This window comes from Dendrobates tinctorius, unplaced genomic scaffold (genome assembly GCF_039654945.1).
Source record: "Dendrobates tinctorius isolate UK_male_01 unplaced genomic scaffold, ASM3965494v1 ptg000173l, whole genome shotgun sequence".
Lineage (NCBI taxonomy): Eukaryota > Metazoa > Chordata > Amphibia > Anura > Dendrobatidae > Dendrobates > Dendrobates tinctorius.
In genome coordinates this window covers 10,061,230-10,205,408 of record NW_027361840.1, presented here as the reverse complement: position 1 = coordinate 10,205,408, position 144,179 = coordinate 10,061,230, and the positions used below count along the sequence as shown (strand labels likewise).

The following is a 144,179-nucleotide window of genomic DNA, read 5'->3' as shown; positions in this document are numbered from 1 at the left end:
CCCAGTCTTATAAAAGTTATTTTAGAAAGCACCCTGTTTTCTCGCGACTCGTCACTGCATCCTGCGCACCTGCAAACACCACACCAGCACACAGACAAGAGGAGGAGGCCGATGCGCTCTGCAGTGCACTGTGCTCACCCTGCTGCTCCCGCTCCCTCTTCGCCTCAGTGTGTGTGTAAACACAGCCCTCCAGTCCGGTGAGTAGTAGATGGGATGGGAAGTTCGGGTTCTTTTTTAAATAGATTCCATGGTCCTCGTTCTAGCTTGGTCTTTGCCTGTAAAGTGAGAGCCTCATTCATTATACACCCATAGGAACTAGTGACGCAGTGTAGACTATTATTCAGCATTGCCGTTTCCTCAGATCGTCAGCTCTTGTGATCAGGCCCCTGCTCCTCGCTCCGGTCTCTCCTGTACAGTGAGGCCTCATTATACCCCTGTATAAGGATCTAGTGACGCAGTGTAGACTGTTATTCAGCATTGCTGTGTCCTCAGATTGTCAGCTCTTGTGATCAGGCCCCTACTCCTCGCTCCGGTCTCTCCTGTACAGTGAGGCCTCATTGTACCCCTGTATAAGGATCTAGTGACGCAGTGTAGACTATTATTCAGCATTGTGGTTTCCTCAGATTGTCAGCTCTTGTGATCAGGCTCCTGCTCCTCTCTCCGGTCTCTCCTGTACAGTGAGGCCTCATTGTACCCCTGTATAAGGATCTAGTGACGCAGTGTAGACTGTTATTCAGCATTGCTGCTTCCTCAGATTGTCAGCTCTTGTGATCAGGCCCCTGCTCCTCGCTCCAGTCTCTCCTGTACAGTGAGGCCTCATTATACCTCTGTATAAGGATCTAGTGACGCAGTGTAGACTGTTATTCAGCATTGCTGCTTCCTCAGTTTGTCAGCTCTTGTGATCAGGTCCCTGCTCCTCGCTCTGGTCTCTCCTGTACAGTGAGGCCTCATTATACCCCTGTATAAGGATCTAGTGACGCAGTGTAGACTGTTATTCAGCATTGCTGCTTCCTCAGTTTGTCAGCTCTTGTGATCAGGCCCCTGCTCCTCGCTCCGGTCTCTCCTGTACAGTGAGGCCTCATTATACTCCTGTATAAGGATCTAGTGATGCAGTGTAGACTGTTATTCAGCATTGCTGTCTCCTCAGATTGTCAGCTCTTGTGATCAGGCCCCTGCTCCTCGCTCTGGTCTCTCCTGTACAGTGAGGCCTCATTATACCCCTGTATAAGGATCTAGTGACGCAGTGTAGACTGTTATTCAGCATTGCTGCTTCCTCAGTTTGTCAGCTCTTGTGATCAGGTCCCTGCTCCTCGCTCTGGTCTCTCCTGTACAGTGAGGCCTCATTATACCCCTGTATAAGGATCTAGTGACGCAGTGTAGACTGTTATTCAGCATTGCTGTTTCCTCAGATTGTCAGCTCTTGTGATCAGGCCCCGGCTCCTCGCTCCGGTCTCTCCTGTACAGTGAGGCCTCATTATCCTCCTGTATAAGGATCTAGTGACGCAGTGTAGACTGTTATTCAGCATTGCTGTGTCCTCAGATTGTCAGCTCTTGTGATCAGGCCCCAGCTCCTCGCTCCGGTCTCTCCTGTACAATGAGGCATCATTATACTAGGATCTAGTGACGCAGTGTAGACTGTTATTCAGCATTGCTGTTTCCTCAGATTGTCAGCTCTTGTGATCAGGCCCCCGCTCCTCGCTCCGGTCTCTCCTGTACAGTGAGGCCTCATTATACCCCTGTATAAGGATCTAGTGACGCAGTGTAGACTGTTATTCGGCATTGCTGTGTCCTCAGATTGTCAGCTCTTGTGATCAGGCCCCTGCTCCTCGCTCCGGTCTCTCCTGTACAGTGAGGCCTCATTATACCCCTGTATAAGGATCTAGTGACGCAGTGTAGACTGTTATTCAGCATTGCTGTGTCCTCAGATTGTCAGCTCTTGTGATCAGGCCCCCGCTCCTCGCTCCGGTCTCTCCTGTACAGTGAGGCCTCATTATACCCCTGTATAAGGATCTAGTGACGCAGTGTAGACTGTTATTCAGCATTGCTGTGTCCTCAGATTGTCAGCTCTTGTGATCAGGCCCCGGCTCCTCGCTCCGGTCTCTCCTGTACAGTGAGGCCTCATTATACCCCTGTATAAGGATCAAGTGACGCAGTGTAGACTGTTATTCAGCATTGATGTCTCCTCAGATTGTCAGCTCTTGTGATCAGGCCCCGGCTCCTCGCTCCGGTCTCTCCTGTACAGTGAGGCCTCATTATCCTCCTGTATAAGGATCTAGTGACGCAGTGTAGACTGTTATTCAGCATTGCTGTGTCCTCAGATTGTCAGCTCTTGTGATCAGGCCCCCGCTCCTCGCTCCGGTCTCTCCTGTACAGTGAGGCCTCATTATCCTCCTGTATAAGGATCTAGTGACGCAGTGTAGACTGTTATTCAGCATTGCTGTGTCCTCAGATTGTCAGCTCTTGTGATCAGGCCTCTGCTCCTCGCTCCGGTCTCTCCTGTACAGTGAGGCCTCATTATACCCCTGTATAAGGATCTAGTGACGCAGTGTAGACTGTTATTCAGCATTGCTGTGTCCTCAGATTGTCAGCTCTTGTGATCAGGCCCCTGCTCCTCGCTCCGGTCTCTCCTGTACAGTGAGGCCTCATTATACTCCTGTATAAGGATCTAGTGACGCAGTGTAGACTGTTATTCAGCATTGCTGTGTCCTCAGATTGTCAGCTCTTGTGATCAGGCCCCCGCTCCTCGCTCCGGTCTCTCCTGTACAATGAGACCTCATTATACCCCTGTATAAGGATCTAGTGACGCAGTGTAGACTATTATTCAGCATTGCGGTTTCCTCAGTTTGTCAGCTCTTGTGATCAGGCCCCTGCTCCTCGCTCCGGTCTCTCCTGTACAATGAGACCTCATTATACCCCTGTATAAGGATCTAGTGACGCAGTGTACACTGTTATTCAGCATTGCTGCTTCCTCAGTTTGTCAGCTCTTGTGATCAGGCCCCTGCTCCTCGCTCCGGTCTCTCCTGTACAGTGAGGCCTCATTATACTCCTGTATAAGGATCTAGTGACGCAGTGTAGACTGTTATTCAGCATTGCTGTGTCCTCAGATTGTCAGCTCTTGTGATCAGGCCCCCGCTCCTCGCTCCGGTCTCTCCTGTACAGTGAGGCCTCATTGTACCCCTGTATAAGGATCTAGTGACGCAGTGTAGACTATTATTCAGCATTGCGGTTTCCTCAGATTGTCAGCTCTTGTGATCAGGCTCCTGCTCCTCGCTCCGGTCTCTCCTGTACAGTGAGGCCTCATTGTACCCCTGTATAAGGATCTAGTGACGCAGTGTAGACTGTTATTCAGCATTGCTGCTTCCTCAGATTGTCAGCTCTTGTGATCAGGCCCCTGCTCCTCGCTCCAGTCTCTCCTGTACAGTGAGGCCTCATTATACCTCTGTATAAGGATCTAGTGACGCAGTGTAGACTGTTATTCAGCATTGCTGCTTCCTCAGTTTGTCAGCTCTTGTGATCAGGTCCCTGCTCCTCGCTCTGGTCTCTCCTGTACAGTGAGGCCTCATTATACCCCTGTATAAGGATCTAGTGACGCAGTGTAGACTGTTATTCAGCATTGCTGCTTCCTCAGTTTGTCAGCTCTTGTGATCAGGCCCCTGCTCCTCGCTCCGGTCTCTCCTGTACAGTGAGGCCTCATTATACTCCTGTATAAGGATCTAGTGACGCAGTGTAGACTGTTATTCAGCATTGCTGTCTCCTCAGATTGTCAGCTCTTGTGATCAGGCCCCTGCTCCTCGCTCTGGTCTCTCCTGTACAGTGAGGCCTCATTATACCCCTGTATAAGGATCTAGTGACGCAGTGTAGACTGTTATTCAGCATTGCTGTGTCCTCAGATTGTCAGCTCTTGTGATCAGGCCCCAGCTCCTCGCTCCGGTCTCTCCTGTACAATGAGGCATCATTATACTAGGATCTAGTGACGCAGTGTAGACTGTTATTCAGCATTGCTGTTTCCTCAGATTGTCAGCTCTTGTGATCAGGCCCCCGCTCCTCGCTCCGGTCTCTCCTGTACAGTGAGGCCTCATTATACCCCTGTATAAGGATCTAGTGACGCAGTGTAGACTGTTATTCGGCATTGCTGTGTCCTCAGATTGTCAGCTCTTGTGATCAGGCCCCCGCTCCTCGCTCCGGTCTCTCCTGTACAGTGAGGCCTCATTATACCCCTGTATAAGGATCTAGTGACACAGTGTAGACTGTTATTCAGCATTGCTGTGTCCTCAGATTGTCAGCTCTTGTGATCAGGCCCCGGCTCCTCGCTCCGGTCTCTCCTGTACAGTGAGGCCTCATTATACCCCTGTATAAGGATCAAGTGACGCAGTGTAGACTGTTATTCAGCATTGCTGTCTCCTCAGATTGTCAGCTCTTGTGATCAGTCCTCTGCTCCTCGCTCCGGTCTCTCCTGTACAGTGAGGCCTCATTATACCCCTGTATAAGGCTCTAGTGACGCAGTGTAGACTGTTATTCAGCATTGCTGTCTCCTCAGATTGTCAGCTCTTGTGATCAGGCCCCGGCTCCTCGCTCCGGTCTCTCCTGTACAGTGAGGCCTCATTATACTCCTGTATAAGGATCTAGTGACGCAGTGTAGACTGTTATTCAGCATTGCTGTGTCCTCAGATTGTCAGCTCTTGTGATCAGGCCCCCGCTCCTCGCTCCGGTCTCTCCTGTACAGTGAGGCCTCATTATCCTCCTGTATAAGGATCTAGTGACGCAGTGTAGACTGTTATTCAGCATTGCTGTGTCCTCAGATTGTCAGCTCTTGTGATCAGGCCTCTGCTCCTCGCTCCGGTCTCTCCTGTACAGTGAGGCCTCATTATACCCCTGTATAAGGATCTAGTGACGCAGTGTAGACTGTTATTCAGCATTGCTGCTTCCTCAGTTTGTCAGCTCTTGTGATCAGGCCCCTGCTCCTCGCTCCGGTCTCTCCTGTACAGTGAGGCCTCATTATACTCCTGTATAAGGATCTAGTGACGCAGTGTAGACTGTTATTCAGCATTGCTGTGTCCTCAGATTGTCAGCTCTTGTGATCAGGCCTCTGCTCCTCGCTCCGGTCTCTCCTGTACAGTGAGGCCTCATTATACCCCTGTATAAGGATCTAGTGACGCAGTGTAGACTGTTATTCAGCATTGCTGCTTCCTCAGTTTGTCAGCTCTTGTGATCAGGCCCCTGCTCCTCGCTCCGGTCTCTCCTGTACAGTGAGGCCTCATTATACTCCTGTATAAGGATCTAGTGACGCAGTGTAGACTGTTATTCAGCATTGCTGTGTCCTCAGATTGTCAGCTCTTGTGATCAGGCCCCTGCTCCTCGCTCCGGTCTCTCCTGTACAGTGAGGTCTCATTATACCCCTGTATAAGGATCTAGTGACGCAGTGTAGACTGTTATTCAGCATTCCTGTCTCCTCAGATTGTCAGCTCTTGTGATCAATCCCCTGCTCCTCGCTCCGGTCTCTCCTGTACAGTGAGGCCTCATTATACCCCTGTATAAGGATCTAGTGACGCAGTGTAGACTGTTATTAAGCATTGCTGTCTCCTCAGATTGTCAGCTCTTGTGATCAGGCCCCCGCTCCTCGCTCCGGTCTCTCCTGTACAGTGAGGCCTCATTATACTCCTGTATAAGGATCTAGTGACGCAGTGTAGACTGTTATTCAGCATTGCTGTCTCTTCAGATTGTCAGCTCTTGTGATCAGGCCCCTGCTCCTCGCTCCGGTCTCTCCTGTACAGTGAGGCCTCATTATACTCCTGTATAAGGATCTAGTGACGCAGTGTAGACTGTTATTCAGCATTGCTGTCTCTTCAGATTGTCAGCTCTTGTGATCAGGCCCCGGCTCCTCGCTCCGGTCTCTCCTGTACAGTGAGGCCTCATTATACCCCTGTATAAGGATCTAGTGACGCAGTGTAGACTGTTATTCAGCATTGCTGTCTCCTCAGATTGTCAGCTCTTGTGATCAGGCCCCTGCTCCTCGCTCCGGTCTCTCCTGTACAGTGAGGCCTCGTTATACCCCTGTATAAGGATCTAGTGACGCAGTGTAGACTGTTATTCAGCATTGCTGCTTCCTCAGATTGTCAGCTCTTGTGATCAGGCCCCTGCTCCTCGCTCCGGTCTCTCCTGTACAGTGAGGCCTCATTATACTCCTGTATAAGGATCTAGTGGTGCAGTGTAGACTGTTATTCAGCATTGCTGTCTCCTCAGATTGTCAGCTCTTGTGATCAGGCCCCTGCTCCTCGCTCCGGTCTCTCCTGTACAGTGAGGCCTCATTATACTCCTGTATAAGGATTTAGTGACGCAGTGTAGACTGTTATTCAGCATTGCTGTCTCCTCAGATTGTCAGCTCTTGTGATCAGGCCCCTTCTCCTCGCTCCGGTCTCTCCTGTACAGTGAGGCCTCATTATACCCCTGTATAAGGATCTAGTGGTGCAGTGTAGACTGTTATTCAGCATTGCTGTGTCATCAGATTGTCAGCTCTTGTGATCAGGCCCCAGCTCCTCGCTCCGGTCTCTCCTGTACAATGAGACCTCATTATACCCCTGTATAAGGATCTAGTGACGCAGTGTAGACTGTTATTCAGCATTGCTGTTTCCTCAGATTGTCAGCTCTTGTGATCAGTCCCCTGCTCCTCGCTCCGGTCTCTCCTGTACAGTGAGGCCTCATTATACCCCTGTATAAGGATCTAGTGACGCAGTGTAGGCTGTTATTCAGCATTGCTGTTTCCTCAGATTGTCAGCTCTTGTGATCAGGCCCCTGCTCCTCGCTCTGGTCTCTCCTGTACAGTGAGGCCTCATTATACTCCTGTATAAGGATCTAGTGACGCAGTGTAGACTGTTATTCAGCATTGCTGTGTCCTCAGATTGTCAGCTCTTGTGATCAGTCCCCTGCTCCTCGCTCCGGTCTCTCCTGTACAGTGAGGCCTCATTATACCCCTGTATAAGGATCTAGTGACGCAGTGTAGGCTGTTATTCAGCATTGCTGTTTCCTCAGATTGTCAGCTCTTGTGATCAGGCCCCTGCTCCTCGCTCTGGTCTCTCCTGTACAGTGAGGCCTCATTATACTCCTGTATAAGGATCTAGTGACGCAGTGTAGACTGTTATTCAGCATTGCTGTGTCATCAGATTGTCAGCTCTTGTGATCAGTCCCCTGCTCCTCGCTCCGGTCTCTCCTGTACAGTGAGGCCTCATTATACTCCTGTATAAGGATCTAGTGACGCAGTGTAGACTGTTATTCAGCATTGCTGTTTCCTCAGATTGTCAGCTCTTGTGATCAGGCCCCTGCTCCTCGCTCCGGTCTCTCCTGTACAATGAGACCTCATTATACCCCTGTATAAGGATCTAGTGATGCAGTGTAGACTGTTATTCAGCATTGCTGTTTCCTCAGATTGTCGGCTCTTGTGATCAGGCCCCTGCTCATCGCTCTGGTCTCTCCTGTACAGTGAGGCCTCATTATACCCCTGTATAAGGATCTAGTGACGCAGTGTAGACTGTTATTCAGCATTGCTGTCTCCTCAGATTGTCAGCTCTTGTGATCAGGCCCCTGCTCCTCGCTCCGGTCTCTCCTGTACAGTGAGGCCTCATTATCCTCCTGTATAAGGATCTAGTGACGCAGTGTAGACTGTTATTCAGCATTGCTGTGTCCTCAGATTGTCAGCTCTTGTGATCAGGCCCCTGCTCCTCACCCCGGTCTCTCCTGTACAGTGAGGCCTCATTATACCCCTGTATAAGGATCTAGTGACGCAGTGTAGACTGTTATTCAGCATTGCTGTCTCCTCAGATTGTCAGCTCTTGTGATCAGGCCCCCGCTCCTCGCTCCGGTCTCTCCTGTACAGTGAGGCCTCATTATACTCCTGTATAAGGATCTAGTGACGCAGTGTAGACTGTTATTCAGCATTGCTGTCTCCTCAGATTGTCAGCTCTTGTGATCAGGCCCCCGCTTCTCGCTCCGGTCTCTCCTGTACAGTGAGGCCTCATTATACTCCTGTATAAGGATCTAGTGACGCAGTGTAGACTGTTATTCAGCATTGCTGTCTCCTCAGTTTGTCAGCTCTTGTGATCAGGCCCCTGCTCCTCGCTCCGGTCTCTCCTGTACAGTGAGGTCTCATTATACCCCTGTATAATGATCTAGTGACGCAGTGTAGACTGTTATTCAGCATTGCTGCTTCCTCAGATTGTCAGCTCTTGTGATCAGGCCCCCGCTCCTCGCTCCGGTCTCTCCTGTACAGTGAGGCCTCATTATACCCCTGTATAAGGATCTAGTGACGCAGTGTAGACTGTTATTCAGCATTGCTGTCTCCTCAGATTGTCAGCTCTTGTGATCAGGCCCCTGCTCCTCGCTCCGGTCTCTCCTGTACAGTGAGGCCTCGTTATACCCCTGTATAAGGATCTAGTGACGCAGTGTAGACTGTTATTCAGCATTGCTGTCTCCTCAGATTGTCAGCTCTTGTGATCAGGCCCCTGCTCCTCGCTCCGGTCTCTCCTGTACAGTGAGGCCTCATTATACCCCTGTATAAGGCTCTAGTGACGCAGTGTAGACTGTTATTCAGCATTGTTGTCTCCTCAGATTGTCAGCTCTTGTGATCAGGCCCCTGCTCCTCGCTCCGGTCTCTCCTGTACAGTGAGGCCTCATTATACCCCTGTATAAGGATCTAGTGACGCAGTGTAGACTGTTATTCAGCATTGCTGTCTCCTCAGATTGTCAGCTCTTGTGATCAGGCCCCCGCTCCTCGCTCCGGTCTCTCCTGTACAGTGAGGCCTCATTATACCCCTGTATAAGGATCTAGTGACGCAGTGTAGACTGTTATTCAGCATTGTTGTCTCCTCAGATTGTCAGCTCTTGTGATCAGGCCCCTGCTCCTCGCTCCGGTCTCTCCTGTACAGTGAGGCCTCATTATACCCCTGTATAAGGATCTAGTGACGCAGTGTAGACTGTTATTCAGCATTGCTGTCTCCTCAGATTGTCAACTCTTGTGATCAGGCCCCTGCTCCTCGCTCCGGTCTCTCCTGTACAGTGAGGCCTCATTATACCCCTGTATAAGGATCTAGTGATGCAGTGTAGACTGTTATTCAGCATTGCTGTCTCCTCAGATTGTCAGCTCTTGTGATCAGTCCTCTGCTCCTCGCTCCGGTCTCTCCTGTACAGTGAGGCCTCATTATACCCCTGTATAAGGATCTAGTGACGCAGTGTAGACTGTTATTCAGCATTGCTGCTTCCTCAGATTGTCAGCTCTTGTGATCAGGCCCCTGCTCCTCGCTCCGGTCTCTCCTGTACAGTGAGGCCTCATTATACCCCTGTATAAGGATCTAGTGACGCAGTGTAGACTGTTATTCAGCATTGCTGTGTCATCAGATTGTCAGCTCTTGTGATCAGGCCCCTGCTCCTCGCTCCGGTCTCTCCTGTACAGTGAGGCCTCATTATACCCCTGTATAAGGATCTAGTGACGCAGTGTAGACTGTTATTCAGCATTGCTGTCTCCTCAGATTGTCAGCTCTTGTGATCAGGCCCCGGCCTCTCGCTCCGGTCGCTCCTGTACAGTGAGGCCTCATTATACCCCTGTATAAGGATCTAGTGACGCAGTGTAGACTGTTATTCAGCATTGCTGTCTCCTCAGATTGTCAGCTCTTGTGATCAGGCCCCTGCTCCTCGCTCCGGTCTCTCCTGTACAGTGAGGCCTCATTATACCCCTGTATAAGGATCTAGTGGCGCAGTGTAGACTGTTATTCAGCATTGCTGTCTCCTCAGATTGTCAGCTCTTGTGATCAGGCCCCTGCTCCTCGCTCCGGTCTCTCCTGTACAGTGAGGCCTCATTATCCTCCTGTATAAGGATCTAGTGACGCAGTGTAGACTGTTATTCAGCATTGCTGTCTCCTCAGATTGTCAGCTCTTGTGATCAGGCTCCTGCTCCTCACTCCGGTCTCTCCTGTACAGTGAGGCCTCATTATACCCCTGTATAAGGATCTAGTGGCGCAGTGTAGACTGTTATTAAGCATTGCTGTCTCCTCAGATTGTCAGCTCTTGTGATCAGGCCTCTGCTCCTCGCTCCGGTTGTTCTGTCCCCACTTAATGGCGATTAAAGGTATGCAGACATGTAAGTGAGAGAAGTTCCTACCTTTGTGTATCCAATAAGCGAGGCAGACATGACCCTTAGCAGCTTCTCAGATAAGCATACACGCGTTGTGATGAAGAACAATGTTGGTTTATTCCGTAGATAACGATTCAAACATTACACTGAGTCTCTTGCATGGAGCTTGTCTCTGGAGTCGCTACTTGCGGGTCAAAAGACTTTGCTTCCTCAGCTCATGAGGGAGAACAGTTCTCTCAGGTAAGATGTCTGCCGATGACTGAGCAAACAGGAAGAGAAGAGGCTGAAGAGAAGCCCCTCCCCATAGGCTGAACAAGGAAAGACCGAGGAACTAAATGGTCTGGCCAGTAGATGGCAGCAGAGACAAGCGAAAAAACATAAATACATTTCTTTAACTAGAAACATGCATGGAACAGCACACTCCCCGTCTGGAATTCACTATGGGGATTCCACTATTGTCCATAATAATAATAAACCTAAAAGAAAGGGCATGTTAAATGCAACAATTAAAGTTCAAAAAATCAGAAAAAACGGCCAAACTTCGGGTGCAGAACGCTCATCCCGTAGTGGCGCTCTCGATAGGCAGTAAGAGGACGAGTTCATGGATTGGCCTCGCAAAGATCTTCGTCTCACCCTTCCTAAAGACCCTCAGCTCCACCTTCCGCACGTTGCCGTCCTGGCTAGGCAGTGTCCTGGTAACAAGTCCCAGAGGCCAGTCAGTCCTTTCAGTGGTCTGGTCTTTCATGAGGACCAGATCTCCTTCCTTGATATTCGGCTTGGGATGTCGCCACTTCCTTCTCCCTTGAAGAATGGTAAGGTATTCCTTCCTCCATCGGTTCCAGAAGTAGTCGGCCAAATATTGGACTCGTTTCCAGTGTCTTTGGTAGGTGTTGGCATGAGTGAAGTCTCCGCTGGGAATTACCGCGTTGTCGATCTTCTGAGTAAGAAGGATGTTGGGAGTCAACATGGTTGGTACCTCTGGATCCATTGACACCGGCACAAGGGATCTCGAGTTGATGATGGCTGAGACTTCGGCTAAAAGAGTCACTAGAGTCTCGTGCGTGAGTCTCGAGGAGTTGACGTCCTTTAGCATGGAGTTCAGGATGTTGCGTGAGATTCTGATCATCCTCTCCCAGGAGCCTCCCATGTGAGAACTGTGAGGAGAATTGAAGATCCAGGTGCAACCCTTGTCTGCCAGCTGGTCTTGGATTGGCTTGGTGTCGATGTTCAGCTCTCTACATGCACCGACGAAGTTGCTGCCGCGGTCGGACCTCAGCTGCTTTACTGGTCCTCTGATGGCGAGGAATCTTCTCAAGGCGTTAATCAGGCAGGAGGTATCCATGGACTCTAACACCTCGATGTGAACGGCTCGGATGCTCAAGCAGGTGAATAGCACAGCCCACCGCTTACTGTCCGCACGGCTGCTACGAGTTCTGCGTGTGGATACCATCCATGGTCCGAAAACGTCTAGGCCCACATAGGTGAAAGGTGGTTCCATGGAAAGTCTATCTGTAGGTAGGTCGGCCATTTGTTGGCACAGTTGCTTTCCTCTCACTTTGCGACAGTGCACACAATCGTGAAGTATTTGTGCTACACGTCTCTTCATCCCGACAATCCAGAGGCCTGCAGACCGTAGAGTGCCCTCTGTAATTTGCCTGCCTTGGTGTTCAGCCCTTTCATGATGATGACGGATCAGTAAGACTGTAACGTGGTGTTTGTTGGGAATGATGAGAGGATTTTGCTCTGCGACACCGAAACGAGCCTGGCTTAAACGACCGCCAACCCTCAGTAAGCCGAAGCTGTCCATTACTGGGTTTAAATTGGCGAGGGGGCTTCTTAATGGAATCTGCTGTTTGTTATTTAAGCACTTCCATTCGGTGGCGAATTCGCTCTGTTGGAGGTGGCGTATAATGAGGGACTCACTACGGGAGATGTCCTCAGCAGAAAGAGGTCTGTGGCATACATGCCAGCGATGACAGTCCTTGTCTTTAAAGTCTGCACGATAACATCTGGCGATGTGCACTAACCTGGCAACAGTCCTGACGAGTCTTAACCAGCTGGAGAAACGTTCAAAACGTTGGCAGCCGAGGTAGGATGTTTTCTCAGCACTGGTGGTCAGGGTATGGACCTCAGTTCGGACATCTGGATCGTTGTCTGGATCTAGGATGCTGAAGTCTTCCTGGACACCTTCTTCTGACCGTCTCAGCAGGAACTCTGGACCTGTAAGCCAAGAAGAGTTAACGAAAGAAGATATAGACATGGGTCTGGTTGCAAGATCTGCTGGATTCAGCTCCGATGGTACGTAACGCCATTGTTCCGGTTTGGAGGATCTCCTGATCCTTTCGATGCGGTTACTGACATACACGTAGAATCGTCTCGATGTATTGTAGATGTAACCCAAAACGACCTTGCTGTCGGTGTAGAATTGGACCTCATCTATTTCGATACACAGTTCTTGTAGTATGAAGTCAGCAATTTCCACTGCCAAGACGGCTCCACAGAGTTCGAGTCTGGGGATGGTGTGGTCGGGCTTCGGGGCTAGCTTCGCCTTGCCGAACACCAATCCGACGTAGCTTTGCCCGCTGGCGTCCATCACCTTCAGGTATGCAACCGCCGCTATGGCTTCTGTGGAGGCGTCTGAAAAGACGTGGAGTTCTTTCCTTCCGCTAGAGGCAAGGGAGATTTTGGTGTAGCATCTCGGGATGTGAATATTGTTCAATCCGCACAACGACTGTTTCCAAGTTTCCCATTTTTTCTCTTTGTCGGAGGGGAGCGGGGTATCCCAATCCTTGACAGTTTCAGATAGTTGTCTCAACAAGGATTTGCCTTGTATGGTGATGGGCGCCACGAACCCCAGCGGGTCAAATAAGCTGTTCACTATGGAGAGGACACCACGTTTTGTGAACGGTTTGTCCGAGCAATTCACTTGAAACCCGAAGGAGTCGGCTGCGAGATCCCATCTGATGCCTAGGCTCCTCTGCACGGGTGGGCTGTCTAGCCCCAAGTCAATGTCCTTGAATCCAGGGGCGTGATCACCCGAATCAAAGGCTCTCATTACGGTCGGGCTGTTTGAAGCGATTTTATGAAGCCTGAGCCTTGCCTGGGCCAGCATACCTTGGGTCCTCTTGAGCAAATCAATGGCTGCTTCTTCAGTGGGCAGTGATTTGAGCCCGTCGTCTACATAGAAGTCTCTTTCAACGAAGTCTCTTGCGTCTGTGCCATACTCAGACTCTCCCTCTGATGCGGTCCTTCGGAGACCGTAGGTTGCTACTGCGGGTGAAAGGCTGTTCCCGAAGACATGGACTCTCATACGGTATTCCACCATCTCTTTGTTGGTGTCGTTGTCCTTGAACCACAGGAATCTGAGGAAATTCCGGTGGTCCTCCCTGACTAGGAAACAGTGGAACATCTGTTCGATATCGGCAGTGATGGCGACGAGTTCTTTCCTGAACCTCAGCAACACTCCTACTAAGTTGTTCGTCAGGTTGGGACCTGTGAGGAGGACATCGTTGAGTGATACGCCTCCATGTTTGGCGCTGGAGTCAAAGACAACCCTGATTTGGTTCGGTTTCCGTGGGTGGTAGACACCAAATGAAGACAGATACCAGCACTCTTCGTTCTTCTTCACGGGAGGAGCGGGTTCCGCGTGGTTGTAGCGAAATATTCTGTCCATAAAGGCGACAATGTGCTCCCTCATTTCAGGTTTGTGGTTCATTGAACGTTGAAGAGAGTTGAATCTGTTCTGAGCTTGGTCTCGGTTGTTTGGCAGTCTTACCCTGGTGGATCGGAAGGGTAATGGAGAGACCCAGTGGTCGGTTTTGTCCTTAGAGAACTCACGGTCCATTATGTCGATGAATTCTCTGTCCTCCACTGACAAGGCTACTTTATCGTCGTCCTTGGTGATGTGAAAGACTGATCTTCCCAAGTTGTCGGTACGCAGAGAAGAAGCGATGTCAGGCAGCTGTATTGAGTCTGGGGGCTTCTCTTTCACTTCATAGTGATGAGGACATGGCCTTAGGCAGGTTGTGCGTCCGTCTCCATGGACGTAGGTCCTGAAGGAGTCGATTTCTGATCGATCAACGCACACGTTTCCTATGACTACCCATCCGAGGTCCAGTCTCTGGGCGTATGGTGCGTAGTCAGGTCCGTTGCACTGTTGTCGCACCTTGTGTACCCTCAGGTTGTCTCTGCCGAGCAGGAGTAGAATCTCCGCGTTGTTGTCCATAGGTGGGATGACGCTTGCGAGGTGCTTCAGGTGCGGCTGATGAAGTACAGCTTCTGGGGTAGGAATTTCACTCCTATGGCTGGGTATTTGGTTACATTCAACTAGCGTTGGCAGAGGTATTTCAGTCTTCCCGTTGATAGGAGAAGCGATGAATCCCTGGGCTCTTCTGCCGCTAGTCTCTATGCGGCCTGAGCAGGTGTTCAAGGTGTAGGGCTCTGATGGTCCACTAATTCCGAAGGCTTCAAAGAATTTGGCTCCTGCCAGGGACCGGTTGCTTTGGTCGTCTATGATGGCATACACCTTCATTGCCTTTTCTGGATGTCCTTCGGGGTAAACCTTGATGAGGCATATTCGGGCGCAACATTTCTCCATGCGGCCCTCTCCACATACTTCTGAGCATGAGCAGGAGACAGTTGTGGCGGTGTCGGTCTGATTCTGTGGCTCCCCGCCATGACTTGGAGCGGGAGCAGTGGTGACTGCAGCCGGTGTGTCTCTAGCTATTCGGGTTGAGTGCATGGCTGAAACATGCTTTTCGCTGTGGCACTCCCCACACTTGACTGTGGATTTGCAGTCCTTGGCCATGTGCTCAAGTGATGCGCAGCATTTGAAGCAAACCCCGAGCTCTGTGAGGATCTCCTTGCGCTCCTGTAGGGTTTTGGATCTAAACCCTTTGCACTTGGTCAACGAGTGTGGCTTCTTGTGGATGGGACATTCACGATTAAAGGATTTATCTCGTGTTGAGACGATGTTCTGTTCGTCTGTGGGCGTTGCAGGTGACGGTAGCTCGGTCTTCCTAACGCTCACAGCTCTCTTAGTGTCTCTGCGTTTGTATGTGGTGTTTTCATACCTTGGCGCAGGAGTTGGTGCGGCTGTCGAAGCGTTGGACTCTAGGAAGTCGAGGCTGGGGTCATTCCTCATCTGGGCCTGTTCATCGATGAACCTGCAGAAGTGGATGAATGGAGGGAAGGTAACGTCGTTCACTCCTTTGTATCTTGATACTGACATTGCCCACTTTTCCTGCAGGCTGTATGGCAGCTTCACCACGATCGGGTTTACTCCATGGGCTGAATCCAGATAGCACAGCCCAGACAGACGAGGGTCTCTTTTGGCGAGCTCCAGCTCCATTAGCAGGTCACTTAGGTCTTGCAGCTTGTGGACGTCTTTAAGGTTGATCTTTTGGAAATCCTGCAGTCTCTTGAATAGGGCTTTCTCTATTGCCTCTGCGCTGCCAAAGGTGCGTTCCAGCCTTTGCCATGCGGCAGCGAGACCTGCTTCTGCTTGTCCCACGTGGACCGCTCTGAGGCTCCTGACGCGGGTTGAAGAGCTTGGACCTAACCACTTTATCAGGAGGTCAAGTTCCTGTTCTTCAGTTAGGTTGAGATTGGCGATGGCTGCCTTAAAGGTTGCTTTCCAGGCCCTGTAGCTCTCTGCACGATCATCAAACTTCGTAAGACTGGTGTTGATTAGCTCTCTGCTCACCATGAACCTGGCGAACTCGGACATAGCCGACTTCTCACCACTCGTTGCCACGACGACTCGTGATGCCCCTGGGGCGTATGGGCCGCCTGGTGTGAATGGATGAGCTGTTCCCGGATAGAATGATGTTGCTGCAGGGTTGAGCTGTGGTTTAGCCCTTGAAGAATCTGACGAATACCGCTTGAGCTGTAAAGGTGGGTCAGGAAACACTTGGTTGCCATCTTGTGGTGACTGTGTTTGAGAAGGTATCTCTGGGAGTACGTTGGAGGTTTTGGTGTCGTCGACTTGGACGGTACTGTAGACCGGGGTTGCTACAGGTAGCTGGTTTAGTACATAGTCTTTCGTGCGATTGACTGGATCGTCTGATTCCAGTGGTGGCAAGTTAGCTGCATCAGGACCTTGGATCAACGCCTGCTCAAGTAGTCTCACTTTAGCTAGTGCGACCTCCTCTTCCATCTGTGACCGAAGAATCTTCAGCTGAGCCTCCGCTTCTGCTTCTGCTCTCTTGGCTTCCACTTCTGCCCTTTTTGCTTCCACTTCTGCGCTTTTTGCTTCCATGTCTGCTTCTGCCCTTTTTGCCTCTGCCTTAGCTTCTCTCTCAGTGAAAGAACGTCTCACTCTGGATTCCTCTGCCTTTATGCGGGCCTCTAGTATCCTGTCGCTCATGGTTGAACTTCTTGAGGACGATGCCCTGGATGACCGAGAGGAACGTTTAGATGAGGTCGATCGGTGTGACCTGGTTTCTTGCAGGTGAGAGATACGGTGTTCAGCCTTGTTTATGGCATGTTGGACCTTGGCGTCTCTCTCCTTGTCCGTCTCTAGCGCCTCACTGAGGTCTGGAAGAGCTTCATCAGAATTAAAATCTTTTAGAAGAGCGATGTACTTTGCTGATAGTCTCTTGTACCTTTCACGGGCGGTGTTCAGCCGCTCCATGACGGATTGCAAGCTTGCGGCGTTGCCTGATGAGGATTCGAGTCTTGACATATAAGAGGTGACGCATTCCCACTGTTCTTCCAGGTGATCACATAGCTCATCTTTCATATTGTGATAGTTTTCAAGCACCTTTATAGTTGGTTTGGCAGAACGTTTTGGTCGGGTGACTTGGTCTGCTTGAGATGTGGGGTCTGCCTCCTGGGCTTCATCGTGGACGGTATCAGGTTGTATTTGCACTGTTTCATCAGTAGGGACCTGTCCGAGGTCTTTTTCGGCCATTTTGAATAAAGGTGTACTGTCTCTTTAAAAAATTCAACTTTTGAATCGGGGTCCGAAAATCGCTGTGCGGCTCTGCGGGAGGTCCCAGATGAGATTCCCAGAGTGGCTTTGGCGAAACTTGGGGGTTCGCGGATCGCTGATGCGCGGTAATGAGGTATGGAGTACTGCAGGCCTTTAGGAGCGATGTGGCCAGAAGGAAACAGCAGGTGCATAGACAGTCCTCATTAACAGTACGAGCAGAGTTATTGCAAGATGTGGCAGGTGGTGGAGCTACTTCTAGGCTTGTCCAGACGTGCACTGCTGCAGGCAGACTGGTGTGCGAGGCTTGTTGCTGGGCAGATTACACATAGGGAGACGGGGCAGATGGAGATCTGTAGCTGGGGTGCTGGGCTATAAGGAGGTTTTCTAGCTGCTTATGAGCTTTAAAAGTAGTCTTCTGACTTGTATGGGCCGACAAGCTAGTCTTTTGACTGTTCTGTCCCCACTTAATGGCGATTAAAGGTATGCAGACATGTAAGTGAGAGAAGTTCCTACCTTTGTGTATCCAATAAGCGAGGCAGACATGACCCTTAGCAGCTTCTCAGATAAGCATACACGCGTTGTGATGAAGAACAATGTTGGTTTATTCCGTAGATAACGATTCAAACATTACACTGAGTCTCTTGCATGGAGCTTGTCTCTGGAGTCGCTACTTGCGGGTCAAAAGACTTTGCTTCCTCAGCTCATGAGGGAGAACAGTTCTCTCAGGTAAGATGTCTGCCGATGACTGAGCAAACAGGAAGAGAAGAGGCTGAAGAGAAGCCCCTCCCCATAGGCTGAACAAGGAAAGACCGAGGAACTAAATGGTCTGGCCAGTAGATGGCAGCAGAGACAAGCGAAAAAACATAAATACATTTCTTTAACTAGAAACATGCATGGAACAGCACACCGGTCTCTCCTGTACAGTGAGGCCTCATTATACCCCTGTATAAGGATCTAGTGACGCAGTGTAGACTGTTATTAAGCATTGCTGTCTCCTCAGATTGTCAGCTCTTGTGATCAGGCCCCCGCTCCTCGCTCCGGTCTCTCCTGTACAGTGAGGCCTCATTATCCTCCTGTATAAGGATCTAGTGACGCAGTGTAGACTGTTATTCAGCATTGCTGTCTCCTCAGATTGTCAGCTCTTGTGATCAGGCCCCTGCTCCTCGCTCCGGTCTCTCCTGTACAGTGAGGCCTCATTATCCTCCTGTTTAAGGATCTAGTGACGCAGTGTAGACTGTTATTCAGCATTGCTGTCTCCTCAGATTGTCAGCTCTTGTGATCAGGCCTCTGCTCCTCGCTCCGGTCTCTCCTGTACAGTGAGGTCTCATTATACCCCTGTATAAGGATCTAGTGACGCAGTGTAGACTGTTATTCAGCATTGCTGTCTCCTCAGATTGTCAGCTCTTGTGATCAGGCCCCCGCTCCTCGCTCCGGTCTCTCCTGTACAGTGAGGCCTCATTATACCCCTGTATAAGGCTCTAGTGACGCAGTGTAGACTGTTATTCAGCATTGCTGTCTCCTCAGATTGTCAGCTCTTGTGATCAGGCCTCTGCTCCTCGCTCCGGTCTCTCCTGTACAGTGAGGCCTCATTATACCCCTGTATAAGGATCTAATGACGCAGTGTAGACTGTTATTAAGCATTGCTGTGTCCTCAGATTGTCAGCTCTTGTGATCAGGCCCCTGCTCCTCGCTCCGGTCTCTCCTGTACAGTGAGGCCTCATTATACTCCTGTATAAGGATTTAGTGACGCAGTGTAGACTGTTATTCAGCATTGCTGTCTCCTCAGATTGTCAGCTCTTGTGATCAGTCCCCTGCTCCGGTCTCTCCTGTACAGTGAGGTCTCATTATACCCCTGTATAAGGATCTAGTGACGCAGTGTAGACTGTTATTCAGCATTGCTGTGTCCTCAGATTGTCAGCTCTTGTGATCAGGCCCCCGCTCCTCGCTCCGGTCTCTCCTGTACAGTGAGGCCTCATTATACCCCTGTATAAGGCTCTAGTGACGCAGTGTAGACTGTTATTCAGCATTGCTGTCTCCTCAGATTGTCAGCTCTTGTGATCAGGCCTCTGCTCCTCGCTCCGGTCTCTCCTGTACAGTGAGGCCTCATTATACTCCTGTATAAGGATTTAGTGACGCAGTGTAGACTGTTATTCAGCATTGCTGTGTCCTCAGATTGTCAGCTCTTGTGATCAGGCCCCTGCTCCTCGCTCCGGTCTCTCCTGTACAGTGAGGCCTCATTATACTCCTGTATAAGGATTTAGTGACGCAGTGTAGACTGTTATTCAGCATTGCTGTCTCCTCAGATTGTCAGCTCTTGTGATCAGGCCTCTGCTCCTCGCTCCGGTCTCTCCTGTACAGTGAGGCCTCATTATACTCCTGTATAAGGATCTAGTGACGCAGTGTAGACTGTTATTCAGCATTGCTGTGTCCTCAGATTGTCAGCTCTTGTGATCAGGCCCCTGCTCCTCGCTCCGGTCTCTCCTGTACAGTGAGGCCTCATTATACTCCTGTATAAGGATTTAGTGACGCAGTGTAGACTGTTATTCAGCATTGCTGTCTCCTCAGATTGTCAGCTCTTGTGATCAGTCCCCTGCTCCGGTCTCTCCTGTACAGTGAGGTCTCATTATACCCCTGTATAAGGATCTAGTGACGCAGTGTAGACTGTTATTAAGCATTGCTGTCTCCTCAGATTGTCAGCTCTTGTGATCAGGCCCCCGCTCCTCGCTCCGGTCTCTCCTGTACAGTGAGGCCTCATTATACCCCTGTATAAGGCTCTAGTGACGCAGTGTAGACTGTTATTCAGCATTGCTGTCTCCTCAGATTGTCAGCTCTTGTGATCAGGCCTCTGCTCCTCGCTCCGGTCTCTCCTGTACAGTGAGGCCTCATTATACTCCTGTATAAGGATTTAGTGACGCAGTGTAGACTGTTATTCAGCATTGCTGTGTCCTCAGATTGTCAGCTCTTGTGATCAGGCCCCCGCTCCTCGCTCCGGTCTCTCCTGTACAGTGAGGCCTCATTATACCCCTGTATAAGGCTCTAGTGACGCAGTGTAGACTGTTATTCAGCATTGCTGTCTCCTCAGATTGTCAGCTCTTGTGATCAGGCCTCTGCTCCTCGCTCCGGTCTCTCCTGTACAGTGAGGTCTCATTATACCCCTGTATAAGGATCTAGTGACGCAGTGTAGACTGTTATTCAGCATTGCTGTCTCCTCAGATTGTCAGCTCTTGTGATCAGGCCCCCGCTCCTCGCTCCGGTCTCTCCTGTACAGTGAGGCCTCATTATACCCCTGTATAAGGCTCTAGTGACGCAGTGTAGACTGTTATTCAGCATTGCTGTCTCCTCAGATTGTCAGCTCTTGTGATCAGGCCTCTGCTCCTCGCTCCGGTCTCTCCTGTACAGTGAGGCCTCATTATACCCCTGTATAAGGATCTAATGACGCAGTGTAGACTGTTATTAAGCATTGCTGTGTCCTCAGATTGTCAGCTCTTGTGATCAGGCCCCTGCTCCTCGCTCCGGTCTCTCCTGTACAGTGAGGCCTCATTATACTCCTGTATAAGGATCTAGTGACGCAGTGTAGACTGTTATTCAGGATTGCTGTCTCCTCAGATTGTCAGCTCTTGTGATCAGGCCCCTGCTCCTCGCTCCGGTCTCTCCTGTACAGTGAGGCCTCATTATACCCCTGTATAAGGATCTAATGACGCAGTGTAGACTGTTATTCAGCATTGCTGTCTCCTCAGATTGTCAGCTCTTGTGATCAGTCCCCTGCTCCGGTCTCTCCTGTACAGTGAGGTCTCATTATACCCCTGTATAAGGATCTAGTGACGCAGTGTAGACTGTTATTCAGCATTGCTGTCTCCTCAGATTGTCAGCTCTTGTGATCAGGCCCCTGCTCCTCGCTCCGGTCTCTCCTGTACAGTGAGGCCTCATTATACCCCTGTATAAGGCTCTAGTGACGCAGTGTAGACTGTTATTCAGCATTGCTGTCTCCTCAGATTGTCAGCTCTTGTGATCAGGCCTCTGCTCCTCGCTCCGGTCTCTCCTGTACAGTGAGGCCTCATTATACTCCTGTATAAGGATTTAGTGACGCAGTGTAGACTGTTATTCAGCATTGCTGTGTCCTCAGATTGTCAGCTCTTGTGATCAGGCCCCCGCTCCTCGCTCCGGTCTCTCCTGTACAGTGAGGCCTCATTATACCCCTGTATAAGGCTCTAGTGACGCAGTGTAGACTGTTATTCAGCATTGCTGTCTCCTCAGATTGTCAGCTCTTGTGATCAGGCCTCTGCTCCTCGCTCCGGTCTCTCCTGTACAGTGAGGCCTCATTATACTCCTGTATAAGGATTTAGTGACGCAGTGTAGACTGTTATTCAGCATTGCTGTCTCCTCAGATTGTCAGCTCTTGTGATCAGGCCCCCGCTCCTCGCTCCGGTCTCTCCTGTACAGTGAGGCCTCATTATACCCCTGTATAAGGCTCTAGTGACGCAGTGTAGACTGTTATTCAGCATTGCTGTCTCCTCAGATTGTCAGCTCTTGTGATCAGGCCTCTGCTCCTCGCTCCGGTCTCTCCTGTACAGTGAGGCCTCATACTCCTGTATAAGGATTTAGTGACGCAGTGTAGACTGTTATTCAGCATTGCTGTGTCCTCAGATTGTCAGCTCTTGTGATCAGGCCCCCGCTCCTCGCTCCGGTCTCTCCTGTACAGTGAGGCCTCATTATACCCCTGTATAAGGATCTAGTGACGCAGTGTAGACTGTTATTCAGCATTGCTGTCTCCTCAGATTGTCAGCTCTTGTGATCAGGCCCCTGCTCCTCGCTCCGGTCTCTCCTGTACAGTGAGGCCTCATTATACTCCTGTATAAGGCTCTAGTGACGCAGTGTAGACTGTTATTCAGCATTGCTGTGTCCTCAGATTGTCAGCTCTTGTGATCAGGCCCCCGCTCCTCGCTCCGGTCTCTCCTGTACAGTGAGGCCTCATTATACTCCTGTATAAGGCTCTAGTGACGCAGTGTAGACTGTTATTCAGCATTGCTGTCTCCTCAGATTGTCAGCTCTTGTGATCAGGCCCCCGCTCCTCGCTCCGGTCTCTCCTGTACAGTGAGGCCTCATTATACCCCTGTATAAGGCTCTAGTGACGCAGTGTAGACTGTTATTCAGCATTGCTGTCTCCTCAGATTGTCAGCTCTTGTGATCAGGCCTCTGCTCCTCGCTCCGGTCTCTCCTGTACAGTGAGGCCTCATTATACTCCTGTATAAGGATTTAGTGACGCAGTGTAGACTGTTATTCAGCATTGCTGTGTCCTCAGATTGTCAGCTCTTGTGATCAGGCCCCCGCTCCTCGCTCCGGTCTCTCCTGTACAGTGAGGCCTCATTATACCCCTGTATAAGGATCTAGTGACGCAGTGTAGACTGTTATTCAGCATTGCTGTGTCCTCAGATTGTCAGCTCTTGTGATCAGGCCCCTGCTCCTCGCTCCGGTCTCTCCTGTACAGTGAGGCCTCATTATACTCCTGTATAAGGCTCTAGTGACGCAGTGTAGACTGTTATTCAGCATTGCTGTCTCCTCAGATTGTCAGCTCTTGTGATCAGGCCCCCGCTCCTCGCTCCGGTCTCTCCTGTACAGTGAGGCCTCATTATACCCCTGTATAAGGATCTAGTGACGCAGTGTAGACTGTTATTCAGCATTGCTGTGTCCTCAGATTGTCAGCTCTTGTGATCAGGCCCCTGCTCCTCGCTCCGGTCTCTCCTGTACAGTGAGGCCTCATTATACTCCTGTATAAGGATCTAGTGACGCAGTGTAGACTGTTATTCAGCATTGCTGTCTCCTCAGATTGTCAGCTCTTGTGATCAGGCCCCCGCTCCTCGCTCCGGTCTCTCCTGTACAGTGAGGCCTCATTATACCCCTGTATAAGGCTCTAGTGACGCAGTGTAGACTGTTATTCAGCATTGCTGTCTCCTCAGATTGTCAGCTCTTGTGATCAGGCCTCTGCTCCTCGCTCCGGTCTCTCCTGTACAGTGAGGCCTCATTATACTCCTGTATAAGGATTTAGTGACGCAGTGTAGACTGTTATTCAGCATTGCTGTCTCCTCAGATTGTCAGCTCTTGTGATCAGGCCCCTGCTCCTCGCTCCGGTCTCTCCTGTACAGTGAGGCCTCATTATACTCCTGTATAAGGATTTAGTGACGCAGTGTAGACTGTTATTCTTATAGAAAGTATCTGTTATAGGATGCCAAGAGTACAGTCTGTACGATATATAGGAGGCTGAGAGTGCTGTCTGTACGATATATAGGAGGCTGAGAGTGCGGTCTGTACGATATACACTCACTGGCCACTTTATTAGGTACACCTGTCCAACTGTGTGTTAAGACTTAATTTCTAATCAACCAATCACATGGCGGCAACTCAGTGCATTTAGGCATGTAGACATGGTCAAGACAATCTCCTGCAGTTCAAACCGAGCATCAGTATGGGGAAGAAAGGTGATTTGAGTGCCTTTGAACGTGGCATGATTGTTGGTGCCAGAAGGGCTGGTCTGAGAATTTCAGAAACTGCTGATCTACTGGGATTTTCACGCACAACCATCTCTAGGGTTTACAGAGAATGGTCCGAAAAAGAAAAAAAATCCAGTGAGCGGCAGTTCTGTGGCCGGAAATGCCTTGTTGATGCCAGAGGTCAGAGGAGAATGGACAGACTGGTTCGAGCTGATACAAAGGCAACAGTGACTCAAATTGCCACCCGTTACAACCAAGGTAGGCAGAAGAGCATCTCTGAACGCACAGTGCGTCGAACTTTGAGGCAGATGGGCTACAGCAGCAGAAGACCACACTGGGTACCACTCCTCTCAGCTAAGAACAGGAAACTGAGGCTACAATTTGCACAAGCTCATCGAAATTGGACAGTAGAAGATTGGAAAAACGTTGCCTGGTCTGATGAGTCTCGATTTCTGCTGCGACATTCGGATGGTAGGGTCAGAATTTGGCGTAAACAACATGAAAGCATGGATCCATCCTGCCTTGTATCAACGGTTCAGGCTGGTGGTGGTGGTGTCATGGTGTGGGGAATTTTTTCTGGACACTCTTTGGGCCCCTTGGTACCAATTGAGCATCGTTGCAACGCCACAGCCTACCTGAGTATTGTTGCTGACCATGTCCATCCCTTTATGACCACAATGTACCCAACATCTGATGGCTACTTTCAGCAGGATAATGCGCCATGTCATAAAGCTCGAATCATCTCAGATTGGTTTCTTGAACATGACAATGAGTTCACTGTACTCAAATGGCCTCCTCAGTCACCAGATCTCAATCCAATAGAGCATCTTTGGGATGTGGTGGAACGGGAGATTCGCATCAGGGATGTGCAGCCGACAAATCTGCGCCAACTGTGTGATGCCATCATGTCAATATGGTCCAAAATCTCTGAGGAATGCTTCCAGCACCTTGTTGAATCTCTGCCACGAAGAATTGAGGCAGTTCTGAAGGCAAAAGGGGGTCCAACCCCTTACTAGCATGGTGTACCTAATAAAGTGGCCAGTGAGTGTATATGAGACTGAGAGCATTCTCTTTTGCTCTTTTGCACACTGTACAGCTTGCTATAAGGCACACGTTTTAGTGGGAGAGGCCAAAAAATGAACAAGTAATAAAACCGTTTATGGTAGCCATAGGGTGGGCCCCTAGAGTCAATTCCCCTGGTGGGTCCTAGGCACCCCAGTCCGACCCTGTGTATGTCCTTATTAATAAGTTATATACGTCCAAAGTTAGCCGACCTCAGTATAGATGGGTGCATAGCAGGACACAGTGTGAACGTGCTTCTACATATTGCACTTATGTTCCAGCTCATTTCTTTGATTTTGCTGCAATTTCTAGTACTTTGTACAAATAGAGGCGTGCCTCCCCTTTTTGAGCTGGGCATTTTATCTATATAGCTTCCCATGGGCAGGTGTCTGAACAGTCGGGCCTGGGTCTTGCTTTGCCCCCATGTATATACTGTAGAAGCTAGCTGACATAAGGTGAGATTTTAATACTAGAGATAGGACCATCCTGATTAGGTCACCTTGTTGCGGTGGTATGACTTTTACGCTTTTTTGATCAGAATAGTGTCCGCTAAGTCTCTATGTTATGTATTATGTTATATGCTATTACTATTCACTTACTACATGGTATTTGCTTATTCTGTTTTTATTGCAGGTTTTGTCTGTAAATGGCCACGGTGTGAACATGCTCCTACATATTGCTATTATACCAGCTTATGTTTTGGCTCATTTCTCCTGTTTTGCACCAGTAACGGTTCGGCAGATATGAATGTTGCAAACATTACACAATAACATTGTTCTCTCTTCTGCAGGTGACAACCCTTCCGGCGTGGCAACTTTAGGCTCTCACTAAGCACTACGTAGGCCACAACACACCACTGTTCCACTACTTTCACATGCATTCATACAGGACCCCATTGCACCTGCTCCTGATAAGGTGTCATAAGTTTGCTCCCATCTGGATACTTCAATTCTTCTATTTCTGACTGGTTCCTTATATCCTCAGCCCTATACGCAGCAGAATTTCTCAAGTAGTGTGTCACCCACCCGCTGCTCAAGCCTCAGCAACTGACCCCGGGTGGTAAAAAAATACACCTGTATTCTCTTATGCACACTGGAAACATTCATACACTTCCCTGTATGAATAGCCATACCCGAATTACGTGGCAAGACAGCGCTAACCAGCTCGCCGCACTTTGACAGCACTCAAGCATGGACACTATCATCTGTGCTACTAGTGTTGTCCCAGGGTCATCTAAGGATACTGTACTGAATGTCAAGTAATATTTTCCAAAACACAAGTTGCGCTCATAGCATAAGTGCAACAGGATGAATAAATGAATGGTGATACACCCATCTATACTGTCACCAATATGGCAGAACATGATAAAACATTACTGTCATGGGGTCCTTCTCCGATACCACATAATCAACAGAGCAAGGGAAGTGTGAACAATCCCAAGACCCTTATTAAAGGCAAAACTAAAAGGTCCATAAACAATCCACCACACTGAGGATACAATAGTCCAGAACACGGATGCAGTTCAGTAACAGGATGAATGTCCAAGGAGATGAGAGTCCAATAATCCAGCAGACAGAGCATAAAAATGGGTCCATATCTTCCCCTTCTCTGTGATGTGCCATCTTCACACGATCATCACCAGACAAGGCCTGACTTGTCCAGCTCCTGTCCTCCCCACTCCCTCCTTACGTCCAGGGGTAGTCAGACAGGGTGGGGCGGTTTTCAGGCCTCCCAGACCTGACAAAGGTGTCTTGGGGATTAAGGCACTACAGGGGGTCATCAAGAGGCATAGATATGTGGCGCCCCTGAGGCTCAGTCGCCACAGAGGTACTGCACCTTCTCCTAAGGTGTAGTGCCCCACCATCCAGGTAAGGTGGGAACTCCTTTCCACGCTCCAACACTCGCACCCCACACAACAGGGTAGTTCTGCACAACCACATTGCGCGTCAGTGCTTAGAGAGTAGCAGAGCACCTCTGGTGGTTCCCTGCTTGGAACACTGGATGTGCTGGGAGGTGGGTGGAGTTAAGATACATAAAAGAGTGGGAAAGTATAGGATTACAAGTCAGTCTGACAGAAGGTCAGTCGGGAAGGAAGCCACTCGGGAGGAGTGGGGATCCCTGGAAGGAGGGATGGAGGAAGGAGTGCTGCAGCTGCCTCAGTGATCTGAGCCAGCTGGCACGGGAAAGGAAAAGAAGGAGAAAGACGTAGAACTGCAACCTAAGCTTCCATAGGAGAAGGACCAGTACGGAACGAAGGAGTAAGGAGAACAGAAGAGGAGCCCTGCCTATAGGTTCTCAGCGCAAGGCCGGGGCCCGGTCCCCGAGGTTGTATGGACACTTATGGTTCTGCAGCAGACACCGGTGGAGTAGTTGGCTGTAAATGCACTACTCCCATCTAAAACTTGGGGCACAACAGCAACTGATTAGAGAGCCGGGGCTCAGGAGAAGGGAGTCCCCGAGATAGGCTACAGCTGTCTGCCATACGAGTAGTGTTCTTGGGAACATCTGACAGGAGAAACTCCAGAGTACCACGGTACTGGAGATCTTCACACTTTAAGGCGCAATAGAGGAGTCGTTCAGGAAAGGTACATGTTGGCGGAGTGTTGGAGAGGAGCTTTCCATCTGGCTTGGAGGTTGGCTGAGTCTCTGACCCGGAGGACACGGCTCGGAGGCAGGCATCCTTGTGTACCGCAGACTGTGACTAAAGCCTTGGAACTGCAAGCCTCGGTGTCCTCCATTCATTCTTGCGCCAACCCGCTCAGCACCGCTACATCTGGGTACCATCCTTTACACTGCCTGCGCCTTTCCACAACGATTACTGCTACACTGCCCTGGGACATCAGCACTGCCGGTGGAGGGCTATACCATCACTGCTGCACCACACCATCTGTCCCAGAGGATCTGTCTGCAGCGTCGGCTTGACACCTCCCTTGCCGAGCACCACAGGTGGCGTCACGAACTATTACATTACAAACTCCCACCGATATTTGGGGCGCCCAGGGCCACAGACCGGGTCACCGCCACTGTGACGCATCCCCCAGACACCGGCCCGGTACCGAGTACCCCACAGCCCTGGGAGGGCGACCCAAATACAGTCAGGCTGCAGACAGTAAGTGAGCTAATTCAATTATCAGACTTTTGTATTCTAGACAATATGGGAATACACGGAATGATACAGGGCAACACGAGAACACTATGGAAATCCGTAAAATATAAATATACACAAAATGATTCCCACATAACATATCACATCATCACAATTACATATTGGTAGGGGCAGAACGAGTCCACACACATGGCAGGAATGCCAGGAAATGTCTCTTGCAAGAAGGTCTAGCAACGGTCTGTTCTAACCTTCTCTTTAAAATTATTTATCTTGTTTATAGCTTTATACACTGTAAACAGAAAACCAGACAATGTGGTAGAAGAACATCCAAAGACCCTCGGGCAGGATGGACACGGGGTTCAAGACTTCACCACATGACAGAGATCATGGGAGGAGGAGACCAACAAACCATCAAGTCCTTGGAAAATCTGCACAATGTCAGAGTCACTGGGGATAATATTCTATAGACAGAGGCGTCAGAAGCCGGGTCCATCCATCTGGCTGCCCAGAGCCTTACTGGCATTGAGCTGCCGGGGGGCCCAAACATAAGCTGGAGCCATATCGTGTTTGCTGTGCGGATGCCCAGTGGGGACCTGGATGCTTCATTACCTGGTGACTTTGCCGACCTGTGATTGGGGTCCATGTTCTATAATTATGGTCAGTTCTCTGTGGGGTAGAGACGTAGAAACAACAGTTTTACTTCCCGGAATTTTTTTTTTTTCAGTTTTGCTGACAGTAGTGTCCAAAATGAAACAAGATGAGCCTTATACCGGGTGAGTCATAAAGGACGGATGTATTTGAAGTGGCTATAACTCACCACCAGGTGGAGGTAGAGATGTGCGGGAGGCGGGGTTATGTTTGTGAGGTGAAAGCATTGTTTTTATTTTAGTTTCAGTTTAAGCTATGGTGCCGTGGACGATAGAACATCGCGTTTTTGCGTACGACAGTTTTGTCAAGAATAATGAGTGTATCACAGCCGTTCAGCGTGAGTTTCGGCGTCATTTCAATATTCACAGAAATCAAGCTGTTCCCGCTCGTAACACTATCCTACGTTGGGTTGAAGCACTCCGAACACGAGGTACACTAATGAACAAACGACCACCGGGGGCTCCACGAACGGCACGTACCCCTGAAAATGTGGAACGCGTCAGGCAAGCCATGCTGCGTAGTCCGAGTCGATCTGCTCGGAAACATTCTTTAGAACTTGCCCTCAGTAATCGTACAGTAAGGCGTATTTTGCATTTAGACCTGCATTTCCACCCCTATAAATCGGCCATTGTGCAACAGTTGGAGCGCGGGGATTACGCAGCGCGACTGAAGTTCGCACATGAGATGGAAGCAATTATTGAGTATAAGAAAAAATCCCATCGCAGAGGGAGCAGACGGAGAAGAGAGAGGAGCATGGCCGCCCAGGGGAGCCCAGAAGGTGACGCAGCACATCACTCCGGTACAGTAGTTTATGCATGTGGCGGCACTATACCCTAGGGATAGGAGCAGATATGGGCGCAAGATGGGGGTAGGAATGAGATACTGAGTATTTCCTGTAGAGAAGTGTAAGTGATGAGGATCATTATGAGTAACATGTGACGCAATGTGAATGTATCCAGTGTAATATATGGATGAGTATAGAGCAGCATCATAGGTATAACGTGTGCAGTAACGTATAGTGTGTAGCAACATATAGTAACGTATAGTATGTGTAGTAATGTATAGTATGTGTAGTAATGTATAGTAACATATAATGTGTGCAGTAACCTATAGTGTGTAGCAGCGTATAGTAACGTATAGTGTGTGTAGTAATATTGATACACCCCGTTCCTCCTTATAGTAACGATTTCCACTGTTCCTCCTTATACTAATGATTATCCCTGTTCCTCCTTATAGTAATGATTCCCCCGTTCCTCCTTATAGTAATGATTCCCCCGTTCCTCCTTATAGTAATGATTCCCCCGTTCCTCCTTATAGTAATGATTCCCCCGTTCCTCCTTATAATAATGATTCCCCCGTTCCTCCTTATAGTAATGATTCCCCCGTTCCTCCTTATAGTAATGATTCCCCCGTTCCTCCTTATAGTAATGATTCCCCCGTTCCTCCTTATAGTAACGATTTCCACTGTTCCTCCTTATACTAATGATTATCCCTGTTCCTCCTTATAGTAATGATTCCCCCGTTCCTCCTTATAGTAATGATTCCCCCGTTCCTCCTTATAGTAATGATTCCCCCGTTCCTCCTTATAGTAATGATTCCCCCGTTCCTCCTTATAATAATGATTCCCCCGTTCCTCCTTATAATAAGGATTCCCCCGTTCCTCCTTATAATAATGATTTCCCCGTTCCTCCTTACAGTAATGATTCCCCCTTTCCTCCTTATAATAATGATTCCCCCGTTCCTCCTTACAGTAATGATTCCCCCGTTCCTCCCTATAGCAATGATTCCCCCTTTCCTCCTTATAATAATGATTCCCCCGTTCCTCCTTATAGCAATGATTCCCCCTTTCCTCCTTATAGCAATGATTGCCCCGTTCCTCCTTATAATAATGATTCCCCCGTTCCTCCTTATAGCAATGATTCCCCCGTTCCTACTTATAGCAATGATATCCCCCGTTCCTTCTTATATTAATGATTCCCCCCGTTACTCCTTATAGTAATGATTCCCCCTTTCCTCCTTATAGCAATGATTCCCCCGTTCCTCCTTATAGCAATGATTCCCCCGTTCCTCCTTATAGCAATGATTCCCCCGTTCCTCCTTATAGCAATGTTTCCCCCGTTCCTACTTATACCAATGATATCCCCCGTTCCTTCTTATACTAATGATTCCCCCCGTAACTCCTTATAGTAATGATTCCCCCTTTCCTCCTTATAGCAATGATTCCCCCGTTCCTCCTTATAGCAATGATTCCCCCGTTCCTCCTTATAGCAATGATTCCCCCATTCCTCCTTATAGCAATGATTCCCCCGTTCCTCCTTATAGCAATGATTCCCCCTTTCCTCCTTATAATAATGATTCCCCCGTTCCTCCTTATAGTAATGATTCCCCCGTTCCTCCTTATAGCAATGATTCCCCCGTTCCTCCTTATAGCAATGATTCCCCCTTTCCTCCTTATAATAATGATTCCCCCGTTCCTCCTTATAGTAATGATTCCCCCGTTCCTCCTTATAGCAATGATTCCCCCGTTCCTCCTTATAATAATGATTCCCCCGTTCCTCCTTATAGCAATGATTCCCCCTTTCCTCCTTATAATAATGATTCCCCCTTTCCTCCTTATAGCAATGATTCCCCGTTCCTCCTTATAGCAATGATTCCCCCCGTTACTCCTTATAGTAATGATTCCCCCTTTCCTCCTTATAGCAATGATTCCCCCGTTCCTCCTTATAGTAATGATTCCCCCGTTCCTCCTTATAGCAATGATTCCCCCGTTCCTCCTTATAATAATGATTTCCCCGTTCCTCCTTATAATAATGATTCCCCGTTCCTCCTTATAGTAATGATTCCCCCGTTCCTCCTTATACTAATGATTATCCCGTTCCTCCTTATAGTAATGATTCCCCCGTTCCTCCTTATAGTAATGATTCCCCCGTTCCTCCTTATAGTAATGATTCCCCCGTTCCTCCTTATAATAATGATTCCCCCGTTCCTCCTTATAATAATGATTTCCCCGTTCCTCCTTATAGTAATGATTCCCCCGTTCCGCCTTATAGTAATGATTCCCCCGTTCCTCCTTATAGCAATGATTCCCCGTTCCTCCTTATAGCAATGATTCCCCCGTTCCTCCTTATAGCAATGATTTCCCCTTTCCTCCTTATAATAATGATTCCCCCGTTCCTCCTTATAGCAATGATTCCCCCATTCCTCCTTATAGTAATGATTCCCCCGTTCCTCCTTACAGTAATGATTCCCCCTTTCCTCCTTATAATAATGATTCCCCCGTTCCTCCTTATAATAATGATTCCCCCGTTCCTCCTTACAGTAATGATTCCCCCGTTCCTCCTTATAGCAATGATTCCCCCGTTCCTCCCTATAGCAATGATTCCCCCGTTCCTCCTTATAGTAATGATTCCCCCGTTCCTCCTTACAGTAATGATTCCCCCGTTCCTCCTTATAATAATGATTCCCCCGTTCCTCCTTACAGTAATGATTCCCCCGTTCCTCCTTATAATAATGATTCCCCCGTTCCTCCCTATAGCAATGATTCCCCCTTTCCTCCTTATAATAATAATAATAATAATAATAATAATTTTTATTTATATAGCGCCAACATATTCCGCAGCACTTTACAATTAAGCGGGGACATGTACAGACAATAAATTCAATACAAGTTAAGACAATTCAAACAATGACATTAGGAGTGAGGTCCCTGCTCGCAAGCTTACAATCTACAAGGAAATGGGGGGACACAGTAGGTGAGAAATGCTTGTTAATTCAGGTCTGGCAATTATAATAGGGATTTTCATATAAAGCTGCATGATCCGGTCATCAGCCCGTGTGTTTAAGTGCAATAGACAAGTATCAAGTGCAGTTATGTGCATGAAGGGTGTGGAGACAGATGAATAGTAGGGTGCAGATTCAGAATAATATTTGGAAGGAGGGAACAGGGCAAAGTTAGCTTGCTGAGTAGTTGATGTGATAGGCTTCTTTGAAGAGATGGGTTTTCAAAGCGCGCTTGAATAGGTCAGGGCTAGGTATCAGTCTGATCGTCTGGGGAAGTGCATTCCAGAGAGCTGGAGCAGCACGAGAGAAGTCTTGGAGACGGAGGTGCGAGGTTCGGATTACGGGGGATGTTAGTCTTAGGTCATTTGTAGAACGGAGGGCACGTGTAGGGCGATAGACAGAGATGAGAGAGGAGATATAAGGCGGTGCAGAACAGTGGAGAGCTTTATGGGTGAGAGAGATGAGTTTATACTGGACCCTGTAGCGAATAGGTAGCCAGTGTAATGACTGGCATAAGATGGAGGCATCGGTGAAGCGGCTGGACAGAAATATGACCCTGGCTGCCGCATTCAAGATGGATTGGAGAGGAGAAAGTTTGGTAAGAGGGAGACCGATCAGAAGAGAGTTGCAGTAGTCCAGACGAGAATGAATAAGAGCGACAGTAAGAGTCTTAGCAGTTTCAAAGGTGAGAAAAGGTCGGATTCTGGAGATGTTTTTAAGATGCAGGTGACAAGAGCGACTGAGTGATCGGATGTACGGAGTAAAGGAAAGTTCAGTGTCGAATATGACCCCAAGACAGCGGGCATGCTGCTTGGGAGTTATGGTTGAACCCTCCAGGGTTATTTCGATGTTAGGTAGAGTGAGGTTAGTAGAGGGGAGAAACACAAGAAGTTCAGTTTTAGAGAGATTTAGTTTCAGATAGAGGGAGGACATGATGCTAGAGACAGCAGACAGACAATCCTTGGTATTTTGAATTAGGGTAGGGGTGATGTCAGGGGAAGAAGTGTATAATTGGGTGTCATCAGCATAGAGATGATACTGGAACCCAAATCTGCTGATTGTTTGTCCAATAGGGGCAGTGTATAAAGAGAAGAGGAGAGGGCCTAGGACTGAGCCCTGCGGGACCCCGATAGTAAGGGGACGAAAAGAGGAAGAGGAGCCGGAAAAAGATACAGTGAAGGAGCGGTCAGAGAGGTAGGAGGAGAACCAGGAGAGGGCTGTGTCCTTGAGGCCTATAGAGCGGAGCATAGTGAGGAGGAGCTGGTGATCCACAGTGTCAAATGCGGCAGAGAGATCCAGGAGAATCAGCAGGGAGCAATGACCTTTCGATTTAGCTGTTATTAAATCATTAGAGACTTTAGTGAGGGCAGTTTCAGTAGAGTGTAAAGAGCGGAAACCAGATTGTAAGGGGTCGAGAAGAGAGTTATCTGAGAGATAGCGGATTAGACGGGAGTGGACCAGGCGTTCCAGGAGTTTAGAGATGAAGGGATGGTTAGAGACAGGTCTGTAGTTAGCAGTGCAGTTCTGGTCCAGGGATGGCTTTTTAAGTAAAGGGTTTATGATGGCATGTTTAAATGAGGAGGGAAATATACCTGAAGAAAGAGAGAGGTTAAATATTTTAGTCAGGTGAGTGGTGACCACTGGTGAGAGAGACTGCAGGAGCTGTGAAGGAATAGGGTCACTGTTGCAGGTTGTAGGCCGAGCAGAAGTGAGGAGCTTGGAAACTTCTTCTTCTGAAACAGGCTCAAAGATGTCTAGTGAGCTTGAGGTGCGGCAGAGAAGGGGATCCAGGCACTGAGGAGATAGGGCTGAGATATCCTGATGGATGTGGTTGATTTTTTCTAGGAAATAAGTGGCCAGATCCTCACCGCTGAGGTTGGTGATGGGGGCCTGTACTTTAGGTTTCAGGAGGGAGTTTAAGGTTTCAAAAAGTCGTCTTGGGTTGTTGGATAGTGAGGTGATGAGGGTGGTGAAGTAGGATTGTTTGGCCAGATGAAGGGCAGAGTTATAGGTTTTGAGCATGAACTTATAGTGGATGAAGTCTTCTGCTAAGAGAGATTTTCTCCACTGCCGCTCTGCACACCTCGAGCAGCGCTGAAGAAAGCGTGTTTGCGTTGTGTGCCAGGGCTGCCGTTGTCTGTGTCGGGTCTTTCTGCGTATAGAAGGTGCTGCTTCATCTAGGGCATTCTTCAGTGTATTATTGAAGTGTGACAATGCTATGTCTGGACAGGAGAGGGTGGAGATGGGGGCTAAAGATGTGTGGAGATTGTCCCTAAGCTGTTGGGTATTAATGGTACGTGTATTCCGATAAGTGTGGTAAGTGGGGGTGTCCCGGGTGAGGAGACAATTCTTGACAGAGAAGGAAAGAAGGTTGTGGTCCGAGAGCGGGAGAGGTGAATTAGTAAAGTCGTGCAGCGAGCCGGGGCGGGAGAAAACCAGGTCCAAAGTATTCCCGTCCTCATGTGTAGGAGAATAAGTAAACTGTGAGAGGCCGAATGAAGAAGTTAGAGAAAGAAGATGAGAGGCAGACTGGGAGAGCGGATCATTGATGGGGATGTTAAAGTCTCCCATGATGAGGGTGGGGATGTCACAGGACAGAAAGTGAGTAAGCCAGGTGGTGAAGTGGTCTAGAAACTGGCGGGAGGAGCCTGGAGGGCGATAAACGACCGCCACTCGTAAGGAGAAGGGCTTAAAGAGTCTGATGGCGTGGACTTCAAAGGAAGGAAATGTAAGTGATGGAACCGGGGGGATGACCTGGAAAGCACATTGTGATGAAAGGAGCAAACCAACACCTCCACCCTGTCTGTTCTCAGGTCTGGGGGTATGTGAAAATTTCAGCCCACCAAACGAGAGAGAGGCAGCAGCGGTGGTGTCTGAATGCTGGATCCAGGTTTCTGTAATAGCCAAAAGGTTAAGGGAATTAGAGAGAAAAAGATCGTGAATGTAAGTCAGTTTGTTACACACAGACCGTGCATTCCAGAGAGCACATTGGAAAGTGAGAGGAGAAGGCATGCACTGAATGTTAATAAGATTAGCAGGGTTTCTATATGCAGCTGGAGGAGAGTAATGTATGCTGGTGGAGGGAGGCCCAGGGTTGGGGGAGATGTCACCTGCAACTATTAAAAGGAGAAAAAACAGAAAAAGCAGGTGGTGGGATGATTTGTATGAACGTTTTGAGTGCTGCATGGAGGTTTTGGATGGTTTGGTGTGGGTAAGAAATGTCAATAGAGCCTCAGAGTTAAACATGGGAGAGGGGAAAAGGGAGGGGTGGATATGCAGAGAGTGCACAGAATGTGTAAAAGGGCAGGCGAGTTGTTAAAAAGCAGAAGTGAAGACAAATAAGCAGCAGGTTAATATGATCAATGCATACGTAGTACGACTGACCAAGAAGCAAGCGTGCATGAAAAACTTATGCACCTTACCTGTCTCCTGCCCTGTCCAACTGCATTGTCTAACTGCAAAACACTTTATCCTGTTGCACTTAATCTGTTGCACGCGTAAGCCCGCACGCGTGCAATCCCAGCCAGAGCTAAATATATATGAAATGAAATGTCTGCTAGCTTCAGCCACCAAAAGGCCACAATCAGTAATTAACCAATTAGCACAAGGCCAGAGCAGGCATTACTATGCAGGGTAAATAACTAACGCTGGACAAGGCCATCAAACTGAGAAAGGGAGAAAAAAAAAAAAAAAAAAAAAAAAAACACACACCTTTCTACACTTCAAAGCAGAAACCAAATAGATAAAAAATAAAGACCCACCACAGGAGTGATGGAATGAAATACCATAAAAATATCTGGCACTATATGATGCAGTTCACACTTGTCAGACAGCATACATGGATGATGGAATGAAATACCATAAAAATATCTGGCACTATATGATGCAGTTCACACTTGTCAGACAGCACACATGGATGATGGAATGAAATACCTGTGTGAAGAAGAGAAGAGAGGAACATCAGCTTCAATGCATTGTCTAACTGCAAAACACTTTATCCTGTTGCACTTAATCTGTTGCACGCGTAAGCCCGCACGCGTGCTATCCCAGCCAGAGCTAAATATATATGAAATGAAATGTCTGCTAGCTTCAGCCACCAAAAGGCCACAATCAGTAATTAACCAATTAGCACAAGGCCAGAGCAGGCATTACTATGCAGGGTAAATAACTAACGCTGGACAAGGCCATCAAACTGAGAAAGGGAGAAAAAAAAAAAAAAAAAACACACACCTTTCTACACTTCAAAGCAGAAACCAAATAGATAAAAAATAAAGACCCACCACAGGAGTGATGGAATGAAATACCATAAAAATATCTGGCACTATATGATGCAGTTCACACTTGTCAGACAGCATACATGGATGATGGAATGAAATACCATAAAAATATCTGGCACTATATGATGCAGTTCACACTTGTCAGACAGCATACATGGATGATGGAATGAAATACCATAAAAATATCTGGCACTATATGATGCAGTTCACACTTGTCAGACAGCACACATGGATGATGGAATGAAATACCATAAAAATATCTGGCACTATATGATGCAGTTCACACTTGTCAGACAGCACACATGGATGATGGAATGAAATACCTGTGTGAAGAAGAGAAGAGAGGAACATCAGCTTCAATGCATTGTCTAACTGCAAAACACTTTATCCTGTTGCACTTAATCTGTTGCACGCGTAAGCCCGCACGCGTGCTATCCCAGCCAGAGCTAAATATATATGAAATGAAATGTCTGCTAGCTTCAGCCACCAAAAGGCCACAATCAGTAATTAACCAATTAGCACAAGGCCAGAGCAGGCATTACTATGCAGGGTAAATAACTAACGCTGGACAAGGCCATCAAACTGAGAAAGGGAGAAAAAAAAAAAAAAAAAAAAAAAAACACACACCTTTCTACACTTCAAAGCAGAAACCAAATAGATAAAAAATAAAGACCCACCACAGGAGTGATGGAATGAAATACCATAAAAATATCTGGCACTATATGATGCAGTTCACACTTGTCAGACAGCATACATGGATGATGGAATGAAATACCATAAAAATATCTGGCACTATATGATGCAGTTCACACTTGTCAGACAGCATACATGGATGATGGAATGAAATACCATAAAAATATCTGGCACTATATGATGCAGTTCACACTTGTCAGACAGCACACATGGATGATGGAATGAAATACCATAAAAATATCTGGCACTATATGATGCAGTTCACACTTGTCAGACAGCACACATGGATGATGGAATGAAATACCTGTGTGAAGAAGAGAAGAGAGGAACATCAGCTTCAATGCATTGTCTAACAGCAAAACACTTTATCCTGTTGCACTTAATCTGTTGCACGCGTAAGCCCGCACGCGTGCTATCCCAGCCAGAGCTAAATATATATGAAATGATAATGATTCCCCCGTTCCTCCTTATAGCAATGATTCCCCCGTTCCTCCTTATAGCAATGATTCCCCCGTTCCTCCTTATAGCAATGATTCCCCCGTTCCTCCTTATAATAATGATTCCCCCTTTCCTCCTTATAGTAATGATTCCCCCATTCCTCCTTATAGCAATGATTCCCCCGTTCCTCCTTATAATAATGATTACCCCGTTCCTCCTTATAGCAATGATTCCGCCTTTCCTCCTTATAATAATGATTCCCCCCGTTCCTCCTTATAGTAATGATATCCCCGTTCCTACTTATAGCAATGATTCCCCCGTTCCTCCTTATAGTAATGAATCCCCCATTCCACCTTATAGTAATGATTCCCCCTTTCCTCCTTATAATAATGATTCCCCCGTTCCTCCTTATAGTAATGATTCCCCCGTTCCTCCTTATAGCAATGATTCCCCCGTTCCTCCTTATAATAATGATTCCCCCGTTCCTCCTTATAGCAATGATTCCCCCGTTCCTCCTTATAATAATGATTCCCCCGTTCCTCCTTATAGCAATGATTCCCCCTTTCCTCCTTATAATAATGATTCCCCTGTTCCTCCTTATAGTAATGATTCCCCTGTTTATCCTTATAGCAATGATTCCCCCGTTCCTCCTTATAATGATTCCCCCATTCCTCCTTATAGCAATGATTCCCCCGTTCCTCCTTAAAGTAATGATATCCCCATTCCTACTTATAGCAATGATTCCCCCGTTCCTCCTTATAGCAATGATTCCCCCGTTCCTCCTTATAGTAATGATACCCCCGTTTCTCCTTATAGCAATGATTCCCCCGTTCCTCCTTATAATGATTCCCCCGTTCCTCCTTATAGCAATGATTCCCCCTTTCCTCCTTATAATAATGATTCTTCCGTTCCTCCTTATAGTAATGATTCCCCCGTTCCTCCTTATAGCAATGATTCCCCCGTTCCTCCTTATAGTAATGATACCCCCGTTTCTCCTTATAGCAATGATTCCCCCGTTCCTCCTTATAATGATTCCCCCGTTCCTCCTTATAGCAATGATTCCCCCTTTCCTCCTTATAATAATGATTCTTCCGTTCCTCCTTATAGTAATGATTCCCCCGTTCCTCCTTATAATAATGATTCCCCCGTTCCTCCTTATAGCAATGATTCCCCCTTTCCTCCTTATAATAATGATTCCCCCGTTCCTCCTTATAGCAATGATTCCCCCTTTCCTCCTTATAGCAATGATTCCCCCGTTCCTCCTTATAATAATGATTCCCCCGTTCCTCCTTATAGCAATGATTCCCCCGTTCCTACTTATAGCAATGATATCCCCCGTTCCTTCTTATATTAATGATTCCCCCCGTTACTCCTTATAGTAATGATTCCCCCTTTCCTCCTTATAGCAATGATTCCCCCGTTCCTCCTTATAGCAATGTTTCCCCCGTTCCTACTTATACCAATGATATCCCCCGTTCCTTCTTATACTAATGATTCCCCCCGTTACTCCTTAAAGTAATGATTCCCCCTTTCCTCCTTATAGCAATGATTCCCCCGTTCCTCCTTATAGCAATGATTCCCCCGTTCCTCCTTATAGCAATGATTCCCCCGTTCCTCCTTATAGCAATGATTCCCCCTTTCCTCCTTATAATAATGATTCCCCCGTTCCTCCTTATAGTAATGATTCCCCCGTTCCTCCTTATAGCAATGATTCCCCCGTTCCTCCTTATAATAATGATTCCCCCGTTCCTCCTTATAGCAATGATTCCCCCTTTCCTCCTTATAATAATGATTCCCCCTTTCCTCCTTATAGCAATGATTCCCCGTTCCTCCTTATAGCAATGATTCCCCCGTTCCTCCTTATAGTAATGATTCCCCCGTTCCTCCTTATAGCAATGATTCCCGGTTCCTCCTTATAGCAATGATTCCCCCGTTCCTCCTTATAGTAATGATTCCCCCGTTCCTCCTTATAGCAATGATTCCCCCGTTCCTACTTATAGCAATGATTCCCCCGTTCCTACGTATAGCAATGATATCCCCCGTTCCTTCTTATACTAATGATTCCCCCCGTTACTCCTTATAGTAATGATTCCCCCTTTCCTCCTTATAGCAATGATTCCCCCGTTCCTCCTTATAGCAATGATTCCCCGTTCCTACGTATAGCAATGATATCCCCCGTTCCTTCTTATACTAATGATTCCCCCCGTTACTCCTTATAGTAATGATTCCCCCTTTCCTCCTTATAGCAATGATTCCCCCGTTCCTCCTTATAGCAATGATTCCCCCGTTCCTCCTTATAGCAATGATTCCCCCTTTCCTCCTTATAATAATGATTCCCCCGTTCCTCCTTATAGTAATGATTCCCCCGTTCCTCCTTATAGCAATGATTCCCCCGTTCCTCCTTATAATAATGATTCCCCCGTTCCTCATAGCAATGATTCCCCCTTTCCTCCTTATAGTAATGATTCCCCGTTCCTCCTTATAGCAATGATATCCCCCGTTCCTCCTTATACTAATGATTCCCCCCGTTCCTCCTTATAATAATGATTCCCCCGTTCCTTCTTATAGTAATGATTCCCCCTTTCCTCCTTATAGTAATGATTCCCCCGTTCCTCCTTATAATAATGATTCCCCCGTTCCTCCTTATAGCAATGATTCCCCCTTTCCTCCTTATAGTAATGATTCCCCGTTCCTCCTTATAGCAATGATATCCCCCGTTCCTCCTTATACTAATGATTCCCCCCGTTCCTCCTTATATTAATGATTCCCCCGTTCCTCCTTATAGCAATGATTTCCCCGTTCCTCCTTATAGCAATGATTCCCCCGTTCCTCCTTATAGCAATGATTCCCCCGTTCCTCCTTATAGCAATGATTCTCCAGGTCCTCCTTATAGTAATGATTCCCCTGTTCCTCGTTATAGTAATGATTCCCCTGTTCCTCCTTATAGTAATGATTCCCCCGTTCTTCCTTATAGTAATGATTCCCCCATTCCTCCTTATAGCAATGATTCCCCCATTCCTCCTTATAGTAATGATTCCCCCGTTCCGCCTTATAGCAATGATTCCCCCTTTCCTCCTTATAATTATGATTCTCCTGTTCCTCCTTAAAGTAATGATTCCCGCGTTCCTCCTAATAGCAATGATTCCCCCTTTCCTCCTTATAATAATGATTCCCCTGTTCCTCCTTATAGCAATGATTCCCCCGTTCCTCCTTATAGTAATGATTCCCCCGTTCCTCCTTATAGCAATGATTCCCCCGTTCCTCCTTATAGTAATGATTCCCCCCGTTACTCCTTATAGTAATGATTCCCCCCGTTACTCCTTATAGTAATGATTCCCCTTTTCCTCCTTATAATAATGATTCCCCCGTTCCTCCTTATAGTAATGATTCCCCCGTTCCTCCTTATAATAATGATTCCCCCGTTCCTCCTTATAGCAATGATTCCCCCGTTCCTCCTTATAGCAATGATTCCCCCGTTCCTCCTTATAGCAATGATATCCCCTGTTCCTCCTTATACTAATGATTCCCCCGTTCCTCTTTATAGTAATGATTCCCCCGTTCCTCCTTATAGTAATGATTCCCCTGTTCCTCCTTATAATAATGATTCCCCCGTTCCTCCTTATAGTAATGATTCCCCCGTTCCTCCTTATAATAATGATTCCCCCGTTCCTCCTTATAATAATGATTCCCCCGTTCCTCCTTATAATAATGATTCCCCTGTTCCTCCTTATACTAATGATTCCCCCCGTTACTCCTTATACTAATGATTCCCCCTTTCCTCCTTATAATAATGATTCCCCCGTTCCTCCTTATAGCAATGATTCCCCCGTTCCTCCTTATAATAATGATTCCCCCGTTCCTCCTTATAGTAATGATTCCCCCGTTCCTCCTTATAGCAATGATTCTCCCGTTCCTCCTTATAATAATGATTCCCCCGTTCCTCCTTATAGCAATGATTCCCCCGTTCCTCCTTATAGCAATGATTCCCCCGTTCCTCCTTATAATAATGATTCCCCCGTTCCTCCTTATAGCAATGATTCCCCCTTTCCTCCTTATAATAATGATTCCCCCATTCCTCCTTATAGCAATGATTCCCCCGTTCCTCCTTACAGCAATGATTCCCCCTTTCCTCCTTATAATAATGATTCCCCCATTCCTCCTTATAGTAATGATTCCCCCGTTCCTCCTTATAGTAATGATTCCCCCTTTCCTCCTTATAATAATGATTCCCCCTTTCCTCCTTATAATAATGATTCCCCCGTTCCTCCTTATAGTAATGATTCCCCCGTTCCTCCTTATAGCAATGATTCCCCCGTTCCTCCTTATAATAATGATTCCCCCGTTCCTCCTTTTAGCAATGATTCCCCCGTTCCTCCTTATAGCAATGATTCCCCCGTTCCTCCTTATAATAATGATTCCCCCGTTCCTCCTTATAGTAATGATTCCCCCGTTCCTCCTTATAGCAATGATTCCCCCGTTCCTCCTTATAATAATGATTCCCCCATTCCTCCTTATAGCAATGATTCCCCCGTTCCTCCTTATAGCAATGATTCCCCCGTTCCTCCTTATAGCAATGATTCCCCCTTTCCTCTTTATAATAATGATTCCCCCGTTCCTCCTTATAGCAATGATTCCCCCTTTCCTCCTTATAATAATGATTCCCCCATTCCTCCTTATAGCAATGATTCCCCCGTTCCTCCTTATAGCAATGATTCCCCCGTTCCTCCTTATAGCAATGATTCCCCCTTTCCTCCTTATAATAATGATTCCCCCGTTCCTCATTATAGTAATGATTCCCCCGTTCCTCCTTATAGCAATGATTCCCCCGTTCCTCCTTATAATAATGATTCCCCGTTCCTCCTTATAGCAATGATTCCCCCTTTCCTCCTTATAATAATGATTCCCCCTTTCCTCCTTATAGCAATGATTCCCCGTTCCTCCTTATAGCAATGATTCCCCCGTTCCTCCTTATAGTAATGATTCCCCCGTTCCTCCTTATAGCAATGATTCCCCGTTCCTCCTTATAGCAATGATTCCCCCGTTCCTCCTTATAGTAATAATTCCCCCGTTCCTCCTTATAGTAATGATACCCCCGTTCCTCCTTATAGCAATGATTCCCCCGTTCCTCCTTATAGCAATGATATCCCCCGTTCCTCCTTATACTAATGATTCCCCCCGTTCCTCCTTATAATAATGATTCCCCCGTTCCTCCTTATAGTAATGATTCCCCCTTTCCTCCTTATAGTAATGATTCCCCCATTCCTCCTTATATTAATGATTCCCCCGTTCCTGCTTATAGCAATGATTCCCCCGTTCCTCCTTATAGCAATGATTCCCCCGTTCCTCATAGTAATGATTCCCCCGTTCCTCCTTATAGCAATGATTCCCCCGTTCCTCCTTATAATAATGATTCCCCGTTCCTCCTTATAGCAATGATTCCCCCTTTCCTCCTTATAATAATGATTCCCCCTTTCCTCCTTATAGCAATGATTCCCCGTTCCTCCTTATAGCAATGATTCCCCCGTTCCTCCTTATAGTAATGATTCCCCCGTTCCTCCTTATAGCAATGATTCCCCGTTCCTCCTTATAGCAATGATTCCCCCGTTCCTCCTTATAGTAATAATTCCCCCGTTCCTCCTTATAGTAATGATACCCCCGTTCCTCCTTATAGCAATGATTCCCCCGTTCCTCCTTATAGCAATGATATCCCCCGTTCCTCCTTATACTAATGATTCCCCTGTTCCTCGTTATAGTAATGATTCCCCTGTTCCTCCTTATAGTAATGATTCCCCCGTTCTTCCTTATATTAATGATTCCCCCATTCCTCCTTATAGTAATGATTCCCCCATTCCTCCTTATAGTAATGATTCCCCCGTTCCACCTTATAGCAATGATTCCCCCTTTCCTCCTTATAATTATGATTCTCCTGTTCCTCCTTAAAGTAATGATTCCCGCGTTCCTCCTAATAGCAATGCTTCCCCCTTTCCTCCTTATAATAATGATTCCCATGTTCCTCCTTATAGCAATGATTTCCCCGTTCCTCCTTATAGTAATGATTCCCCCGTTCCTCCTTATAGTAATGATTCCCCCGTTCCTCCTTATAGCAATGATTCCCCCGTTCCTCCTTATAGTAATGATTCCCCCCGTTACTCCTTATAGTAATGATTCCCCCCGTTACTCCTTATAGTAATGATTCCCCCTTTCCTCCTTATAATAATGATTCCCCCGTTCCTCCTTATAGCAATGATTCCCCCATTCCTCCTTATAGTAATGATTCCCCCGTTCCTCCTTATAATAATGATTCCCCCGTTCCTCCTTATAGCAATGATTCCCCCGTTCCTCCTTATAGCAATGATATCCCCTGTTCCTCCTTATACTAATGATTCCCCCGTTCCTCTTTATAGTAATGATTCCCCCGTTCCTCCTTATAGTAATGATTCCCCTGTTCCTCCTTATAGTAATGATTCCCCCTTTCCTCCTTATAATAATGATTCCCCCGTTCCTCCTTATAATAATGATTCCCCCGTTCCTCCTTATAATAATGATTCCCCTGTTCCTCCTTATACTAATGATTCCCCCCGTTACTCCTTATACTAATGATTCCCCCTTTCCTCCTTATAATAATGATTCCCCCGTTCCTCCTTATAGCAATGATTCCCCCGTTCCTCCTTATAGCAATGATTCCCCCGTTCCTCCTTATAATAATGATTCCCCCATTCCTCCTTATAGTAATGATTCCCCCGTTCCTCCTTATAGCAATGATTCCCCCGTTCCTCCTTATAATAATGATTCCCCCGTTCCTCCTTATAGCAATGATTCCCCCATTCCTCCTTATAGTAATGATTCCCCCGTTCCTCCTTATAATAATGATTCCCCCGTTCCTCCTTATAGCAATGATTCCCCCGTTCCTCCTTATAGCAATGATATCCCCTGTTCCTCCTTATACTAATGATTCCCCCGTTCCTCTTTATAGTAATGATTCCCCCGTTCCTCCTTATAGTAATGATTCCCCTGTTCCTCCTTATAGTAATGATTCCCCCTTTCCTCCTTATAATAATGATTCCCCCGTTCCTCCTTATAATAATGATTCCCCCGTTCCTCCTTATAATAATGATTCCCCTGTTCCTCCTTATACTAATGATTCCCCCCGTTCCTCCTTATAATAATGATTCCCCCATTCCTCCTTATAGTAATGATTCCCCCGTTCCTCCTTATAATAATGATTCCCCCATTCCTCCTTATAGTAATGATTCCCCCGTTCCTCCTTATAGCAATGATTCCCCCGTTCCTCCTTATAATAATGATTCCCCCGTTCCTCCTTATAGCAATGATTCCCCCGTTCCTCCTTATAGCAATGATTCCCCCTTTCCTCCTTATAATAATGATTCCCCCGTTCCTCCTTATAGCAATGATTCCCCCGTTCCTCCTTATAGCAATGATTCCCCCGTTCCTCCTTATAGCAATGATTCCCCCTTTCCTCCTTATAATAATGATTCCCCCGTTCCTCCTTATAGCAATGATTCCCCCTTTCCTCCTTATAATAATGATTCCCCCGTTCCTCCTTATAGTAATGATTCCCCCGTTCCTCCTTATAGTAATGATACCCCCGTTCCTCCTTATAGCAATGATTCCCCCGTTCCTCCTTATAGCAATGATTCCCCCGTTTCTCCTTATAGCAATGATTCCCCCGTTCCTCCTTATAATAATGATTCCCCCGTTCCTCCTTATAGCAATGATTCCCCCGTTTCTCCTTCTAGCAATGATTCCCCCGTTCCTCCTTATAATAATGATTCCCCCGTTCCTCCTTATAGCAATGATTCCCCCTTTCCTCCTTATAATAATGATTCCCCCGTTCCTCCTTATAATAATGATTCCCCCGTTCCTCCTTATAGCAATGATTCCCCCTTTCCTCCTTATAATAATGATTCCCCCGTTCCTCCTTATAATAATGATTCCCCCGTTCCTCCTTATAGCAATGATTCCCCCGTTCCTCCTTATAATGATTCCCCCATTCCTCCTTATAGCAATGATTCCCCCTTTCCTCCTTATAGCAATGATTCCCCCGTTCCTCCTTATAATAATGATTCCCCCGTTCCTCCTTATAATAGTGATTCCCCCGTTCCTCCTTATAGCAATGATTCCCCCTTTCCTCCTTATAGCAATGATTCCCCCTTTCCTCCTTATAATAATGATTCCCCCGTTCCTCCTTATAGTAATGATACCCCCGTTCCTCCTTATAGCAATGATTCCCCCGTTCCTCCTTATAGCAATGATTCCCCCGTTCCTCCTTATAGTAATGATTCCCCCGTTCCTCCTTATAATAATGATTCCCCCGTTCCTCCTTATAGCAATGATTCCCCCGTTTCTCCTTATAGCAATGATTCCCCCGTTCCTCCTTATAATAATGATTCCCCCGTTCCTCCTTATAGCAATGATTCCCCCTTTCCTCCTTATAATAATGATTCCCCCGTTCCTCCTTATAATAATGATTCCCCTGTTCCTCCTTATAGCAATGATTCCCCCTTTCCTCCTTATAATAATGATTCCCCCGTTCCTCCTTATAATAATGATTCCCCCGTTCCTCCTTATAGCAATGATTCCCCCGTTCCTCCTTATAATGATTCCCCCATTCCTCCTTATAGCAATGATTCCCCCTTTCCTCCTTATAGCAATGATTCCCCCGTTCCTCCTTATAATAATGATTCCCCCGTTCCTCCTTATAGCAATGATTCCCCCGTTCCTCCTTATAGTAATGATTCCCCCGTTCCTCCTTATAGTAATGATTCCCCCGTTCCTCCTCATAGCAATGATTCCCCCGTTCCTCCTTATAGCAATGATTCCCCTGTTCCTCCTTATAGTAATGATTCCCCCGTTCCTCCTTATAGCAATGATTCCCCCGTTCCTCCTTATAATAATGATTCCCCTGTTCCTCCTTATAGCAATGATTCCCCCATTCCTCCTTATAGTAATGATTCCCCCGTTCCTCCTTATAGTAATGATTCCCCCGTTCCTCCTTATAATAATGATTCCCCTGTTCCTCCTTATAGTAATGATTCCCCCGTTCCTCCTTATAGCAATGATTCCCCCGTTCCTCCTTATAGTAATGATTCCCCCGTTCCTCCTTATAGTAATGATTCCCCCGTTCCTCCTTATAGCAATGATTCCCCCGTTCCTCCTTATAGCAATGATTCCCCTGTTCCTCCTTATAGCAATGATTCCCCCGTTCCTCCTTATAGCAATGATTCCCCCTTTCTTCCTCATAGTAATGATTCCCCCATTCCTCCTTATAGCAATGATTCCCCCGTTCCTCCTTATAGCAATGATTCCACAGGTCCTCCTTATAGTAATGATTCCCCTGTTCCTCCTTATAGTAATGATTCCCCCGTTCTTCCTTATAGCAATGATTCCCCCATTCCTCCTTATAGTAATGATTCCCCCGTTCCACCTTATAGCAATGATTCCCCCGTTCCTCCTTATGATAATGATTCCCCTGTTCCTCCTTATAGCAATGATTCCCCCATTCCTCCTTATAGTAATGATTCCCCCGTTCCTCCTTATAGTAATGATTCCCCCGTTCCTCCTTATAATAATGATTCCCCTGTTCCTCCTTATAGTAATGATTCCCCCGTTCCTCCTTATAGCAATGATTCCCCCGTTCCTCCTTATAGTAATGATTCCCCCGTTCCTCCTTATAGCAATGATTCCCCCGTTCCTCCTTATAGTAATGATTCCCCCGTTCCTCCTTATAGCAATGATTCCCCCGTTCCTCCTTATAGCAATGATTCCCCCGTTCCTCCTTATAGTAATGATTCCCCCGTTCCTCCTTATAGCAATGATTCCCCCGTTCCTCCTTATAGTAATGATTCCCCCGTTCCTCCTTATAGTAATGATTCCCCCGTTCCTCCTTATAGCAATGATTCCCCCGTTCCTCCTTATAGCAATGATTCCCCCGTTCCTCCTTATAGTAATGATTCCCCCGTTCCTCCTTATAGTAATGATTCCCCCGTTCCTCCTTATAATAATGATTCCCCTGTTCCTCCTTATAGTAATGATTCCCCCGTTCCTCCTTATAGCAATGATTCCCCCGTTCCTCCTTATAGTAATGATTCCCCCGTTCCTCCTTATAGTAATGATTCCCCCATTCCTCCTTATAGCAATGATTCCCCCGTTCCTCCTTATAGCAATGATTCCCTCGTTCCTCCTTATAGCAATGATTCCCCCGTTCCTCCTTATAGCAATGATTCCCCCGTTCCTCCTTATAGTAATGATTCCCCCGTTCCTCCTTATAGCAATGATTCCCCAGTTCCTCCTTATAGTAATGATTCCCCCGTTCCTCCTTATAGCAATGATTCCCCCGTTCCTCCTTATAGTAATGATTCCCCCGTTCCTCCTTATAGCAATGATTCCCCCGTTCCTCCTTATAGTAATGATTCCCCCGTTCCTCCTTATAGTAATGATTCCCCAGTTCCTCCTTACAGTAATGATTCCCCCGTTCCTCCTTATAGTAATGATTCCCCCGTTCCTCCTTATAGCAATGATTCCCCCGTTCCTCCTTATAGTAATGATTCCCCCGTTCCTCCTTATAGCAATGATTCCCCAGTTCCTCCTTATAGTAATGATTCCCCCGTTCCTCCTTATAGCAATGATTCCCCCGTTCCTCCTTATAGCAATGATTCCCCCTTTCCTCCTTATAATAATGATTCCACCGTTCCTCCTTATAATAATGATTCCCCCGTTCCTCCTTATAGCAATGATTCCCCCGTTCCTCCTTATAATGATTCCCCCATTCCTCCTTATAGCAATGATTCCCCCTTTCCTCCTTATAGCAATGATTCCCCCGTTCCTCCTTATAATAATGATTCCCCCGTTCCTCCTTATAGCAATGATTCCCCCGTTCCTCCTTATAGTAATGATTCCCCCGTTCCTCCTTATAGTAATGATTCCCCCGTTCCTCCTCATAGCAATGATTCCCCCGTTCCTCCTTATAGCAATGATTCCCCTGTTCCTCCTTATAGTAATGATTCCCCCGTTCCTCCTTATAGCAATGATTCCCCCGTTCCTCCTTATAATAATGATTCCCCTGTTCCTCCTTATAGCAATGATTCCCCCATTCCTCCTTATAGTAATGATTCCCCCGTTCCTCCTTATAGTAATGATTCCCCCGTTCCTCCTTATAATAATGATTCCCCTGTTCCTCCTTATAGTAATGATTCCCCCGTTCCTCCTTATAGCAATGATTCCCCCGTTCCTCCTTATAGTAATGATTCCCCCGTTCCTCCTTATAGTAATGATTCCCCCGTTCCTCCTTATAGCAATGATTCCCCCGTTCCTCCTTATAGCAATGATTCCCCTGTTCCTCCTTATAGCAATGATTCCCCCGTTCCTCCTTATAGCAATGATTCCCCCTTTCTTCCTCATAGTAATGATTCCCCCATTCCTCCTTATAGCAATGATTCCCCCGTTCCTCCTTATAGCAATGATTCCACAGGTCCTCCTTATAGTAATGATTCCCCTGTTCCTCCTTATAGTAATGATTCCCCCGTTCTTCCTTATAGCAATGATTCCCCCATTCCTCCTTATAGTAATGATTCCCCCGTTCCACCTTATAGCAATGATTCCCCCGTTCCTCCTTATGATAATGATTCCCCTGTTCCTCCTTATAGCAATGATTCCCCCATTCCTCCTTATAGTAATGATTCCCCCGTTCCTCCTTATAGTAATGATTCCCCCGTTCCTCCTTATAATAATGATTCCCCTGTTCCTCCTTATAGTAATGATTCCCCCGTTCCTCCTTATAGCAATGATTCCCCCGTTCCTCCTTATAGTAATGATTCCCCCGTTCCTCCTTATAGCAATGATTCCCCCGTTCCTCCTTATAGTAATGATTCCCCCGTTCCTCCTTATAGCAATGATTCCCCCGTTCCTCCTTATAGCAATGATTCCCCCGTTCCTCCTTATAGTAATGATTCCCCCGTTCCTCCTTATAGCAATGATTCCCCCGTTCCTCCTTATAGTAATGATTCCCCCGTTCCTCCTTATAGTAATGATTCCCCCGTTCCTCCTTATAGCAATGATTCCCCCGTTCCTCCTTATAGCAATGATTCCCCCGTTCCTCCTTATAGTAATGATTCCCCCGTTCCTCCTTATAGTAATGATTCCCCCGTTCCTCCTTATAATAATGATTCCCCTGTTCCTCCTTATAGTAATGATTCCCCCGTTCCTCCTTATAGCAATGATTCCCCCGTTCCTCCTTATAGTAATGATTCCCCCGTTCCTCCTTATAGTAATGATTCCCCCATTCCTCCTTATAGCAATGATTCCCCCGTTCCTCCTTATAGCAATGATTCCCTCGTTCCTCCTTATAGCAATGATTCCCCCGTTCCTCCTTATAGCAATGATTCCCCCGTTCCTCCTTATAGTAATGATTCCCCCGTTCCTCCTTATAGCAATGATTCCCCAGTTCCTCCTTATAGTAATGATTCCCCCGTTCCTCCTTATAGCAATGATTCCCCCGTTCCTCCTTATAGTAATGATTCCCCCGTTCCTCCTTATAGCAATGATTCCCCCGTTCCTCCTTATAGTAATGATTCCCCCGTTCCTCCTTATAGTAATGATTCCCCAGTTCCTCCTTACAGTAATGATTCCCCCGTTCCTCCTTATAGTAATGATTCCCCCGTTCCTCCTTATAGCAATGATTCCCCCGTTCCTCCTTATAGTAATGATTCCCCCGTTCCTCCTTATAGCAATGATTCCCCAGTTCCTCCTTATAGTAATGATTCCCCCGTTCCTCCTTATAGCAATGATTCCCCCGTTCCTCCTTATAGTAATGATTCCCCCGTTCCTCCTTATAGCAATGATTCCCCCGTTCCTCCTTATAGCAATGATTCCCCCGTTCCTCCTTATAGTAATGATTCCCCCGTTCCTCCTTATAGCAATGATTCCCCCGTTCCTCCTTATAGTAATGATTCCCCCGTTCCTCCTTATAGCAATGATTCCCCCGTTCCTCCTTATAGTAATGATTCCCCCGTTCCTCCTTATAGCAATGATTCCCCCGTTCCTCCTTATAGTAATGATTCCCCCGTTCCTCCTTATAGTAATCATTCCCCCGTTCCTCCTTATAGCAATGATTCCCCCGTTCCTCCTTATAGCAATGATACACCCGTTCCTCCTTATAGTAATCATTCCCCCTTTCCTCCTTATAGTAATCATTCCCCCGTTCCTCCTTATAGCAATGATTCCCCCATTCCTCCTTATAGCAATGATTCCCCCGTTCCTCCTTATAGCAATGATTCCCCCGTTCCTCCTTATAGCAATGATTCCCCCGTTTCTCCTTATAGTAATGATTCCCCCGTTCCTCCTTATAGTAATGATTCCCCCGTTCCTCCTTATAGTAATGATTCCCCCGTTCCTCCTTATAGTAATGATATCCCCGTTACTCCTTATAGCAATGATTCCCCCGTTTCTCCTTATAGTAATGATTCCCCCGTTCCTCCTTATAGTAATGATATCCCCGTTCCTCCTTATAGTAATGATATCCCCGTTACTCCTTATAGCAATGATTCCCCCGTTCCTCCTTATAGTAATGATTCCCCCGTTCCTCCTTATAGTAATGATTCCCCCGTTCCTCCTTATAGTAATGATTCCCCCGTTCCTCCTTATAATAATGATTCCCCCGTTCCTCCTTATAGCAATGATTCCCCCGTTCCTCCTTATAGCAATGATTCCCCCGTTCCTCCTTATAGTAATGATTCCCCCGTTCCTCCTTATAGTAATGATTCCCCCGTTCCTCCTTATAGTAATGATATCCCCGTTCTTCCTTATAGCAATGATTCCCCCATTCCTCCTTATAGCAATGATTCCCCCGTTTCTCCTTATAGTAATGATTCCCCCGTTCCTCCTTATAGTAATGATATCCCCGTTCCTCCTTATAGTAATGATATCCCCGTTACTCCTTATAGCAATGATTCCCCCGTTCCTCCTTATAGTAATGATTCCCCCGTTCCTCCTTATAGTAATGATTCCCCCGTTCCTCCTTATAGCAATGATTCCCCCGTTCCTCCTTATAGCAATGATTCCCCCGTTCCTCCTTATAGTAATGATTCCCCCGTTCCTCCTTATAGTAATGATTCCCCCGTTCCTCCTTATAGTAATGATATCCCCGTTCTTCCTTATAGCAATGATTCCCCCATTCCTCCTTATAGCAATGATTCCCCCGTTTCTCCTTATAGTAATGATTCCCCCGTTCCTCCTTATAGTAATGATTCCCCCGTTCCTCCTTATAGCAATGATTCCCCCGTTCCTCCTTATAGTAATGATTCCCCCGTTCCTCCTTATAGTAATGATTCCCCCGTTCCTCCTTATAGCAATGATTCCCCCGTTCCTCCTTATAGCAATGATTCCCCCGTTCCTCCTTATAGTAATGATTCCCCCGTTCCTCCTTATAGTAATGATTCCCCCGTTCCTCCTTATAGTAATGATATCCCCGTTCTTCCTTATAGCAATGATTCCCCCATTCCTCCTTATAGCAATGATTCCCCCGTTTCTCCTTATAGTAATGATTCCCCCGTTCCTCCTTATAGTAATGATATCCCCGTTCTTCCTTATAGCAATGATTCCCCCATTCCTCCTTATAGCAATGATTCCCCCGTTCCTCCTTATAGCAATGATTCCCCCGTTTCTCCTTATAGTAATGATTCCCCCATTCCTCCTTATAGTAATGATATCCCCGTTCTTCCTTATAGCAATGATTCCCCCATTCCTCCTTATAGCAATGATTCCCCCTTTCCTCCTTATAATAATGATTCCCCCGTTCCTCCTTATAGCAATGATTCCCCCTTTCCTCCTTATAATAATGATTCCCCCGTTCCTCCTTATAGTAATGATTCCCCCGTTCCTCCTTATAGTAATGATACCCCCGTTCCTCCTTATAGCAATGATTCCCCCGTTCCTCCTTATAGCAATGATTCCCCCGTTTCTCCTTATAGCAATGATTCCCCCGTTCCTCCTTATAATAATGATTCCCCCGTTCCTCCTTATAGCAATGATTCCCCCGTTTCTCCTTCTAGCAATGATTCCCCGTTCCTCCTTATAATAATGATTCCCCCGTTCCTCCTTATAGCAATGATTCCCCCTTTCCTCCTTATAATAATGATTCCCCCGTTCCTCCTTATAATAATGATTCCCCCGTTCCTCCTTATAGCAATGATTCCCCCTTTCCTCCTTATAATAATGATTCCCCCGTTCCTCCTTATAATAATGATTCCCCCGTTCCTCCTTATAGCAATGATTCCCCCGTTCCTCCTTATAATGATTCCCCCATTCCTCCTTATAGCAATGATTCCCCCTTTCCTCCTTATAGCAATGATTCCCCCGTTCCTCCTTATAATAATGATTCCCCCGTTCCTCCTTATAATAGTGATTCCCCCGTTCCTCCTTATAGCAATGATTCCCCCTTTCCTCCTTATAGCAATGATTCCCCCTTTCCTCCTTATAATAATGATTCCCCCGTTCCTCCTTATAGTAATGATACCCCCGTTCCTCCTTATAGCAATGATTCCCCCGTTCCTCCTTATAGCAATGATTCCCCCGTTCCTCCTTATAGTAATGATTCCCCCGTTCCTCCTTATAATAATGATTCCCCCGTTCCTCCTTATAGCAATGATTCCCCCGTTCCTCCTTATAATAATGATTCCCCCGTTCCTCCTTATAGCAATGATTCCCCCTTTCCTCCTTATAATAATGATTCCCCCGTTCCTCCTTATAATAATGATTCCCCTGTTCCTCCTTATAGCAATGATTCCCCCTTTCCTCCTTATAATAATGATTCCCCCGTTCCTCCTTATAATAATGATTCCCCCGTTCCTCCTTATAGCAATGATTCCCCCGTTCCTCCTTATAATGATTCCCCCATTCCTCCTTATAGCAATGATTCCCCCTTTCCTCCTTATAGCAATGATTCCCCCGTTCCTCCTTATAATAATGATTCCCCCGTTCCTCCTTATAGCAATGATTCCCCCGTTCCTCCTTATAGTAATGATTCCCCCGTTCCTCCTTATAGTAATGATTCCCCCGTTCCTCCTCATAGCAATGATTCCCCCGTTCCTCCTTATAGCAATGATTCCCCTGTTCCTCCTTATAGTAATGATTCCCCCGTTCCTCCTTATAGCAATGATTCCCCCGTTCCTCCTTATAATAATGATTCCCCTGTTCCTCCTTATAGCAATGATTCCCCCATTCCTCCTTATAGTAATGATTCCACCGTTCCTCCTTATAGTAATGATTCCCCCGTTCCTCCTTATAATAATGATTCCCCTGTTCCTCCTTATAGTAATGATTCCCCCGTTCCTCCTTATAGCAATGATTCCCCCGTTCCTCCTTATAGTAATGATTCCCCCGTTCCTCCTTATAGTAATGATTCCCCCGTTCCTCCTTATAGCAATGATTCCCCCGTTCCTCCTTATAGCAATGATTCCCCTGTTCCTCCTTATAGCAATGATTCCCCCGTTCCTCCTTATAGCAATGATTCCCCCTTTCTTCCTCATAGTAATGATTCCCCCATTCCTCCTTATAGCAATGATTTCCCCGTTCCTCCTTATAGCAATGATTCCACAGGTCCTCCTTATAGTAATGATTCCCCTGTTCCTCCTTATAGTAATGATTCCCCCGTTCTTCCTTATAGCAATGATTCCCCCATTCCTCCTTATAGTAATGATTCCCCCGTTCTACCTTATAGCAATGATTCCCCCGTTCCTCCTTATAATAATGATTCCCCTGTTCCTCCTTATAGCAATGATTCCCCCATTCCTCCTTATAGTAATGATTCCCCCGTTCCTCCTTATAGTAATGATTCCCCCGTTCCTCCTTATAATAATGATTCCCCTGTTCCTCCTTATAGTAATGATTCCCCCGTTCCTCCTTATAGCAATGATTCCCCCGTTCCTCCTTATAGTAATGATTCCCCCGTTCCTCCTTATAGCAATGATTCCCCCGTTCCTCCTTATAGTAATGATTCCCCCGTTCCTCCTTATAGCAATGATTCCCACGTTCCTCCTTATAGCAATGATTCCCCCGTTCCTCCTTATAGTAATGATTCCCCCGTTCCTCCTTATAGCAATGATTCCCCCGTTCCTCCTTATAGTAATGATTCCCCCGTTCCTCCTTATAGTAATGATTCCCCCGTTCCTCCTTATAGCAATGATTCCCCCGTTCCTCCTTATAGCAATGATTCCCCCGTTCCTCCTTATAGTAATGATTCCCCCGTTCCTCCTTATAGTAATGATTCCCCCGTTCCTCCTTATAATAATGATTCCCCTGTTCCTCCTTATAGTAATGATTCCCCCGTTCCTCCTTATAGCAATGATTCCCCCGTTCCTCCTTATAGTAATGATTCCCCCGTTCCTCCTTATAGTAATGATTCCCCCATTCCTCCTTATAGCAATGATTCCCCCGTTCCTCCTTATAGCAATGATTCCCTCGTTCCTCCTTATAGCAATGATTCCCCCGTTCCTCCTTATAGCAATGATTCCCCCGTTCCTCCTTATAGTAATGATTCCCCCGTTCCTCCTTATAGCAATGATTCCCCAGTTCCTCCTTATAGTAATGATTCCCCCGTTCCTCCTTATAGCAATGATTCCCCCGTTCCTCCTTATAGTAATGATTCCCCCGTTCCTCCTTATAGCAATGATTCCCCCGTTCCTCCTTATAGTAATGATTCCCCCGTTCCTCCTTATAGTAATGATTCCCCAGTTCCTCCTTACAGTAATGATTCCCCCGTTCCTCCTTATAGTAATGATTCCCCCGTTCCTCCTTATAGCAATGATTCCCCCGTTCCTCCTTATAGTAATGATTCCCCCGTTCCTCCTTATAGCAATGATTCCCCAGTTCCTCCTTATAGTAATGATTCCCCCGTTCCTCCTTATAGCAATGATTCCCCCGTTCCTCCTTATAGTAATGATTCCCCCGTTCCTCCTTATAGCAATGATTCCCCCGTTCCTCCTTATAGCAATGATTCCCCCGTTCCTCCTTATAGTAATGATTCCCCCGTTCCTCCTTATAGCAATGATTCCCCCGTTCCTCCTTATAGTAATGATTCCCCCGTTCCTCCTTATAGCAATGATTCCCCCGTTCCTCCTTATAGTAATGATTCCCCCGTTCCTCCTTATAGCAATGATTCCCCCGTTCCTCCTTATAGTAATGATTCCCCCGTTCCTCCTTATAGTAATCATTCCCCTGTTCCTCCTTATAGCAATGATTCCCCCGTTCCTCCTTATAGCAATGATACACCCGTTCCTCCTTATAGTAATCATTCCCCCTTTCCTCCTTATAGTAATCATTCCCCCGTTCCTCCTTATAGCAATGATTCCCCCGTTCCTCCTTATAGCAATGATTCCCCCGTTCCTCCTTATAGCAATGATTCCCCCGTTCCTCCTTATAGCAATGATTCCCCCGTTTCTCCTTATAGTAATGATTCCCCCGTTCCTCCTTATAGTAATGATTCCCCCGTTCCTCCTTATAGTAATGATTCCCCCGTTCCTCCTTATAGTAATGATATCCCCGTTACTCCTTATAGCAATGATTCCCCCGTTTCTCCTTATAGTAATGATTCCCCCGTTCCTCCTTATAGTAATGATATCCCCGTTCCTCCTTATAGTAATGATATCCCCGTTACTCCTTATAGCAATGATTCCCCCGTTCCTCCTTATAGTAATGATTCCCCCGTTCCTCCTTATAGTAATGATTCCCCCGTTCCTCCTTATAGTAATGATTCCCCCGTTCCTCCTTATAATAATGATTCCCCCGTTCCTCCTTATAGCAATGATTCCCCCGTTCCTCCTTATAGCAATGATTCCCCCGTTCCTCCTTATAGTAATGATTCCCCCGTTCCTCCTTATAGTAATGATTCCCCCGTTCCTCCTTATAGTAATGATATCCCCGTTCTTCCTTATAGCAATGATTCCCCCATTCCTCCTTATAGCAATGATTCCCCCGTTCCTCCTTATAGTAATGATATCCCCGTTCCTCCTTATAGTAATGATATCCCCGTTACTCCTTATAGCAATGATTCCCCCGTTCCTCCTTATAGTAATGATTCCCCCGTTCCTCCTTATAGTAATGATTCCCCCGTTCCTCCTTATAGTAATGATTCCCCCGTTCCTCCTTATAGTAATGATTCCCCCGTTCCTCCTTATAATAATGATTCCCCCGTTCCTCCTTATAGCAATGATTCCCCCGTTCCTCCTTATAGCAATGATTCCCCCGTTCCTCCTTATAGTAATGATTCCCCCGTTCCTCCTTATAGTAATGATTCCCCCGTTCCTCCTTATAGTAATGATATCCCCGTTCTTCCTTATAGCAATGATTCCCCCGTTTCTCCTTATAGTAATGATTCCCCCGTTCCTCCTTATAGTAATGATATCCCCGTTCCTCCTTATAGTAATGATATCCCCGTTACTCCTTATAGCAATGATTCCCCCGTTCCTCCTTATAGTAATGATTCCCCCGTTCCTCCTTATAGTAATGATTCCCCCGTTCCTCCTTATAGCAATGATTCCCCCGTTCCTCCTTATAGCAATGATTCCCCCGTTCCTCCTTATAGTAATGATTCCCCCGTTCCTCCTTATAGTAATGATTCCCCCGTTCCTCCTTATAGTAATGATATCCCCGTTCTTCCTTATAGCAATGATTCCCCCATTCCTCCTTATAGCAATGATTCCCCCGTTCCTCCTTATAGTAACGATTCCCCCGTTCCTCCTTATAGTAATGATTCCCCCGTTCCTCCTTATAGTAATGATTCCCCCGTTCCTCCTTATAGTAATGATTCCCCCGTTCCTCCTTATAGTAATGATACCCCCAATCCTCTTTATAGTAATAATGCCCCCCACCCCCTGTGCCTCATTATTATATTGGGGACATTCTGTCCTGACGCTACAATAAACCTGTAACAAACCCCTTGTAAATGCAGCTACAGCTAAATGTTTGCTATAAAATCCTAACAATGTGTCAATGACTCAACAGCAGATAACTCACATCTCATATTTATCCCCGCAGGTAATGGATTTTGTGTCCCTCACATAGAAGGTTTGAGAAAAGTGATGTGGATTAAATCAAGTCCTGATCTGTCAAATGAGAATAAGGAGGTTGGACTCCTGAACATCTACAAGATGCTCCTAAATTATGATCCAAAACTCAAGCAATGGAAGTTTGGGATTGGAGGTCCAGGGAGAGACAACAAGGTCGTAATGATGATTGGTGAAACCGGAGCTGGAAAAACTGCCCTGATCAATGCCCTTGTCAACTGCATTTTTGGTATCCAGTGGAAATACGACTGCAGGATCCAATTAGTTGGAGAACATCCCCTAGGACAGGCCAGGGATTCATGTCAGAGAGCAAAGCTCATGGTGTACCAGATCAATCATCAATCGGAATTCTGTATCCCATTCTCTTTGACCATCATTGATACTCCTGAACTTCCGGAGACCCGAGGTGTAAGTCCAGATAGACGAGCTATACAGCAGATCCGGGAATTATTCTATAACTCGGAGTTAGACCACATTGATGCAATTTGCTTTGTGGTTCAATCATCGATGACGGATTTGTCACTCACTCAGACATACACGTTTGATTCCCTCCTGGCCATGTTTGGCTCAAGTGTACAAAAAAATATAGTGACCTTCATGACTTCTGCCAATGATGACCAAAACCCACAGATACCAGCAACAATCATTTGTGCCAGGGTTCCCGGTGCAAAAGATAGAAACGGTTGTCCCATCCACTTCGTTTTCAATGATAAAGTTATGTATGCAAATAATTCCCTTGATGACATCACGACTAATGAGCAGCACTGGAGTTCGGTGATGGAAAACCTCAAGAACTTTTTTACATTTTTGTCTGGAACCTCGCAAAGCAAAATAATTTTACCAAAGAACAGCCTCATGCAGAGCAATGCAACTGAAATCACGGTGGAGGCGCTGGTCCATAGAATCGAGGAGGTGATGTCCAAGCAGTACGAGCTGGAGCAAACTGAGAAGATCCTTACCCAACACAGAGTCGAAATAGAAAAGAATGAATATTTTGAATATGAAGTGACCAAACCAATCAAAAAGAAGATTGAGACCTTGAAAAACTGCACCAACTGCCGGGAATGCAACTCCACCTGTCACCATGATTGCTTTGTGGCCTACAATGCCATCGTCCGTTTGTGCGAAGTGTTTTATTTCAGTGCCACTTGCAAGGTTTGTGAACATGGATCTAGCGAGCACTTCTCTGAGAAGTTTCTATGGCAAAACCTGGTTATCAACCAAAGAGCCACTTACAGAAGCCTAAAGATGAAGTATCAAAGAGACGACCAAGAAGTGTTGACTTACCAAACGGTTCTCGAGAGGCTTAGGGCTGAAACGGAGCAGCTTGGAGAAAATGGAGCTAAACTTATCAAGAGGGCAACTGAGCACGTTAGGCAGTGTACCACCGTAAGGTCTGAAGATGAATTTGTTGAGCAGCTCATTGAATCTGAGCAGCATACAAGAAATTGCGGATTTCAAGGTAGAATTGAGATGCTTAGAAGAGCCCAAAATCGTATTAGAAGAAGATAGAAGATCTCAAGAATGTTACAAGATCATTAATGGCACAAGTCAACTTCAAAATACCCGGTTCCTTGTCTCATCTGAATCTTATTTACTACCTGAGTATTCTCTTATTAAAGACTGGTGTTTCCTAGATGAGAGGACTTCAAGCGCTCATGCATCTTGATGGAGAGGGGCTGTCTCTTGAATGAAAGTGGAAACTTACATGGATTCCTGAGATTACTGGATCCCCAACCTGTCTACTAGATCTTTACCAGATGCACACTAGACTAACTGATGCCCACCACATCCTCGCCCAAGTAAAGGCTCCTCAACCACGTAGACACCCAGCTACCAGATCTACACCATATCCACACCCAGCTATCAGATCAACATCCCATTACTAGATCCCCACATCCATTTCATCTTCAAGATCTCATTTCAGCTAAATGATCCTCACCATATCAACAACCAGCCAGATTTAGATATAGCCATTAGATCCCCAACACAGCCCAACCCAGCGAGTACATTTTCATCCAGCCAGCAGATCCACGTTCATATACCAGACACTCACCCATATATCAAATCTACTCCCATATTCAAGATATACACCCAGCTACCAGATTCTTACCAATACACCAGATCCTCCACCACATCCAGACACCGCAACCACACCCATGCACAGACACCAGATCCCAATCCAGTTCACTCTTTGCTACCAGATCCACACAAAGACCCCAGACTCCCTCCAGACACACATTCATACCAGATACTCACCACTTCCATATGTAGCTTTCAAATTGCCACACAGATACTAGATCTCCACTAGATCCTTTCAGTTACCAGATCCAGACGCATTTGACATGTTGAATTCAGAAGTGTTAAATTTAAGGATACGACTCTTGGCGTTTGTTCACACAAGTCATTTTTGCAGCATTTTTTCTGCACCCAAAACCCTCTTGGCAGGAAAAATGCTGTGTACAAAACACTGAGATTTGCTGTTTTACATGCGATTTTACTGTAATTTTAGTGCATTTCCCAAGTGGATTTTATGTGTGCTTTTGTCGACAGTATAAAAATTAGTTAAAATTAGTAATAAAATTAGTTAAAAGAATTATGTCTGAAAAGAGAAGCGATTTTATATTGCAAAAACTCTGCAAATAGATTTAAAAAATCCTGCAGAAAGTACAACGTTTTTTATTCGCCATGTTTGCTGCTCGTGTGAACGTACACTTAGGGCAAATCGGTCCAGGGTCGGATTGCAATGCACAGACTGGCAAAGGACAAGAGCAGCAATTCTGTCCTTCTTCTGACCGGCCAAGCACGTGGGGAATCCCTGGTGATCCAGAGGCTGGAGAGATGGTCTCTCTTTTGGGTTTGCCTGGACAGGATCTTGGGCAGTAAGGATCAGAATCTGCAGGGTCCACATTCTCTACTCTGAAGGACGAGTGCGTCCATGTCTGAGCCGGTCGCTAAGTAATGATGGATGAAAGCGTCTGATCTGCCTCCACCTGCAGCTGCTCCCGGCACCACTCCATCGGTCACCGCCATGTTGTGGAGGCGACAATGGAACCTATGTTACTAATGTATCTAATAGCATTAGAAATATAGATAAAATCCTCCCAAACCTTCTGTATATGATTTCTTGTATCAGTAAACCTCTCAGATGCGCAGTTGTTGAGCTTTATTTTTGGCTCATGTTGGTGACGATTGTAGCCATAGAGGTAGCACCCGGCTCATGGAGCTTGAGGACTACCATACAAGAAAATACACGGTGGATGGGGGATGATTAGAGGGGTTGTCCACTATTCAGCCCCTTCGCAATACTCATGTTGCCCCCATTTAGAATTACAACACTTATACTCCCCTCTGGTCCCGGCACTGTCTCTCCGGCGATCGGGTTACGGTGTGACGTCATGCGAACCCTGCGGCCAATCAGTGGCTGCTTCAATCTCGCCTCCTTTGGACATATCACATACACCTGGAGGAAGAGAGAGAACAGCGCACACGTCCTCTGGACATTAGTGGAAACCGCACGGGCTCCATAGCCATCAGTGGGGCCGCAGCGACCAAAGAGATCTAGTCCTGGCACCTGATAGCGTCTGACAACTTTCCATCCAGCGCTATTAAATCTGACACAGTTGTCGCCCATGTAGTTTCGATACAATCATTTTGCTGACGGTCTGATATGTTTTACAATGTTTTATTACATCCAGCGTACATCATTCCAGATTTGTGCGCAACCATCTCCCCCCTCCGTCGGGGGTCCTCCGGGTTCTCTATAGCTCAGTGTATAATATGTATCTATAGGGCGATACTATGCTATATACAGTATGGTTAAAGGCAGCTATGGGAGCGTCTTCATCACCCCCATACATGGGGGACTTCTTTTTCTACAGTTCCACAAAGGATCTGAAAAAAAAGAGTGAAAAATGTAAGGATCTGCAAAAATATTCACTCCCTGTCCACATACACCCAAAGAATGAGGCTGCAAACCCCACATGACATCCCATTCAAGGGAATCTGTCACCACCTTTTATGCTATAGATTCTGATGTAGGGGCAGAGACACTAATTCCAGGGATGTGTCACTTACTGGGCTGCTTGCTGCAGGTTTTTTTTTTCAAACTCTTTTTATTAGTTTAAAACAGTACATATCAAAGCAATAACGTCATAGAATCCATGTCACGTTCTCTTATCCATTCTATTCAATATGCCATTATTGTCAAAACAATAAACTTATCCAAACTCTACCTATTCTGTAATCTTTCCCCCTCCCACCTCTCTGGGTGCATCCATACAAATATAGAGTTCATAGCATCGGGAAATGTCCATCAATACATTTAAGGAGATCCCATCTGGGGCGGAGATTGCTGAGATTCCCCGAGCATATTGAAGGGTGCCCATTGTTGTGTAAGTGAGAATGTAATATGAAAGGTAGTCTGAGGTTCTACATGTATCCTATGCCACAGATCTTGTATTCTTAGACACCTCCAGAGGTGATGGATGATGTCTGTGTTGTGTGTTCCATATTTTGAGCATGTATACGATGTTGTCGGTGTCATTTTGGCCTGCACTGACGGAGTGATGTATGCCCTATGGAGAATCAATAAAGCCATGTCCGTGTAACTAATATAGGGAATATATTTCTTCTGTGACATCGTAGCATCCAAAAAGTCCCCAACTACAAACCCTGGGATATCTCTCACCCCTCTAGAAGGCCCGGTGTCTCTCGCCTCCCAAGACCAAAGCTGACGGAGTATGGAGGATATATTGCTTGTTGAAGCATTCCGCAACCTCAAGGTTTTAAGAAAGACCTCCATGTTATTCATGTGAGCTGTCTTTTCCTTTCTCTCTCTCTCTCAAATTCTGTTCCTTTAATTCCTGCAGCAAGGCTGCTGCGACGGATCCGGTGAATCAGATTTTTGCAATCTGCACAGGATCCATTTTTTTTCACACTTTCATGGATTGTGACTGATTGCAAATCAGAGCGGTCAGTGACACATGAGGGCTCAACTGTTGCTCCAATTGTGCGTTGGAAAAATGGGAGACCCCGCGAATCCAATCCACAATGTGCCTAAAGTTAGCTGCCAGATTGTATCTTCCAATATCCGGAAAATTAATTCCTCCCTCTCTTCTGGGCAATTGTAGCTTAAGCATTCCTATACGCGTTCTTCCCTTCTCACCCCATATGAACCTCCTAAACGCTGCATTGAATTGTTTAATATCTGGTGGTGACAATAGCAGCGGAAGAGCTTGGAATAAGTATAGCAACTTTGGAAAGAAGACCATTTTAATCAAATAGCATCTGCCTGAAAAGGATAGAGCAACATGTCTTCATGAGTTTGAAAGATCAATTATCAATGCTCTATGTGGTCTAAAATTAGTTTTATATAACTTTGAAGGGTCTGCCGGGAGTTGAATGCCCAAATACTTAATGGATTCCTCACTCCAGTGGAATGGGAACGCTGCATCTTTTATCCTGCCCGATCGGAACAGCGCCAGAGCCTCCGACTTACTATAGTTCACCTTGAAGCCAGAATTTCCTCCAAATGAGTCCAGGATCCTCATTATGGATGGGATGGCTGGAGCCGGCTAGGAATTTAACTGATGTGTTTCCCACTGTAATTCCTTGGAAAGCAGGTAAATTCTGAAGGGTTCTGAGGAGAGGGGCCAGTGCTAGGTTGAATAATAATGAGGATAGTGGGCAGCCTTGTCTCGTGCCACGAATTGCTGGAGTTTTGATAAATCCCTGTTTTCTCTGCTGTAGATGACTGGCAGCTTCCTATGTACACTATGCAACGCCTGCATGTTTCCCCTCCTCCCTCCATTTGGGGACAGCGGCATACTCACTGCCCCAGCGGCAGCAGCGTTCTCGCTCTCCTCCTTCCCTCTCTGTGCACTTTGCATTGTATTCCGTGCGTGCGCTCCCCGTGCGTGCGCTCCCCTGCTCTAAAATGGACAGCGTGATGTGCACACACTAAATGCCCCCAGCTAAGAGCTGGGAGATATTTAGCTGGGAGGCATCTTGGATATAAGGCACCCTCCCCAATAGGGCAGACCCTATAGTTTGTCTGTTCCTGGTGTGTGCAACTATATGTTGCCAGGTCCCCCGTCCTTAGTCCATTATAGTTATTCCCTATCCTGTACTTCTGTGTAGTTAACACGTTCCCCTGAACCTGTCTGCAGCACCTGGATCCTGTGGCCATGTCGGAGGCATCTGAACCCTGTGACCCTGTCGGTGCTACCTGAACCCTGTGGCCATGTCGGACGCATCTGAACCCTGTGGCCATGTCGGCGCTACCTGAACCCTGTGGCCGTGTCGGCGCTACCTGAACCCTGTGGCCGTGTCGGCGCTACCTGAACCCTGTGGCCGTGTCAGCACTACCTGAATCCTGTTCTGCATGGGTGGTGTCAGGATTTGAACCCAGCAGCTCCTATGCACCAAACGGCAGCCCTTCCCTCTGAGCTATTCAGCTCGCTGGACAGTTCTGTGCTAATCCTTGCGTGATTATTGAGCTACCTGACTTTAGTCAAGCTGCCTTCCTCCTGCCCCTTTCTTTAAACTACATTGCTGTACCTGGTGAACATGATTGTTGATATCAGCTTCATTAGGCATTTTGTGAATAACCTTGGTAGGCAGTAAATTTTTTGTATTTGCATCTCCATTTTACTTTTATTTTTGTCTGTACTATTTTAGATTTATTGAATCAATAAAGGTAAATTTTACTTGGCCTCTGCTTCCGTGTCCTGTTTGGATTGTTGAATATTTTGGAAGTGGCACTATTTAAGCCACTTGTTTATAGGAAAAGGAAAGTGTTTCTGAACCTATGCAAATTGATGCCATCCGAAAACCTCTCTGCAGTAGAGAAGGAGAGGCGGCGTACAGAGAATCTATGTCTCTATTGTGGGGACACTGGACATTTTACCATTAACTGTACTAATAAAAGGACCATAGCGTACACAAATGCCAGGGATGAAAGCGAATTAGACCTTTCTGAGTGTCCAGATCCAGTTCTGCAGACCATCTCATCTGTAATGCAAGGTAAAGGCAAAGAGCAATCGCCATCATCTCATTTTCAGGTCAGAATTGGGAGCCAAAAAATGCAATGTTCTTCCATGTTAGATTCTGGAGCAGGAGGGAATTTCATGGACTTACAATTCACACTTGATAATAACATTGCAAGTAGGACTAAATCCATGCCCATCGATATGGAATCTGTGGATGGATCACCTTTATCGTCTGGACCTGTTACTCACAAGACAATTGAACTGGAAATCTGTATTGATCTGAATCATCATGAAGCGGTTAGTTTTATTTCGTCTCCAAAATTTCCAGTTATTCCAGGAATTCTCTGATTTTCAGTCCATAACCCATCTATCAACTGGGCATCGAGGACCATTACCTTTCTCTCTGAGTACTGTAAGAACAATTGCCATGCTAATGTACCTGCTACCAAACAAGTTCAAATATCTGAGATTGCTCATCAGAGTAATGATAGACTGCCACCTCAGTACCAGCAGTTCAGTGAGGTCTGCAGTAAGAAGAAAGCCGATCAGCTGCCTCCTCAACGTCCTTACGACTGTCCCATTGGATCTCTTCCTGGAGTGTTCATTCCGTTGGGCGAATTTATAAACTTTCTGATCTGGAATTGAAAGTATTAAGGGAATACCTAGATGACAATTTAGAGAAAGGCTTTATTCAAACTTCTTCTTCTTCGCCAGTTAGAGCACCCTTGTTTTTTGTAGAAAAGAAGGACTCAACCCTGCGGCCAAGTATTGATTATAGAGAAATCAATAAAATTACCATTAAGAATCACTACCCACTCCCCTTAATTCCTGAGTTGCTGCAGAGACTGCTTTCTGCCAGAATTTTTACCAAACTTGATCTAAGAGGGGCTTATAATCTCATATGAATCCGCCCGGGAGATGAGTGGAAGACCGCCTTCAGAACTAGATATGGACATTTTGAATACCTGGTTCTGCCTTTCGGCCTTAGCAGCGCCCCTGCCACCTTTCAGCACTTCATTAATGATGTTTTCCGAGAGTTCTTGGATCAGTTTGCTGTTGTTTATCTCGATGACATTCTTATACTTTCAGATACCCTGGAGGAGCACCGCAGACATGCCCACAGTTCTAGAACGTCTACTAGAAAACCATCTCTGTTGTGAATTCACTTTCGGGCCTACCTCTGGTTACTAGTGAAGGTAGTGAATATGGTTATATTGACAGAGGGGTCGCGAGTTCTCTTTCCGGGCTCCCTCTGGTGGTTACAGGAGGTAATGGAACTGATCTAATTAACAGAGGCTTACCACCTGATAATGAGGAGGACGATTGGACATTGGGAGTTTCTGACTGGATTTAAGACAGCCGACTCCCTCTATCCCTGCTGGTGATTTTTTCCTGCCTCCTAAAGTCTTAGTTTCCAGCTCAGTCCCTGCATGCTCAAGCTAAGTGTTCTTTTGCTATTGTTCACATTTGATTTTGTCTATTTCAGTTTTGTGTGGTCAGCCAGCCCCGGCTGGGGCTGTGCTGAATTTCCATCCTTATGTTACTGTTTGTGCCAGTTTGTTTTTGTCCCTTATTAGATTGGCCTCTCTTTGCTCTGCTTTCAGAATATACCAGATTGCTGATATAGTGGGCGAAGTCTAGTGACTTCAGTATTTTTTCTATCAGATGTGTTGGGCATTTTTGCAGGTTTTTTTTGCGTGATTGCAGACAGTGTCTTTCCTTTCCTTTCCTGTCTAGTTAGTTTGGGCCCCATCGTTTGCTCAGCCTATTTTCCTACCTGTGTTTGTGTTTTCATCTTGTCTCACCGACAATATATGTTTGGGGGCTATCTATTCCTTTGGGGTCTGCTCTGGGGCAGTTTAGATTTCCCCTTTCTTGCTTTAGGCTTATTTAGTTCTCCGGCTGTGTCGAGGAGTCTAGAATCATCGTAGGTACGCTCCACAGCTACTGCTAGTTGTGTGGATAGGATCAGGGGTCTGCAATCTGCTTAGTTACCAACCTCTCTGGTTTTCTGTGGCTTAACTTGGTCTTGCTTTCCTCCTCGGTGACCCAATCATAACACATCTCTATATCAAACTCGAAAAATGTGAATTCGAACAAACCAGAATTCAAATTCTGGGATATATCATCTCCCCAGAAGGTCTGGGCATGGATCCCAGTAAGATCAGAGCGGTAGATGACTGGCCGACCCCAATAAATCTATAAGACGTTCAGCGCTTTATAGGATTTGCAAATTTCTACAGAAGATTCATTAAAAACGTTTAAAAAATAATTTTACCAATTACTTCACTCACAAAGAAAACCAGAGTGTTTTTTGTCTTCAGAGGCACAAATGGCATTTGACAAGCTAAAGACTCTTTTTACTTCCCCACCATTACTTGTCCATCCAAACCCTGAACTGCCGTTTGTTATCGGAGTAGACGCCTCAGACTCTGCGGTGGGAGTCGTTTTATCACAGCGAGTTGGAGACAAGATGCAGCTTCATCCTTTTGCTTTCGTTTCTCATACCAAGTCATCTGCAGAAAATAACTATGACATTGGAAATAAGGAACTGTTAGCCATAAAGTCACCTTCTCCGAATGGAGACATCTTTTGGAAGGGACCAATCATCCGGTGACTGTTCTTACTGACCACAAAGACTTAGAATTTATCCGTACAGCTAAGAGGTTGTCTGCAGGACAAGCACGCTGGGCCTTATTTTTCTCCAGGTTTCATTTTATAATCTCTTATCTGGATCAAGAAATGGCAAGGCTGATGCTCTGTCCAGGATATTTGCTGAACTTGGACCTCAGGAGAGGTCTAGCATTGACTGTACCATTCTACATCCAAAAATTTTTGTGGGAATACTGGACTCCAAAGAATTTTTGACGAAAATTAAAGATGGATACCAATTTGACTTCTTTCTTAACCATCCTTCTAAAGACATTGATCTTTCTTTTAAGAAGGATTTTGGATGCAGAACCAACAAATATATGTCCCCGAATCTGCTCGACTTGAAGTCCTCAAACGTGTCCATGATTCTAAACTTGTAGGACACCATGGAGTAATGAAAATGCAAGAACTACTACTTCAGTCTTTTTGGTGGCCTAATTGTAGGAAGGATGTGAGAAAATATGTTTTTCTCCAGTTCAATATGTGCATGGGACAAGACCCCACAATCTTCTCCTCTAGGACTTCTTCAGCCTCTACCATTTCCATCTAGGCCTTGGGGATCAATCTCAATGGATGTTATGCTTGTTGTAGTGGATCGGCTCACAAAGATAGCCCATTTTATGCCAACTAAAGGAATTCCTACCGCTGAATAAACCGCAGAATTAGTGGTCAATGAGGTATTCAGACTGCATGGAATCCCTTACAATGTTGTTTCTGATTAGAGGTATTCAGTTTACATCAAGATTTTGGAAAAGCTTCTGTACAGCGTTAGGCGTTACTGTCAGTTTATCTACTGCCTTCCACCCACAATCCAATGGCCAGACTGAAAGAACTAACCAAACTCTAGAACAATACCTGCGCTGTATTATTTCTTACCTCCAGGATGACTGGGTGGATTATCTACCAACAGTAGAATTTGCCTATGATAACTCCAAACACAGTTCTACATCCCAAAGTCCATTTTTTGCTAACTATGTGTTGCATCCGGTATTTATTCCTAATCTCCCATTTAATACTTTGGTTCCTGCTGTTACAAACAGACTTACAGAGATGCAGAAAGCTCAAAAAGAACTAACTGAGATGTTACAAAAGGCCCAAGAAGATTACAAAAAATGCATAGGACCTTCTCAAATTTCTGCACAAATTGACCCAGTTGATTTCCGTTTAAAACTTCCTAACAGCCTGAAAATTCACCCTGTGTGCCGTGGCCTTGCTCAAGCCATTGAGTGAGAACCCGTTTCCAGGAAGAACTCAGCCACCTCCTACACCAGAAAAAGTCCATGGTGAAGACGAGCACATTGTGGATGAAATTCTGGACTCTAGAAAGTTTAGAGGGAGACTTCAATATTTGGTACAATGAAGGGGTTACAGACCAGAAGATAATTCATGGGAGCTGGAGGGAAACATCCATGCACCCAGGCATACAAGAACTTTTCATCAGAGACATCCAGAGAAGCCAGCACCTGAGATGTCCAGAGGCCATCCTGAAAGGAGGAGAGTACTGTCAGGATTCAAACCCAGCAGCTCCTGTGCATCAGACAGCAGCTCTCCTCGCTGAGCTGTTCAGCTCGATGGACAGTTCCATGCTAACCCAAATACGTGTACCTATGTTGTTGCTGATGTCTCCTCCCTGAGCTTCTGTTAGTCACCACCCTGAGTTCCGGATTAGCTGATCCTGATTGCACACCCTATTTAAACCTGGCCTTGCTTTCCTTTCCATGTGTGATTATTGAGCTACCTCCCTCTAGGCAAGCTGCCTTCAACCTGCTGCGTCTTCATACGATGTTGCTGCTCCTGGTAACGACCTCTGGCTTTCCTGACTACGATTCCTGCTTATTCCTTCAAACTACATTGCTGCCCCTGTGTAGCAACTCTTTGGCTATCCCTGACTACACTACCTGCCGGTGCTGCCCCTAGTGGTTGCAATATCACTACTCCAAACAGAGTGGTATCTAAACTCTGTGGTGGCATTGGCGGTATCTGAACCGTTTCCAGAGACCTGTGTGGCTGAACGAGAACCAATCCCCCAAGACTACATTGTCCACACTGTCTCTGAATCCTTCTAGCCAGTGACTTTGGTGATGTCTCTCCCGTCCAACGAACCCAACCCCTGGGATCGGCAGCTGCGTTACGAGAAGACAATCTAGGAGTTGTACCTGGCAGCTACCTGCAGCTCAAGCCTGGCTCAAGCCTCACCCTTCCTGGCCAGGCCCAGCACTGTGGCACTGTTGGTCCACAAACCATGTGCGCCGCTGGAGAGTGGTGACAGGCAGAAAGCTGCCAATCAGTTATGGTGAGCGGGGTTACACAGATTAGCTGGACTGCCCGGCATGAGACACCTAGTCCTGCAATGATAATCTCCTGCTGATAAGACACTGATTGTATTGAAACTATAGCAAACTGCTGAGTAAGTGGCACATCCCTGGATACACAGCTCGGCAGACAGTATCACACAGGATAAGATTAGATACACAGGTTAGCAAGCAGTGTCACACATAATAGGATTAGATACACGGCTCAGCAGTCAGTATCACACAAGAGGATTAGATACACAGCTCAGCAGTCAGTATCACACAGGAGAGGATTAGATACACGGCTCAGCAGTCAGTATCACACAGGATAGGATTAGATACACAGCTCAGCAGTCAGTATCACACAGGATAGGATTAGATACACGGCTCAGCAGTCAGTATCACACAGGATAGGATTAGGTATAATGCTGAGCAGGCAGTATCACAAAGGATAGGATTAGATACACAGCTCAGCAGTCAGTATTACACAGGATAGGATTAGATACATGGCTCAGCAGTCAGTATCACACAGGAAAGGATTAGATACACAGCTCAGCAGTCAGTATCACACAGGATAGGATTAGATACACGGCTCAGCAGACAGTATCACATATAAACTAATTGCACACAGCTGCTCAGAAGAGCGTATGACACATTAGGATTAGATACAGCAAGTCAGCAGACGGCATCACACAGAATTGGATTAGATACATCAGTTCGTACTGTTTTCCTGTAGTCAGATCCTTAGTTAGATTTCAGGAATCCGTAACTTCCAGGTTTGTCATGTCCTTGCTTCTTCTCCACCTCGATGCAGGGCTGATTCCTCCTCTGGGCTCTCTGTGGGTACAGAATTGGCGCTACATAAGATGGGTACACGGTATCGCGTACTGCATGTGGCCGAGGCATGCAATGTAATAATGTGAACAAGGGCATGCAATCGGCTGAGAATCTGGGCTGCTTGGATGTGACGTTAGTTTGTGAGACCCGTGGATGATATCAATGTTGCCCCCCTTTCCATATTGTACAGTCCCATAATTGTCCATTAATATGTCACAAGCAGGGGCCGGGGGACATTGGTTTCTGGGATCTCCAGCTATGAGTGCAGGATACTTTACCGCCTCCGCTTGATGAGTGGCGACACAGTCCAGGAGCTGAGACAGAATCTTCTCAGAATGGTAAGAAAACTTGAGACAAGCGAAGCAATTAAATGTCCTCTACAAGAAAAGAAAAAAGCAGGATTACTGCTGATAAGTCTGAACACAGCAGAGATGACGTGACCAGAACAGTAAGACGGCACTAAAAGATGGCGGACATTGCGGTGCATATAATAACACTCCCCAACCCTAGATCACGAGTCCAGAGCAGGGAGAGAAGAACGGAGCGCAGGGCAGCAACAGACCGCCTCCACTTTAATCAGTGCAGAAGATATTGAGCAGGGAGGAGGAGGTGAGCTGTGACCACATCACCTATGGTGGATCCTGTGTTATCTACTGTATACAGAGTAGAGGTGTTATCAGTCATTGTACAGGAGGAGGAGGTGAGCTGTGACATCACCTGTTGTGAATGGTGGATCCTGTGTTATCTACTGTATGCAGAGGAGAGGTGTTATCAGTCATTGTACAGGAGGAGGTGAGCTGTGACATCAGCTATTGTGAATGGTGGATCCTGTGTTATCTACTGTATATAGAGAATCATAGAATCATAGAATCGTAGTTTTGGAAGGGACCTCCTGGGCCATCTGGTCCAACCCCCTGCTCAAAGCAGGATTCGCTAAATCATCCCAGTCTGTCCAGCCTCTGAAGACTTCCATTGAAGGAGAACTCACCACTTCTCGTGGCAGCCTGTTCCACTCATTGATCACTCTAACTGTCAAAAAGTTTTTTCTAATGTCTAATCTGTGTCTCCTCCCATTCAGTTTCATCCCATTGCTTCTAGTCTTTCCTTGTGCAAATGAGAATAAAGATGATCCTTCTACAATGTGACAGCCCTTCAGATATTTATGTCAGGAACACCGCACTACACTCGCTCACTGAGCCAGTGCGCTTGTCCTGAGTACAAAAAACCATGCTCAAAGATACCTGTGGAGCGGGGCAGCAGCGGTGACGATGCATGCTTCAGACTATCAGGACCTGAAGCATGTGACTGCTGGGGGCGTGGCCTAAGCTCCACAGAGCTAGGAGCTGCAGGGAAACTCCTAGAAAGGTAACTACGGGACAAGTTACCAAGGGGCATAGACAGGGGCGGAAACCAGATCAAGCCGGGGTCAATGCACAAGATAGCAGGACAGTACCAAAGGATTAGACAGACCGGATAGTCAGGACGTAGCAATAGATCAGAAAACCAGAACGGGCAATAGACGGTACAATAGGGGCAAACAGTAGCGGAGTAACAATAGCCAAGCCAGGAGGTCAGAACCAGAGAAGACAATAGCACCAAAGCGAGAGACGGAGTACAGAGTGAGGGGACAGGTCGGGTCATACACGGGAATCAAACAAGCAATGCAGTACACGCACACCAGGGGGGTCGGTCAGACACACAGCCAGAATAACAGTATAGCTGACAGAGAATGCTAGTCTGGAGTGAGTATAGCCGGCAAAAGTTAACCCTGTGAGAACAGGACATTAACCATGTCCTAACCATGACAATTTGTAGACAGCTATTAAGTCTCCTCTCAGTCTTCTCTTCTGCAAGCTAAACATTCCCAAATCCTGCAACCTTTCCTCATAAGACAGGGTTTGCAGACCGGTCACCATCCTGGTCGCTCTTTTCTGAACTTGCTCCAGTTTGTTGATATCTTTTTTTAAAATATGGCACCCAAAACTGGACACAGTATTCCAGATGAGGTCTGACCAAAGAGGAGTAGAGGGCAATAATGACTTCACATGATCTAGACTGTATGCTTCTGTTAATACATCCTAGAATTGCATTTGCCTTTTTTGCTGCTGCATCACACTGTTGACTCATATTCAGTCTGTGATCTATTAGTATACCCAAGTCTTTTTCACATGTGCTGTTGCTTAGCCCTATTCCTCCCATTCTGTATATGCTTTTTGTATTTTTATTGCCAAGATGTAGTACTTTGCATTTTTCCCTGTTAAAAACCATTCTGTTAGTTGCTGCCCACTGCTCCAGTTTATTTATATCTTTTTGAATCCTCTCTCTCTCTTCTCTAGTATTAGCTATCCCTCCTAGCTTTGTGTCATCAGCAAATATAATCAGTTTACCCTCAATTCCTTCATCTAAATCGTTGACAAAGATGTTGAACAATACAGGGCCCAGGACAGAGCCCTGTGGTACCCCACTTGAGACATTCTTCCAACTGGATGTGCAGCCATTTACGACCACTCTTTGGGTCCGATCACTAAGCCAGTTATGAATCCACCTAACAGTTGCCTTGTCCATTCCATACTTAGAGGAGTCATTGTAATCCTGTCTGTAATGATAATGAGTCTAAAAAGTGTTCTGCAAAGGACAGTTAGTATTATATTTAGCGACCAGGGAGAAAATTGAAAGATTTCTGAAATTATTTTTTGACAAAGATGGTGATATAAAAAATGAAAAAAACATTATCAGAGGAATTTAAAATAATTTAAATAATTAAAAAAAAAACACTTTTAAACTATAGGTGGTTTACTTATGACTAGAGATAAGCGACTTTGCCTTTTTTAGGGTCGAGTCGGGGGTCCGACTGAAACACGAAACCCAATGCAAGTCAATGGGGAAGAAAAGTCGGCAGGGAGTGGAGGACAGGAAACACACCTACATGCCGGACCACTGTTTTAAAGTGCGCAAAATCTCTCTCCCCCCCCCCCCCCCGGACGCTGCACATGTCATCCCGTTGCCCACAGTGTACATCCTTGCTCAGTGGCTGAAAAAAGTCACGTGCAAGCATTCTGGGAAATCCGACTTTGGCGCTCGTTTTGCCGACCGCATGGCCGACTTCACCCTGTGGTCGGGTTTCGGTCGGCGAAACCCGACTTTGCCATAAATCGGTGACTTATGAATCTGGCCGACCTGTTTCGCTGAACTCTACTTATGACACATTCCCATTAATTGTGGTCGGATTTTCTTATTCATTGTCTTTCATCTCCTGGCTCTTAGCAGACTGAAAACAGACAGAATGGAGGAGATGGCGACAGGTTTAGAAAGGAACTTTCGCCACTGATAACTCTCCTACAGAAGATGTCTCCAGGCTCCTCTCTCCCCACTGCCTGCATCGCTGATGCTGATCGCTCCCACTGTTATAAAACACAATCAGCTTTTACGGCAAAGAAAGTGTGGCGTTGTAGCTGATAATGTGATGCACAGACCTACGGGGTAACCAGAGCTGTGACTGTATGGGGGACACACGTGCAATGTAACCGGGGGGAACCTTACCCCATTTCCCACTAGGCCACAGTCTGTTTTAGTCCAGTGACTTTTGTGGCAAGTCGTCTGTTTTAGTTCTATCTCCAACTTCACAAATGCACCTGAGAGGTAGTCCTAGAAGGAAGAATAAAGGAAGCTGTAAAAATAACAAAACCCACTACAATATGAGATAAAATCAACTTACTAAAAATACATTGACTATTTTTATTTCTGAACGTACCTCCCCACTTCTGTAATTCTGCCCCTATATACAAGAATATAAGTACTATAATATTATTATTATTATTATTATTTATTGTTATAGCGCCATTTATTCCATGGCGCTTTACATGTGAGGGGGGTATACATAAAAACAAGTACAATAATCTTAAACAATACAAGTCATAACTGGTACAGGAGGAGAGAGGACCCTGCCCGCGAGGGCTCACAATCTTCAAGGGATGGGTGATAATACAGTAGGCGAGGGTAGAGCTGGTCGTGCAGCGGTTTGGTCGATCGGTGGTTACTGCAGGTTATAGGCTTGTCGGAAGAGGTGGGTCTTCAGGCTCTTTTTGAAGGTTTCGATGGTAGGTGAGAGTCTGATATGTTGTGGTAGAGAGTTCCAGAGTAGGGGTGATGCGCGAGAGAAATCTTGTATGCGATTGTGGGAAGAGGAGATAAGAGGGGAGTAGAGAAGGAGATCTTGTGAGGATCGGAGGTTGCGTGCAGGAAAGTACCGGGAGACGAGGTCACAGATGTATGGAGGAGACAAGTTGTGGATGGCTTTGTATGTCATGGTTAGGGTTTTGTAATGGAGTCTCTGGGCAATTGGGAGCCAGTGAAGGGATTGACAGAGGGGAGAAGCTGGGGAATAGCGGGGGGACAGGTGGATTAGTCGGGCAGCAGAGTTTAGAATAGATTGGAGGGGTGCGAGAGTGTTTGAGGGGAGGCCGCAGAGCATGAGGTTGCAGTAGTCAAGGCGAGAGATGATGAGGGCATGGACTAGGGTTTTTGCAGATTCTTGGGTGAGGAATGAACGGATGCGTGAAATATTTTTGAGTTGAAGTCGGCAGGAAGTGGAAAGGGTTTGAATATGTGGTTTGAAGGAGAGATCAGCATCAAGGATTACTCCGAGGCAGCGAGCTTGTGGGACTGGGGAGAGTGGGCAGTCATTTACTGTAATTGATAGGTTCGTAGGGGGGGTCACGTGAGATGGGGGAAAGATGATGAATTCTGTTTTGTCCATGTTGAGTTTCAGATATCTAGTGGAGAAGAAGGATGAAATAGTGGACAGACATTGAGGGATTCTGGTTAGTAGGGAGGTGATATCTGGTCCAGAGATGTAGATCTGTGTGTCATCAGCATAAAGATGATACTGAAAGCCATGAGATTCTATGAGCTGTCCCAGGCCAAAGGTGTAAATAGAGAACAGCAGGGGCCCTAGGACTGAACCTTGTGGGACTCCGACAGATAGGGGGCGAGGTGAGGAGGTGGTGTGTGAGTGGGAGACGCTGAATGTCCGGTCTGTTAGGTATGATGAGATCCAGGAGAGGGCCAAGTCTGTGATGCCGAGGGATGAGAGGGTCTGTAATAATAGGGAATGGTCCACTGTGTCAAAGGCAGCCGACAGGTCCAGGAGGAGGAGGACAGAGTAGTGTCGCTTGCTCTTGGCAGTTAAGAGGTCATTGGTGACCTTAGTAAGGGCAGTTTCAGTGGAGTGGTGTGACCGGAAGCCAGATTGTAAGCGGTCGAAGAGGGAGCAAGAAGAGAGATGGGAGGACAGTTCAAGGTAGACGTGTTGTTCCAGTAGCTTGGAGGCGTATGGGAGAAGTGATATAGGGCGATAGCTAGATACAGAGGATGGGTCAAGAGAGGGCTTTTTGAGGATAGGTGTGATGGAGGCATGTTTAAAGCTTGAGGGGAAAACACCAGTTGTTAGTGATAGGTTGAAGAGATGGGTTAGGGTTGGGATGAAGACTGTGGTGAGGTTTGGGATGAAGTGGGATGGGATCGGGTCGAGTGCACAGGTGGTGAGATGTGATCTTGAGAGTAGAGTGGAGAGTCGATCTTCTGTAATGGTGGAGAAGTTGGTTTTGAAGGTGGAGGGCTGGGAAGTCGGGAGGAAGGGCTCTGGGGGTTGTTGACCAAAACTGTCCCTGATGTTATCAATTTTCTGCACTGCCCCTATGTACAAGAATATAACTACTATAATACTGCTCCTATGTACAAGAATATAACTACTATAATACTGCCCCTATGTACAAGAATATAGCTACTATAATACTGCCCCTATCTACAAGAATATAACTACTATAATACTGCTCCTATGTACAAGAATATAACTACTATAATACTGCCCCTATGTACAAGAATATAGCTACTATAATACTGCCCCTATGTACAAGAATATAACTACTATAATACTGCTCCTATATACAAGAATATAACTACTATAATACTGTCCCCTATATACAAGAATATAACTACTATAATACTGCTCCTATGTACAAGAATATAACTACTATAATACTGCCCCCTATGTGCAAGAATATAACTACTATAATACTGCCCCATGTGCAAGAATAACTACTATAATACTGCCCCTATGTACAAGAATATAACTACTATAATACTGCCCCTATGTGCAAGAATATAACTACTATAATACTGCCCCTATGTACAAGAATATAACTACTATAATACTGCCCCCTATATACAAAAATATAACTACTATAATACTGCCCCTATGTACAAGAATATACCAACTATAATACTGCCCCCTATATACAAGAATATAACTACTAAAATACTGCCCCTATGTACAAGAATATAACTACTATAATACTGCCCCTATGTACAAGAATATAACTAATATAATACTGCCCCCTATATTCAAGAATATAACTACTATAATACTGCTCCTACTCCTATGTACAAGAATATAACTACTATAATACTGCCCCCTATATACAAAAATATAACTACTATAATACTGCCCCTATGTACAAGAATACACCAACTATAATACTGCCCCCTATGTGCAACAATAACTACTATAATACTGCCCCTATGTACAAGAATATAACTACTATAATACTGCCCCTATGTGCAAGAATATAACTACTATAATACTGCCCCTATGTACAAGACTATAACTACTATAATACTGCTCCTATGTACAAGAATATAACTACAATAATACTGCTCCGATGTACAAGAATATAACTACTATAATACTGCCCCCTATGTGCAAGAATATAACTACTATAATACTGCCCCTATGTGCAAGAATAACTACTATAATACTGCCCCTATGTACAAGAATATAACTACTATAATACTGCCCCTATGTACAAGAATATAACTACTATAATACTGCTCCTATGTACAAGAATATAACTACTATAATAATGCCCCCTATGTGCAAGAATATAACTAATATAATACTGCTCCTATGTACAAGAATATAACTACTATAATACTGCCCCTATGTGCAAGAATATAACTACTATAATACTGCCCCTATGCACAAGAATATAACTACTATAATACTGCCCCTATGTACAAGAATATAACTACTATAATACTGCCCCGTATATACAAAAATATAACTACTATAATACTGCCCCAATGTACAAGAATATACCAACTATAATACTGCCCCCTATATACAAGAATATAACTACTATAATACTGCCCCTATGTACAAGAATATAGCTACTATAATACTGCCCCTATGTACAAGAATATAACTACTATAATACTGCTCCTATATACAAGAATATAACTACTATAATACTGCCCCTATGTGCAAGAATATAACTACTATAATACTGCCCCTATGCACAAGAATATAACTACTATAATACTGCCCCTATGTACAAGAATATAACTACTATAATACTGCCCCGTATATACAAAAATATAACTACTATAATACTGCCCCAATGTACAAGAATATACCAACTATAATACTGCCCCCTATATACAAGAATATAACTACTATAATACTGCCCCTATGTACAAGAATATAGCTACTATAATACTGCCCCTATGTACAAGAATATAACTACTATAATACTGCTCCTATATACAAGAATATAACTACTATAATACTGCTCCTATGTACAAGAATATAACTACTATAATACTGCCCCCTATGTGCAAGAATATAACTACTATAATACTGCCCCTATGTACAAGAATATAACTACTATAATACTGCTCCTATATACAAGAATATAACTACTATAATACTGTCCCCTATATACAAGAATATAACTACTATAATACTGCTCCTATGTACAAGAATATAACTACTATAATACTGCCCCCTATGTGCAAGAATATAACTACTATAATACTGCCCCTATGTGCAAGAATAACTACTATAATACTGCCCCTATGTACAAGAATATAACTACTATAATACTGCCCCTATGTACAAGAATATAACTACTATAATACTGCCCCCTATATACAAAAATATAACTACTATAATACTGCCCCTATGTACAAGAATATACCAACTATAATACTGCCCCCTATATACAAGAATATAACTACTATAATACTGCCCCTATGTACAAGAATATAACTACTATAATACTGCCCCTATGTACAAGAATATAACTACTATAATACTGCCCCCTATATACAAAAATATAACTACTATAATACTGCCCCTATGTACAAGAATATACCAACTATAATACTGCCCCCTATATACAAGAATATAACTACTATAATACTGCCCCTATGTACAAGAATATAACTACTATAATACTGCCCCTATGTACAAGAATATAACTAATATAATACTGCCCCTATATTCAAGAATATAACTACTATAATACTGCTCCTATGTACAAGAATATAACTACTATAATATTGCCCCCTATATACAAAAATATAACTACTATAATACTGCCCCTATGTACAAGAATACACCAACTATAATACTGCCCCCTATGTGCAAGAATATAACTACTATAATACTGCCCCTATGTGCAACAATAACTACTATAATACTGCCCCTATGTACAAGAATATAACTACTATAATACTGCCCCTATGTGCAAGAATATAACTACTATAATACTGCCCCTATGTACAAGACTATAACTACTACAGTCATATGTTAACGTTTGGGCACCCCTATTAATGTTAACCTTTTTTCTTTATAACAATTTTGGTGTTTGCGACAGCTATTTCAGTTTCATATATCTAATAACTGATGGACTCCGTTATATTTCTGGATTCAAATGAGGTTTATTGTACTAACAGAAAGCGTGAAATCTGCATTTTAACAAAATTTGACCGGTGCAAAAGTATGGGCACCTCAACATAAAAGTGACATTAATATTTCGTAGATCCTCCTTTTTCAAAAATAACAGCCTCTAGTCGCTTCCTGTAGCTATTAATGAGTTCCTGGATCCTGGATGAAGGTATTTGTGACCATTCCTGTTTACAAAACAATTCCAGTTCAGTTAAGTTTGATGGTCGCCGAGCATAGACAGCCCGCTTCACATCATCCCACAGATGTTCAATGATATTCAGGTCTGGGGACTGGGATGGCATTCCAGAACATTGTAATTGTTCCTCTGCATGAATGCCTGAGTAGATTTGGAGCGGTGTTTTGGATCATTGTCTTGCTGAAATATCCATCCCCTGCGTAACTTCAACTTCGTCACTGATTCTTGCACATTATTGTCAAGAATCTGCTGATACTGAGTTGAATCCATGCGACCCTCAACTTTAACAAGATTCCTGGTGCCGGCATTGGCCATACAGCTCCAAAGCATGATGGAACCTCCACCAAATTTTACTGTGGGTAGCAAGTGTTTTTCTTGGAATGCTGTGTTTTTTAGCCTCCATGCATAACGCCTTTTTGTATGACCAAACAACTCAATCTTTGTTTTATCAGTCCACAGGACCTTCTTCCAAAATGTAACTGGCTTGTCCAAATGTGCTTTTGCAGACCTCAGGCGACTCTGTTTGTGGCGTGCTTGCAGAAACGGCTTCTTTCGCATCACTCTCCCATACAGCTTCTCCTTGTGCAAAGTGCGCTGTATTGTTGACCGATGCACAGTGACACCATCTGCAGCAAGATGATGCTGCAGGTCTTTGGAGGTGGTCTGTGGATTGTCCTTGACTGTTCTCACCATTCTTCTTCTCTGCCTTTCTGATATTTTTCTTGGCCTGCCACTTCTGGGCTTAACAAGAACTGTACATGTGTTCTTCCATTTCCTTATTATGTTCCTCACAGTGGAAACTGACAGGTTAAATCTCTGAGACAACTTTTTGTATCCTTCCCCTGAAAAGCTATGTTGAATAATCTTTGTTTTCAGATCATTTGAGAGTTGTTTTGAGGAGCCCATGATGCCACTCTTCATAGGAGAATCAAATAGGAGAACTACTTGCAAGTGGCCACCTTAAATACCTTTTCTCATTTCTCATGATTTGATACACCTGGCTATGAAGTTCAAAGCTCAATGAGGTTACAAAACCAATTTAGTGCTTCAGGAAGTCAGTAAAAAGTAGTTAGGAGTGTTCAAATCAAGAAAATGATAAGGGTGCCCATACTTTTGCACCGGTCAAATTTTGTTTAAATGCAGATTGCACATTTTCTGTTAGTACAATAAACCTCATTTGAATCCAGAAATATAACTGAGTCCATCAGTTATTAGATATGTGAAACTGAAATAGCTGTTGCAAAAACCAAAATTGTTATAAAGAAAAAACGTTAACATTAATAGGGGTGCCCAAACTTTTACATATGACTGTATAATACTGCTCCTATGTACAAGAATATAACTACAATAATACTGCTCCGATGTACAAGAATATAACTACTATAATACTGCCCCCTATGTGCAAGAATATAACTACTATAATACTGCCCCTATGTGCAAGAATAACTACTATAATACTGCCCCTATGTACAAGAATATAACTACTATAATACTGCCCCTATGTACAAGAATATAACTACTATAATACTGCTCCTATGTACAAGAATATAACTACTATAATACTGCCCCCTATGTGCAAGAATATAACTACTATAATACTGCTCCTATGTACAAGAATATAACTACTATAATACTGCCCCTATGTGCAAGAATATAACTACTATAATACTGCCCCTATGCACAAGAATATAACTACTATAATACTGCCCCTATGTACAAGAATATAACTACTATAATACTGCCCCGTATATACAAAAATATAACTACTATAATACTGCCCCTATGTACAAGAATATACCAACTATAATATTGCCCCCTATATACAAGAATATAACTACTATAATACTGCCCCTATGTACAAGAATATAACTACAATAATACTGCCCCGTATATACAAAAATATAACTACTATAATACTGCCCCTATGTACAAGAATATACCAACTATAATACTGCCCCCTATATACAAGAATATAACTACTATAATACTGCCCCTATGTACAAGAATATAACTACTATAATACTGCCCCTATGTACAAGAATATAACTACTATAATACTGCCCCTATGTACAAGAATATAACTAATATAATACTGCCCCCTATATACAAGAATATAACTACTATAATACTGCCCCTATGTACAAGAATATAACTACTATAATACTGCCCCTATGTACAAGAATATAACTACTATAATACTGCTCTTATATACAAGAATATAACTAGTATAATAGTGCCCCTATGTACAAGAATATAACTACTATAATACTGCCCCTATGTGCAAGAATATAACTAGTATAATACTGCCCCTATGTACAAGAATATAACTACTATAATACTGCCCCCTATGTGCAAGAATATAACTACTATAATACTGCCCCTATGTGCAAGAATATACCAACTATAATACTGCCCCCTATATGCAAGAATATAACTACTATAATACTGCCCCTATGTACAAGAATATAACTACTATAATACTTCCCCTATGTACAAGAATATAACTACTGTAATACTGCCCCTATGTACAAGAATATAACTAATATAATACTGCCCCCTATATACAAGAATATAACTAGTATAATACTGCCCCTATGTACAAGAATATAACTACTAGCGGTGCTCCAGGTGCGCCGAACGTCTGTGGAGAAAATCCAATCTACACGAAGATTTCATCCATTTTAAGTTTATGCTTAGAACATACAACACTGCCCTTCACCTCTCCAAACAAACCTATTTCAACACCCTCATCACCTCACTGTCCAATAACCCGAAACGTCTCTTTGACACTTTTCATTCTCTACTCAACCAAAGAGTACAGGCCCCAACCACGGAACTCCGAGCTGACGATCTGGCCAATTACTTCAAAGAAAAAATTGACCTGATCCGACAGGAAATTATCTCCAAATCACCTCATACCATGCACTGTCCTCCCTCCCCCACTGCATCTAACTCACTCTCTGATTTTGAACCAGTCACAGAAGAAGAAGTAAGCAGGCTCCTTGCATCTTCTCGCCCAACTACTTGCACCAGTGACCCATTTCCGTCACATCTCCTCCAGTCCCTTTCCCCTGCTGTCACCCCTCACCTAACTAAAATATTTAACCTCTCTCTCTCTTCTGGTATTTTTCCCTCCTCATTTAAGCATGCCATCATACATCCACTACTTAAAAAACCATCCCTCGACCAAAACTGTGCCGCTAACTATAGACCTGTCTCTAATCTTCCCTTCATCTCTAAACTCCTGGAACGCCTGGTCCACTCCCGTCTTATCCGCTATCTCTCAGAAAACTCTGTTCTCGACCCTCTCCAATCCGGTTTCCGCTCTTTACACTCCACTGAAACTGCCCTCACTAAAGTCTCTAATGATCTGCTAACAGCTAAATCTAATGCTCATTACTCCATGCTAATTCTCTTGGATCTCTCTGCAGCATTCGACACTGTGGATCATCAGCTCCTCCTCACTATGCTCCGCTCCATTGGCCTCAAGGACACCGTTCTCTCCTGGTTCTCCTCCTATCTCTCCGACCACTCCTTTACTGTTTCTTTTGCCGGTTCCTCCTCCTCTCACCTTCCCCTTACTGTTGGGGTTCCTCAAGGATCGGTTCTAGGCCCCCTCCTCTTCTCCTTGTACACTGCCCCTATTGGTCAAACAATCAGTAGATTTGGGTTCCAGTCCCATCTCTATGCTGATGACACCCAATTATACGCTTCTTCTCCTGACATCACGCCAGCCTTTCTAGAAAACACTGGCGATTGTCTAAACGCTGTGTCTAACATCATGTCCTCACTATATCTGAAACTGAACCTGTCAAAGACTGAACTCCTGGTGTTTCCTCCCTCTACTAATGTACCTATACCCGACATTGCTATTTCTGTGTGTGGTTCCACTATTACTCCCCAGCAACATGCCCGCTGTCTTGGGGTCATACTTGATTCCGAGCTTTCCTTTGCCCCCCACATTCGATCACTGGCTCGCTCTTGTCATCTGCACCTCAAAAAACATTTCTAGAATTCGACCTTTTCTTACTTTTGACTCTGCAAAAACTCTTACTGTTTCTCTTATTCATTCTCGTCTCGACTATTGTAACTCTCTTCTAATCGGTCTCCCTCTTACCAAACTCTCCCCTCTCCAATCTGTCTTGAATGCTGCAGCCAGGATCATATTCCTCGCCAATCGTTACACCGATGCCTCTACCTTGTGCAAGTCATTACACTGGCTACCCATCCACTCCAGAATTCAGTATAAACTTATTACCCTCACTCACAAAGCCCTCCATGGCTCAGCACCACCCTACATCTCCTCCCTTGTTTCAGTATACCACCCTACCCGCACCCTCCGTTCTGCTGATGACCTGAGGTTAGTATCCTCAATAGTCAGAACCTCCCACTCCCGTCTCCAAGACTTTACACGTGCGGCGCCAATTCTTTGGAATGCACTTCCCAGGTCAATACGATTAGTCCCCAATCCCCACAATTTTAAGCGTGTCCTGAAAACGCATTTATTCAGACTGGCCTATCGCCTCAACACATTAACCTAACCTATCCCTGTGTGGCACAGCCAAAAGTTTTACCATAACCAGGTTCCCAGCATCATGTTCCCACATGCTTTATGCATCCATTAGCCCTCTGTGTCTGTACTGTTACACACTTAACATTATGGCTGGTCCATACAATCAGAGCAACTGTTACCACCCACCTTTCGTGTCTCCCTCTTTCCTCATAGACTGTAAGCTTGCGAGCAGGGCCCTCATTTCTCTTGGTATTTGTTATAATCTACTGTATGTGATTATTGTTATGCTGTAATGTCTATTGTCTGTACAAGTCCCCTCTGAAATGTAAAGTGCTGCGGAATATGTCGGCGCTATAAAAATAAAATTTATTATTATTATTATTATTATTAACTACTATAATACTGCCCCTATGTACAAGAATATAACTAGTATAATACTGCCCCTATGTACAAGAATATAACTACTATAATACTGCTCCTATGTACAAGAATATAACTACTATAATACTGCCCCCTATATACAAAAATGTAACTACTTTAATACTGCCCCTATGTACAAGAATATACCAACTATTATACTGCTCCTATGTACAAGAATATAACTACTATAACACTGCTCCTATGTACAAGAATATAACTACTATAATACTGCGCCTATGTACAAGAATATAACTACTATAATACTGCCCCCTATATACAAAAATGTAACTACTTTAATACTGCCTCCTATGTACAAGAATATAACTACTATAATACTGCCCTCTATGTACAAGAATATAACTACCATAATACTGCTCCTATGTACAAGAATATAACTACTATAATACTGCCCCTATGTAGAAGAATATAACTACTATAATACTGCCCCTATGTGCAAGAATATACCAACTATAATACTGCCCCCTATATGCAAGAATATAACTACTATAATACTGCCCCTATGTACAAGAATATAACTACTATAATACTGCCCTCTATGTACAAGAATATACCAACTATAATACTGCCCCTATGTACAAGAATATACCAACTATAATACTGCTCCTATGTACAAGAATATAACTACTATAACACTGCTCCTATGTGCAAGAATATAACTACTATAATACTGCCCTCTATGTACAAGAATATAACTACTATAATACTGCTCCTATGTACAAGAATATAACTACTATAATACTGCCCTCTATGTACAAGAATATAACTACTATAATACTGCCCCTATGTACAAGAATATAACTACTATAATACTTCCCCTATGTACAAGAATATAACTGCTATAATACTGCCCCTATGTACAAGAATATAACTAATATAATACTGCCCCCTATATACAAGAATATAACTAGTATAATACTGCCCCTATGTACAAGAATATAACTACTATAATACTGCCCCTATGTACAAGAATATAACTAGTATAATACTGCCCCTATGTACAAGAATATAACTACTATAATACTGCTCCTATGTACAAGAATATAACTACTATAATACTGCCCCCTATATACAAAAATGTAACTACTTTAATACTGCCCCTATGTACAAGAATATAACTACTATAATACTGCTCCTATGTACAAGAATATACCAACTATAATACTGCCCCTATGTACAAGAATATAACTACTATAACACTGCTCCTATGTACAAGAATATAACTACTATAATACTGCTCCTATGTACAAGAATATAACTACTATAATACTGCCCCTATATACAAAAATGTAACTACTTTAATACTGCCCCTATGTACAAGAATATAACTACTATAATACTGCTCCTATGTACAAGAATATAACTACTATAATACTGCTCCTATGTACAAGAATATAACTACTATAATACTGCCCCCTATATACAAAAATGTAACTACTTTAATACTGCCCCTATGTACAAGAATATACCAACTATAATACTGCCCCTATGTACAAGAATATAACTACTATAATACTGCTCCTATGTACAAGAATATAACTACTATAATACTGCTCCTATGTACAAGAATATAACTACTATAATACTGCCCCTATGTACAAGAATATAACTACTATAATACTGCCCCTATGTACAAGAATATAACTACTATAATACTGCCCCTATGTACAAGAATATAACTACTATAATACTGCTCCTATGTACAAGAATATAACTACTATAATACTGCCCCTATGTACAAGAATATAACTACTATAATACTGCCCCCTATATACAAAAATGTAACTACTTTAATACTGCCCCTATGTACAAGAATATACCAACTATAATACTGCTCCCTATATACAAGAATATAACTACTATAACATTGCCCCTATGTACAAGAATATAACTACTATAATACTGCCCCTTACATACAAGAATATAACTACTATAATACTGCTCCTATGTACAAGAATATAACTACTATAATACTGCTCCTATGTACAAGAATATAACTACTATAATACTGCTCCTATGTACAAGAATATAACTACTATAATACTGCCCCTATGTACAAGAATATAACTACTATAATACTGCTCCCTATATACAAGAATATAACTACTATAATATTGCCCCTATGTACAAGAATATAACTACTATAATACTGCCCCTTACATACAAGAATATAACTACTATAATACTGCCCCTATATACAAGAATATAACTACTATAATACTGCTCCTATGTACAAGAATATAACTACTATAATACTGCTCCTATGTACAAGAATATAACTACTATAATACTGCCCCTATGTACAAGAATATAACTACTATAATACTGCCCCTATGTACAAGAATATAACTACTATAATACTGCCCCTATGTACAAGAATATAACTACTATAATACTGCTCCTATGTACAAGAATATAACTACTATAATACTGCCCCTATGTACAAGAATATAGCTACTATAATACTGCCCCCTATATACAAAAATGTAACTACTTTAATACTGCCCCTATGTACAAGAATATACCAACTATAATACTGCTCCCTATATACAAGAATATAACTACTATAATACTGCCCCTTACATACAAGAATATAACTACTATAATACTGCCCCCTATGGACAAGAATATAACTACTATAATCCTGCCCCTATATACAAGAATATAACTACTAGAATACTGCCCCCTATATACAAGAATATAAGTACTAGAATACTGCGCTCTACCCCTGACTTCTCTTTGCGATACTTACTATTTCCTCAACTTTTATGACCTTTGACACCTTGAATCCGTTTCTGATATGATCTTTGTTATGGAAATGTTCCATGATCATTTTCATCGTTTTGTTCTGGTTCTCGGAGAAGTTGTTCGTGAAGCTCTGACCCTCTGAGCTGACAATTACGAGAACAGATATGATCCACCATGTGACGGCCGCTGCCTTCATTGTGATGAGTGTTGGTGTTGGAAGATAATCTGGACAGAAGATGAAGATTCTTTCTATTTGTTTCTTATGGGAGAAGAGAATGTCGTGATTAATTAGGATTTATCCATCCACAATGATGAGCTGTAATCACTCAGAATGCATTCGTGCCACACATGATAAAACATCTTTTTTGGGTCCGGATTATGATGACCCTTCATAGACAGGGTCAGGACTTGCTGATTTTTTTACTTTTACTGCAGGGATTTAGTTGCTGTCAGAGTGTGAGGAAACATTTCTCATAATTAGTCCCTGTTTACAGGAAGCGATCACATTCCAGCAGCGTGGGGCGCCGCGTCCTCAAAAGTCTACACGCAAATCTGGGACCATCTGTGGCTGAACAGTGAAAATGTAACGAGGGGGCGTAATAATATATTCGGCTCTACACTGTATGGAGAAAAGCAAAGGACACATTGCCTAATCATTCATTTCTGAATTCCCATTCAATCCCATCTCCCCAGTATATACCTTCCGGCCACACAGGCTACAGTATATAACATCCGGCTCCTGGCCCCCAGTGTATATCTTCTGGGCCCCACCATGCCTTCTACGTTTACTACCATGTGACAGAGTGGCCGGAGGTGCAGAGCTCACTGACACCAGCACGGTCTGGTAATAGGAGCCCCCGGGGTAACAAGTCTGTCCTCCTAAATTCTTCCCCATCACCTGTGAGTGATATTATTGAGAAATGGAAGGAACCGCAGCAACTCAGCCACGAAGTGAAGACCCCGTAACGTTACAGAGAGGGGGCCGAGTGCTGAGGAGCAGAGGGCAGAAAATTCCCCATCTCTCTGCTGACCCCATAACTGCAGAGTCCAGACCTCCTCTGGTATTAATGTAAGGAGAAAGATCAGTGAGAAGATGCACACAGTCAATGTTTAACAGAGGGGCTGCAAGCAAACACTGCCATCTGCTGGTCAAAGATGACAGACAGTGAAATCAGAAAGAATTACAGTATTAGGAACTCAAGAGTGAAGCGTATGCTCCCTCGGGGAAGAGATTGGAGGAGACACCAGGCCAGGTGATAGTTTTCAAGCAGTGAAGGGGTGGAGATGTGACCCGAACCTGTAGCAGGACGGACGTGTGGTACAGTGAGCTGGCTTACAGCCACCATTATGAGAGACAAGATCTGAGTAAAGGAGTCGAGAGACCAGAAACGAGTAAAGAACCAAGAGAGACCAGATCTGGGAGTGCTGAGCTGAGCGAGTAGAACCAGGGCAGAGGGAGAGACGATTAGACAGCAGTGGAGGGAGGATCGTGTGAACCGACGCGTCGAGTGTGAACGTACGGTACAAAGTGGAGACCCTGGCCATGCTTCAAGAAAGCGGCCAGTGGGATGAGTGTACCGAGTAACTCGCCAATCTGGGACTTGCGGTCTAGTGGGTAGCATCATTGACCCCCGATAGGGCCTGTGTGACGTTTTGTGTTGCTTAGAGCGTGACGACGGTGATGGCCCCAGTAGTCACAGTGATGCCCTTTAGGTTGGCGGTGTTAGGACTAAGACATCACTGACGATAACCGGTATCTAATGGTAATAATAGAACAATAGAGTAAAGAGCATTGAGTCAGTATCCTGCTCATGTGAATTACCGTATTCTTTTTGAAACATAACTTGCTTCATTTTTACCTGTTGCGCTATTCTGATGTCGTGCTGATGGCCTCCTCTCATTGTGTTAATTAGTTGTTGGTTTAAGCACCACCGTCTCCTCCTTGTCTGGGCTGATGCAGCCGTGGACCTGTTAACACTAACAGCAGCACCAAGGCTGCCCCCTCCGGGAGCTTCATGGCCGAGCAGCTGCATGCAGCCGTACATCACCAAGCACAATGGCGAGCGTCGGATGGAGTGATGTAAAGCCTCCACCACCGGACTCTGGAGGAGACGTGCTCTGTGCAGTGACGGATCGCACGTCTCTATCTGCGGCTGATGGAGGAGTCTGGGTTTGGTGATTCCAGGAGGACGTTACCCCCTGACTGCATTGTGCCCCCTGTACAGATGGTGGAGGGGGATAATGCTGTGGTCTGTTATCAGGCGGTGGCCTCGGACCCTCAGCTCCAGAAAAAGGAAATCTTCATCTTCAGCACAAGACATTGTGGACAATTGTAGCTTCAGCTCTGTGGGAACAGTTTGGGGGAGACCCTTATCTGCTCCCCATGACTGTGCCCAGAGCACAAGCTCCATACAGACATGGGGGGGACATGAGCGGCCGCACAGAGCCCGGACCCCATCCTATCATGCAGGTAGTGAGCCCAGACTCCCCCCAACATCAGGGTCTGACCCCACAAATGTCCTTCTGGATGAAGGGGCAAAAATTCCCACAGACTTCTCCAAAATCATAAAGAAAATCTTTCCAGAAGAGCGAGAGCCGATATATCTGCAGAGGACGACTCCATATTATGTCTATGGGTGTAAGATGGAGGTCAGAAAAACTCTGGGAGGTGGATGTGGGGGGCACATACTTTTCTCCATATGACGAATAGACGGAGAAGTTTTCATGAAGTCTCTGCCCTAACATAAGACCTAATAGTACAGATCCGGAGGCCTCGTCTTGTTTCTCCCATCGGATGGGACTGATCTCAGCCGCTCCGATTAATACGAGGATCGCTCATGGGGTCAGGGTGTAGATACTTTCGTTTCTTTGTACAAACAACAGAAAACTCCCCGAAGTGATGGAAATAATCCAGAATCAGCGACTGAACATGTAAAGAATCAGGACAAGACATAAATGCTTGGCAATACATACACAGCTCCGCACAGCGCTCCTCCGTCTGTACTGGGGACCCTCTATGTTCGCTCTGGGGGGATTGTGACAATAGGAGAGGAAACAGGCGAAAGGAGGGGACTGGGAGGTAGAGGAAGCTGCAGAGGAGACAAGAGCAGCAAGGGAAGGACTGAGCCCAGGACTGAGACTGACGAGTCCTAGATCTCAGATGATTTATCCTGTCTGATGACTGATCTGCTACATTCTGAAGAGCTGGGTAATAAGATGAAACTCAACATGATACTTTGTATCTCACCATTTGTCTTGGAAGCCTGACAATTTTCTCCACCGTCTCTAGTTGTTCGATAACCCCTTTACTTATCCTGTATTATACTCCAGAGCTGCACTCACTATTCTGCTGGTGCAGTCACTGTGTACATACATTATATTACTAATCCTGAGTTACATCCTGTATTATACTCCAGAGCTGCACTCACTATTCTGCTGGTGCAGTCACTGTGTACATACATTACATTACTGATCCTGAGTTACCTCCTGTATTATACCCCAGAGCTGTACTCACTATTCTGCTGGTGCAGTCACTGTGTACATACATTACATTACTGATCCTGAGTTACATCCTGTATTATACCCCAGAGCTGCACTCACTATTCTGCTGGTGCAGTCACTGTGTACATACATTACTGATCCTGAGTTACATCCTGTATTATACTCCAGAGCTGCACTCACTATTCTGCTGGTGCAGTCACTGTGTACATACATTATATTACTAATCCTGAGTTACATCCTGTATTATACTCCAGAGCTGCACTCACTATTCTGCTGGTGCAGTCACTGTGTACATACATTACATTACTGATCCTGAGTTACCTCCTGTATTATACCCCAGAGCTGCACTCACTATTCTGCTGGTGCAGTCACTGTATACATACATTACATTACTGATCCTGAGTTACATCCTGTATTATACCCCAGAGCTGCACTCACTATTCTGCTGGTGCAGTCACTGTGTACATACATTACATTACTGATCCTGAGTTACCTCCTGTATTATACCCCAGAGCTGCACTCACTATTCTGCTGGTGCAGTCACTGTGTACATACATTACATTACTGATCCTGAGTTGCATCCTGAACTATAATCCAGGAAGCCCAGTAGATAAAACTACGGAGTTGCAGACGGTTTCTCCTTTTCCCATATTTGTACGTCATTTACCATGTTCTTTATTGATACTTTACTGTACACAGAATGTTCTGGGTCTCACTGACCCGCAGAACTCACAATCTACATGAGAGAAAAATATTCAGGGGGAGCCCGTGTGCACCAGTCCATGTCTGTGAGCGTGTCCAAGGTGAAGACGAGGAGGAGACATAAACTTCACGATGATGATTCCACCGCACTCTCTGGCCACCTCTTGTCGCCTCCTTTATGGCCGCACTTTTCTTGCCCTCCTGATGTCATGCTACTATCTGCTGTTATCAGCTGTGATTCCGGTGGTCTCTGCTCCTCCTTACAACATGTCCATAAATATTATCTCACAGGAGAATACAATGGTGAAAACACGGGAATAAATGTCCCATTATTAATGTGGAGGAGAAGCTAGTCTTCATATTGTCCCTGGGGGGCTCTGAAACCAGAAAGAGACAGAGGCGCCATTATCATCCCCATCATCACTTGTATGATCATTAGTGCTCGATGTCCATAGGTTTAGTGTCCCAGTCCCTGGTGTCCAGTGGTTTAGTTCGCCAGTCCCTGTTGTCCAGTGGTTTAGTTCCCCAGTCCCTGGTGTTCAGTGGTTTAGTGCCCCAGTCCCTGGTGCCCAGTGGTTTCCAGTCCCTGGTGTCTAGTGGTTTAGTTCCCCAGTCCCTGGTGTCCTGTGGTTTAGTTCCCCAGTCCCTGTTGTCCAGTGGTTTAGTTCCCCAGTCCCTGGTGTCCAGTGGTTTAGTGCCCCAGTCCCTGGTGCCCAGTGGTTTAGTTCCCCAGTCCCTGGTGTCCAGTGGTTTAGTGCCCCAGTCCCTGGTGTCCAGTGGTTTAGTTCCCCAGTCCCTGATGTCCTGTGGTTTAGTTCCCCAGTCCCTGGTGTCCTGTGGTTTAGTTCCCCAGTCCCTGGTGTCTAGTGGTTTAGTACCCCAGTCCCTGGTGTCCTGTGGTTTAGTTCCCCAGTCCCTGGTGTCCAGTGGTTTAGTTCCCCAGTCCCTGGTGTCCTGTGGTTTAGTTCCCCAGTCCCTGGTGTCCAGTGGTTTAGTTCCCCAGTCCTTGGTGTCCGGTGGTTTAGTTCCCCAGTCCCTGGTGTCCGGTGGTTTAGTTCCCCAGTCCCTGGTGTCCGGTGGTTTAGTTCCCCAGTCCCTGGTGTCCGGTGGTTTAGTTCCCCAGTCCCTGGTGTCCGGTGGTTTAGTTCCCCAGTCCCTGGTGTCCAGTGGTTTAGTTCCCCAGTCCCTGGTGTCCGGTGGTTTAGTTCCCCAGTCCCTGGTGTCCGGTGGTTTAGTTCCCCAGTCCCTGGTGTCCTGTGGTTTAGTGCCCCAGTCCCTGGTGTCCAGTGGTTTAGTTCCCCAGTCACTGGTGTCCAGTGGTTTAGTGCCCCAGTCCCTGGTGTCCTCTGGTTTAGTTCCCCAGTCCCTGGTGTCCGGTGGTTTAGTTCCCCAGTCCCTGGTGTCCGGTGGTTTAGTTCCCCAGTCCCTGGTGTCCGGTGGTTTAGTTCCCCAGTCCCTGGTGTCCGGTGGTTTAGTTCCCCAGTCCCTGGTGTCCTGTGGTTTAGTGCCCCAGTCCCTGGTGTCCAGTGGTTTAGTTCCCCAGTCACTGGTGTCCAGTGGTTTAGTGCCCCAGTCCCTGGTGTCCGGTGGTTTAGTTCCCCAGTCCCTGGTGTCCGGTGGTTTAGTTCCCCAGTCCCTGGTGTCCGGTGGTTTAGTTCCCCAGTCCCTGGTGTCCGGTGGTTTAGTTCCCCAGTCCCTGGTGTCCGGTGGTTTAGTTCCCCAGTCCCTGGTGTCCTGTGGTTTAGTTCGCCAGTCCCTGTTGTCCAGTGGTTTAGTTCCCCAGTCCCTGGTGTCCTGTGGTTCAGTTCCCCAGTCCCTGTTGTCCAGTGGTTTAGTTCCCCAGTCCCTGGTGTCCTGTGGTTTAGTTCGCCAGTCCCTGTTGTCCAGTGGTTTAGTTCCCCAGTCCCTGGTGTCCAGTGGTTTAGTTCCCCAGTCCCTGGTGTCCAGTGGTTTAGTTCCCCAGTCCCTGGTGTCCAGTGGTTTAGTTCCCCAGTCCCTGGTGTCCAGTGGTTTAGTTCCCCAGTCCCTGGTGTCCAGTGGTTTAGTTCCCCAGTCCCTGGTGTCCAGTGGTTTAGTTCCCCAGTCCCTGGTGTCCGGTGGTTTAGTTCCCCAGTCCCTGGTGTCCTGTGGTTTAGTTCGCCAGTCCCTGTTGTCCAGTGGTTTAGTTCCCCAGTTCCTGGTGTCCTGTGGTTTAGTTCCTCAGTCCCTGTTGTCCAGTGGTTTAGTTCCCCAGTCCCTGGTGTCCGGTGGTTTAGTTCCCCAGTCCCTGTTGTCCAGTGGTTTAGTTCCCCAGTTCCTGGTGTCCTGTGGTTTAGTTCCCCAGTCCCTGTTGTCCAGTGGTTTAGTTCCCCAGTCCCTGTTGTCCAGTGGTTTAGTTCCCCAGTCCCTGGTGTCCGGTGGTTTAGTTCCCCAGTCCCTGGTGTCCGGTGGTTTAGTTCCCCAGTCCCTGGTGTCCGGTGGTTTAGTTCCCCAGTCCCTGGTGTCCGGTGGTTTAGTTCCCCAGTCCCTGGTGTCCGGTGGTTTAGTTCCCCAGTCCCTGGTGTCCGGTGGTTTAGTTCCCCAGTCCCTGGTGTCCAGTGGTTTAGTGCCCCAGTCCCTGGTGCCCAGTGGTTTCCAGTCCCTGGTGTCCGGTGGTTTAGTTCCCCAGTCCCTGGTGTCTAGTGTAACTGGATTGCTGAATATGTGAGCTGTCCTTCTCCTCCACTCCCCGCCTCTTCCATCCCAGGAGGGGGTCTCACCTCTGGAAGCTGTAGCCACCTGCAAGGTGGATGTCTGTCAGTTTGGCGCACGCCTCACGACGCTCTTTTTTCACTTTTTCCTATAAAGACACAAATTATCCAAACTCAGCTCATTCTATTCACGCGCAAATTAGTTGTCAGATTATCAGGTATTATGGATTATCAGATGTCCTAGAAAGTTCTTGGCTTTAGCTATGTGCTGGATTAATGGCGTTTCTGGCTTATCAAAAGCTGGAGGGAAGAGCTCGTGCCTGTGTGGATTTATGCGGTCAGCGTCGCTCACCTTGTCAGCCCGACGTTGGCGCACGCACTTCTGATATCCCGTCTTCAGTAGATCCCCACTGGAACTGAATAGGAAGCATCCGAGGCAATTGTGCGACTTCTGAAGAGACACAGAAGGGAGAAGTGGTCCAGGACGGAAGCGATGAAACCAGGGATTATTTATACCACCATTAAATGACATGGCCAAAAAAAAAATTTTTTTTATTACTTTTTCCTTATCAAATCAACATCCAAGATAGGAAAAATGGGGGGAACATGGGAGGGAAAAAGAGGGGAATCCTATCACCAGAGCAGAGCAGGTTCTTAGACTCGGTGGGAACAGGTCCCATTCTAAGGGAACCACCCGGATGAAGAAACAGGTAAGGGAGGGGAAAAGAGAAGACGAAAAAGAGTATAGAGAATATGATCACATAATGGTGACTGGAAAATAAAAATGAAAAACAAAGAAACCCGTGACTCCAGGGAACAATCCAGAAGGCTTCTCTGCTACGCCGTGTGTCACATCTATCACCCCAGCCAGATTTCTTGTGAACTTGTTCTGTATATTAACAAACTGTTTGGAAGCGTTGGACATTGTGCGGTGAGATGGATGTTCGATATCGTATTATAGGTGTTCTCTCATCTGTGTTTTGAGTTTTCTAGTTGTTGATCCAACATACTTTAGGTTGAAGAGCTTGCATTCTATTATATAGACGATGTAGTCAGTGTGACTGGACCTGCCGCAGCTGGTGGAGGGTGAGCTGGTATAACTTTCTGCATCTCTATGCAATGTATATGTACATGGACGCAGACCAGCCCGCCTTCTTGAGTGTACATATAAAATACACATATACTGTATCCGCTCACATGTACGGCTACAAACATAGCGACGACCATACACAAATGTATATACAAGTATACACACAACAGCACAAACACAGTACACACACTCACATACACACACTCACATACACACACTCACATACAGGCCTAAGTCTGGTGTGTGCGTCCTGTGTCCGGTATGTGCATCCTGTGTCCGTCCGGTGTGCAGAATGCCTGTGTCCAGTGTATGCGTCCTGTGTCCGGTCAGTGTGGCCTGTGTCCAGTGTGCAGGAGGTCTGTGTCCAGTGTGTGCGGTCTGTGTCCGGTGTGGGCAGAAGGTCTGTTTCTGGTGTGTGCAGGAGGTCTGTGTCCGGTGTGTGCGGTCAGTGTCCGGTGTGTGCAGGAGGCCTGTGTGTAGTGTGCAGGAGGTCAGTGTCCGGTGTGTGCAGGAGGTCAGTGTCCGGTGTGTGCAGGAGGTCTGTGTCCGGTGTGTGCGGTATGTGTCCAGTGTGCAGGAGGTCTGTGTTCGGTGTGTGCGGTATGTGTCTAGTGTGCAGGCGGTCTGTGTCCGGTGTGTGTGGTCTGTGTCCGGAGTGTGCAGGAGGTCTGTGTCCGGTGTGTGCGGTATGTGTCCGGTGTGCAGGAGGTCTGTGTCCGGTGTGTGCGTTATGTGTCCGGAGTGTGCAGGAGGTCTGTGTCTGGTTTGTGCAGTCAGTGTCCGGTGTGTGCAGGAGGCCGGTGTCTGGTGTGTGCGGTCTGTGCCTGTTGTGTGTGGCCTGTGTCCAGTGTGTGCAGGAGGTCTGTGTCCGGTCAGTGTCCGGTGTGTGCAGGAGGTCTGTGTCTGGTGTGTGCGGAATGTGTCCAGTGTGCAGGAGGTCTGTGTCCGGTGTGTGCGGTCTGTGTCTGTTGTGTGTGGCCCGTGTCCAGTGTGCAGGAGGTCTTTGTCCGGTGTGTGTGGTCTGTGTCTGTTGTGTGTGCAGTATGTGTCCAGTGTGCACGAGATCTGTGTCCGGTGTGTGCGGTATGTGTCCAGTGTGCTGGAGGTCTGTGTCCTGTGTGTGCAGTCTGTGTCTGTTGTGTGTGGCCCGTGTCCAGTGTGCAGGAGGTCTGTGTCCGGTGTGTGCAGGAGGTCTGTGTCTGGTCAGTGTCCGGTGTGCAGGAGGTCTGTGTCTGGTGTGTACAGGAGGTCTGTGTCCGGTGTGTGCGGTCTGTGTCCGGTGTGCGGTCAGTGTCCGGTGTGTGCAGGAGTCCTGTGTACAGTGTGCAGGAGCTTTGTGTCTGATGTGTGTGGCCTGTGTCCGGTGTGTGCGGTCTGTGTCCGGTGTGTGCGGTCTGTGTCCAGTGTGTGCGGTCTGTGTCCAGTGTGTGCGGTCTGTGTCTGGTGTGTGTGGCCCGTGTCTGGTGTGTGCGGTCTGTGTCTGGTGTGTGTGGCCCGTGTCTGGTGTGTGTGGCCTGTGTCCAGTGTGTGCGGTCTGTGTCTGGTGTGTGCGGTCTGTGTCTGGTGTGTGTGGCCCGTGTCTGGTGTGTGCGGTCTGTGTCCGGTGTGTGCAGGAGGCCTGTGTCCGATGTGTGCGGTCAGTGTCCGGTGTGTGCAGGAGGCCTGTGTCCGGTGTGTGCAGGAGGCCTGTGTCCGGTGTGTGCAGGAGGTCTGTGTCCAGTGTGTGCGGTCTGTGTCTGGTGTGTGTGGCCCGTGTCTGGTGTGTGCGGCCCGTGTCTGGTGTGTGTGGCCCGTGTCTGGTGTGTGTGGCCTGTGTCCGGTGTGTGCGGTCAGTGTCCGGTGTGTGCAGGAGGTCTGTGTCCGGTGTGTGCAGGAGGTCTGTGTCCGGTGTGTGCAGGAGGTCTGTGTCCGGTGTGTGCAGGAGGTCTGTGTCCGGTGTGTGCAGGAGGTCTGTGTCCAGTGTGTGAGGTCTGTGTCTGGTGTGTGTGGCCCGTGTCTGGTGTGTGCGGTCTGTGTCTGGTGTGTGCGGTCTGTGTCTGGTGTGTGTGGCCCGTGTCTGGTGTGTGTGGCCCGTGTCTGGTGTGTGTGGCCTGTGTCCGGTGTGTGCGGTCAGTGTCCGGTGTGTGCAGGAGGTCTGTGTCCGGTGTGTGCAGGAGGTCTGTGTCCGGTGTGTGCAGGAGGTCTGTGTCCGGTGTGTGCAGGAGGTCTGTGTCCGGTGTGTGCAGGAGGTCTGTGTCCGGTGTGTGCAGGAGGTCTGTGTCCAGTGTGTGAGGTCTGTGTCTGGTGTGTATGGCCCGTGTCTGGTGTGTGCGGTCTGTGTCTGGTGTGTGCGGTCTGTGTCTGGTGTGTGTGGCCCGTGTCTGGTGTGTGCGGTCTGTGTCCGGTGTGTGCAGGAGGCCTGTGTCCGATGTGTGCGGTCAGTGTCCGGTGTGTGCAGGAGGCCTGTGTCCGGTGTGTGCAGGAGGTCTGTGTCCAGTGTGTGCGGTCTGTGTCTGGTGTGTGTGGCCCGTGTCTGGTGTGTGCGGTCTGTGTCTGGTGTGTGTGGCCCGTGTCTGGTGTGTGTGGCCTGTGTCCGGTGTGTGCGGTCAGTGTCCGGTGTGTGCAGGAGGTCTGTGTCCGGTGTGTGCAGGAGGTCTGTGTCCAGTGTGTGAGGTCTGTGTCTGGTGTGTGTGGCCCGTGTCTGGTGTGTGAGGTCTGTGTCTGGTGTGTGTGGCCCGTGTCTGGTGTGTGTGGCCCTTGTCTGGTGTGTGTGGCCCGTGTCTGGTGTGTGTGGCCCATGTCCGGTGTGAGGCAGGAAAATGTACATACACTCACGTACACAAACACCTGTAGCTATGTCAGCCCCTCACCTTGGCTCTCGTTATGGGGGCGCAGTCCTCGTTCATCCACTTGTGGTTCCTGCAATTTGTCCGCTTCATTGTGAATTTTACTTTGACAAAAGTCAACTCTGAAAGGTTCTGAAAGTGGAAGAAATCGTGAAATGTCTGCAGAGCACTGAGGACAATGAAGACGAAGCTGGTAGAGAACGCTACAGGATCCGGGAGATGACAGAACATCAGAGAATGACTTTTCCCACCAGTCATCAGTAAATCTTAATCGTCTCATTAGTTATATCGATGTCTTCCAGGACTGCCCCTGGACTGAGACCCTCTGCCCCCTCTCTCCACCCCGATGGCCACCACTTACCTGGCTAACACGGCTCAGTATTCTGGTGACCTGAAACGCGTGTTTCTTCATGTTTTTGGTGTGGAAATCCTTTCTGACCAGTTCGACCGCCTCATTCTCAGCGTCTGTCAGCGAATCCACCGTGACATCTGCCCCCACGGCCATCACCAGAAGAGCCGCGAACCACCAGCACCTTCCGAGGCTCCTCATGGTCATGGTGGTCTTCACCAAAGCTTCTCGTAATCCTGGAACAAGACACGGAGCGTGAGATCTGACAGGACCGGTCCTGAGATCCTCCGGAGCGTCGTCCTCTACAATGAGGGTCCGGTATGGAAGTAATGTTTCACCCACACGTGACGTCTCAGGCCATATAAACAAGCCCCAGGGGGGCGGCACGTTCATCTTTGCTTTGGGACGCCTCGCCTTGTTTACACCACCATGCAGTATCGCAAAGATAGGAATGTAAAGGGGCTCTCAGATTCCATTGATGTCTTTGGGGGTCCATCATACTAAACAATGCAGCTTCATCAGTGGCGGACACAGATGGAAGAAGACCCCTGTGTAAAAGCCGCGTGTGGCCCCTCTATGTGTCTGTGACAGAAGCTGCTTTCTGCTCTGGAGCCAGATGTGGCCGCCTTACGTCTTGGGCTGTGAGGGGACGTGAAGGGGCTGCGGGCACCCGTGGGCATTGTGCCCCATCTGCCCCAGTCTGTGGTCTGACCCCATCACCGCCTGTCCCTGCACCGTACAGAAGTCTACGTACCGGCAGCTGCCGTCCTCGGAGCCACGGTCTGGACTCTCTATGGTGGAGGTTCTCGTATATTTATCACCAGGGGGCAGCTGCGTCACACGGATCCTCTCCCACCAGCAGACATCTGTCCTATACAATGGAGGAAGCCACCAGGTCTCTGGGAAAGCCCCGGGGACGGGGAATTCTCAAGAAAGGAGAAAGTGAAAGAGGAAGAGAAGAAACTGAGCCGTCCCTCTAATCCCAAACAACAGCTGCAGGCTAATAAAGGAACAAAAGATTTATGACTTTCTATGATGCTCTGGTTCAATTTCTCATCATTATCAAGATCTCCACTTGCTGTCAGTGAATGAGAACATGTAAAACACCAGGGGGCGCTCATTACAGGGGAAGAAAGGCGATTGCAGCAGGTCATTAGGAAAGGGTTCTCTACAGTTAGAGCAGTCAGACTGTGCAACGCCGCCACCGACCACAAGAGGCAGCAATGGCCGACACTATAACTTCATACAAGGGCCGGATGAAGAACAAATTATTCTGTGGTTATAGATAATTTAGTGACAAAATGAACAATTGGTGGAGAAAGGATGAGCGTGATGGATCGGGGTCTTTTTTCAACCTATGTAACTAGAACATTCCCGAGAAGTAAAGCCGCCGCTCTCAGGGGATACGGTGTATCCAGTGAGGTATCTGAAGGGATTATTGGTGCCGATGATGTTATGGCCGCAGAGAAGCGTTTATTACTCCCTGCAGGCGTGACGTGTCATACACACGTGTGACCGCTGCAGCCAATCACTAGCTTCCAGGGGACGAGCACATGTGTAAGCTGCAGAGCAGCGATTGGCTGCAGCAGTAGCGGGATGTACATGTTATCATCACAGCAGGGAAATCCTCAGACCAGAGAAGACCACCAGAGTGACGATTCTACAGGGGCGTCGGACTCTCGGAAATTCCGTTTTTTTTATACTAATTGTATATGAGAAAAATGTGGAAGAATTGAAGATTATGGTGATGAAGAATTATTGTCCTAATTCTGGAAACATCGAAACCACAAGACTGGAATCAGCACAACGTGCGCTTATGGGAATCTCAGCGCACAACAATGAATCTGATGCGACCAAAACACCACAAAAATATGGGGGAAGCATTAGCGGAACCGCCAACCCCAGCGATGCTTCCCCTGCACCACCCAAGAAACTGCTGGACCCAGTGCTCGGAGCCGGCAGCTGTCAGCAGCACGGGCGGCATGTCAGGACTCAGAAATGGCAAATGTCTATTTCTTACTGTTTGTTATTTTCATCATCATTAATTATTATTATTATTATTATGAGAGCGACTTCCCATTCCACAGGACGGTACAGACGCTGCGGTCGATCACAGTCGGCCGGTTTGTACCTAATGCAGCTTCTTTTTTTCCATGTTTTCCGCAGCAGTGATGGAATTCCAATTTCACATAGTCAGTGTTTCTATAACGTTTCAGAGTTAGTAGTGATGAGCGAATGTGCCTGGATAAGGTGTTATCTCAGCATGCTTGGATACTTTGCTCGTGTCCCCGCGGGTGCAGGTCTCGCTGCTCTTCGACAGCTGCCACACATGTGGGGATGGCCTGTTTGTTAGGCCTGTTAGGCAATCCCTGCATGTGCTGCGGCAGTCGAATAGCAGCGAGACCTGCACCCGCGGGGACTCGAGCAAAGTATCCGAGCTGACGATGCTCTAGTAGCACTCAATGCAGGTTCAGACCTTCAGACCAAAAGGTAAGAACTGCGATATAAACGGGTGAGCATGCAGCGTGTAAGCGCACGTTCACACTGGCCACTAAACAAAGACCACAGACACCTGATGATTAATCATTATGTTCCTTTGTGTGTCTTTGTGGTCAGTGGTTAGTGTGAACGTGCGCTTACACGCTGCATGCTCACCCGTTTATATCGCAGTTCATGCGTTTTATGCCTGATTGCATCATGTGCATATAAAGGTGCGGCCGCCTGTGTATTGAGCTGGGCATTCGTGATGGGGTCTCACTCGCCCGTGCGCCCACTAGTTGGTCCCAGTCCCTCAGCCACATGATGTCACTTGACAAACGGTCCCAGTTACGGTCATCGTGGAGTGGTGGGACGGATTTCATATTATTTTATAAAAAACCTGTTAACTAAGTGCCGTAAATTATTTTCATGCTATTTACTTATTTACTGCAGGGTATTTAATCATTATGTTTCTGTCTTTGTTTTTTCTGCAGTACTAGACTGCATCACCAGGGGGAGCAGGCGGAGGTTGTGTATGTATTTGTGTTTCTTCTGTAACTTTGTTATACTATTCCTGAGGAACTAAGAAATCTCAAAAGCTTGCCTTGTAACATCATTTATTTTATTATTGTAATCAATAAAATGTATCATAACTACAAGATTATTTTGTTTTTCTCACTGAGAGCATTCTATTGTACACATGTAATACAATGTCAGATCTGCAGTACTAGATTGCATCACAAGGTGGCAGTATTGCAGATATATAATACAGTGCCAGACCTGCAGTATTTGTTTTCATCACTAGGTGCATTATTGCAGATATTGTTGTATCAATACAGTTTCAGACCGGCAGTACTATATTCCAACACTATGTGGCAGTGAAGGTAGGTGTACAGTCTCAGACCTGCAGTATATATATTAAATATATGTGTGCATATATAATAAAATGTCAGACTTGCAGTAATAGATTACATATCTAGGTGGCAGTACTGTAGATTGATACAGTATTATAGATCTACAATGCTGCCACCTAGTGACGAAATCTATTACTGCAGGACTTACACTTTATTATATATTTTGTATATACAGCCCCCCCCCGAGGAAGCACATGCGAAACGCGCGTTGGGGCTGCCTCTGTACTTGTTGCACGTTGGTGACAGATGGTAAGAGTGATCTATTTAATTTTATGGGTCTGTGTCTGGTTGTTTAGTTACCATCAGCCTAGTGTATATTAATATAGTGATATAGGCTTATATGTTCCTTTGCATTGCTATATGGAAAAATCGATGCTAGCTGATACAGATAGTCCCTTTTACTATTGCAGCACTTGCATTGCATTGAACTTCATGATATGATTAACTCTTCCCATCCCTTAAATATATGAGTGTCAGCCCTGCAGTACTAGATTTCGTCACAAGGTGGCAGTATTGTACATCTAAGATAGTGTCAGCCCAGCAGTACTAGATTTCATCACTAGGGGCAGTATTGTAGATCTATAATACAGTGTCAGCCCTGCAGTACTAGATTTCATCACTAGGTTCAGTATTGTAGATCTATAATAAAGTGTCAGCCAGGCAGTACTAGATTTCATCACTAGGTGGCAGTATTATAGATCTATAATACAGTGTCAGCCCTGCAGTACTACATTTCATCACTAGGTGGCAGTATTGTAGATTTATAATAGTGTCAGCCCTGTAGTACTAGATTTCATCACTAGGTGGCAGTATTATAGATCTATAATATAGTGTCAGCCCAGCAGTACTAGATTTCATCATTAGGTGGCAGTATTGTAGATCTATAATACAGTGTCAGCCCAGCAGTACTAGATTTCATCACTAGGTGGCAGTATTGTAGATCTATAATGCAGTGTCAGCCCAGCAGTACTAGATTTCATCACTAGGTGGCAGTATTGTAGCTCCATAATACAGTGCCAGACCTGCAGTATTTGTTTTCATCACTAGGTGCATGTATTGTATATGCATTGTGCACAGTATCAGGCATGCAGCACTATACTACATCACTAGGTGGCATTATTGCAGATATTGTTGTATCAATACAGTTTCAGACCGGCAGTACTATATTCCAACACTATGTGGCAGTGAAGGTAGGTGTACAGTCTCAGACCTGCAGTATATATATTAAATATATGTGTGCATATATAATAAAATGTCAGACTTGCAGTAATAGATTACATATCTAGGTGGCAGTACTGTAGATTGATACAGTATTATAGATCTACAATGCTGCCACCTAGTGACAAAATCTATTACTGCAGTACTTACACTTTATTATATATTTTGTATATACAGCCCCCCCCCGAGGAAGCACATGCGAAACGCGCGTTGGGGCTGCCTCTGTACTTGTTGCACATTGGTGACAGATGGTAAGAGTGATCTATTTAATTTTATGGGTCTGTGTCTGGTTGTTTAGTTACCATCAGCCTAGTGTATATTAATATAGTGATATAGGCTTATATGTTCCTTTGCATTGCTATATGGAAAAATCGATGCTAGCTGATACAGATAGTCCCTTTTACTATTGCAGCACTTGCATTGCATTGAACTTCATGATATGATTAACTCTTCCCATCCCTTACATATATGAGTGTCAGCCCTGCAGTACTAGATTTCGTCACAAGGTGGCAGTATTGTACATCTAAGATAGTGTCAGCCCAGCAGTACTAGATTTCATCACTAGGGGCAGTATTGTAGATCTATAATACAGTGTCAGCCCTGCAGTACTAGATTTCATCACTAGGTTCAGTATTGTAGATCTATAATAAAGTGTCAGCCAGGCAGTACTAGATTTCATCACTAGGTGGCAGTATTATAGATCTATAATACAGTGTCAGCCCTGCAGTACTACATTTCATCACTAGGTGGCAGTATTATAGATCTATAATATAGTGTCAGCCCAGCAGTACTAGATTTCATCATTAGGTTCAGTATTGTAGATCTATAATAAAGTGTCAGCCAGGCAGTACTAGATTTCATCACTAGGTGGCAGTATTATAGATCTATAATACAGTGTCAGCCCTGCAGTACTACATTTCATCACTAGGTGGCAGTATTATAGATCTATAATATAGTGTCAGCCCAGCAGTACTAGATTTCATCATTAGGTGGCAGTATTGTAGATCTATAATACAGTGTCAGCCCAGCAGTACTAGATTTCATCACTAGGTGGCAGTATTGTAGATCTATAATGCAGTGTCAGCCCAGCAGTACTAGATTTCATCACTAGGTGGCAGTATTGTAGCTCCATAATACAGTGTCAGCCCTGCAGTACTAGATTTCATCACTAGGTGGCAGTATTGTAGATCTATAATACAGTGTCAGCCCAGCAGTACTAGATTTCATCACTAGGTGGCAGTATTCTAGATCTATAATACAGTGTCAGCCTAGCAGTACTAGACTTCATCACTAGGTGGCAGTATTGTAGACCTATAATACAGTGTCAGCCCTGCAGTACTAGATTTCATCACTAGGTGGCAGTATTGTAGATGAATACTACAGTGTCAGCCCTGCAGTACTAGATTTCATCACTAGGTGGCAGTATTGTAGATCTATAATGCAGTGTCAGCCTAGCAGTACTAGATTTCATCACTAGGTGTCAGTATTGTAGATCTATAATACAGTGTCAGCCTAGCAGTACTAGATTTCATCACTAGGTGGCAGTATTGTAGATCTATAATACAGTGTCAGCCAGGCAGTACTAGATTTCATCACTAGGTTCAGTATTGTAGATCTATAATAAGTGTCAGCCTTGCAGTACTAGATTTCATCACTAGGTGGCAGTATTATAGATCTATAATACAGTGTCAGCCCTGCAGTACTACATTTCATCACTAGGTGACAGTATTGTAGATTTATAATAGTGTCAGCCCTGTAGTACTAGATTTCATCACTAGGTGGCAGTATTATAGATCTATAATATAGTGTCAGCCCAGCAGTACTAGATTTCATCATTAGGTGGCAGTATTGTAGATCTATAATACAGTGTCAGCCCAGCAGTACTAGATTTCATCACTAGGTGGCAGTATTGTAGATCTATAATACAGTGTCAGCCCAGCAGTACTAGATTTCATCACTAGGTGGCAGTATTGTAGCTCCATAATACAGTGTCAGCCCTGCAGTACTAGATTTCATCACTAGGTGGCAGTATTGTAGATCTATAATACAGTGTCAGCCCAGCAGTACTAGATTTCATCACTAGGTGGCAGTATTGTAGATGAATAATACAGTGTCAGCCCTGCAGTACTAGATTTCATCACTAGGTGGCAGTATTGTAGATCTATAATACAGTGTCAGCCTAGCAGTACTAGATTTCATCACTAGGTGTCAGTATTGTACATCTATAATACAGTGTCAGCCTAGCAGTACTAGATTTCATCACTAGGTGGCAGTATTGTAGATCTATAATACAGTGTCAGCCAGGCAGTACTAGATTTCATCACTAGGTGGCAGTAATGTAGATCTATAATACAGTGTCAGCCTAGCAGTACTAGATTTCATCACTAGGTGGCAGTATTGTAGACCTATACTACAGTGTCAGCCCTGCAGTACTAGATTTCATCACTAGGTGGCAGTATTGTAGATGGATAATACAGTGTCAGCCCTGCAGTACTAGATTTCATCACTAGGTGGCAGTATTGTAGATCTATAATACAGTGTCAGCCTAGCAGTACTAGATTTCATCATTAGGTGGCAGTATTGTAGATCTATAATACAGTGTCAGCCCAGCAGTACTAGATATCAGCACTAGGTGGCAGTATTGTAGATGGATCATACAGTGTCAGCCCAGCAGTACTAGATTTCATCACTAGGTGTCAGTATTGTAGATCTATAATATAGTGTCAGCCCAGCAGTACTAGATTTCATCACTAGGTGGCAGTATTCTAGATCTATAATACAGTGTCAGCCCAGCAGCACTAGATTTCATCACTAGGTGGCAGTATTGTAGATCTATAATGCAGTGTCAGCCCAGCAGTACTAGATTTCATCACTACGTGGCAGTATTCTAGATCTATAATACAGTGTCAGCCCAGCAGTACTAGATTTCATCACTAGGTGGCAGTATTGTAGCTCCATAATACAGTGTCAGCCCAGCAGTACTAGATTTCATCACTAGGTGGCAGTATTGTAGATGGATAATACAGTGTCAGCCCAGCAGTACTAGATTTCATCACTAGGTGGCAGTATTGTAGCTCCATAATACAGTGTCGGCCCAGCAGTACTAGATTTCATCACTAGGTGGCAGTATTCTAGATCTATAATACAGTGTCAGCCCAGCAGCACTAGATTTCATCACTAGGTGGCAGTATTGTAGATCTATAATACAGTGTCAGCCCAGCAGTACTAGATTTCATCACTAGGTGGCAGTATTCTAGATCTATAATGCAGTGTCAGCCCAGCAGTACTAGATTTCATCACTAGGTGGCAGTATTCTAGATCTATCATGCAGTGTCAGCCCAGCAGTACTAGATTTCATCACTAGGTGGCAGTATTGTAGCTCCATAATACAGTGTCAGCCCAGCAGTACTAGATTTCATCACTTGGTGGTAGTATTGTAGCTCCATAATACAGTGTCAGCCCTGCAGTACTAGATTTCATCACTAGGTGGCAGTATTGTAGCTCCATAATACAGTGTCAGCCCAACAGTACTAGATTTCATCACTAGGTGGCAGTATTGTAGATCTATAATACAGTGTCAGCCCAACAGTACTAGATTTCATCACTAGGTGGCAGTATTGTACTGTAGATCTATAATACAGTGTCAGCCCTGCAGTACTAGATTTCATCACTAGGTGGCAGTATTCTAGATCTATAATACACTGTCTGCCTTGCAGTACTAGATTTCATCACTAGGTGGCAGTATTGTAGCTCCATAATACAGTGTCAGCCCTGCAGTACTAGATTTCATCACTAGGGGGCAGCAGTGAAGGAATAACACTAGGATCTCATTATATAGTTTATTATACACCAGCCGGTGATTATCAGGTCACATGACATTGCGGTGATGATTATTATTAGACTTTTATTAAGGGGACGCTCCACCGCTGTTCTGCGTCATCTACAGCGTCTGTGTGTTGTGTGGTTCTCAGTTTTTTGCCGCGTGGACACGCAGGGTGATGGATCTCCTGTTTATCTCAGTGTATTCAGGATTTGGGGGGATCCTGGTGTTGGGGTGCGTGAGATTATTCCTCATTAACCCATCAATAACCCTGGATGCTCACACAAGCCTTGTGGATCTGTCAGCAGCAGCCGGCCTGCTTACTGATGGTTTCCACGTGATGAGAGATGACAGTGAGAATCTGCTCACAATGTCAGTGACATTATATAAAGCTGGAGTCCGGCCGCGGAGCTAGCGATCTACAGGAGCGCGGGATTTCACCGCAGTTACAGATCTGGGTCCACAGATCTCCCGGGGCCCCTGGGAGCCGATAATGGCCCGGACCCTTCAGAAACCGCGAGTAAATGTGAATACAGATTTATAGGAATCCGGGGAGGCCGCTGACAACCTGTGGGAGCAGAGACACCGCCAGGTAAGTTGTCACCCAGCTTTCCCAGATGCAGACAGGATATAAGTGATAGAGAATCTCTCCGGGCGGCGGCTCAGTCCTCCTCGCTGGAGCTGGAACTGTCCTGAGCGGCCCCCAGAGCAGATCTACAGCCAATATGGCGGCAGCGGCTCCTTAGCGGTACGGGCTGCATCCGACCCCTGTGACGTCTCATCACTGGTACCTGGAGAAAAAACATACAAGCTTAGACACACGGCTCAGCAGACAGTATCACACAGGAGAGGATTAGATACACGGCTCAGCAGTCAGTATCACACAGGAGAGGATTAGATACACAGCTCAGCAGACAGTATCACGCAGGAGAGGATTAGATACACGGCTCAGCATACAGTATCACACAGGATAGGATTAGATACATGGCTCAGCAGACAGTATCACACAGGATAGGATTAGATACACGGCTCAGCAGACAGTATCACACAGGATAGGATTAGATACATGGCTCAGCAGTCAGTATCACACAGGAGAGGATTAGATACATGGATGAGCAGTCAGTATCACAGATGTTTTTGTTGCACTCACCTCTTCACTTGAGCTAGATGCCTCGTGCCTCCAGTCGGGGTTGCATCGGGGTGCGGTACACCGCGGCTCGCTCTTTCTCGGTTTCTGTGTTTGCCGGAGCTGCTGGTTTCCCGCTGTCGTTACTTTTTGTGAGCTGATTGTGGTTCTTCTCTATCAGGAGATAAAATCACAAATCTCACGGACTTTCCTGTTTTATTACAGGGGACAGTGGCTTCAGGGGATTAGGTGTTCAGGTAATTATAATGTGATTTTTTTTATTTTTAATTTTACACTCAATGTAGATAGCAGGGGCTGACTACAACTCTCAACATTGTCCCCTACTCCAGCTGATCTCAGTGTGAACAGTGGACAATGTCACGAGCTGTCTTCAGCACCCGGTGCCGGGTATCAGTGCAACAGTATCGCTGATTCCCAGGCACACAGACAGCACACATATGCCACATGTATGAATCACATGGACACAGATATCTCACGTGAAAGAGTCCTAATATGGAGGCACAAGATCCAACTCCTCCTTCCAACGTGCAGGAATGATCAGCGATCACCAGAGACGTTTAGATGCAGTTATTGCTGCACTGGGCAGCACACCGGATACTGAGAGCGAGGGGTCACTTACTTTTACCACTCACAGACATGTGACATTGGATCATTGACATCTCATGTTTGCTAATCATTTGCTTCATTCTGTTCTTTATCCGCTTTTAGAATTTCTGTGAAAATCTGATGAAGTTTTAGGTCAAATTTATGTAGAAATAAGAAATTTCTGAAGAGTTCACAAAGTTTCAAGAATCATTGCAAATCGCTGACTGCAGGAGGCGCCATCCCCATCATCACATCATTACTCCACTAGATGGCGATGCTGCAACAATTAAAGGGCCACTAACTGATAAAATGTGTTAGAAGGAAAAGAGATGTGTGAGCCGGGCCCCGCTGGAGCCTGTAGGGGCCACATCCCTCCGTGTTCAGCCTCAGAGACAAGTCCTATAACAGCAGGAAAAGGCTGACTGCACCCATCATCCAGGGGAAAAGCCCTATCATGTGGTCACAGCAAAACCGCTTCATGCTGCGTATGCGGCCCAACACGACCAGGCGACCGCCGTCCCTCACCCTCTACTGTCGCTGGAAGCCACAAAACCTGAGAAAGCCAAACATTCCCACAGCGGAGGATGAGAACTGACAACCCTGCAGACCATGGCTCCACCACACCCTGCAGACCATGGCTCCACCACACACCCTGCAGGCCATGGCTCCACCACACCCTGCAGACCATGGCTCCACCACACACCCTGCAGGCCATGGCTCCACCACACCCTGCAGACCATGGCTCCACCACACACCCTGCAGACCATGGCTCCACCACACCCTGCAGGCCATGGCTCCACCACACCCTGCAGACCATGGCTCCACCACACACCCTGCAGACCATGGCTCCACCACACCCTGCAGACCATGGCTCCACCACACCCTGCAGGCCATGGCTCCACCACACCCTGCAGGCCATGGCTCCACCACACCCTGCAGACCATGGCTCCACCACACACCCTGCAGACCATGGCTCCACCACACCCTGCAGACCATGGCTCCACCACACCCTGCAGACCATGGCTCCACCACACCCTGCAGGCCATGGCTCCACCACACCCTGCAGACCATGGCTCCACCACACCCTGCAGACCATGGCTCCACCACACCCTGCAGACCATGGCTCCACCACACACCCTGCAGACCATGGCTCCACCACACACCCTGCAGGCAGGCCATGGCTCCACCACACACCCTGCAGACCATGGCTCCACCACACACCCTGCAGACCATGGCTCCACCACACCCTGCAGACCATGGCTCCACCACACCCTGCAGACCATGGCTCCACCACACACCCTGCAGGCCATGGCTCCACCACACACCCTGCAGACCATGGCTCCACCACACCCTGCAGACCATGGCTCCACCATACCCTGCAGACCATGGCTCCACCACACACCCTGCAGGCAGGCCATGGCTCCACCACACACCCTGCAGACCATGGCTCCACCACACACCCTGCAGGCCATGGCTCCACCACACACCCTGCAGACCATGGCTCCACCACACACCCTGCAGGCCATGGCTCCACCACACACCCTGCAGACCATGGCTCCACCACACCCTGCAGACCATGGCTCCACCACACCCTGCAGACCATGGCTCCACCACACACCCTGCAGGCAGGCCATGGCTCCACCACACACCCTGCAGACCATGGCTCCACCACACACCCTGCAGACCATGGCTCCACCACACACCCTGCAGTCCACGGTTCCACCACACCCTGCAGACCACGGCTCCACCACACCCTGCAGACCACGGCTCCACCACACACCCTGCAGACCACAGCTCCACCACACCCTGCAGGCCACGGCTCCACCACACCCTGCAGGCCACGGCTCCACCACACCCTGCAGATCATGGCTCCACCACACCCTGCAGACCATGGCTCCACCACACACCCTGCAGACCATGGCTCCACCACACACCCTGCAGGCCATGGCTCCACCACACACCCTGCAGGCAGGCCATGGCTCCAGCACACACCCTGCAGACCATGGCTCCACCACACACCCTGCAGACCATGGCTCCACCACACACCCTGCAGACCATGTCTCCACCACACCCTGCAGACCATGTCTCCACCACACCCTGCAGACCATGGCTCCACAACACACCCTGCAGGTCATGGCTCCACCACACACCCTGCAGACCATGGCTCCACCACACACCCTGCAGACCATGGCTCCACCACACCCTGCAGACCATGGCTCCACCACACCCTGCAGACCATGGCTCCACCACACACCCTGCAGGCAGGCCATGGCTCCACCACACACCCTGCAGACCATGGCTCCACCACACACCCTGCAGACCATGGCTCCACCACACACCCTGCAGGCCATGGCTCCACCACACCCTGCAGACCATGGCTCCACCACACACCCTGCAGACCATGGCTCCACCACACCCTGCAGACCATGGCTCCACCACACACCCTGCAGACCATGGCTCCACCACACACCCTGCAGACCATGGCTCCACCACACCCTGCAGACCATGGCTCCACCACACCCTGCAGACCATGGCTCCACCACACACCCTGCAGGCAGGCCATGGCTCCACCACACACCCTGCAGGCAGGCCATGGCTCCACCACACACCCTGCAGACCATGGCTCCACCACACACCCTGCAGACCATGGCTCCACCACACACCCTGCAGGCCATGGCTCCACCACACACCCTGCAGACCATGGCTCCACCACACCCTGCAGACCATGGCTCCACCACACACCCTGCAGACCATGGCTCCACCACACACCCTGCAGGCCATGGCTCCACCACACACCCTGCAGACCATGGCTCCACCACACCCTGCAGACCATGGCTCCACCACACCCTGCAGACCATGGCTCCACCACACATCCTGCAGGCAGGCCATGGCTCCACCACACACCCTGCAGACCATGGCTCCACCACACACCCTGCAGTCCACGGCTCCACCACACCCTGCAGTCCACGGCTCCACCACACCCTGCAGGCCACGGCTCCACCACACACCCTGCAAGCCACGGCTCCACCACACCCTGCAGACCACGGCTCCACCACACCCTGCAAGCCACGGCTCCACCACACCCTGCAAGTCACGGCTCCACCACACCCTGCAGACCACGGCTCCACCACACCCTGCAGGCCACGGCTCCACCACACCCTGCAAGCCACGGCTCCACCACACCCTGCAGACCATCGCTCCACCACACCCTGCAGACCATCGCTCCACCACACCCTGCAGACCATCGCTCCCCCACACCCTGCAGTCCATCGCTCCCCCACACCCTGCAGACCATCGCTCCCCCACACCCTGCAGACCATCGCTCCCCCACACCCTGCAGACCATCGCTCCCACACACCCTGCAGACCATCGCTCCACCACACACCCGGCAGTCCTTTGCTCCATTACACCCTGCAGACCATCGCTTCACTACCCCATGCAGTCCATCGTTCCACCACACCCTGCAGTCCATCGCTCCACCACACCCTGCAGACCATTGCTCCACCACACCCTGCAGACCATCGCTCCACTACCCCCTGCAGTCCATCGCTCCACCACACCCTGCAGACCATCGCTCCACTGCATCCCGCAGAACATTAGTCTAATACCGTGCATTAATGGAACTTTCCTTGAAATGCTCTGCAGAACATTACTCCGCAGCGCCTCTTCAGAGGATTAATCTTTAGAATATTGCGCCAAATTCCCTGTAACTTCCACGCAGAACATTCCACCAGCCCCGGATGTGGTGTGGATGGAGAGACGTGTCCTCCTGTGTTTTGTTCTTGAAGGCTGGGTGCTCGCGATCCGGTGGTGGCAGCACTGTGGTCGCACCGTATGTCCGCTGCCGGCTGTTGAACGCAGGCGACTCCTCTGTGATCAATGAACCGTGCGGAGTCACCGCGTCCAATACGTACTGCGGTCTGGAGAGGCGCTCCACATGTCAGTGTCCCCGGTGTCTCCGGACGCACAGTGGACATGGGATTTATTGACATCCGGCTCTTTGGACGCGGCCTGAATACGCAGCCTCAAACCCGCAGCGTATACGGGTCGTGGGCACGGACCCAAAGGATTTTTTAGACTGATACAATTGTAACGAACGTTAACAAACTAGGCAAGAAGAAGAAAGTTTCATTCCCTGTCAGCAAGCAGAGATCTTAGCAGCCAAAAGTGGAGAAACAAAGTCTATCCGAAAGTTTCCTTCATTGTACAGGCAGAAAGCAGCGCCGGCCCTTTAAATAGAAGTGTGTATAGTACATATGCCATATGTGGCGAGGGTCTCACCTTGGTCACAGTCGTCACTGTCGGACTGAGGGTCACGCTTTGCTCGCAGCAGCCGAGGCACCGGTCATTAATAGAGTTCGGTTCGGTTCCCAGATCTGCGATTCCCTCGGGTGTGATGAGGATCCTGCTCACCCTGTTGGAGATTTTCGGAGCGGCGGAGGCTTTACCCTGAGCACAAAGACATCAAAATCTCAAATGACAGCGATAAAAGTCACCTCGTCTTCATATACAGTACATACCTAGCTTATACTCTAGTCACACCCAGAGCTGCAGTCACAATTGTGCTGCTGCCTTGCTGTTAGCTCTCAGGCTGCAGACCGTCCCCCGGGTTATACACAGTGAGCTGAGGGGATGTTGTATGGTCGGGTGTATGAAGACCGACATCTCCCACAATGCAGCGCTGGGTATCAGCAGGTTCAGTTATAGACGCCCCCGCGGGGTCCTCTCTCTGCCGGTCACTTACCGGGGCTGTCACTTTGTCTCTACAGCAGCCGAGGCAGCGATATTCCCCGGTCCCGGCTCCTACCGGAGGTGGCGAAATCGTGTGCACCCCCCCAGCGACCTGCGGAGAGGCTCAACATCAGCAGTTATATGTGCTCAGTATGTTACATGTTTACTATGTGTGTATTATATAATCATGGGCGAAAGGGTTAAAATTGCTCCAGAACATTATCACAATTCCCCAGGTTTTGTTATACTCAGGTTTATTTCCTTTCTGTGTATTGGAACAACACAAAAAAAAAAAGAGAAAAAAAGTCAAATTTGACATAATTCCACACAAAACCCCGAAAATGGGCGAGGCAAAATTGCTGGCACCCTCAGCTTATTATTTGGTTGCACCCTTTGGAATAAATAGCTGCGATCAGTCGCTTCCTATAATAATCCACAAGCTTCTTTCTCCTCTCATCTGGAATTTTGGACTCTTCTTTTGCAAACGTCTCCCGGTCTCTCATATGTGAAGTCGTCTTCTCCCAACAGCGATTGTAAGTTCTCTCCGCAGGTGATCAATGGGATTTAGATCCAGACTCATTGCTGCCACTTCTGAACTCTCCACCTTTTTGTTTCCATCCATTTCTGGGGGCTTCTTGATGTTTGTTTTGACTCATTGTCCTGCTGGAAGACCCATGACCTAGTACACAAACCCAGCTTTCTGACCCCGGGCACTACATTACCACCCAAAATCTTCTGGTAATCTTCAGATTTCATGATTCCTTGCACACAGTCATAGCACCCAGTGCTAGAGGCAGCAAAACAAGCCCAAAACATCTTTGAACCTCCAGCATGTTTCACTGTAGGCACTGTGTTCTTTTCTCATTCTGTTTTCTGTAAACAGTAGAATGATGTGCTTTACTTAAAAGCTCCACCTTGGTCTCCTCTTTCCCAGAAAGTACATTTTGGCATACAGCAGTCTATCTTTTTCATGTCCCTGTGTCAGTAGTGGGATTCTCCGGGGTCCTTCCAGAGCGTTTCATGTCATTCACATGTGGATGGATAGTTCACACTGACACTGATGCCCCCTGAGCTTGAATTCTCTGGAACTTGATTGGGGCTTCTTATCCACCATCCGAACTATCCTGCAACCTTTCATCAAGTTTTCTCAGTCGTCCACGTCCAGAGAGATTAGTTACTGTTAGAAACGGCGAAACGCACTAAATAAAAATAATAATAAAGTGCGCTCGCCGCTCAGGGTCCACCGTGCAGTAGGTCTTACAACCGCTGCTGAGTAATGGCAGACAAGCAATATGGCGATATAATGCGCACGGGTTCAACTTCACCCGAAGTGCGCAGAGAGGGCTCTGTTCACACACAGAGGTGCCACAACAAAAACATACAATAGGCTGAGCCTGTTAGAGTCACAGGGGGGCTGCATTCGTCTAGACCTACCGTGTGTGCGGCGTCGCTACTGAGAACGCCAAGAAGGGCTGCAGCGCGGCGCAGGACACTGCTGCTGGACGACACAGCTACAAAGCAGGCGCTATGTCGGATGCTAGCGCTGAGGTGCGGTGTGCACAGTGGCCTAAGGCTTGCCACAGACTGGCGCAGACTACTGAACTAATTCCCTAACCACATGCGTAATATCAGAGGGAAGGGGTTTCATAATAAGTCAGTCACCAGAATCATACATCCGTCACCATTCACACATAGCAGTATAGTCTATACTAGCGCATGGCGGAATGGCTATGCACGCTTTTTATAGCAGCCGGGACCTTCCGGAAGCTACCAGATCTCCGAGATGGACCAATGAGATCTGGAGTAGGACCTGAGCACATGACTCCCGATCTCCAATGGGAAACCGTCTCATGAGCATGCTCAGTAGGAGGACAGAGGGACTTAGCCCCTGGAGAGATTTGCTGCAAGGCAATCTCCTCTGCGGTAGATAAAGAGCAAGAGACCGCAGAATGTAAGGGTCTGGATTCCAGCAGAGCAGACGCAGAAACCTGACTCTTAACAAGTTACAGTGCGTTGGGTTGTAAATTTCTTGATTATGCTGCACACAGTGGACAAAGGAACATCAAGATTTCTGGAAATGGACTTGTAACTTTGAGACTTAATATTTTAACAATTTTTGTTCTCAAGTGCTCAGACAGTTCTCTTCTCCTCTTTCTGTTCTCCATGCTTAGTGAGGCACGCAGAGACACACAATGCAAGGATAGAGGCAACTTCTCCCCTTTTTATCTGGTTTCAGGGGTGATTTTCATATTGCCGATATCTGTTACTTGCCATAGGTGAGCGTGAATGAGCATCACATACTTGAAACAAAGTAGTTTGGAAAGGTGGCAACCATTTTGTTCTGCCCATTTTGGAGGTTTTGTGTGAAATTATGTCCAATTTGCCTTTTCTTCCTCTGTTTTTTGTGTTGTTCTAATAAAAACAAAGGAAATAAACATGTGTATAACAAAACGTGCAATTCATTTTCTGGAACGATTTAAAGGGTGCCAACACTTTCGGCCATGACTGTATGTTTACTGTGTGCTATATTTTGCTTATTGAGTACTCTACATTTGTATTAGATGTTTATTATTTGTATTGTGTGTATAATACACTTATCAGACAAATAAAGCGAGCTCTAAAATCCCACATCCCAGATATCACTGAATGAAATATTCCAGTTGCAGATCTTTATTCACTACATAGTGGCATGCATTGAGAGCAATAAAACATAAACATGATCAATGTAAATCAGAATTAATATCCCATGGAGGTCTGGATTTGGAATTATACTCAAAATCAAAGTGGAAAATCAAATTACAGGCTGATCCAACGTCAGTGGAAATGCCTCAAGACAAGGGAAAGATGCTCAGTATTGTGTGTGGCCTCCACGTCCCTGTATGGCCTCCCTACAACTCTCCTGATGAAGCTGCGGATGTTCTCCTGAGGGATCTCCTCCTAGACCTGGATCAAAGCATCAGTCGACTCCTGGACAGTTTGTGGTGCAACGTGGCGTTGGTGGATGGAATGAAACAAATAAGGCAGCACTCTGTAGCGCTATAGCATGCAAACATGAATGAGATATAATCCCCCAAATGTGCTCAATTGGATTCAGGTCTGGGGACGCACAGGCCTGTCCATAGCATCAATGCCTTCATCATGCAGGACCTGTTGACACACTTCAGCCACCTGAGTCCTACCCTTGTCATGCATCAGAAGGAACCCAGGGACCAGTGCACCTGCATATGGTCTCACAATGGGTCTGAATTTCTCAATATGAAACATTGAGAATGCTTAGCGCATAAATTGGCCAATTCATGTGTGCCTGGCAGCCACGATAAGGCGACTCTCGTTACCAGGACCTAATGCTAATCCTCTCTTAGACAGTCTATATCTCTCTTAGAATAAAGTCTATATCTATTTGGAGGGGTAGGATCCTGTTGCAATTAAAAACTCCTGAGGCTAAGGGGCGGAGTGCTCAGTCAGAAGGTGAATACAAATATAAAAAACTGACCGTCACATCCAAACATAAATCAGGTCTGAACAGGTTCCCAGAGAGATATAGACTGTCTAAGATAGGATTGGCATTAGGTCCTGGCAAACGAGAATCGCCTTATCGTGGCTGCCAGGTACACATGAATTGGCCAATTTATGCGCTAAGCATTCTCAATTTTTCATATTTCTAGTGCAGTAATGCAATTCAATTTTCATATTTCATATTTGCTTGCTATAGTGCTACAGAGTGCTGCCTTATTTGTTTCATTCCATCCACCAATGCCACGTTGCACCACACACTGTCCGGGAGTGGACTGATGCTTTAATCCAGGTCTGGGAGGAAATCCTTCAGGAGAACATCTGCTGCCTCAAGAGGAGCATGCGCAGGTGTTGTATGGAAGCCATACAGGCACGTGGAGGCCACACACGCTACTGAGCATCATTTCCCTGTCTTCAGGCATATACACTGAAGTTGGATCAGCCTGTAATTTGATTTTCCACTTTTATTTTGGGTATAATTCCAAATCCAGACCTCTATGGGATATTAATTCTGATTTACATTGATCAATTTTCTGTTTTATTGCTCTCAATGCATGCCACTATGTAATGAATAAAGATTTGAAACTGGAATATTTCATTCACTGATATCTAGGATGTGAGATTTTAGTGCTCGCTTTTTTTTCCGAGCAGGGTAGTAGCATCTCCTTAGTATTTCTGTAACCTGCACCCTCTACATGTCATTCTGATATCAGCCACTAAGGAGCGATGTTCTCAGTGCGGCCCCTCACAATGAACTCACCAGGAATGCCAGAGACCGATGTCCGGGGTTGTAAGACCAGATATTTTTCTTCCTCCCACGTTGGATCATGCGCACCGGCTGCCTGTGGCCTCGTTTCTTCACCGCCTCCACCTGCCCGGACACCTTCATCTGTTAGACACATGGAAAAAAGCCTATATTTATCTCTATGCACCAAACCCTGCTGACACTGAAGGAGTCAGTGAAGATTATTAGTGTCTTCAGTTTATTTAAAAGCTATGAGTGACCCGTCAGCAGGATTGTGCTCAGTGACTACAGGCAGTGTCAGGTCGGCGCCGTTATACTGATTACACTGATACCTGGTGATGAAATCCGTCTTGTGGTTGTTGTGGAATCTTTATTTTCAGTTTTCTGTTAGAGATTCTCGTGCCTTAAGGCGGGGCTGTGGGCGGGCTGTGAGCGGGGGGCTGTGGGCGGGGCTGTGAGCGCGAGCTGTGGGCGGGGTGTGTGTGTGGGGGCTGTGTGTGGGGCTGTGAGCGGGGGCTGTGGGCGGGGTGTGTGGGCGGGGCTGTGGGCGGGGGCTGAGGGTGGGGTGTGTGAGCGGGGGCTGTGGGCGGGGTGTGTGAGCGCGGGCTGTGGGCGGCGGCTGAGGGTGGGGTGTGTGAGCGGGGGTTGTGGGCGGGGTGTGTGTGTGGGGGCTGTGGGTGGGGCTGTGAGCGGGGTGTGTGGGCGGGGCTGTGGTATGTGGTGTTCTGATTCATAATGCAGACTGCTGACAGGTCACTGATCCCTCTGATCTCGGCTATCTCCAAGCAGCTACTGCGCAGGTGCGGGCGGCGCCACCTTGGAGTAGAATGTTTTCTTCTGCTCCAGTACAGATATTCATTATGCAAACTAAGGGGCGGGTCAGTAAGGGATCAGTGACCTATCAGCAGTCTGCAATATGAATATCTAATCAGAGCACCACAGCCCCACCTTAGGGCATGAGAATCTCATTAACACAAAACTGAAAATAAAGATTAAACAACAACCACAAGATGGATTTCATCACCGGGTATCATTGTAGTCAGTATAACGGCACTGACCTGACACTGCCTGTAGGTTTAGTGCACAATCCTGCTGACAGGTTCCCTTTAACTCAGGAGAATGCAATACTCTCAGTGCCCTGCAGGTGTCACTGTTACTGCACTCATATCTGGGAGCCACACGGATCCAGAAGTCAGACCCCAGAGCCAGGGAGCCAGGGCTGACCCCCTAAACCCCCTGCATACCACCAGCATGAGTAGGTTACTCACCTGCCCCCGACTAGGACTGTTTCCCTCCACAATCACACTGAGGGCGGTTAGCAGCAGAGTCATGGATGTGAGGGTGTTCATGGCGGCACAAGTCCAGAACTCGCTGAAGGTTTCGAGTCTTGAGGTTCTGTAAAATGAAAAAAGAAGAGATGGTGAATGTGCTTCACAGATGGAGGAGGATGGTCAGTGTGTACTGCAGGGAATCATATGGTGAGTGCTGCGCTGCCACGAGGATTCACACTGCACAGCGGTGCATTGTGGGCGGGGCTTCAGAGCATTGTGGGCGGGGCTGCAGTGTGATTGACAGCTCAGCTCACAGCTCATTAATTTTCCAGGGTCTATAGAACAAGAATGTAGCTGGTCTGCTGCTCCTTGCGATCCCCACCATGTCAGCCTGGCCCATCATAAGGGAAAGACCCCGGCCGTAGGTCAGCAGAATCCTGGCTGTGCAATGTCTCACACACGGACACTTCTGCTGATGGTAGAGAGTCAGGGATGGGGGGCAGTGCGGACGGATGTCGCCTATCCGTCTGGCAGTCTGACCGCCTCAGCTGCCTCTCCCCAGGGGTCACTGACAATAGGGCTAGACCGGCCTTTCTTTTCCAGGTAAGGCTACTTTCAGACTTCAGGCTTTCGGTATCCGGCATGGTGCGCCGAAAAACCGGACTGCCGGATCCGGCGCCTGCTACGACCAGATCCGGCTTTTTCCCCGTGCTATTTCATTGCCGCTGCATTGCGCCGGATGACAATGCGGCGCGTCCGGTTTTTGCCGGATACGGTTAAAATAGCCGGTCTGGCGTCTGGAAAAAACATTACATGCAACGTTTTTTCCAAACGCCGGACCGGTTTTTCGCACTGCGCATGCCCGGAAACCTTCTCTGCCAGGAATATATCCGGCAGAAAGAAGGATCCGGTGTCTGCGTTTGCGGCCGGATGCGGTAGTCCGGTTTTTCGCCGAGCCATGCCGGGACAAAAAGCCTGAAGTCTGAAAGTAGCCTAATGGTCATTATTCTCCCGTCACTCATTATGTGACTATTTTATGACGTTTGTCTCGTCCCAATATGTGTCCTTTTGTAATTAATAAAATTGTGTCTATTTATGCAGCAATTGGTGACTCAATTTTTCTCCGTTTTTCCATATGTTCATGAGTCTTTTTTGCATTAATACTTATGGGAATATTCGGCACACTGGTGTCTTTATCTGAAGCATGTATCTTTGGAGTTTCTTTGTACTTGTTGACAGTATGTGTCGCTTGACAGTGGGGACAGTGAAAGTTAATGGTTGGGACTAGCCCAGAGTGGGAGGGGATGCATTGAATTAAAAGTAACAATTTCCTGTCACAGAGTCAGATAGGGCCTGGAGTGCATAGAGAAAGGACCTAAGGTCCAATGTGAGCAGTGCTGTACTCTAGGGTGTCACTAAATGAGAGGAGACTGAAAGGATAAGATAGCTTCTTGATTATGTTGCGCATCATGGAAAAAGGAACATCAAGATCTCTGGAGATTGTTTTTATTATTATTACCTGTAACCTTGAGACTGTGGATATTGTTCAATAATTGTAGTTCTCAAGTCCTCAGACCGTTCTCTTCTCCACTTTCTGTTCTCCATGCTTAGTGTGGCACACACACACAATGCAAAGATTTAGTCAATTTCTCCCCGTTTTCAGGTTGTCCACACCTGTTACTTGCCACAGGTGAGTGTGAACGAGCATCACATGCTGGAAACAAAGTTGTTTACCCACAAATTTGGCAAGGTGACAATTTTATCTGGACCATTTTTGGAGTTTAGTATGAATTTATGCCCATTTCCCTTTTTTTGTGCTGTTCCAATACACACAAAGGAAACCTGTGTACAAAAAAACATGGGGAATGGTCATAATGTTCTGGGGGGAATACTTCATTTTCTGGAACAAGGGTGCCAACACTTTTGGCCATGCCTGTATCACAGATGTGGCTCTTACATTGGTGCCAGTGAATATCGCAGGTCTTTCAATAATCGTTGTGGAGTTTTCGGCCATAACCCCATGGAGCGGTGACATCACGACTTTATGTGATGACATCACTGCGTGATGTCACGATTGCCCCCTCCTGTCACCTGGCTCTCATATACAGTGGGAGCCGCTGGGCCCTGTCCTGCACATCCGCGCAGAGTTCTTAAAGGGGGCATTCATTCTGCCCTGTAGGGGGCGGTGCGGGGACGTCCCATATGGTTCAGCCTCGATGTTCTCTTATTTTCGTGTTCCGCGTTCTTTTTCTAAATTGGTTCCAGATGATTCTCTCAGTTGTTCTGACAGAAAGTTTCCGCTTCAGTTCTTCCCCATTTTCCAGATCTCCGCTTGCTCTCAGTGACTAGTGATAGTCTTAGCTTCACACAGCTGCAGTTTTGTCACCATGTGTCAGTGGGTGTAAATACTGTAATTTGAAGTTCCTGGGTCCTAGTGCCAAATCTGTAACAAGTGATCACCCCTCCACTAGAGAGAAGTGCGCGGCTCACAAGAGGTTAATACTGGGTATATACTGAATTACATCCTGCCAGGACTCATCTCACGGACCCGGTCACAAATCATTTCCAGACACGCACAGCCCCAGATTTCCATTCGGTGGGCTCCGGATGGCTCCCACAATGGATGGGCCCCCGCCAGCTCCACGTCCTCACCCCCTTGTGGTTATGAGCCCCCTCTCCGACCTGACCACAGACAGCGAAAACTGCAGGAGAAAAGCAGGAACGTCGCCGAGTATCCGGTGTCTGATCCCCTATAAGGCGACGCTCAGCTGATGATGTCACAGGAGACAGTATGTGATGTCATCACTCTGCATTACTACATCATCTTGTGATGACATCACTTTCCATTCATTTCTGCATCGGCCATATACTGTACAGCATCAGTGATAATGTATCAGTGCCCCCCCCCACCAGACGCCCCTCTACCAGCGTCACGTGTCCTCCTATAATCCGCTTCATTACTCAGCCGCCATTAACCATTTACTTTCCCATCTTACAGAATTGTGACGTTCCTGTAACAATCAGACACCGCTCTCCGTGTGACCTGCGACTGTTCTATCACTACTGGTGTGAACATGGCCGTATATAGAGACCCCTACAAAGCGGTGACCCCCAACATCCGTACCACCCAAACCCACCCGATATAGTGACACACGTCAGAGGATTAGATACACGGCTCAGCAGACAGTATCACACAGGAGAGGATTAGATACACGGCTCAGCAGTCAGTATCACACAGGATAGGATTAGATACACGGCTCAGCAGTCAGTATCACACAGGAGAGGATTAGATACACCGCTCAGCAGTCAGTATCACACAGGATAGGATTAGATACACGGCTCAGCAGTCAGTATCACACGGGATAGGATTAGATACACGGCTCAGCAGTCAGTATCACACAGGAGAGGATTAGATACACGGCTTAGCAGACAGTATCACACAGGATAGGATTAGATACACGGCTCAGCAGTCAGTATCCCACAGGATAGGATTAGATATATGGCTCAGCAGACAGTATCACACAGGATAGGATTAGATACACGGCTCAGCAGTCAGTATCCCACAGGATAGGATTAGATATATGGCTCAGCAGACATTATCACACAGGATAGGATTAGATACACGGCTCAGCAGTCAGTATCACACAGGAGAGGATTAGATACACGGCTCAGCAGTCAGTATCACACAGGATAGGATTAGATACACGGCTCAGCAGTCAGTATCACACAGGAGAGGATTAGATACACTGCTCAGCAGTCAGTATCACACAGGATAGGATTAGATACACGGCTCAGCAGTCAGTATCACACAGGAGAGGATTAGATACACGGCTCAGCAGTCAGTATCACACAGGATAGGATTAGATACACGGCTCAGCAGTCAGTATCACACAGGAGAGGATTAGATACACGGCTCAGCAGTCAGTATCACACAGGATAGGATTAGATACACGGCTCAGCAGTCAGTATCACACGGGATAGGATTAGATACACGGCTCAGCAGTCAGTATCACACAGGAGAGGATTAGATACACGGCTTAGCAGACAGTATCACACAGGATAGGATTAGATACACAGCTCAGCAGTCAGTATCACACAGGATAGGATTAGATACATGGCTCAGCAGACAGTATCACACAGGAGAGGATTAGATACATGGCTCAGCAGTCAGTATCACACAGGAGAGGATTAGATACACGGCTCAGCAGACAGTATCACACAGGAGAGGATTAGATACACAGCTCAGCAGTCAGTATCACACAGGATAGGATTAGATACACAGCTCAGCAGTCAGTATCACACAAGATAGGATTAGATACACGGCTCAGCAGACAGTATCACACAGGAAAGGATTAGATACACAGCTCAGCAGTCAGTATCACACAGGATAGGATTAGATACACAGCTCAGCAGTCAGTATCCCACAGGATAGGATTAGATATATGGCTCAGCAGACAGTATCACACAGGATAGGATTAGATACACGGCTCAGCAGACAGTATCACACAAGAGAGGATTAGATACACGGCTCAGCAGTCAGTATCACACAGGAGAGGATTAGATACACGGCTCAGCAGACAGTATCACACAGGAGAGGATTAGATACACAGCTCAGCAGTCAGTATCACACAGGATAGGATTAGATACACAGCTCAGCAGTCAGTATCACACAAGATAGGATTAGATACACGGCTCAGCAGACAGTATCACACAGGAAAGGATTAGATACACAGCTCAGCAGTCAGTATCACACAGGATAGGATTAGATACACAGCTCAGCAGTCAGTATCCCACAGGATAGGATTAGATATATGGCTCAGCAGACAGTATCACACAGGATAGGATTAGATACACGGCTCAGCAGACAGTATCACACAAGAGAGGATTAGATACACGGCTCAGCAGTCAGTATCACACAGGAGAGGATTAGATACACGGCTCAGCAGACAGTATCACACAGGAGAGGATTAGATACACAGCTCAGCAGTCAGTATCACACAGGATAGGATTAGATACACAGCTCAGCAGTCAGTATCACACAAGATAGGATTAGATACACGGCTCAGCAGACAGTATCACACAGGAAAGGATTAGATACACAGCTCAGCAGTCAGTATCACACAGGATAGGATTAGATACACAGCTCAGCAGTCAGTATCCCACAGGATAGGATTAGATATATGGCTCAGCAGACAGTATCACACAGGATAGGATTAGATACACGGCTCAGCAGACAGTATCACACAGGAGAGGATTAGATACACGGCTCAGCAGTCAGTATCACACAGGATAGGATTAGATACACGGCTCAGCAGTCAGTATCACACAGGATAGGATTAGGTACACGGCTCAGCAGTCAGTGTCACACAGGACAGGATTAGATACACGGCTCAGCAGTCAGTATCACACAGGATAGGATTAGATATATGGCTCAGCAGACAGTATCACACAGGATAGGATTAGGTACACGGCTCAGCGGTCAGTGTCACACAGGATAGGATTAGATACACGGCTCAGCAGACAGTATCAGACAGGATAGAATCATAGAATCATAGAATGGTAGAGTTGGAAGGGACCTCCTGTGCCATCTGGTCCAACCCCCTGCTCAAAGCAGGATTCGCTAAATCATCCCAGTCAGATGTCTGTCCAGCCTCTGTTTGAAGACTTCCATTGAAGGAGAACTCACCACTTCTCGTGGCAGCTTGTTCCACTCATTGATCACTCTAACTGTCAAAAAGTTTTTTCTAATATCTAATCTGTGTCTCCTCCCATTCAGTTTCATCCCATTGCTTCTAGTCTTTCCTTGTGCAAATGAGAATAAAGTTGATCCTTCTACAATGTGACAGCCCTTTAGATATTTGTAGACAGCTATTAAGTCTCCTCTCAGTCTTCTCTTTTGCAAACTAAACAATCCCAAATCCTGCAACCTTTTCTCATAAGACAGGGTTTGCAGACCGGTCACCATTCTGGTCGCTCTTTTCTGAACTTGCTCCAGTTTGTTGATGTCTTTTTTAAAATGTGGTGCCCAAAACTGGATACAATATTCCAGATGAGGTCTGACCAAAGAGGAGTAGAGGGAAATAATGACTTCACGTGATCTAGACTGTATGCTTCTGTTAATACATCCTAGAATTGCATTTGCCTTTTTTGCTGCTGCATCACACTGTTGACTCATATTCAGTCTGTGATCTATTAGTATACCCAAGTCTTTTTCACATGTGCTGTCACTTAGCCCTATTCCTCCCATTCTATATATGCTTTTTTCATTTTTATTGCCAAGATGTAGTACTTTGCATTTCTCCCTGTTAAAAACCATTCTGTTAGTTGCTGCCCACTGCTCCAGTTTATTTATATCTTTTTGAATCCTCTCTCTCTCTTCTCTAGTATTAGCTATCCCTCCTAGCTTTGTGTCATCAGCAAATTTAATCAGGATTAGATACACGGCTCAGCAGACAGTATCACACAGGATAGGATTAGATATATGGCTCAGCAGACAGTATCACACAGGATAGGATTAGATACACGGCTCAGCAGTCAGTATCACACAGGATAGGATTAGATACACGGCTCAGCAGTCAGTATCACACAGGATAGGATTAGATACACGGCTCAGCAGACATTATCACACAGGAGAGGATTAGATACACAGCTCAGCAGTCAGTATCACACAGGAGAGGATTATATACACGGCTCAGCAGACAGTATCATACAGGAGAGGATTAGATACACGGCTCAGCAGTTAGTATCACACAGGAGAGGATTAGATACACGGCTCAGAAGTCAGTATCACACAGGAGAGGATTAGATACACGGCTCAGCAGTCAGTATCACACAGGATAGGATTAGATACACGGCTCAGCTGTCAGTATCACACAGGATAGGATTAGATACACAGCTCAGCAGACATTATCACACAGGAGAGGATTAGATACACGGCTCAGCAGTCAGTATCACACAGGAGAGGATTAGATACACGGCTCAGCAGACAGTATCACACAGGATAGGATTAGATACACGGCTCAGAAGTCAGTATCACACAGGATAGGATTAGATACACGGCTCAGCTGTCAGTATCACACAGGATAGGATTAGATACACGGCTCAGCAGTCAGTATCACACAGGATAGGATTAGATACACGGCTCAGCTGTCAGTATCACACAGGATAGGATTAGATACACAGCTCAGCAGACAGTATCAGGCAGGAGAGGATTAGATACACGGCTCAGCTGTCAGTATCACACAGGAGAGGATTAGATACACGGCTCAGCAGTCAGTATCACACAGGATAGGATTAGATACACGGCTCAGCTGTCAGTATCACACAGGAGAGGATTAGATACACGGCTCAGCAGTCAATATCACACAGGATAGGATTAGATACACGGCTCAGCTGTCAGTATCACACAGGATAGGATTAGATACACGGCTCAGCAGACAGTATCAGGCAGGAGAGGATTAGATACACGGCTCAGCAGTCAGTATCACACAGGAGAGGATTAGATGCACGGCTCAGTAGCACGCTGGGCATGTGGGGGTGTGTGCAGTAAATATATCGGGGTGTTACCTCCGGCAGATCCCCTTCTCCTGTCCCCGGGGTGCGCGGCGCTGCTCTGGATCCGGCTCTGGAATGTCGGACGGTTCGTTGTGGCAGGAGGAGATTGTGGTCCGTGGGTTACAGTACAGCCCCCTCCATCGTCTGTGCGGCTCCACCTCGCTCCCCTCAGTATATGGCCCGGCTGCACAGCGCTTTATAGTGACTCACGGACGGACCCTGGGATGATCCCGGCAGGAGCCGCTCCAGGACTGGGCCAGAGATGAGGAATTGGAAGAAATAACCCAAAGTTCAGGGAATTTCCACCCAAACCGCAGAATAATCAGAATCTGACAGGATGCACGTTATTAAAAGCAAACAGACATGGACAAGCTCTACATACAGTGCAAAAGTATTCACCCCCCCCCCCCCCCAAGTGATCACATCCATCTGAAACACAAATGAGACTTTCACTGCAAACCAAATAAATGTCCAGATCACAAGTCACCAATGGCGATGAAAATGGGAGGAAAAGAGATGGAGCGAGGTGATACACATCCGAGAAGCGTCGTCCAAGGAGACCAAAATGAATGAGCGTCCATGGTTTAGGTTAAACTATTGCTCGTTACAACCATTGTGTTTGCATTAATCTGCACACCCTTTCACTAATACTTTGCTGCAGTTCATGTGAGTTTCCGGCAGCATTCAATCTTTTTGGGTCAGGGTCTATCTCTTGGCACATGTAGAATTGTCGATCTTTGCCCGCTTATCCTTGCGGTCGCTCCACATCTGTCAGATTGCGGGGAGCATCTCCTGTGTACAGCGCCCTCTACAGGTCACCAAGGATTGTCACTTGGGTTCAGGTCTTGGCTCAAGCTGCTCCTTTCCAAAACGTTCATCTAATTCTGGAGATGCCAAGATGCCGTTCTTTTGATGATTTCAAGGTTGCTTAGGTTCCTTGTTGTGCGTGAAAAGTGAATTTATTTTCAGCTTTTTGGTAGAGGTCTGGAGGTTTTGTTACAAAATTGTCTGATTTGGACTGTTCATAATTCCCTAAACCTTCAATAAAGTCCTTGTTCCAGCTGCCAAAAAAGAGCCTCAATGCACAATGCTGCCCCACCATGCCTCACTGTGGGGATGGTGATTTTCTCGTGATAAACAGTGTCGGCTTTGCACCTTTTGGAATTTTGGCCACAAAATGTAACTTTAATCCAATCAGTTATTCCCCACGTGTTTCTGGTAGATGTGATGGAGATTTTTCCAAAACATATCTGGGCTTAGATGTTTTTCTCTGTAAGACAAGGGTCTGTCTTGCCCCCAAAGGCCAGACATATGAAGAACATGGGAGATTGTTGTCACATGCAGGACACAACCAGGACTGGCCTGAAATTCCTGCAGCTCCTTTAATGTTGCTGTGCCCGTACCAACGTTCTTTTTGCTGTTTCATAAATTTTTGAGGAATGCCCAGTTCTAGGTCGTATTATTGTGGGGCCACAGTTCTGGCCACATATGTGATTTGCATACTCATGGACACATTCCGACTAGACTGTGTCCGGCCTCCCTCAATACATGCAATGAGCGGGGCTGTGCACTTCTAGTTGGCATGTGACCGCATCTATGCTAATGATACACTCGCGGTCATGTGCCTGTGGCTCCTGCCAGCAGTGCGCGCCCTGTGAGGATTCACTGCAGTCACATAGAGGGACACAGAGACGCTGCAGACTTGGAGCCTAAGGACTTAATGGTGGAAAAAGTTCTGAGATGATTCTTCTTGGTGGGATTTTCTATCCACTGTCCAGTGATGTGCGGCACCGACCTGTACCTGACAGCAGAATAATGGGACTGCGGCATCTTACACGGCTGTAATGGGGGAGACTCCTTTTCTAAATCATATAGTGTTAATCCCCCCTTGTGGCATCCGTCGTGTCATGATAGGGTTAACCCCCTATCCGGTCACAGACTCAGCCGCAGCTTTCACAAAGTCATGAAGAAATTGTGATGAGAACGAAATAACCAGAATAAAAGTCAGGAAATAATTCTAAGGTCTGATGACGGGGCGCTGACCACAGGACGAGGGGCGGCAGCCGCACACGGGCAGCGCTCACTGCCCCCCCTGCCAGCTGTAATAATGTCTCTGATTACTGATACATTGTATCATTTCCTGCAGGTTTCTTATTCCGCAGCTACAATGTATCAGGTGCAGGGGAGCCCCGGGTCATAAAGCTGCGGAACCCCCAAAATCTGCCTGCACAAACACTGCAGAGTGCAGCCCCTTATTGCGCTCCCCCCTTGTACTTTGTCAGGGTCTTCTCTCCATACTCTGACCTGCTGAGCTTGTGTTTCTACGCAGCAACCAATCTGAAGAGCTGAGCTGCAGGGTAAAGTATGGAGGACAACTTTGGATTGTAAGAGGCAGTGTAGCGATGATGGCGATGGAGTCACTGGTCACTTTCTCAGAACTTATGTACAGCTCCGTGGAATTAATGGTGCTATATAAATAATAATAACTTACAACCCATTGGGGAGTCTCGTTTTCGGGGTGCCCGCTAGGTTTACACCCGCTCTCCCTTTCGTCGTGGCGCCACTGGCTGTCTTCTGGAGGGTTCCCTATTGAGGCAATTCCAGATTAGCAATTATTCTGGATTATCGGATGATGTGATGACGACATGCTGCTGTGATCTGCAATCCACGACCCCGTCTGAACCTCCTCCGCGTCGCCCCCTTTTCGGGATCTGTCCGATATGATCCTGCGGAGACGCCAAATAAAATAGAAATGATCCCTGAGTTCAGCGCTCTCGCCCAAGAAGAAAATCCAAGATAAACCGGGAGAGAGGAAGCGTCGTCAGCACCGGCCAGACTCCAGCAGATGTCTGATCGCCCGGCCGGGGAAGGATGGCGGACTCCCAATATCTCACCCCCATCTGCCAGTTTGGAATCCTCCAGAGTGGAGGCTTTGTTACCAATCAGGCTGATGTTAAATGCTTTTTTACAAAAGTCTGAATATTCCCAGCTCTGCGATTTTCCTGCAACTCCACCAATAATATGGCAGTTATATCTGATTAACCCTTCAGGAGCCCTAGAAAGTTGGGTGACAGCTCCTGAGTACAGACAAGACAGCGCCACCTGCGAATGCAGCAGAGCACCAGCTCCCCCTGGTGTTCGCTCTGGGTATTGCAGGTGCTACAAAATGAAAAAATTAGGCTTCAATCACTTCTGTTATTACAAAGAACAGGACAAATGATTAACAAATAACTTACAATTATCGGTGACAAAGTGAAAGTACAAGAACCAATAATAGATGAAAAAGCGCTGTGATTTGTAAGGTTAAGCCGGAGTCAGATGCAACGTTTAAAAAAAAATCGGTCCAATTTTGTCAAGTGATAATCGCACAACTGTTTTCCGTATGTTGATCCACATGTAATCCATTTTAAATACGATTATGCAATTTTCTTGCATCTAAGCATCCGTGTGACATCCGTATGGCATCCATATGATGAGATTTTCAAGATTTTCTCGCCGGCTTGTAAACTGGATATATAATGGATCCCAATGACAGGTTCAAACCCAAACAAAGGAATAGATATATACACGTAGAATACATATATATCTATATCACAGTACAGACCAAAAGTTTGGACACACCTCATTCAAAGAGTTTTCTTGACTATGAAAATTGTAGATTCACTCTGAAGGCGTCAAAACTATGAATTACCACATGTGGAATTATATAACTAACAAAAAAGTGTGAAACAACTGAAAATATGTGTCTTATATTCTAGGTTCTTCAAAGTAGCCACCTTTTGCTTTGATTACTGCTTTACACACTCTTGGCATTCTCTTGATGAGCTTCAAGAGGTAGTCACCGGAAATGGTTTTCACTGCACAGGTGTGCCCTGTCAGGTTTAATAAGTGGGATTTCTTGCCTTATAAATGGGGTTGGGACCATCAGTTGTGTTGAGCAGAAGTCTGGTGGATACACAGCTGATAGTCCTACTGAATAGACTGTTAGAATTTGCATTATGGCAAGAAAAAAGCAGCCAAGTAAAGAAAAACGAGTGGCCATCATTGTTTTAAGAAAAAAATTGGGAAAACTTTGAAAGTGTCCCCAAGTGCAGTGGCAAAAACCATCAAGCGCTACATAGAAACTGTCTCACATGAGGACTGCTCCAGGAAAGGAAGACCAAGAGTCACCTCTGCTGCGGAGGATAAGTTCATCCGAGTCTCCAGCCTCAGAAATCGCAGGTTAACAGCAGCTCAGATCAGAGACGAGGTCAATGCCACACAGAGTTCTAGCAGCAGACACATCTCTACAACTGTTAAGAGGAGACTTTGTGCAGCAGGCCTTCATGGTAAAATAGCTGCTAGGAAACCACTGCTAAGGACAGGCCACAAGCAGAAGAGACTTGTTTGGGCTAAAGAACACAAGGAATGGACACTAGACCAGTGGAAATCTGTGCTTTGGTCTGATGAGTCCAAATTTGAGATCTTTGGTTCCAACCACCGTGTCTTTGTGCGACGCAGAAAAGGTGAACGGATGGACTCTACATGCCTTGTTCCCACCGTGAAGCATGGAGGAGGAGGTGTGATGGTGTGGGGGTGCTTTGCTGGTGACACTGTTGGGGATTTATTCAAATTTGAAGGCATACTGAACCAGCATGGCTACCACAGCATCTTGCAGCGGCATGCTATTCCATCCGGTTTGCGTTTAGTTGGACCATCATTTATTTTTCAACAGGACAATGGCCTCAAACCCACCTCCAGGCTGTGTAAGGGCTATTTGACCAAGAAGGAGAGTGATGGGGTGCTACGCCAGATGACCTGGCCTCCACAGTCACCAGACCTGAACCCAATCGAGATGGTTTGGGGTGAGCTGGACCGCAGAGTGAAGGCAAAAGGGCTTCAAGACTGTTGGAAGACCATTTCTGGTGACTACCTCTTGAAGCTCATCAAGAGAATGCCAAGAGTGTGCAAAGAAGTAATCAAAGCAAAAGGTGGCTACTTTGAAGAACCTAGAATATAAGACATATTTTCAGTTGTTTTACACTTTTTTGTTAATTATATAATTCCACATGTGTTAATTCATTGTTTTGATGCCTTCAGAGTGAATCTACAATTTTCATGGTCATGAAAATAAAGAAAACTCTTTGAATGAGAAGGTGTGTCCAAACTTTTGGTCTGTACTGAATATATATATATATACACACACACTGCTCAAAAAAATAAAGGGAACACTTAAACAACAGAATCTAACTCCAAGTAAATCAAACTTCTGTGAAATCAAACTGTCCACTTAGGAAGCAGCACTGATTGACAATCAATTTCACATGCTGTTGTGTAAATGGAATAGACAACAGATGGAAATTATTGGCAATTATCAAGACACCCTCAATAATGGAGTGGTTCTGCAGGTTGGGATCACAGACCACATCTCAGTACCAATGCTTTCTGGCTGATGTTTTGGTCACGTTTGAATGTTGGTTGTGCTTTCACACTCGTGGTAGCATGAAATGGACACTATAACAAACACAAGTGGCTCTAGTAGTGCAGCTCATCCAGGATGGCACATCAATGTGAGCTGTGGCAGGAAGGTTTGCTGTGTCTGTAAGCGTAGTGTCCGGAGGCTGTAGGCGATACCAGGAGACAGGCCAGTACACCAGGAGACGCGGAGGGGGCTGTAGGAGGGCAACAACCCCGCAGCAGGACTGCTACCTTTGTGCAAGGAGGAACAGGAGGAGCACTGCCATAGCCCTGCAAAATGACCTCCAGCAGGCCACGAATGTGCATGTGTCTGCACAAACGGTTCAAAACCGACTCCATGAGGATGGTCTGAGGGCTTGAAGTTCACAGATGGACGGCTGACCGGAGATGAACTGTTTCGCGTGGGAAAGCTTCTGATATATTTCCCACGCTCCTGAGTTCTCCTCCTGAGTTCACCTGTATGTAAACCATGTGTCATTTCATGTCGGGTTTTGTAATGATTTTACAGAAGCTGGCAATTGATTTAGCGGCTATTCTGCTATGTAGAACTCTATGAAATATAAATCTATATATGTGTGTCTCAATGACATGTATATATATATATATGTATTCTATGTGTATATATCTATTCTTTATTAACCTGTCAGTGTGATTTTACTGTATCAAACACTGAATTGCCGGCTTTTGTAAAGGACACCGGTGCGTATTTCTCGCAAGTCACACGTATGTTCCGTGTGTAATCCATTTTTTTCTCACCCCCTTAGACTTGCATTGGCGAGTCTCGGCCGAGAAACGCTGACAATCACAGCATGCTGCGATTTAACTTGCACGTATAAAACGTGCGAAAAAGAAAAGGATGACGTGAGCTGCCCCATAGATTAACATTGGTCCGAGTGATAGGCGATTTTTTATCGCCTAGCACTAGTCCGTATTCTACGGTAGTGTGACTCCGGCCTTAGAATGAGAGTATAAAACATGGCGGCAAAAACAGGTTATGTACGTAATGCGCTCTGCTCTGTTCATTTCAATGGGGTAGATACAACCAGACGTGTAATACTGACTGTAGGAAAATAGCCTTATTTCACTACAATCATATCATACAGAGATGCAGTAATGAATGCTGCAGACAATCAGCGCCCAGTGATGGGCTGCAGCTCTTACACTCCATTTGGTCAAACCTCAGGTGTCTGCAGCAAGTTTGAGACCTGCAGCTCATTAACAGCCGCTGGTTGCACTTTCAGGGCATGACCATGTCACATGAGCCCTGGTAGACCCAGTGCCGAAACAGGAGGTGAGTATATGCTATTTTACTGTGGGGAATATAATATTTAGGAGGGGTGTTCGAGTAGTGGACAATCCCTTTAATAACGATAACTTGTAGCTTTGGTGTTTTGCAGGACATTCAATTCCCAATATGACCAGCAGGGGGCACTAGATAAACACCAATATAATGAAGGATTATACATCAGTCTGGTGGGGACATCTCAGAACTAATGTAAGTGTCTGTTAGTCGAGTTTGCCTATTGTGGTCGGGTATGCACCGAGTATCGCGGGTGCTCCTGTGACATGTTCAACTTTCGCGGTGTTAGACTGCCAAAAAACATGGCTGTCTAACACCGACAGACATGGGTAATCCTTGCATGTTTTATGGCAAAATCCAGTAAAGAGCACTTGCGTTCATCTTTACTCAGAACACATAATGCTTTGATTGCAGGTATTGATGTGATTAGGTGGTGATGGAGCTCATCAGTGGCATCACTGGCACCAAAGACTTGTTGCTCAATGCCCCAGATCTCTGCCGAACGTCACTGTTATCTGTATCGTTGATACACTTTAGATCCTGTGACCGAGCGAAGACTTACCAGCTCCCTCCCCACCGGCTCCCTGTGTGGGAGGAACGGTTCCCCCGTCGAGTGTCCGGGCCGGAACCATAGGAGCCGTCTTCCAGGTTCCGGGGGAAACTGTTCCCGAGGGACAGCGTTCAGGGACGGACCATTGTGACAGACGGGAGAGTTAGGGGAGGGATCAGTATAAAGAGGGCGGGGAATTGCCCGGGCGATGAGTCAGCAGACCGGGACAGAGGCAGCTGGAGACGAAGGGAGCAACTGCAAGCGAGAGTAACTTACCAGGGCCAGGCAAGACGCTCACTGAGGGCCCCAGAGAGACTGCGCCAAGACGAACAGCTGAGACTCGTCGCCCCGTTACAGCCCGCGGCCACTACGGGCCTGCCTGCGGTCGCCTCTCCTCAGCCCGCGGCCTGTCCCCCGCCACTCACAGCCGCCCCGCTCTCACCAGTGGCTGCGACAAGTACAGTGTCGTTGGCGGCCACCACTGTCCCGCTTCGGTCCGCAGCAGGGGATTCCCCGTCGCAGCCGTTAGCTGCGCAGGTGGCCTGTCATTCGCCACCCGACATCGCTGCCGCTTGCCCCAGTCCGGGGGCTGCGGCCTATCCATCCAAGGACTCCGCCGGGGCCCGTGGGGTGCCAGGGTCATCAGCGCGCCAGAGCGCACGAAGACTCCGCCAATGCCTCAGCAACTGGGCCCAGCAACTACTACGCCAAAGGACCACCATCCCGAACGGCGTGGGACGTCTGGACAGCTAAGTGACTGTATAATTACGGACCCGTAGTCGGCCATACCGCGGCCCTATAGTGACCGGCTATTGCCGGGAGTAGTCGTGTTCTAACGTTTTGTGTTTGCTTGTATCGAGCCCCTGCGAGGGCAGCCCGTGTTACCCCTTTTTTGTTGATCAAGCCTTGACTGAGGAAAGTTCCCTCTAGTCGTATAAACGTTATTCTAGTAAGCACCAAATTGTCTCGCGACTCGTCACTGCATCCTGCGTACCTGAAAACACCACACCTGCCCCTCTGGCTCCCTCCCCCACCGGCTCCCTCCCCCACCAGCTCCCTCCTCCGGCGGCTCCCTCCCCACTGACTTCCTCCCCCATCGGCTCCCTCCTCTGCCGGCTCCCTGCCCCTCCGGCTCCCTCCTCTGCCGGCTCCCTGCCCCTCCGGCTCCCTCCTCCACCAACTACTTGCCCCTCCGGCTCCCTCCTCCGCCGGCTCCCTCCCCACTGACTCCCTCCCCCATCGGCTCCCTGCCCCTCCGGCTCCCTCCTCTGCCGACTCCCTGCCCCTCCGGCTCCCTCCTCCACCAACTACTTGCCCCTCCGGCTCTCTGCCCCTCCGGCTCCCTCCTCCGCCGGCTCCCTGCCCCACCAGTCTGTCTTGGAGGCCTCAAGCTGCTGCATGCCTGCAGTTTACAGGAGGTCAGCGTCCTGCGCAGGCAGCACAATGATGTCACTGTATTGCGCCACCTGCTGCGGGAAGCTTTTGGGTTTTCAGCACAGGCAAAAACAGGGCTCGGAGCACAAGCGGCCAGATGAGGAGGATATAAACCTTTTCTTTTTTCGCAAGGTAAGCAGCAAAGTTTTAAAACTGCTTGATGGGAAGAAAGGAAACAAAGTTCACTCCTGAATCTGCTCCAATAAGGCACTGTCCAATCTAAAGGATGGAAAAAAAACGCTTCACACAAAAAACTATTCCAATATTCCCCAATGATGGAGCGTGTTGTTGATTTTCCATCTCAAAAAACCTGTGTCTGCACATAGTCGTAGCCGTAGGTCTGGATGGTGCAACGATCTACATCAGAACGGAATTATACCAGGCAACAAACGGATCAGCTGAGCTGGATGGCACGTGGAATAGCATGGAACAGCAGAGCTGGATATGTCAGATGACTCGTGCTACAGTGTGGAAAAGCAAAGCCGGATATGTCAGAAGGGACATTTTCAGCAGTGCAGCAGAGACCAGCGGAACAGTAGAGCTGGGACTGTCAGGAGGGACAATTAGGGCTCATACCGCATGCGAGAAACTCGGACGAGTGTCGCATGTCAATACCCGGCACTCGGATCCGAGCGTTCAGCTGCATGTATTTCTATACAGCCGCACGCTCCGCTCCCGAGTGCCGGGTATTGACTTGCGAGGCTCGTACGAGTTTCTCGCATGCGAGTATGAGCCCTTAGAGGAAACATCAGAGCCTACAATGTGGTAGAAGCAAACGCCAAGCTATGTGAATACTCCGGCAGTCGGCTGCCACCTGAGCCGATTAAAAAGACCGAGGAAAATGACAAGAGGGGCTCACAGGAATACCAACCATGGCAGTCCAGGGAGCCCATAGGCAGAAGGGGCTGGCAGTTGCAGGAGGACAGAGACCTGGTGCTGTTCCAGGACAGGTAAGTTACAGCTGCACATCAGGATGACTCTCGAAGCCGCACAGACTTAACAAAAAGAAAGCATTGACAATTTTGTGCTTATTACTGTAATAACTTAACTGTGTATACGTCAGAAATCCAAAGCAACAGCAGATATACAGATAAATGAGAGACTTCTACTACCTGCAGCCACCACTAAGGAGAACTCAGTGCATACAGTTGAGTGAATATCCACCACATATAGATTTATACAGTCACCACTAGAGGGAGCTCACTACATACAGATGTATACAGTCACCACTAGAGGGAGGTCACTACATACAGATTTATACAGTCACCAGTAGGGGAGCGCATTACATACAGATTTATACAGCCACCACTAGGAGGAGCACACTAAATACAGATTTATACAGTCACCACTAGAGGGAGCTCACTACATACAGATTTATACAGTCACCACTAGAGGGAGCTCACTACATACAGATTTATACAGTCACCACTAGAGGGAGCTCACTACATACATATTTATACAGTCACCACTAGAGGGAGCTCACTACATACAGATTTATACAGTCACCACTAGAGGGAGCTCACTACATACAGATTTATACAGTCACCACTAGATGGAGCTCACTACATACAGATTTATACAGTCACCACTAGAGGGAGCTCACTACATACATATTTATACAGTCACCACTAGAGGGAGCTCACTACATACAGATTTATACAGCCACCACTAGAGGGACCTCACTACACACAGATTTATACAGTCACCACTAGAGGGAGCTCACTACATACAGCTTTATACAGCCACCACTAGGGGGAGCTCACTACATACAGATTTATACAGTCACCACTAGAGGGAGCTCACTACATACAGATTTGTACAGTCACCAGTAGGGGGAGCGCACTACATAAAGATTTATACAGTCACCACTAGGGGGAACTCACTACATACAGATTTATACAGTCACCACTAGGGGGAGCACACTACAAACAGATTTATACAGTCACCACTAGAGGGAGATCACTACATACAGATTTGTACAGTCACCGCTAGGGGGAACTCACTACATACAGATTTATACAGCCACCACTAGGGGGAGCTCACTACATACAGATTGATACAGTGACCACTAGAGGGAGCTCACTACGTACAGATTTATACAACCACCACTAGGGGGAGCTCACTACATACAGATTATACATTCACCACTAGAGGGAGCTCACTATGTACAGATTTATACAACCACCACTAGGGGGAGCTCAATACAGATTTATACAGTTACCACTAGATGGAGCTAATTACATACAGATTTATACAGTCACCACTAGGGGGAACTCACTACATACAGATTTCTACAGCCACCACTAGGAGCCTGTAGTCTGTGGAGGAAGGTGTGCTGGTGTGTTTGCTCCAGGAGAGTCACCGTTTTTTTTTTTACACCAAGGAATCCCCCCCTCTCTGACCCAGGAACGATAGGTGTGTAGTGGATGAACTGTGGGGCTGAGTCCCCATCTCCCACCCCTCGGTCTAAGCCGGCAAGGGGTGGGAGCTCATTGCTACCGGCAAAGAGGGTCACCAGATCCGGGAAGGCCCGAAACATGGAGGAGCCCAGGAGGGCTGCAAAGCCCCTAAGGCTGAGGTGAGGGCCACTGCGGTGTCTCTTCCCGGAGGTGAGCGGAGTACTCGCAGAGGTGCAGCGGTGATGGTGCAGAAGGATTGGAGCACTAGGGCCGCACAGGAGCTGGTTACCAGCTATGGCTCCCGCATCCATGTGTACCTCTGCGAGTATGAGGAGGCTAGGAAGACCCTGAGGAGGCTCCAGAAGGAGATGAGGCAGGCTGCAGACAGAGCCTCCCGCACAGAGAAGTCTGCCCTAACAGCCAGGATATCCAGCCTGGGGATCTGTATTGAGGGCATTAAAGCCCGGAGAGCGGCCATATTGGACAACAGCGGGCCTTACCGTGAAAAATTGGCGAATGAGGACCGATTCCACAACATGGCTGCTGCAAAGGAGCCAGAGGGGTCTCGACGTCCGACCCAGGTGGAGGAGGTGGACCATGTGGAGATGGAGGAGGCACCGTACCCTCCTGGGGGCTTGGTAAGTGATCTCCAGGCCACACACAGTGGGATAGATCCAGTGCAGGTCCCACTCCCATCAGATAATAGTATTTCAGAGGATGATGGGGGGTGATGCGGATGATAGCAGCAGCGATAACAGCAGCAGTAGTGGGGGTTGTCTCGTCCTGCAGCAGATCCGTCAGCTAGAGTCCCCAGTATATTATACCCACCTGAAGTTTGGGGATGAGGACTGCGGGGACGAGGCAACCAGGAGGGGGGAAAAGAAATGGGGAAAAAAAGGAAGAAAACATCGGAGGAGAGGTTGGTGTTTGTCCCCCTTCCTGGGACCCCCCGGTCCCGCTGTGTGGAGCCCGCTACCCACCCCGGCCCAGGACCTGCAGTGGGTCCGGTGCGAGGGAGCGGGAAGAGTACAAGTCACGTGGCGCATGTCGCCGTCTCTGCTGGCGGTAGCAGAGGGGGCGAGAGTGGGCATGCAGCTGCAGAGCCGGACAGTCTGCATGGTCTGGAGTATGGCCCTGTGGCGGGTGGAAGTAACACCTGTGGAGGTGTCCAGGCCCGATCCTCTGTGAAAACGGGGGACGGCCTGCTGCACCCGCTGACGCTCGGGAGGTGGACACTGTGGTTCCTTGCCGTTGGTTGCCGCTCCCCGCAGTGTTGGTGGTGCGCTGTCAGCCGGGGCCGCATCATCGGCGGCATGTGCTGTGGTGTCAGGGTCCCCAACATGCAGATCCGATGCTGGGTCAAAGTCAGGGACCCCGGCACCGGTTATCATCTCATGTGCAGCTGTAATGGCTGCGGCAACACAGGAGAGGGTGGCACCACTGGGGTGCACTGCATGTGTGTCACCTGTATCTGTGGGGGACCCGGTGGTGAAGTGCACACAGGAGCGTGGAGACGGTCTGCAGGAGAGGCTGCAGCAACAGTCTGCAGCTGCCAGCACATGCTCTGCTGAAAAGCAGGGTGTGGTAATTAGACCCTGCAGTATCACTCTTAACCCCTTTCTGACATCAGACGTACTATCCCGTCAAGGGACCCGGGCCCCAATGCCCATGGACGGGATAGTACGTCTAGTGTGGTGACCGCCGCTGATCGCGGCCGGGTGTCAGCTGATTATCACAGCTGACACCAGGCACAACGTTAACCCCTTGCACACCGCGATCAAACACGATCGCGGTGTACCGGGGGTTAAAGGGAAGCATCGGCAGGGAGGGGGCTCCCTCCGTGCTTCCCTGAGCCCCCCACAGCAGCGCAATATGCAGCGCTGCTGCGGGGGGCTCCATCCCTGCAGTTCCCCGAATCCAAGATGGCGACGGGGGCCTGCAGGGAGCTGGCTTCCTCAGTGCCTGCAAAGCGCAGACATGAGGAAGCCAAGTGCAGTGCCTGTGACAGATCGCTGATCTGTGATGTGACAGATCAGCGATCTGTCGTAGGACAGTGATGTCCCACCTGGGACAATGTAATAAAGTTTAAAAAAAAAAAAAGTAAAAATAATTTTTTAAAAATCGCTAAATAAATTGAAAAAAAAAAAAATTCCCTAATAAATTCATTTTTTGGAAATAAAAAAAAAAAAAAAAAAAAGTACACATGTTAGGTATCGCCGTGTCCGTAACGACCTGCCCTATAAAACTGTCCCATTAGTTAACCCCTTTAGCGAACCACTTAAAAAATAAAAATAAAAAACAAAGCAAAAAATTATGATTTATTATCATACCGCCAAACAAAAAGTGTAATAACGCGCGATCAAAAAGACGAGTAAAAATATCCATGGTACCGCTGAAAACGTCATCTCGTCCCGCAAAAAACGAGCCACCATACAGCATCATCAGCAAAAAAATAAAAAAGTTATAGCTCGCAGAATAAAGCGATGCAAAAATAATTATTTTTTATATAAAATTGTTTTCATTGCATAAAAGTGCCAAAACATAAAAAAAGACCTAAATGAGGTATCGCTGTAACCGTACTGACCCGAAGAATAAAACCATCTTAACAATTTCACCGCACGCGGAACGGTGTAAACGCACCCCCCAAAAGAAATTCATGAAACGCTGGTTTTTGTTCATTCTGTGTCCCAAAAATCGGAATAAAAAAAAATCAAAAGATGTCACGTGCCCGAATATGGTACCAATAAAAACGTCAACTCGTCCCGCAAAAAATGACTCTGTGGGTCAAAATACGGAAAAATTATAGCTCTCAATATGTGGTGATGCAAAAACAATTTTTACAATAAAAAGCGTCTTTTAGCGTGTGACAGCTGCCAAACATAAAAACCGCCATAAATAGTAAATCAAACCCCCCGTTATCACCCCCTTAGTTAGGGAAAAATAATAAAATAAAAAAAATGTATTTATTTCCATTTTCCCATTAGGGTTAGGGTTAGGGCTGAGATTAGGGTTAGGGGTGTGTTGGGGTTCGGGTTGCAGTTAGAATTGGGGGTTTCCACTGTTTGGGCACATCAGGTGCTCTTCAAATGCAACATGGCGTCTGATCTCAATTCCAGCCAATTCTGAGTTGAAAAAGTCAAACGGTGCTCCTTCCCTTCCAAGCTCTGCCATGCGCCCAAACAGTGTTTTACCCCCACATGTAGGGTATCAGCCTACTCAGGACAAATTGCAAAACAACTTTTGGGGTCCAATTTCTCCTGTTACCTGTAGGAAAATAAAAAATTGGGGGCAAAAATATCATTTTTGTGGAAAAAAATGATGTTTTTATTTCCACGCCCGGGCGTTATAAACTTCTGTGAAGCACTTGGGGGTTCAAAGTGCTCACCACACATCTAGATACATTCCTTGAGGGGTCTAGTTTCCAAAATGGGGTCACTTGTGGGGAGTTTCAATAGTTTAGGTACATCAGGGGCTCTCCAAAAGCACATTACACCCGCAGACCATTCCATCAAAGTCTGCATTCCAAAACATCACTACTTCCCTTCCGAGCCCCGGCGTGTGCCCATACAGTAGTTTTCTCCCACATATGGGGTATCAGCATACTCAGGACAATTTGGACAACAACTTTTGGGGTCCAATTTCTCCTGGTACCCTTGGGAAAATAAAAAAATTGGTGACTAAAAGATCTTGTTTGTTGAAAAAATACGATTTTTTTATTTTCACGCCCGGGCGTTATAAACTTCTATGAAGCACTGGGGGGTTCAAAGTGCTCACCACACATCTAGATAAGTTCCTTTGGGGGTCTAGTTTCCAAAATGGTGTCATTTGTGGGGGGTTTCCACTGTTTTGGTACATCAGGGGCTTTCCAAACGCGACATGGTGTCCGATCTAAATTCCAGCCAAAAAAGTCAAATGGCGCTGCTTTCCTTCTGAACTCTGCCATGCGCCCAAATAGTCGTTTACACCCACATATGGGGTATCAGCGTACTCAGGACAAATTGCACAATAACTTTTAGGGTTCTGTTACCCTTGGGAAAATAAATATTGGGGGTGAAAAAACCTTTTTTTAGAAAAAATATGATTTTTTAATTGTACCGCTGTACGTTATAAACTTCTGTGAAGCCCTTGTGGGTTCAAAGTTCTCACCACATAACTAGATAAGTTCCTTGTGGGGTCTATTTTCCAAAGTGGGGTCACTTGTGGGGGGTTTCCACTGTTTAGGTACATCAGGGGCTCTCCAAATGCGACATGGCGTCCGATCTGAATTCCAGCCAATTTTGCATTGAAAAAGTCAAACGGCGCTCCTTCCCTTCTGAGCTCTGCCATGTGCCGAAACAGTGGTTCCCCCCATATATCAGGTATCAGCGTACTCAGGACAAATTGCACAATAACTTTTGGGGTCCAATTTCTCCTGTTACCCTTGGTAAAATAAAAAAATTGAACCTGAAGTATTTTTTTTGTGAAAAAAGTTAAATGTTAATTTTTAAAAAAATATTCAAAAAATTCCTGTGACGCACCTGAAGGGTTAATAAACCTCTTGAATGTGGTTTTGAGCACCTTAAGGGGTGCAGTTATTAGAATGGTGTCACTTTTGGGTATTTTCTATCATATAGACCACTCAAAGTGGTTTCAAATGTGATGAGGTCCATAAAAATAAAATGGTGTTGCAAAAATGAGAAATCGCTGGTCATTTTTTAACCCTTATAACTTCCTAACAAAAAATAATTTTGGTTCCAAAATTGTGCTGATGTAAAGTAAACATGTGGGAAATGTTACTTATCAAGTTTTATGTGTGCCATATCTCTGTGATTTAAGGGTATAAAAATTCAAAGTTGGAAAATTGCGAAATTTTCGCCAAATTTCCGTTTTTTTCACAAATAAACGCAAGTAGAGTTGAGCGAAACGGGTCGAAAAATTTCAAAAGTCGCCGACTTTTGCCAAAGTCGGGTTTCATGAAACGAAACCCGACCCTAGGATGAGGTCGGCCACGAGGTCGGCGACTTACGCGCCAAAGTCGAGTTTCAAAAGTTTGTTTTGCGCTCTTTTTCAGCCAATCAGGATCCACGGACACTGTGGGCAACGTGATGACATAGACAGGGGTCACCACCATCTTTCAGAAGGGCATGCAAGTGATTGGCTTGCTTTGGTGGGCGTCACAGGGGTTATAAAAGGGCGTGCACGCCGACCACCATCTTACTTCTGCCGATCTTAGCATAGGGAGAGGTTGCTGATTCTGTAGGGAGAGCGTTAGGCAGGGAAGAAGAAAAAAAAACTGCTTCTGCAGCTAGTGATTTTGCCTGTACAACACACCAGTCACTGTGTGTGCAGTGCAAGGGGAGGCTATATTGTGGTGGATCAGCGGTGTTGGTTGTTAGGCTGCCTTCTAAGGCTTCCTGACAGCTGCATTGCTGTTTACCCACTGCTCTGCAAACTGCTTTTTAAAAAGCAATCCCAATTTTTTTTTTTTGTCCTGCTGAGGTACTGAGCATGCATTTTTTCACACCATACAGCGTCAGTGGGCCTCACACAATCCAAAAGTGTCCAGTGTCCACTAGTGTCTGCAGAAATTCAAAATCTCCCTTATCCTGTAGTCACTTTTTTCACACCTGTGCCATCGAGCCTGTGACATAGCGCTCTGATATTCAGTGGGCCTCACACAATCCAAAAGTGTCCAGTGTCCACTAGTGTCTGCAAAAAATTCAAAATCTCCCTTATCCTGTAGTCACTTTTTTCCTCTTCGCCACGACAGCACCCACTGAGAGAGGGGATCCGCCCCCGGAACAGGAAACCTACAGAGAGATAAATGGGGCGGTCCCCCTCGCTCCCTCAGTTTGGTTTCCTGTTCCTGGAAAGGAACCCGCAGAAGAGGATACCTGGTCTGGTAGCCGCCTGCATGCATAATATGAGCAGCAGGGGCCCCAGGACTGGAAGCAGCGTCGGGCGGAGAGGCGATTTCCCCCCCCCCAGAGCTGGTAATGCAGTTGAGGCCGGAGGTAAGAAAGGTGCCAAGGCTCACTGAGGGGACGGGGCGTATACCCCCCCCCAGGAAGGGGCGAGCGCATTACAGAGGCCATGAGAGCATATCCGGGATGGTGGCCGTGCGCCCCCCCCGGGAGAAAGCAGAAGAGCCTGAGCGCCGCCCCCCCCAGGAAGGGGCAAGCGCATTACAGATGCCATGAGGGCATATCCGGGATGGTGGCCGTGCGCCCCCCCCGGGAGAAAGCAGAAGAGCCTGAGCGTTGTGCCAGGCAGCGCTACTGGGGATCATACCTGCGGCAAGGGGTGCGGCCGGGTGCGTGGGTGTCACTGTCCGGCGGCCGCTGCATCAGACTTCCAGCGGCGCTCCCAGGCAGAGGCGACCCGGAAGTGGTATGACAACTTCCGGGGTCAACACAGGAGGCGGCGATCGCGGGGAAACGCCCGCGCATGCGCAGATGGGGCAGAAAGAAAAAAAAAAAAATGGTGGAGCATCAATAAGAAAACCTATAAAAAGAAGCCACGAGCACAGCGCCAATGCGCAGTCATGTCATCCATAGATGACCCAGCTTCGCTCCCGTTAAATCAGCCAGTGGAATCCCCACATGGCAGCAGACAAAGCGGTACTACAAGGAGAAGTAGTAGCACCAGAAGAAGTGGCAGCTCCAGGAAGGAATCTAGCGGACCTTCCAGACAAGACGAGCCCTTAGAGAAAAAACGTAAAGAGAAAAAACCGTCCCACGCCTCGCCTAGGCCTGAGTCGCGGACCCCGCAGCCGGTAGTTTACTGACGAAACTCACGGGTGAGTGTTTTTAGTCAGAATAAATAACTGATGTTCGTTTTTTCTGGTCCACACCCCCCTTTTTTTAGGCCAAAAGAAC

At 46.7% G+C, this 144,179-nt stretch overlaps 4 protein-coding genes across 7 annotated transcripts; 1 reads left to right on the top strand and 3 right to left on the bottom strand.

The window, feature by feature from the left end:
- The first annotated feature begins 28,191 nt into the window (after positions 1–28,191).
- LOC141054049 (uncharacterized) lies at positions 28,192–60,773 on the top strand. 2 transcript variants are annotated; one of them, XM_073551215.1, is made up of 2 exons: positions 28,192–29,130; positions 57,587–60,773. In XM_073551215.1, exons 1-2 carry the CDS (start codon positions 28,608–28,610, stop codon positions 59,125–59,127), a joined length of 2,064 nt encoding a protein of 687 aa, XP_073407316.1. In that variant the 5' UTR covers positions 28,192–28,607; the 3' UTR covers positions 59,128–60,773. The 2 variants fall into 2 exon arrangements, with proteins under 2 accessions (XP_073407316.1, XP_073407315.1); XM_073551214.1 differs by having other exon boundaries at positions 28,193–29,151.
- Positions 60,774–61,284: 511 nt separating this feature from the next.
- Positions 61,285–90,195, bottom strand: LOC141054051 (retinoic acid receptor responder protein 2-like). 2 transcript variants are annotated; one of them, XM_073551216.1, is made up of 6 exons: positions 90,044–90,195; positions 87,075–87,329; positions 73,928–74,032; positions 70,666–70,764; positions 70,274–70,387; positions 61,285–61,509 (listed from the first exon to the last, which is right to left on the bottom strand). In XM_073551216.1, exons 2-5 carry the CDS (start codon positions 87,264–87,266, stop codon positions 70,295–70,297), a joined length of 489 nt encoding a protein of 162 aa, XP_073407317.1. In that variant the 5' UTR covers positions 87,267–87,329; positions 90,044–90,195; the 3' UTR covers positions 61,285–61,509; positions 70,274–70,294. The 2 variants fall into 2 exon arrangements, with proteins under 2 accessions (XP_073407317.1, XP_073407318.1); XM_073551217.1 differs by having other exon boundaries at positions 87,075–87,295; positions 90,044–90,154.
- Positions 90,196–91,222: 1,027 nt separating this feature from the next.
- On the bottom strand, positions 91,223–99,157 carry LOC141054048 (retinoic acid receptor responder protein 2-like). Its single transcript, XM_073551213.1, has 6 exons — positions 98,961–99,157; positions 98,219–98,442; positions 97,882–97,989; positions 94,295–94,393; positions 94,012–94,091; positions 91,223–91,650 (listed from the first exon to the last, which is right to left on the bottom strand). The coding sequence occupies exons 2-6, from the start codon at positions 98,411–98,413 to the stop codon at positions 91,623–91,625; spliced, it is 510 nt and encodes a 169-aa protein (XP_073407314.1). The 5' UTR covers positions 98,414–98,442; positions 98,961–99,157; the 3' UTR covers positions 91,223–91,622.
- Positions 99,158–106,641: 7,484 nt separating this feature from the next.
- Positions 106,642–126,425, bottom strand: LOC141054047 (uncharacterized). 2 transcript variants are annotated; one of them, XM_073551211.1, is made up of 7 exons: positions 126,195–126,422; positions 118,626–118,752; positions 117,373–117,501; positions 113,113–113,211; positions 112,650–112,817; positions 107,787–107,936; positions 106,642–107,427 (listed from the first exon to the last, which is right to left on the bottom strand). In XM_073551211.1, exons 2-7 carry the CDS (start codon positions 118,704–118,706, stop codon positions 107,299–107,301), a joined length of 756 nt encoding a protein of 251 aa, XP_073407312.1. In that variant the 5' UTR covers positions 118,707–118,752; positions 126,195–126,422; the 3' UTR covers positions 106,642–107,298. The 2 variants fall into 2 exon arrangements, with proteins under 2 accessions (XP_073407312.1, XP_073407313.1); XM_073551212.1 differs by lacking the exon at positions 113,113–113,211 and having other exon boundaries at positions 126,195–126,425.
- Positions 126,426–144,179: the final 17,754 nt, after the last annotated feature.

Bases quoted from the DNA above. Each gene is read 5' to 3' on its own strand.
- LOC141054049 (XM_073551214.1), top strand. From the start codon at position 28,608: ATGGTGCCGTGGACGATAGAACATCGCGTTTTTGCGTACGACAGTTTT. The intron at 29,152-57,586 runs GTACAGTAGTTT...TTATCCCCGCAG, and splicing joins TGACGCAGCACATCACTCCG to GTAATGGATTTTGTGTCCCT.
- LOC141054051 (XM_073551216.1), bottom strand. From the start codon at position 87,266: ATGAAGGCAGCGGCCGTCACATGGTGGATCATATCTGTTCTCGTAATT. The intron at 74,033-87,074 runs GTAAGTATCGCA...TCTTCCTTCTAG, and splicing joins TCATAAAAGTTGAGGAAATA to GACTACCTCTCAGGTGCATT. The intron at 70,765-73,927 runs GTAAGGTTCCCC...CTTTTCTTGTAG, and splicing joins GTGGCCTAGTGGGAAATGGG to AGGACATTTAATTGCTTCGC.
- LOC141054048 (XM_073551213.1), bottom strand. From the start codon at position 98,413: ATGACCATGAGGAGCCTCGGAAGGTGCTGGTGGTTCGCGGCTCTTCTG. The intron at 94,394-97,881 runs GTGAGGGGCTGA...GTGTCTCTTCAG, and splicing joins CCCCCATAACGAGAGCCAAG to AAGTCGCACAATTGCCTCGG. The intron at 91,651-94,011 runs GTGAGACCCCCT...TTCTGGTTTCAG, and splicing joins GGTGGCTACAGCTTCCAGAG to AGCCCCCCAGGGACAATATG.
- LOC141054047 (XM_073551211.1), bottom strand. From the start codon at position 118,706: ATGAACACCCTCACATCCATGACTCTGCTGCTAACCGCCCTCAGTGTG. The intron at 117,502-118,625 runs GTGAGTAACCTA...TGTGTCTAACAG, and splicing joins ACAGTCCTAGTCGGGGGCAG to ATGAAGGTGTCCGGGCAGGT. The intron at 112,818-113,112 runs GTAAGTGACCGG...CTTTGTGCTCAG, and splicing joins GAGACAAAGTGACAGCCCCG to GGTAAAGCCTCCGCCGCTCC.